This window comes from Bufo bufo, chromosome 1 (assembly GCF_905171765.1).
Source record: "Bufo bufo chromosome 1, aBufBuf1.1, whole genome shotgun sequence".
In the NCBI taxonomy this organism is placed as follows: domain Eukaryota; kingdom Metazoa; phylum Chordata; class Amphibia; order Anura; family Bufonidae; genus Bufo; species Bufo bufo.
The window spans coordinates 459726546-459870724 of record NC_053389.1 but is presented as its reverse complement, the minus strand read 5'-3'; the positions used below and the strand labels follow the sequence as shown (position 1 = coordinate 459870724).

Here is a 144179-nt window from a genome sequence, read left to right as displayed (position 1 = left end):
CATAGATTCTAAGTCTGCGCGCATGCGCAGTTCCATCACCTGGGCCCGGACACTCTAAGTGTCTGCGCAGAAGCCTGAAGGATAGGACGTCATTGCTGACGTGTCCAGTGGGCGACTCTGGCGGCGCACTCGTGATGATGGCGGCACGTCATAGATGGTGAGTCCAGCAGAAGTCTCTGATTAGCGCATCGTGCCTTTTTGGGTGGGGAGTGCCCTCAGACATAATTGGCCGGCTGCCCTTTGATGTAACTTTTGACAGGTTGCCGAGCCTGTCAATCCAAACATAACGTATTTAGTCCACCCACTGCATAGGGTCACTCAATGCTGCCCATTGACCCCTGAAGAAGACAGTGATCTGGCGAAAAACATATCGGGGGGCAGTCTTAGTTTTTAAACTCAGCACGTCATTCCACTGAAAACTAGTTCTTAGTAGTCCGGCTTGCCTACTGTCCACTGTTAGGTTCACCTAGCCTATAGGCACGGCATCAAAACCGTGCTGTACACTAGGTTGCAGAGACTGCTGCCTTTAGAACATTTGCAAGCCTTTAAGCTTATCTGTTGACTCCAAGTGTGGCTCTTATAGTGGGTTCATGTACCACGGCTCCCACATTGACAATCTTATCTATCAATAGCACAGCAAACAGTTGTAATGGCTGTACTTTAGTCACACCTGATGAGTCAAAGAGCTGATTGCCCACAGTTACGTGGTTGGTTTGACAACCTTACTCAACTGGTAGCAGCACTGCAAGCATAGTGAGGGCAGCAAACTGCCTATATAGTGAGAAGGGTGAGAGTTAGTGCACATGCTCTCCCCCCCAAATCACTGAACATTTTCTGTTTATCAGTGGAGTGGTGACTGGATTTTTAACCATTTTTGTTATTTTGGTTTGGTAGTTATAATTAAATAAGTGTATCATGTTCACATACAACTTTTAACTCAAATACTAATAAAAGCGAAGTATTAATTCACACCTGAGGCAAGATAGGTCTAACGCCTGTTCAGGCATTTGTAAATAAAGTATTTAAAATAAACCTTACCCAGGTTTTGTCCCAATTACATAATTGATATTAGGTATCGCCGTGTCCGTAAGAACCTGCTGTATAAAAATATTACATTACCTAACACCTCAGGTGAACACTGTAAAAAAAAAGTGTGTCAAAAAGGCATTTTTTTGTCACCTTACATCACAAAAAGTGTAATACCAAGCGATCAAAAATTCATATGCATACTAAAATAGTACTAATAAAACCGTCATCTTATACCGAAAAACATGAGCCCCTACATAAGACAATCGCCCAAAAAACAAACAAAAAAATATGGCTTTACGAATGTGGAGACACATTTATTTTTTTTATTTTTTCAAAAATGCTTTATTTAAACTGAAACAAACAAACAAAAAAAGTAGTCATATTTGGTATTGTTGCGTTCGTAACAACCTGCTCTATAAAAATAGCACATAATGTCAATTGTCAGATGAACATTGTAAATAACTAAAAATAAAAACGGTGCCAAAACAGCTATTTTTTGTTACCTTGCCTCACAAAAGTGTAATATAGAACAACCAAAATCATATGTACCCTAAAATAGTACCAACAAAACTGCCACCTTATCCCGTAGTTTCCAAAATGGGGTCACTTTTTTGGAGTTTCTACCCTAGGGGTGCATCAGGGGGTCTTGAAAATCTGCCTTCCAAAAACCATATGGCGTTCCTTTCCTTCTGCGCCCTGCCGTGTGGCCATACAGCAGTTTACGACCACATATGGGGTGTTTCTGTAAACTAAAGAATCAGGGAAATAAAATCAGTTTTGAATACCTTCAGGGGTGTATTTTCCAAATTGGGTCACTTTTTTGGAGTTTCTACTCTAGTAGTGCATCGGGGGGTCTTCAAATGGGACATGGTGTCAAAAAAACAGTCCAGCAAAATCTGCCTTCCAAAAACCATATGGCGTTCCTTTCCTTCTGCGGCCTGCAGTGTGTCCATACAGCAGTTTACAACCACATATGGGGCTTTTCTGTAAACTACAGAATCAGGGCAGTAAATATTTAGTTTGGTTTGGTTGTTAACCCTTGCTTTGTTAGCAGAAAAAAAATTATAAAAATGGAAAATTTCTAAGCCTTCTAACGTCCCCAAAAAATGAAATGACAATCTCAAAATGATCCAAACATGAAGTAGACATATGGGGAATGTAAAGTAATAACAATTTTTGGAAGTATTAATATCTATTATAAAAGTAGAGAAATTGAAATTTGGAAATTTTTCCATATTTTTGGTAAATTTGGTATTTTTTATAATTAAAAATGATTTTTTTTTTTTACTCAATATTACCACTGTCATGAAGTACAATATGTTAAGAGAAAACATTCTCAGAATGGCTTGGATAAGTAAAAGCGTTTTAAAGTTTTTACCACATAAAGTGACACAGATTTGCAAAAAATGGCTCTGTCAGGAAGGGGGCCCTGATGTGAAGTAGTTAATAAAAAAAAAACACTACTCCGCCAAAAAATGGAAAATATTTGGATGATAAACAGAAAGCTCATATTATAGAACACAAAAAAGCTGCAATACGTAAAAAGAAACATGTCGTAAAAAAAAGTTGTGTATATCACATGTTCATATAGAAATGTGTGTGAATGGCATTTAACCCCTTAAATGACAATTTTTATAGTGACCATGACCATAACACTACACTAGCCATCTCTCCATTCATATCGGCCACAAGATGAGGTCAGGACCCTATAGTGAGATCCACACCTATCTGTGTAGACCCAGCGGGTCATTTATTAAGAATGGCATTTGTAGTTGACTCTGCACATTTCAGAGAACTGACCGTTTGTGAACACCCAAGGTGGAGAGTCCCAAGCCAACATTAATAAAAAATAAAAAGAACTGTACCAGCCCTGCACATGTACATTCAGCAGAAGGTGGTCCAGTCCTTGGGCTTCTCAGTGTCTCATAGAGTTCATGTCAACGTTGATGTACGGAGTTCAAACTATGGTCAAGCATAATATATGTCATTCACAGCCTACTGAGTAAATGTGGTTCCGGCCACATACAATATTGTAGCAACTTGGCCAAGTGATAGCAATGCCACCTCCGTGTTGTAATACTGGGATTTCTGTGCCAATGTCCTCTTCCTCCACCATCTTTTCCTCACCATCCCTTCTAAGCACAGTTCACAGTGGTCCTGCATTATGCCACCTATGCAAAGCTAGATGTTGTCACACGGTACTGAACCTGGTCAGCCTTGGTGAACTGAGCCACACTGGGGAGGAACTGCTTCGTGTCATCAATAAAGAAATCTAACACTGACTGTCTCCTCGCCAAATGAAGGTAGGAACCATGGTTATTGATAACGGGAAGAATATTTTGTCTGTGCTGCGTCAAGAAGGGCTGACACAAACACCCTGCATGCCACACATCTTCAGTCTTCAATGCTTCCTCAAGTCTTCCACTGAACTACAAGAGCTGTTAAAAATGTCTAGGAAACTGTACATGAACTTCAGCCACCATTACCATACAAAACGCACTATCTTTGAGTTGCAAAGGCAAAATGATCGCCTGATATGCAACGTTTCCAACCATTGGAACTCGAAGCTCCATGTGTTGGACCACCTGTACTACCAGAGGAAGGTGGTCAACGATTTCTTAATGCTGCAGTGTTGAGCCAATCGAAGTCCACAAAGATAAATTTGATTTGTCGCAAAGTTGAATTTCCTAGTTATTCATGGTAGCATATCAATTTAACCTGAAATAGTGTAAAAAAAACCTAAAAAATTCATACTTGCTTGATCCATTTGCTCGTGACGAGCTGGCTGCCACCATCTTGCTTAGAGATCTTGCAAGAAATCCCATGCAACCAACGTGATGACTTTATTACAGGCTGTGCAATATTTCAGGCGGCAGCCGACCCCCTGTGAACAAATGGATCAGGTAAATATGATTTATTTTATTTTATTTTACACTGTTATTTTTATCAGATGCCCCAATCATGTATGAACGCAGCATCTGAGGGGTACAATGACGGGGAGCAGCGCAATCGCTGCTCCCTGTCATTGAACCCACTACTTACAAATAAATGTGCTTTGTGACAAAGTAATTTGTCACAAAGCAAATTATTTTGTAAATTTTTTTTGAATAATTTACTCATCTCTACTGCAGACAGACAGGTTTACCCAGTGGTGTACCTTCCACGTTAGCTAGTGGCAGCTCATGCGTGACACGTGCCGTTTGCTCAGGCCCTTTGAGGAGGCCACTTTATTTGTCAGTCGGCAGAACTACGCGATGAATGATGTAATTCCACTCCTTCATATCCTGGAGGTGATGCTGAGAAATCTGATTGGCCAGGGACAGAAGACATGGCGCCAACATCTCCTGAGCCCTGAGGAGGCCACCTGAGCCCTGAGGAGGATGAAATGGCAGAGGAGGAGGATGAGGAGGATATAAATGCCCAGGAATTTTATACATAACTAGGTAATTTATCTACCAAAGCGACAGGAGAGGAGCAGGAAGAGCATGAGGACTTGGAGGACGACAATGAAGACGATGCAGATGACCCCGACAGATCGTGGCAGTATGCATTGGAGATGGAGGCATGGAGGCCCTCCAATTCCCATGTGCAAATGGACAGATACAGAGAGATGACTACTAGCTATCCACATTGTTACACCTTCGCTACCGGTCAAAAATAGGGGCATTTTTTTGACCTTCTGAGAGAGATGCCAAAATGGACTACTATAGAGACATGCTGTGTAGTCGGTTGGCAGCAACCTACGATCATAATCACCTGTATTCACAACTGATCGGGGGAACCCTCTGTGCTGACACTCCACTGACATGACTGATGGGGGGTGCAGCAGCATAAGAAACAACTTAAGTCTGGAGTCTCTTATGAGTAGTTTTCTTCAGCAGCCTACTGAACAAGCCACCAAGCAGCAGCAGTGAGACATCCAACAGAAGCTCAAACAGCAGGCGGTGACATATTTGGACTGTACCCTGTCACCCATGATCCAAGATCCCCTGGGCATGCAAACTTGAAGTATGGCCACAAGTATACAGTTTTCCATTGGTATGCTTTTCTGCTTGGCCAGTAGTGTGGAATCAGAGAGGGTGTTCAGTGTGGCGTGGGGCAGCCACTAGGGCATAGTTACCCCTAAGAGAACTCACCTTTCCTCCCAAAATGTTGACAGTTAACCTAAAAATGAATCAAGTGTGAATCAACCAGGATTTCCAAACACCGGTGGCTGATGCAACAGAATAGAGATACTGTAGTGCGCTGCCACACCAGAATATTCAGCAAAATGGACCATTGTTTCTGGCCATGTGCTTCTGCCACCATTCTTAGGCTACTTTCACACTAGCGTTCGGAGCGGATCCGTCTGATGTTTCATCAGACGGATCCGCTCCGATAATGCAGACGTTCGCATCCGTTCAGAACGGATGCGTCTGCATTAAAACTTAGAAAATTTTCTAAGTGTGAAAGTTATCTGAGCGGATCCGTTCAGACTTTACATTGAAAGTCAATGGGGAACGGATCTGCTTGAAGATTGAGCCATATTGTGTCATCTTCAAGCGGATCCGTCCCCATTGACTTCCATTGTAAGTGTGGACGGATCCGCTCGCCTCCGCACGGCCAGGCGGACACCCGAACGCTGCAAGCAGCGTTCAGGTGTCCGCTCACTGAGCGGAGCGGAGCGGAGGCTGAGCGCTGGCAGGCGGATGCATTCTCAGTGGATCCGCATCCATTGAGAATGCATTGGGGCCAGACGGATGCGTTCGGGGCCGCTCGTGAGCCCCTTCAAACGGTGCGCACGAGCGGACACCCGAACGCTAGTGTGAAAGTAGCCTTACACTGAATGAATGTCACTGATATTTAGGATGCGCACACGTTAAACAGGAGGTATAACGCAAGTAGTGTCGCTGTCACCACCGCCTAATAAAAAATTACATTGAATGAATGTCACTGATATTTAGGATGCGCACACGTTAAACAGGAGGTATAGAGCAAGTAATGTCGCTGTCACCACTGCCTAATAAAAAAATACACTGAATGAATGTCACTGATATTTAGGATGTGCACACATTAAACAGGAGGTATAGCGTAAGTAATGTCGCTGTCACCAGCGGCTAATAAAAAATTACACTGAATTAATGTCAGTGATATTTAGGTAGCACAAATTTTATACAGGAGGTATAGCGCATGTAATGTCGCTGTCACCACCGCCTAATAAAAAATTACACTGAATGTCACTGATATTTAGGATGCATAAACGTATACAGGAGGTATAGCGCAAGTAATTTCGCTGTCACCACCGGCTAATAAAAAATTAGACTGAATTACCTGTAATGTCACTGATATTTAGGATGCACAAACGTTATATAGGGGGTATAGCGCAAGTAATGTCGCTGTCACTAGCGGCTAATAAAGAATTACACTGAATTACCTGTAATGTCACTGATATTTAGGATGGGCAAACTTTACACAGGAGATGTAGCGCAGATAATGTCGCTGTCAACAGCTGCGAAAAAATTACACTGAATATCACTGATACAGTTACAAGAAAAAGTATGTGAACCCTTTGGAATGATATGGATTTCTGCACAAATTGGTCATAAAATGTGATCTGATCTTCATCTAAGTCACAACAATAGACAATCACAAATAACCTACATAGAAAATGCCAGACCGCTGGTACTAAATTAATCTTTATTACAGAATTACATTAGACAACATACATGATTAAAAGAATCAGTGCAGGAGATAAAAAGCAACATCACTGGAGGAGACATACAATGAACGGAGTCCCTATCCTTAAACATGATATTCAGAAGAGATGGTTATGCAAACATGAAAACATACATAGTGGGGAAAAAGGGACATTTACCCATACAAAGTCTCCTCCAGGATGGCGCCAACCCCAACGCGCGTTTCGGCGTACCTTCGTCTGGGGGTAGCGTCATCACTGGAGGACATGGTTTAAATACAAATGACGGCCAATCAACATACCGGTAATCATCAATTCATACATCACCGGACTGCGCCGGATTTTTTGTCAGATGGACTTCCTGGATGCCGGCATCTAGAGGAGCACGTGACCACCCGGAAACATGTGATCCGCTTCTGGTCACGTGATCTGAATGACGTCACATGAGCGCGCACTAACTAGTCGCAGCTCAGTAACGTCATCCAACCTTACTATATGATTCGGATCCATCATATTGGTATATCCCTGTATTCGACAGGCCCAACGGACGTACATACGCAATCAAAGTATATCAGACAGAGCATACATTATTCATTTGATGTGGACATACAGGTTGGTATAAAAAAGGTTTATACATAGATTTCCCCACATATACACATGTCATATGTCAAATTAAGCCACAAACAGTATCAATAGACCAATGAGTAAAAAACACCCTATCTCTCATTATTATAATAACAGATATTAAATCTATCATTTCGGGCTCATACCCATCCATTACCTCTGTTGAAGATATACTATACAAAGTGATAATAGGAAAGTGCAAAGTGCATGGACTATTTAAAAATATATATATACTAATCCATAAAAACATCTATATATGTATATATGTGTAACACAGTGTATATACCACTGATGAGTAATATATCAGGTGGACAAATATCTATATAGGAAAAAACATATTATGTGAAATACATTATATATTATATATACGTGTACCTTCACTGTTAAAACAGTGATTGTGAAAAAAGTGCAAAGTGCCTAATGATAAACGTATCAACTCAGATACGTGTACAGATTCAAATGGTGTCCTGTGGACCACTGATACCTTAGGAAGGAATAGGAAAGGGATGGGGGGGGGGGGGGAGAAAAGGAAAAAGAGGGGAGTGGAGGGCGAAGAATGGGGGAGAGGAAAAAAGGGGGGGGGAGGGGAGGGGGGGGAAGGGGAGGGGGGGGGGGAAAGAGGGGAGGGGGGGGAAGGGAGAGGAGAGGAAAGGGAGGGAAAGGGGAGGGAGACCAATTAACTGGAGTAAAATCCTTCAACCATATGAATGTTGGTTGTACCCTACCAACTTACTCTGCTATCTATGATATACAATTATAGTATTCCATCATTTGCTTCGATATCGGTCACCACATCACATTCCCCGAAGTGTCTGAAAAAAGAGACAAAACGGGAAATGCAAGGCGGGGACACGACACAAAGCCAATGCTGCACTACATCAGTCTGCTAGATGATTGCATAGTCCGTCCATACATTGGTTACCGCATCGCACTCCCCAGCACACACGGTAACATGTGAACTGGGGAATGCAAGGCGGGAACACTAAATCCACTCAGCGACGACCCTAGAAGATCAGGGGCAACAAAGTGATTAAAACAAAGTTAAAAAGCCTAACTTAAACCCCTTTTGGGTGTGGAGACCCATGTGAACCATCGTGCCTAAAGAAAAGTGGAGAAGCCAGTGGATTCATTCAAACCACCCGGGTACAGTGTATTCAATTTCCAAATCCACTTGCACTCGAGCTGTCCCAATCTTTTAGTGATATTACCTTCTCTAATGTTTTTCATGACACAGTCAATTGCCCGTACCTTCAAATGCACGGGATTACAGTCGTGATATGTCTTAAAATGTCTTGCAACTGGTTTTAGATTACTCAGATCTTCTTCCTCTTTTGCTGCCATTATATCTCTGACATGTTCTCGTACTCTCACCTTCAATTCTCTCGTGGTTAAACCCACATAAATTTTCGGGCAAGAACATTTAGCATAATACACGACTGCCGTACTCGTGCATGTGAGGCATTGTGTGATTTTAAAGGTTTTAGTATTGGCCGTGTCATTGAAGGAGGTAGCCCTCTCCATATTTGGGCATGCTATACATTTCCCACATGGGACAAAACCCCACTTCGGCTTCCCCAGTCCTGGGAACAAAGGTTGTTTTTGTTTTACATACAAGCTGCGTACAAGATGGTCTCTCAAATTCTTTGAACGTCTCGCCGTTATCATAGGATATGGTGCTATAAATTTTGTCAAGATGGGATCGGTTAGTAAGATCGGCCATGATTTTCCCAAAATGTCCTTCATCTCTCTCCACCTTCCATGATATCCTGTGATGTATCGTGTCTTATTATCCTTGCTCTTTTGGACTTCAGAAAAGAGTAAGTCCTGCCTGGAGCATGATTTTGCTCTCCTATAGGCCTTCTTAATTGCACGTTGGCTATATCCACGACTTGAGAATCTTTCTTTGAGTATTTTGGCCTGTTGCTCGAAAATTTCTTCCGTCGAACAAATTCTTCCGTCGAACTGGCAGGAGAAAATGAATCAGGAGAAAAAGAATCGCAGAGAATTGTGGAGATTCCATCTTCCATTAAATGTAAGTCCAAAAAATTCCCCCCTCTATCGTTATGTCCAGCAGTAGACCTGTTTGTTAAGCTTGTCTCCCGACAATTTGAGAACATGTCAATGTTTGCCCCAAAGGATAATCTGTCAAGGGCTCAACGGCTCAGTCTGAAGAACCTTGGCAGATTACAAGATGTCGTGTTTAAACCATCCGACAAAGGTGGTAACATTGTGGTATGGCCTCATGATCTGTATGAACAGGAGGCCTATAGACAATTGAGAGAGGAAGCATGTTATAAGAAGCTCACGTTCAATCCCCTACAGGCATTTGAAAAAAACCTGAGTGCAATTTTAGGGAAGGCAGTAGATAACCATACAATATCTAAGGCATTATATGATGCCCTGGTTGTAAAGGAACCGGTGGTCCCCACCCTATATCTACTGCCTAAAATTCATAAGAATCCGAAAGTTCCATCTGGGAGGCCAATTATTTCAGGCCGGGGCAGTTTTACAGAGAAAATAGGTCGATACCTAGATTCTCAATTGAAAGATATAGTGGCTAGTCTGCCATCCCATATCAAAGATACGACCGACTTCCTACGGAAAGTCGATGGTATCTACTTAGGGGATGATACACTTATGGTGACGTGCGACGTTGAATCGCTGTATACAAGCATAAGACACACGGATGGCATACAAGCGGTGGATTTTTTCCTTTTACAAGAAAATCTGGAGGCCAACCATAGAGTGTTTCTTCTGGAGCTTCTCTCTTTTGTTCTGACGCACAACTTCTTCTCCTTTGGAGGGTCCTTCTACCTGCAGCTCCAGGGAACTGCGATGGGGGCGCCTTGTGCGCCCTCTTACGCAAATTTGTTCCTGGGGCTGTGGGAGAGGGACCTTTTCCTGTCAGATCGATACATGTCGATGGACCGCGCCATTTTTTGGGCGCGGTACATCGACGATGTATTTATGATCTGGCAGGGAAGTACCAAGGAGTTGGAGGAATTTTTTATAGCATTAAATAAGAACGCTAAGAACATCAAATTAACGTATAAGTACAGTAAGGAACATATCGAGTTCCTGGATGTGCATTTAGAGAGAGGCACAGATGGAAGCATAGTGACGAATGTTTTTAGAAAACCTACAGCAGTAAACTCATACTTACATGCTTCCTCATCACATCCTCCACAGATGATCAATTCAATTCCAATTGGACAATACCTACGGGCTCGGAGAATTTGTTCGACGGAAGAAATTTTCGAGCAACAGGCCAAAATACTCAAAGAAAGATTCTCAAGTCGTGGATATAGCCAACGTGCAATTAAGAAGGCCTATAGGAGAGCAAAATCATGCTCCAGGCAGGACTTACTCTTTTCTGAAGTCCAAAAGAGCAAGGATAATAAGACACGATACATCACAGGATATCATGGAAGGTGGAGAGAGATGAAGGACATTTTGGGAAAATCATGGCCGATCTTACTAACCGATCCCATCTTGACAAAATTTATAGCACCATATCCTATGATAACGGCGAGACGTTCAAAGAATTTGAGAGACCATCTTGTACGCAGCTTGTATGTAAAACAAAAACAACCTTTGTTCCCAGGACTGGGGAAGCCGAAGTGGGGTTTTGTCCCATGTGGGAAATGTATAGCATGCCCAAATATGGAGAGGGCTACCTCCTTCAATGACACGGCCAATACTAAAACCTTTAAAATCACACAATGCCTCACATGCACGAGTACGGCAGTCGTGTATTATGCTAAATGTTCTTGCCCGAAAATTTATGTGGGTTTAACCACGAGAGAATTGAAGGTGAGAGTACGAGAACATGTCAGAGATATAATGGCAGCAAAAGAGGAAGAAGATCTGAGTAATCTAAAACCAGTTGCAAGACATTTTAAGACATATCACGACTGTAATCCCGTGCATTTGAAGGTACGGGCAATTGACTGTGTCATGAAAAACATTAGAGGAGGTAATATCACTAAAAGATTGGGACAGCTCGAGTGCAAGTGGATTTGGAAATTGAATACACTGTACCCGGGTGGTTTGAATGAATCCACTGGCTTCTCCACTTTTCTATAGGCACGATGGTTCACATGGGTCTCCACACCCAAAAGGGGTTTAAGTTAGGCTTTTTAACTTTGTTTTAATCACTTTGTTGCCCCTGATCTTCTAGGGTCGTCGCTGAGTGGATTTAGTGTTCCCGCCTTGCATTCCCCAGTTCACATGTTACCGTGTGTGCTGGGGAGTGCGATGCGGTAACCAATGTATGGACGGACTATGCAATCATCTAGCAGACTGATGTAGTGCAGCATTGGCTTTGTGTCGTGTCCCCGCCTTGCATTTCCCGTTTTGTCTCTTTTTTCAGACACTTCGGGGAATGTGATGTGGTGACCGATATCGAAGCAAATGATGGAATACTATAATTGTATATCATAGATAGCACAGTAAGTTGGTAGGGTACAACCAACATTCATATGGTTGAAGGATTTTACTCCAGTTAATTGGTCTCCCTCCCCTTTCCCTCCCTTTCCTCTCCTCTCCCTTCCCCCCCCTCCCCTCTTTCCCCCCCCCCCCTCCCCTTCCCCCCCCCCCTCCCCTTCCCCCCCCTCCCCTCCCCCCCCCCTTTTTTCCTCTCCCCCATTCTTCGCCCTCCACTCCCCTCTTTTTCCTTTTCTCCCCCCCCCCCCCATCCCTTTCCTATTCCTTCCTAAGGTATCAGTGGTCCACAGGACACCATTTGAATCTGTACACGTATCTGAGTTGATACGTTTATCATTAGGCACTTTGCACTTTTTTCACAATCACTGTTTTAACAGTGAAGGTACACGTATATATAATATATAATGTATTTCACATAATATGTTTTTTCCTATATAGATATTTGTCCACCTGATATATTACTCATCAGTGGTATATACACTGTGTTACACATATATACATATATAGATGTTTTTATGGATTAGTATATATATATTTTTAAATAGTCCATGCACTTTGCACTTTCCTATTATCACTTTGTATAGTATATCTTCAACAGAGGTAATGGATGGGTATGAGCCCGAAATGATAGATTTAATATCTGTTATTATAATAATGAGAGATAGGGTGTTTTTTACTCATTGGTCTATTGATACTGTTTGTGGCTTAATTTGACATATGACATGTGTATATGTGGGGAAATCTATGTATAAACCTTTTTTATACCAACCTGTATGTCCACATCAAATGAATAATGTATGCTCTGTCTGATATACTTTGATTGCGTATGTACGTCCGTTGGGCCTGTCGAATACAGGGATATACCAATATGATGGATCCGAATCATATAGTAAGGTTGGATGACGTTACTGAGCTGCGACTAGTTAGTGCGCGCTCATGTGACGTCATTCAGATCACGTGACCAGAAGCGGATCACATGTTTCCGGGTGGTCACGTGTTCCTCTAGATGCCGGCATCCAGGAAGTCCATCTGACAAAAAATCCGGCGCAGTCCGGTGATGTATGAATTGATGATTACCGGTATGTTGATTGGCCGTCATTTGTATTTAAACCATGTCCTCCAGTGATGACGCTACCCCCAGACGAAGGTACGCCGAAACGCGCGTTGGGGTTGGCGCCATCCTGGAGGAGACTTTGTATGGGTAAATGTCCCTTTTTCCCCACTATGTATGTTTTCATGTTTGCATAACCATCTCTTCTGAATATCATGTTTAAGGATAGGGACTCCGTTCATTGTATGTCTCCTCCAGTTATGTTGCTTTTTATCTCCTGCACTGATTCTTTTAATCATGTATGTTGTCTAATGTAATTCTGTAATAAAGATTAATTTAGTACCAGCGGTCTGGCATTTTCTATGTAGGTTATTTATATATATATATTTATTGCCATAGGCTTGGGCATTACTTGAATGTTGATTCAACTAACGGTCGAGGTATTTTTTCGGTTAGTGTAATAGACAATCACAGTCTGCTTAAACTAATAACACACAAAGAATTAAATGTTACCATGTTTTTATTGAACACACCATGTAAACATTTACAGTGCAGGTGGAAAAAGTATGTGAACCCTTGTATTTAATAACTGGTTGAACCTCCTTTGGCAGCAATAACTTCAACCAAACGTTTCCTGTAGTTGCAGATCAGACATGCACAACGGTCAGGAGTAATTCTTGACCATTCCTCTTTACAGAACTGTTTCAGTTCAGCAATATTCTTGGGATGTCTGGTGTGAATGGCTTTCTTGAGGTCATGCCACATCATCTCAATCGGGTTGAGGTCAGGACTCTGACTGGGCCACTCCAGAAGGTGTATTTTCTTCTGTTTAAGCCATTCTGTTGTTGATGTATTTCTATGCTTTGGGTCGTTGTCCTGTTGCAACACCCATCTTCTGTTGAGCTTCAGCTGGTGGACAGATGGCCTTAAGTTCTCCTGCTAAATGTCTTGATAAACTTGGGAATTCATTTTTCCTTCGACGATAGCAATCCGTCCAGGCCCTGACGCAGCAAAGCAGCCCCAAACCATGATGCCCCCACCACCATACTTCACAGTTGGGATGAGGTTTTGATGTTGGTGTGCTGTGCCTCTTTTTCTCCACACATAGTGTTGTGTTTTTCTTCCAAACAACTCAACTTTGGTTTCATCTGTCCACAGAATATTTTGCCAGTACTGCTGTGGAACATCCAGGTGCTCTTGTGCAAACTGTAAACGTGCAGAAATGTTTTTTTTTTTTACAGCAGTGGCTTCCTCTGTGCTATCCTACCATGAAATCCATTCTTGTTTAGTGTTTTACGTATCGTAGATTCACTAACAGGGATGTTAGCATATGCCAGAGACTTTTGTAAGTCTTTAGCTGACACTCTAGGATTCTTCTTCACCTCATTGAGCAGTCTGCGCTGTGCTCTTGCAGTCATCTTTACAGGAGGGCCACTGCTAGGGAGAGTAGCAGTATTGCTGAACTTTCTCCATTTATAGACAATTTGTCCTCCCGTGGACTGATGAACAGCAAGGCTTTTGGAGATACTTTTATAACCCCTTCCAGCTTTATGCAAGTCAACAATTCTTAATCATTGGTCTTCTGAGAGCTATTTTGTGCGAGGCATCATTCCCATCAGGCAATGCTTCTTGTGAAAAGCAAACCCAGAACTGGTGTGTGTTTTATATAGGGCAGGGCAGCTGTAACCAACACCTCTAATCTTATCTCATTGAGTGGACGCCAGTTGGCTGACACCTCACTCCAATTAGCTCTTGGAGATGTCATTAGTCTAGGGGTTCACATACTTTTTCCACCTGCACTGTGAATGTTTACATGGTGTTTTCAATAAAAACATGGTAACATTTAATTATTTGTGTGTTATTAGTTTAAGCAGACTGTGATTGTCTATTGTTGTGACTTAGATAAAGATCAGATCACATTTTATGACCAATTTGTGCAGAAATCCATATCATTCCAAAGGGTTCACATACTTTTTCTTGCAACTGTATTTCAGATGCGCTAACGTTATACTGGAGATGTAGCGCATGTACTGTCGCTGCCATTAGCAGCAAAAAAAATTGACTGAATGTCACTGATATTTCAGATATGCAAATGTTATACAGGAGATGTAGCGCAGGTAATGTAACTGTCCACAACGGACATCATCTACGGAAAAAGTACACTGGATGTCACAGATATTTTTAGGCTGCGCACACGTTAGACGTGAGATGTAGCACAGCTAATGTCGGAGATGTAGCACAGATAATGTTGCTGTCTGCAGCGACCTAACAATTGCAAGCTATTTAGCGCAAAAAATATATATTGCTGCCAGATACAACTATAGTCCTTAAAAGGACTTTTGGGTCTATAACAAGTTTTAGTAATTTAGTGCAGGTTGCACTAAAAATATATATTGCTGCCACACACAATAGTCCTTAAAAGGGTATATAACAAGTATAAAAACTAAAATATTGCTATTTCAATCCCAACGCTATCTCTCCCTTCTGCTCTCCAGCTCTCCCTGACTAATACTGAGCCGAACACGTGTCATTGGGTGCTAAATCGCACCCGATGACGCGTTCCGGCCAGCCAATCACTGTACTGCCAGCAGCCAACATGGCTACAGCATGACAGTGAATGGCAGTACTTACCTACACGTTTATTGCCTGCTACGCAGCCAACAAACGTGCGGGGAGGAGACTCGAGCATTGCGCTCGAGCACAGTATTCGGCCGAGCATGCTCACCCAACACTAATAGCCACCACTACGGGGAGCTACTATATATGTATTTATATTGCTGCTTTTGAGAGCCATGGAAACTGTATAAATATGTATATTGGGAATCTAGCATTCAAGACGTTTACTTACAGATTAGCAATAGACAGGGACAAGGTGAAACTTCTATCGTAGCAGCTGCTATGGGGCCCACAGTGGCAGGTAAAGGCCTAGGCTTCTCCTGCCAGACTATATATATATATATATATATATATATATATATATATATGTGTATATATATATATATATATATATACAGTACAGACCAAAAGTTTGGACACACCTTCTCATTCAAAGAGTTTTCTTTATTTTCATGACTATGAAAATTGTAGATTCACACTGAAGGTATCAAAACTATGAATTAACACATGTGGAATTATATACATAACAAACAAGTGTGAAACAACTGAAAAGATGTCATATTCTAGGTTCTTCAAAGTAGCCACCTTTTGCTTTGATTACTGCTTTGCACACTCTTGGCATTCTCTTGATGAGCTTCAAGAGGTAGTCCCCTGAAATGGTTTTCACTTCACAGGTGTGCCCTGTCAGATTTAATAAGTGGGATTTCTTGCCTTATAAATGCGGTTGGGACCATCAGTTGCGTTGAGGAGAAGTCAGGTGGATACACAGCTGATAGTCCTACTAAATAGACTGTTAGAATTTGTATTATAGCAAGAAAAAAACAGCTAAGTAAAGAAAAACGAGTGGCCATCATTACTTTAAGAAATGAAGGTCAGTCAGTCAGCCGAAAAATTGGGAAAACTTTGAAAGTAAGGGCTATTTGACCATGAAGGAGAGTGATGGGGTGCTGCGCCAGATGATCTGGCCTCCACAGTCACCGGACCTGAACCCAATCGAGATGGTTTTGGGTGAGCTGGACCGCAGAGTGAAGGCAAAAGGGCCAACAAGTGCTAAGTATCTCTGGGAACTCCTTCAAGACTGTTGGAAGACCATTTCAGGGGACTACCTCTTGAAGCTCATCAAGAGAATGCAAAGAGTGTGCAAAGCAGTAATCAAAGCAAAAGGTGGCTACTTTGAAGAACCTAGAATATGACATATTTTCAGTTGTTTCACACTTGTTTGTTATGTATATAATTCCACATGTGTTAATCCATAGATTTGATGCCTTCATAGTCATGAAAATAAAGAAAACTCTTTGAATGAGAAGGTGTGTCCAAACTTTTGGTCTGTACCGTATATATATATATTGGTATATACAATGGAATGCAAATGTTTGGGCACCCCTGGTCAAAATTACTGTTACTGTGAACAGTTAAGCAAGTTGAAGATGAAAGGATTGTTAAAGATGACACATTCTCTTTGTATTTTAAGCAAAAGCTATCTCTTTATTTTCATTATTTACATCTTAAAACTAAAGGGGAAGATGCAAAACTTTGGACACCCTGCATGGTTAGTACCTGGTAGCACTCTATTTGGCAAGTATCATGGCTTGAAAACACAGCCAAGATTTTAGTTTTTTCCTTGGAAAAGTCTTTTCGTTCTGTGAGATTTCTTGGACGTCTTGCATGCACTATTTTTTTTTTTTTAGGTCTATCCACAGATTTTCAACAATGATTTTCAGGATCACTATTCAGGATCACGATTAAATGGTCACCCAGATTTTAACGTCGCCTACCACTCTGTTACTTTGAGCCACAGGGTTACTCTTAATCTTTCCCCTTTAGCTATCTGCACATCTAAGTGATGATAGCAGCCAGCCTGCCACCACTTGTCATAATAGGAAAAAGAGGCCTTAAACTAGGTAACTTACCATTACCCACTCAAACTCAATATGCTCATTAGCATTCACAGGGTTAATACACAAATATACGCAACACTTCTAATGTTGAGGAATTGTTTAGAAAACAAGAAGGCCAAAGTTATCCCTGCCTTCGGAAAAGTGCAACATTATTGTTTAGGAGAAAGAAGATGAGATTGTCGATTGGATGGCTCACTTCTCCTATCAGTCAAACCAAAATGGCATGGAGGTGACTTTTGATTCTGACACCATGCCTTGGAGCCAGGGTTAGAGTTGAGCGGACACCTGGATATTCGGGTTCGGCAGGTTCGGCCGAACTTGAAAAAAAAGTTCGGGTTCGGGACCCGAACTTGACCCCGAACCCCATTGAAGTCAATGGGGACCCAAACTTTTGGGCACTAAAATGGCTCTAAAATTGTCCTGGAAGGGGCTAGAGGGCTGCAAAAAGCATCAAAGTGTGCTTAAGAGCATGGCAACTGTTCTGCAAACAAATGTGGAAAGGGAAATGACTTAAAATAACATAAAATACAGAAAAATTTAAAATAACCTCTGGATCTAGGAGTAGGAGGTTGAGGAGGCGGTGGATGAGTGGATGTGGCGGTGTAGGTTGACGTGGCAGTGTAGGTGGAAGCGGCGGTGAAGGAGGAATAGGTAGCCAACACTGATTTGTGTTATTATATTTTTTTTTAATTGGGGACATATAACAAAATAAAACTAAGAATAAGTGCACTTGAGTACAAGAATGGATGGTTGAGGCTGGTATAAATGTCTATTCTGCACAAGGTACGGACAAATCCTGTGGGATCCATGCCTGGTTCATTTTAATAAACGTAAGCTTGTCCACATTGACTGTGGCCTATGATAATGCTCTCTGCCGTGCTAAACACACGTTCACACTATACACTGGCTGCAGGGCAGGTCAGCACCTCCAAGGCTGACAAAGTTTTTCCACATTTGAACCATCCTAACCCTGCCTTCTCAGGTGCTGGCCGTGCCCCAGCTGCATTGGCGACCTCTTCCTCCTCCTCTGCCTTCGCCTTGTGCTTCCACTGTGCCCCTGCTGTCAGGGCGGAATGCTATCATCAGCGTGCGCTTGTAGTCACGCATCTTCCGATCAGTAACAGATGTTTTCACTAAATTTAGTTCCCTGTCAGTAATGCAGAGCAGGGGTTCATTCACGGCAAAAGTGGGTTCTTGTCACCCAGCAATAGAACAGAGGATTTTCAGAGATTCAGGCCCCTATCACCCAGGCACAGCAGGGGTTATTTCACGGCAAAAAGGGGTACATGTCACCCAGCAATACAACAGAGGATTTTAAGAGATTTAGGCCCCTGTCACCCAGGCACAGCAGGGGTTCATTCATGGCAAAAGGGGGTTCATGTCACCCAGCAATATAACAGAGGATTTTGAGAGATTTAGGCCCCTGTCACCCAGGCACAGCAGGGGTTCATTCACGGCAAAAGGGGGTTCATGTCACTGAGCAATACAACAGAGGATTTTGAGATATTTAGGCCCCTGTCACCCAGGCACAGCAGGGGTTCATTCACGGCAAAAGGGGGTTCATGTCATCCAGCAATAGAACAGAGGATTTTGAGAGATTTAGGCCCCTGTCACCCAGGCACTTTTTAAAAATTTAAATGGCTCTAAAATAGTCCTTTAAAAGGCTAGAGGGATGTAAAAGGCAGTAAAATGTGCTTAAGAGCATGGCAACTGCTCTGCAAACAAATGTGGATAGGGAAATAACTTAAAATGAAATAAAATAACTAAAAATTACAAATTATTAGCCTGCAATTTAGAGAAGGAGGTGGATATGGAGTCGGAGGTTGAGGAGGCGGTGAATGTGGTGTTGTAGGTGGAGGCAGCAATGGAGGAGGAGGAGGTAGCCAACAATGTTTTTTTTTTTTTTGGGGTAGGTAGCCCCCAAAATATTGGGTCAAATAAAAAAAAAGAAAACAAAGAATCATTGCACTTGACTTGAGTACAAGAATGTATGTTTGATGGTGGTATAAATGTATTTTCTGCACAAGGTACAGACAAGTCTTTTGGGATCCAAGCCTGGTTCATTTTAATGAACGTGAGCTTGTCCACGTTGGCTGTGGACAGGCGGCGGCATCTGTCTGTAATGACGCCTCCTGCCGTGCTAAATACACGTTCAGAGAGTACACTGGCTGCAGGGCAGGCCAGCACCTCCAGGGCATATAGGGCAAGCTCTGGCCATGTGGACAATTTAGAGACCTAGAAGTTGAATGGGGCAGAACCATCAGTCAGTACGTGTAGTTGTGTGCACAGGTATTGTTCCACCATGTTGTTCAAATGCTGCCTCCTGCTAACACGCTCCATATCAGCAGTTGGGGCCGGTTGTTGCGGCGAGGTGACAAAGCTTTTCCATATGTCGGCCATGCTAACCCTGCCTTCTGAGGTGCTGGCGCTGACACAGCTGCATTGGCGACCTCCTCCTCCTCCCCTGCCTTTGCCTTGTGCTTCCACTTGTCCCCCGGTGTCAGTCGGGAATGAGCGCGTCTACCAGCGTGCGCCTGTAGTCGCGCATCTTCCGATCACGCTCCAGTGAGGGAATTAAGGACGGCACATTGTCTTTGTAACGGGGATCCAACAGGGTGGCCACCCAGTAATCAGCACACGTTAAAATGTGGGCAACTCTGCAGTAGTTGCGCAGGCACTGCAGCATGTAGTCGCTCATGTGTGCCAGGCTGCCCAGAGGTAAGGACAAGCTGTCCTCTGTGGGAGGCGTATCGTCTGCATCCTCCGTATCCTCCCAGCCACGCACCAGTAATGGGCCCGAGTTGCATTGGATGCCACCCCGCTGGGAACATGCTTCATCCCCATCCTCCTCCTCATCCTCCCCCACCTCCTCGTCCTCCAGTAGTGGGCCCTGGCTGGCCAAATTTGTACCTGGCCTCTGCTGTTGCAAAAATCCTCTTTCTGAGCCACTTCTAAAAGACTAACCTGAAAGTGTTAGAGATGACCCCTCTTCCTCCTCCTCGTCCTGGGCCAAATCCTCTCTTCCATCATCGCCCTAAGTGTTTTCTTAAGGAGACATAGAAGTGGTATTGTAACGCTGATAACGGCGTCATCGCCACTGGCCATTTTGGTGGAGAACTCGAAACAGTGCAACAGGGCACACAAGTCTCGCATGGAGGCCCAGTAATTGGTGGTTAAGTGGTGCTGTTCCGCAGTGCGACTCACCCGTGCTTGCTGCAGCTGAAACTCCACTATGGCCTGCTGCTGCTCGCACAGTCTCTCCAGCATGTTCCACCTGGTGGGTACGTCGCATATGGGGCGGTGGGCGGGAAGGCCGAAGTTACTCTGCAGCTCTGACAGGCGAGCAGCAGCAGGGTGAGAGCGCCGAAAGCGCGCACAGACGGCCCGAACTTTATGCAGCAGCTCAGACATGTCGGGGTAGTTGTGAATGAATTTCTGCACCACCAAATTCAGCACATGCACCAGGCAAGGGATGTGCGTCAAACCGGCTAGTCCCAGAGCTGCAAAGAGATTTCGCCCATTATCGCACACCACCAGGCCGGGCTTGAGGTCCACTGGCAGCAACCACTCGTCGGTCTGTTGTTCTATACCCCGCCACAACTCCTGCGCAGTGTGGGGCCTGTCCCCCAAACACATCAGTTTCAGAATGGCCTGCTGACGTTTACCCCTGGCTGTGCTGAAGTTGGTGGTGAAGGTCTGTCGCTGACCGGATGAGGAGGTGGAAGAAGAGGAGGAGGAAGCCGAGTAGGAAGAGGAGGCAACAGGAGGCAAAGAATGATGCCCTGCGATCCTTGGCGGCGGAAGGACGTGCGCCAAACAGCTCTCCGCCTGGGGCCCAGCCGCCACTACATTTACCCACTGTGCAGTTAGGGAGATATAGCGTCCCTGGCCGTGCTTACTGGTCCACGTATCTGTGGTTAGGTGGACCTTGCCACAGATGGCGTTGCGCAGTGCACACTTGATTTTATCCGATACTTGGTTGTGCAGGGAGGGCACGGCTCTCCTGGAGAAGTAGTGGCAGCTGGGAACGACGTACTGTGGGACAGCAAGCGACATGAGCTGTTTGAAGCTGTCTGTCTCCACCAGCCTGATTAACTATATATGACAGCGGTATTTGTGGCCTAAATGTGACACTCACTTATGCACGTCTTATCCCAGATGTGCAGTATATAAGAGGCTTTTTTCACCCCAGTAACCAAAAAGGCGTATTTCTGGCCTAAATGTGACACTTATGCACGTATAATCAGAGATGTGCAGTATATCAGAGGGTTTTTATCACCCTAACCAAAAAGCTCTATTTCTGTCCTAAGGGCTGTTTCACACGAGCAGATGCCGTGCGTGACATCCACTGCGTGAATGACAGCCAATACCCGATGCGGACAGCAGAAGCACGGAGCATTAACATGACTGATAATGCTCCGTGCCTCTCTGTGATCTCTTTACTACGAAATCACGATGACAACTTTATCTCACTGTGATTTCGTAGTAAAGAGATCACAGAGAGGCACGGAGCATTATCAGTCATGTTAATGCTCCGTGCTTCTGCTGTCCGCATCGGGTCTTGGCTGTCATTCACGCAGCGGATGTCACGCACGGCATCCGCTCGTGTGAAACAGCCCTAAATGTGACAGTGACTTATGCACGTGTAATCACAGATGTGCAGTATATCAGAGGGTTTTTTCACCCCAGTAAGAAAAAAGCTGTATTTCTGGCCTTAATGTGACAATCACTTATTCACGTGTAATCAGAGATGTGCAGTATATCAGAGGGTTTTTTCACCCCAGTATGCCAAAGCCGGATTTCTGGCCTTAATGTGACAATCACTTATGCACGTGTAATCACAGATGTGCAGTATATCAGAGGGTTTTTTCACCCCGTAAGAAAAAAGCTGTATTTCTGTCCTAAATGTGACAGTGACTTATGCACGTGTAATCATAGATGTGCAGTATACAGTGGGGGAAATAATTATTTGACCCCTCACTGATTTTGTAAGTTTGTCCAATGACAAAGAAATGAAAAGTCTCAGAACAGTATCATTTCAATGGTAGGTTTATTGTAACAGTGGCAGATAGCACATCAAAAGGAAAATCGAAAAAATAACTTTAAATAAAAGATAGCAACTGATTTGCATTTCATTGAGTGAAATAAGTATTTGAACCCTCTAACAAAAAAAGACTTAATACTTGGTGGAAAAACCCTTGTTTGCAAGCACAGAGGTCAAACGTTTCTTGTAATTGATGACCAAGTTTGCGCACATTTTAGGAGGAATGTTGGTCCACTCCTCTTTGCAGATCATCTCTAAATCCCTAAGGTTTCGAGGCTGTCTCTGTGCAACTCTGAGCTTGAGCTCCCTCCATAGGTTTTCGATTGGATTAAGGTCCGGAGACTGACTAGGCCACTCCATGACCTTAATGTGCTTCTTCTTGAGCCACTCCTTTGTTGCCTTTGCTGTATGTTTTGGGTCATTGTCGTGCTGGAACACCCATCCACGACCCATTTTCAGTTTCCTGGCAGAGGGAAGGAGGTTGTCGCTCAGGATTTCACGATACATGGCTCCGTCCATTTTCCCGTTTATGCGAATAAGTTGTCCTGTGCCCTTAGCAGAAAAACACCCCCAAAGCAAAATGTTTCCACCCCCATGCTTGACGGTGGGGACGGTGTTTTGGGGGTCATAGGCAGCATTTTTCTTCCTCCAAACTCAGCGAGTTGAGTTAATGCCAAAGAGCTCTATTTTGGTCTCATCAGACCACAGCACCTTCTCCCAGTCACTCTCTGAATCATTCAGGTGTTCATTGGCAAACTTCAGACGGGCCTGCACATGTGCCTTCCTGAGCAGGGGGACCTTGCGAGCCCTGCAGGATTTTAATCCATTGCGGTGTAATGTGTTTCCAATGGTTTTCTTGGTGACTGTGGTCCCTGCTAATTTGAGGTCATTAACTAACTCTTCCCGTGTAGTTCTAGGATGCTTTTTCACCTTTCTCAGAACCATTGACACCCCACGAGGTGAGATCTTGCGTGGAGCCCCAGAGCGAGGTCGATTGATGGTCATTTTGTGCTCCTTCCATTTTCGAACAATCGCACCAACAGTTGTCACCTTCTCTCCCAGCTTCTTGCTAATGGTTTTGTAGCCCATTCCAGCCTTGTGCAGGTCTACAATTTTGTCTCTGACATCCTTGGACAGCTCTTTGGTCTTTCCCATGTTGGAGAGTTTGGAGTCTGCTTGATTGATTGATTCTGTGGACAGGTGTCTTTTATACAGGTGACTAGTTAAGACAGGTGTCCTTAATGAGGGTGACTAATTGAGTAGAAGTGTCTAACCACTCTGTGGGAGCCAGAACTCTTAATGGTTGGTAGGGGTTCAAATACTTATTTCACTCAATGAAATGCAAATCAGTTGCTATCTTTTATTTAAAGTTATTTTTTCGATTTTCCTTTTGATGTGCTATCTGCCACTGTTACAATAAACCTACCATTGAAATGATACTGTTCTGAGACTTTTCATTTCTTTGTCATTGGACAAACTTACAAAATCAGTGAGGGGTCAAATAATTATTTCCCCCACTGTATCAGAGGGTTTTTTCACCCTAACTAGAGTTGAGCGAACACCTGGATGTTCGGGTTCGAGAAGTTCGGCCGAACTTCCCGGAAATGTTCGGGTTCGGGATCCGAACCCGAACCGAACTTCGTCCCGAACCCGAACCCCATTGAAGTCAATGGGGACCCAAACTTTTGGGCACTAAAAAGGCTGTAAAACAGCCCAGGAAAGAGCTAGAGGGCTGCAAAAGGCAGCAACATGTAGGTAAATCCCCTGCAAACAAAAGTGGATAGGGAAATGAATTAAAATAAAAATCAAAAAAAATAAAAATGACCCAATATCAATTGGACAGAGGTCCCATAGCAGAGAATCTGGCTTCACGTCAGCAGAGAATCAGTCTCTTCATGCCATAGCAAAGAATCTGGCTTCATATCAGCAGAGAATCAGTCTCTTCATGCCATAGCAGAGAATCTGGCTTCATGTCACCCACCACTGGAACAGGCCACTGTCACATATTTATGCCCCGGCACCCAGACAGAGGAGAGAGGTCCCGTAACAGAGAATCTGGCCTTATGTCAGCACAGAATCTGTCTTCATGTCATAGCAGAGAATCAGGCTTCACGTCATTCACCACTGGAACAGGCCACTGTCACACATTTAGGCCCAGGCACCCAGGCAGAAAAGAGAGGTCCCGTAACAGAGAATCTGGCCTTATGTCAGCACAGAATCTGTCTTCATGTCATAGCAGAGAATCAGGCTTCCCATCACCCACCACTGGAACAGGCCACTGTCACACATTTAGGACCAGGCACCCAGGCAGAGGAGAGAGGTCCCGTAACAGAGAATCTGGCCTTATGTCAGCGCAGAATCAGTCTTCATGTCATAGCAGAGAATCAGGCTTCACGTCACCCACCACTGGAACAGGCCACTGTCACACATTTAGGCCCAGGCACCCAGGCAGAAGAGAGAGATCCCGTAACAGAGAATCTGGCCTTATGTCAGCACAGAATCTGTCTTCATGTCATAGCAGAGAATCAGGCTTCACGTCACCCACCACTGGAACAGGCCACTGTCACACATTTAGGCCCAGGCACCCAGGCAGAGGAGAGAGGTCCCGTAACAGAGAATCTGGCCTTATGTCAGCACAGAATCTGTCTTCATGTCATAGCAGAGAATCAGGCTTCACGTCACCCACCACTGGAACAGGCCACTGTCGCACATTTAGGCCCAGGCACCCAGGCAGAGGAGAGAGGTCCCGTAACAGAGAATCTGGCCTTATGTCAGCGCAGAACCAGTCTTCATGTCATAGCAGAGAATCAGGCTTCACGTCACCCACCACTGGAACAGGCCACTGTCACACATTTAGGCCTAGGCACCCAGGCAGAGGAGAGAGGTCCCGTAACAGAGAATCTAGCCTTATGTCAGCGCAGAATCAGTCTTCATGTCATAGCAGAGAATCAGGCTTCATGTCACCCACCACTGGAACAGGCCACTGTCACACATTTAGGCCCAGGCACCCAGGCAGAGGAGAGAGGTCCCGTAACAGAGAATCTGGCCTTATGTCAGCACAGAATCTGTCTTCATGTCATATCAGAGAATCAGGCTTCACGTCACCCACCACTGGAACAGGCCACTGTCACACATTTAGGCCCAGGCACCCAGGCAGAGGAGAGAGGTCCCGTAACAGAGAATCTGGCCTTATGTCAGCGCAGAATCAGTCTTCATGTCATAGCAGAGAATCAGGCTTCACGTCACCCACCACTGGAACAGGCCACTGTCACACATTTAGGCCCAGGCACCCAGACAGAGGAGAGAGGTCCCGTAACAGAGAATCTGGCCTTATGTCAGCGCAGAATCAGTCTTCATGTCATAGCAGAGAATCAGGCTTCACGTCACCCACCACTGGAACAGGCCACTGTCACACATTTAGGCCCAGGCACCCAGGCAGAGGAGAGAGGTCCCGTAACAGAGAATCTGGCCTTATGTCAGCACAGAATCTGTCTTCATGTCATAGCAGAGAATCAGGCTTCACGTCACCCACCACTGGAACAGGCAACTGTCACACATTTAGGCCCAGGCACCCAGGCAGAGGAGAGAGGTCCCGTAACAGAGAATCTGGCCTTATGTCAGCGCAGAATCAGTCTTCATGTCATAGCAGAGAATCAGGCTTCACGTCACCCACCACTGGAACAGGCCACTGTCACACATTTAGGCCCAGGCACCCAGGCAGAGGAGAGAGGTCCCGTAACAGAGAATCTGGCCTTATGTCAGCATAGAATCAGTCTTCATGTCATAGCAGAGAATCAGGCTTCACGTCACCCACCACTGGAACAGGCCACTGTCACACATTTAGGCCCCGGCACCCAGACAGAGGAGAGGTTCATTCAACTTTGGGTTGCCCCGCAATATAATGGTAAAATGAAATTAAAAATAGTATTGAATGAGGAAGTGCCCTGGAGTAGAATAATATATTGTTAAGGGGAGGTATTAATATCTAATCTGCACAAGGGATGGACAGGTCCTGTGGGATCCATGCCTGGTTCATTTTTATGAACGTCAGCTTGTCCACATTGGCTGTAGACAGGCGGCTGCGTTTGTCTGTAATGACGCCCCCTGCCGTGCTGAATACACGTTCAGACAAAATGCTGGCCGCCGGGCAGGCCAGCACCTCCAAGGCATAAAAGGCTAGCTCTGGCCACGTGGACAATTTGGAGACCCAAAAGTTGAATGGGGCCGAACCATCAGTCAGTACGTGGAGGGGTGTGCACAGGTACTGTTCCACCATGTTAGTGAAATGTTGCCTCCTGCTAACACGTTCCGTATCAGGTGGTGGTGCAGTTAGCTGTGGCGTGTTGACAAAACTTTTCCACATCTCTGCCATGCTAACCCTGCCCTCAGAGGAGCTGGCCGTGACACAGCTGCGTTGGTGACCTCTTGCTCCTCCTCTGCCTTCGCCTTGGGCTTCCACTGGTTCCCCTGTGACATTTGGGAATGCTCTCAGTAGCGCGTCTACCAACGTGCGCTTGTACTCGCGCATCTTCCTATCACGCTTCAGTGTAGGAAGTAAGGTGGGCACATTGTCTTTGTAACGGGGATCCAGCAGGGTGGCAACCCAGTAGTCCGCACACGTTAAAATGTGGGCAACACTGCTGTCGTTGCGCAGGCACTGCAGCATGTAGTCGCTCATGTGTGCCAGGCTGCCCAGAGGTAAGGACAAGCTGTCCTCTGTGGGAGGCGTTTCGTCATCGTCCTGTGTTTCCCCCCAGCCACGCACCAGTGATGGACCCGAGCTGCTTTGGGTGCCACCCCGCTGTGAACATGCTTCATCCTCATCCTCCTCCACCTCCTCCTCATCCTCGTCCTCCTCGTCCTCCAGTAGTGGGCCCTGTCTGGCCACATTTGTACCTGGCCTCTGGTGTTGCAAAAAACCTCCCTCTGAGTCACTTCGAAGAGACTGGCCTGAAAGTGCTAAAAATGACCCCTCTTCCTCCTCTTCCTCCTGGGCCACCTCCTCTTCCATCATCGCCCTAAGTGTTTTCTCAAGGAGACATAGAAGTGGTATTGTAACGCTGATAACAGCGTCATCGCCACTGGCCATGTTGGTGGAGTACTCGAAACAGCGCAACAGGGCACACAGGTCTCGCATGGAGGCCCAGTCATTGGTGGTGAAGTGGGGCTGATCCGCAGTGCGACTGACCCGTGCCTGCTGCAGCTGAAACTCCACTATGGCCTGCTGCTGCTCGCACAGTCTGTCCAGCATATGCAAGGTGGAGTTCCACCTGGTGGGTACGTCGCATATGAGGTGGTGAGCGGGAAGGCCGAAGTTACGCTGTAGCGCAGACAGGCGAGCAGCGGCAGGGTGTGAAAGCCAGAAGCGCGAACAGACGGCCCGCACTTTATGCAGCAGCTCTGACATGTCGGGGTAGTTGCGAATGAACTTCTGCACCACCAAATTCAGCACATGCGCCAGGCAAGGGATGTGCGTCAAACCGGCTAGTCCCAGAGCTGCAACGAGATTTCGCCCATTATCGCACACCACCAGGCCGGGCTTGAGGTTCACCGGCAGCAACCACTCGTCGGTCTGTTGTTCTATACCCCGCCACAACTCCTGTGCGGTGTGGGGCCTGTCCCCCAAACATATGAGTTTCAGAACAGCCTGCTGACGTTTACCCCGGGCTGTGCTGAAGTTGGTGGTGAAGGTGTGTGGCTGACTGGATGAGCAGGTGGAAGAAGAGGAGGAGGAAGCTGAGTAGGAGGAGGAGGAGACAGGAGGCAAAGAATGTTGCCCTGCGATACTTGGCGGCGGAAGGACGTGCGCCAAACAGCTCTCCGCCTGGGGCCCAGCCGCCACTACATTTACCCAGTGTGCAGTTAGGGAGATATAGCATCCCTGGCCGTGCTTACTGGTCCACGTATCTGTGGTTAGGTGGACCTTGCCACAGATGGCGTTGCGCAGTGCACACTTGATTTTATCGGACACTTGGTTGTGCAGGGAAGGCACGGCTCTCTTGGAGAAGTAGTGCCGGCTGGGAACAACATACTGTGGGACAGCAAGCGACATGAGCTGTTTGAAGCTGTGTGTGTCCACCAGCCTAAATGACAGCATTTCATAGGCCAGTAGTTTAGAAATGCTGGCATTCAGGGCCAGGGATCGAGGGTGGCTAGGTGGGAATTTACGCTTTCTCTCAAATGTTTGTGAGATGGAGAGCTGAACGCTGCCGTGTGACATGGTTGAGATGCTTGGTGACGCAGGTGGTGGTGTTGGTGGTACATCCCATGTTTGCTGGGCGGCAGGTGCCAACGTTCCTCCAGAGGCGGAGGAAGAGGCCGAGGCGGCGGCAGCAGCAGCAGCAGAAGAGGCCGAGGCGGCGGCAGCAGCAGAAGAGGCCGAGGCGGCAGCAGCAGAAGAGGTAGCAGGGGGAGCCTGAGTGACTTCCTTGTTTTTAAGGTGTTTACTCCACTGCAGTTCATGCTTTGCATGCAGGTGCCTGGTCATGCAGGTTGTGCTAAGGTTCAGAACGTTAATGCCTCGCTTCAGGCTCTGATGGCACAGCGTGCAAACCACTCGGGTCTTGTCGTCAGCACATTGTTTGAAGAAGTGCCATGCCAGGGAACTCTTTGAAGCTGCCTTTGGGGTGCTCGGTCCCAGATGGCGGCGGTCAGTAGCAGGCGGAGTCTCTTGGCGGCGGGTGTTCTGATTTTGCCCACTGCTCCCTCTTTTGCTACGCTGTTGGCTCGGTCTCACCACTGCCTCTTCCTCCGAACTGTGAAAGTCAGTGGCACGACCTTCATTCCATGTGGGGTCTAGGACCTCATCGTCCCCTGCATCGTCTTCCACCCAGTCTTGATCCCTGACCTCCTGTTCAGTCTGCACACTGCAGAAAGACGCAACAGTTGGCACCTGTGTTTCGTCATCATCAAAGACGTGCTGAGGTGGTATTCCCATGTCCTCATCATCAGGAAAAATAAGTGGTTGTGCGTTAGTGCATTCTATCTCTTCCACCCCTGGGGAAGGGCTAGGTGGATGCCCTTGGGAAACCCTGGCAGCAGAGTCTTCAAACAGCATAAGAGACTGCTGCATATCTTGAAGCTCAGACAGTTTCCCTGATATGCATGGGAGTGATGTGACAGACCGATGGGCTTGGTTTTCATGCGCCATCTGTGCGCTTTCTGCAGAAGACTGGGTGGGAGATAATGTGAACGTGCTGGATCCACTGTCGGCCACCCAATTGACTAATGCCTGTACCTGCTCAGGCCTTACCATCCTTAGAACGGCATTGGGCCCCACCAAATATCGCTGTAAATTCTGCTGGCTACTGGGACCTGAGGTAGTTGGTTCACTAGGACGTGTGGCTGTGGCAGAACGGCCACGTCCTCTCCCAGCACCAGAGGATCCACTAACACGACCATGTCCACGTCCGCGTCCCTTATTAGATGTTTTCCTCATTGTTCCCGTTCACCACAATTTTGAGAATGGCAAATTTGGGAATAGTTTTTCAACCCAGAACAAAAAGTGTGCTTTTACGGTTACTACAAATAACTTGACCAGCTAAAACAGTACAGATTTGGTTGAATAGAAATGTCAGGCCTGTTTTTTTTTTGCGCTGTGTGACAGGTATAGGTTTAATCACAGAATTAGACTTCTATCTGCACGGTAGCGTGTGTCTTAGGTTTTTCTGAATGACACTATCAGCACCTTCAATGTAAGATATCCTTTTTGGGATAGATTTCAAGTAGGCCTCATATACCAGAAACTAGTTATTTTGAGAATGGCAAATTTGGGAATAGTTTTTCAACCCTTAACAAAAAGTGTGCTTTTTTCGGTCACTACAAATAACTTGACCAGCTAAAACAGTACAGATTTGGTTGAATAGAAATGTCAGGCCTGTTTTTTTTTGCGCTGTGTGACAGGTATAGGTTTAATCACAGAATCAGACTTCTATCTGCACGGTAGCGTGTGTCTTAGGTTTTTCTGAATGACACTATCAGCACCTTCAATGTAAGATATACTTTTTGGGATAGATTTCAAGTAGGCCTCATATACCAGAAACTAGTTATTTTGAGAATGGCAAATTAGGGAATAGTTTTTTAACCCAGAACAAAAAGTGTGCTTTTACGGTCACTACAAATAACTTGACCAGCTAAAACAGTACAGATTTTGTTGAATAGAAATGTCAGGCCTGTTTTTTTTTTTGCGCTGTGTGACAGGTATAGGTTTAATCACAGAATTAGACTTCTATCTGCACGGTAGCGTGTGTCTTAGGTTTTTATGAATGACACTATCAGCACCTTTAATGTAAGATATCCTTTTTGGGATAGATTTCAAGTAGGCCTCATATACCAGAAACTAGTTATTTTGAGAATGGCAAATTTGGGAATAGTTTTTCAACCCAGAACAAAAAGTGTGCTTTTACGGTCACTACAAATAACTTGACCAGCTAAAACAGTACAGATTTGGTTGAATATAAATGTCAGGTCTATTTTTTAGGCGCTGGGTGACAGGCTCAACTTGCCCCTGATGTAGTATATGGCCAAAAAATAACCACACTATTGATGGTTAAATGCACTTGGGTGACACAGGCTCAGCCTGCACCAGATGTAGTATATGGCCAAAAAATAACCAGACTGTTGATGGTTAAATGCACTTCGGTGACACAGGCTCAGCCTGCAGCTGATGTAGTATATGGCCAAAAAATAACCAGACTGTTGATGGTTAAATGCACTTCGGTGACACAGGCTCAGCCTGCAGCTGATGTATAATATAGCACAAAATAACCACACTATTGATGGTTAAATACACTTGGTGATAGCTTGTGCTGGCGCACCACAAGTCACAAAATGGCCGCCGATCACCCCAGAAAAAAGTGATCTAAAAACGCTCTGGGCAGCCTCAAAAAAGTGAGCAAGTCGATATTAGCACTTCAATGATCCACAGCTGCAGATCGATCACAGAATGAAGTCTTTTGGAGGAGTTAATCTGCCTAATCTTCGCCTAACGTCGCAGCTGCAACCCCTCCCTATGCTTGAATCAGCAGAGTGACGTGCAGCGCTACGTGACCCAAGCTTATATAGAGGCTGGGTCACAAGCTGCACTGGCCAATCACAGCCATGCCAATAGTAGGCAAGGCTGTGATGGCCTCTTGGGGCAAGTAGTATGACGCTTGTTGATTGGCTGCTTTGCAGCCTTTCAAAAAGCGCCAAGAAAGCGCCGAACACCGAACCCGGACTTTTACGGGTTCGGGTTCGCTCATCCCTAACCCTAACCAAAAAGCTGTATTTCTGTCCTAAATGTGACAGTGACTTATGCACGTGTAATCACAGATGTGCAGTATATCAGGTTTTTTTTTTCACCCCAGTAAGAAAAAAGCTGTATTTCTGTCCTAAATGTGACAGTGACTTATGCACGTGTAATCACAGATGTGCAGTATATTTGAGGCTTTTTTCACCCTAACCAAAAAGCTGTATTTCTGTCATAAATGTGACATTGACTTATGCATGTGTAATCACAGATGTGCAGTATGTAACCAAAAAGCTGTATTTCTGTCCTAAATGTGACAGTGACTTATGCACGTGTAATCACAGATGTGCAGTATGTTGCAGGCTTTTTTCACCCCAGTAACCAAAAAAGCTGTATTTCTGTCCTAAATGTGACAGTGACTTATGCACGTGTAATCACAGATGTGCAGTATATTAGAGGCTTTTTTCACCCTAACCAAAAAGCTGTATTTCTGTCCTAAATGTGACAGTCACTTATGCTTGTCTAATCCTAGATGTGCAGTATATTAGAGGCTTTTTTCACCCCAGTATGCCAAAGCTGTATTTCTGGACTTGCAGATAGCCTATGCTGGTGCACTATCGTTGCATAAAATGGCTGCCGATCAGGTATTGATATTGATGAAATGAAGAAAAAAAAGTTCGTTTTCAGCAGTAGTTTGCTCAGGGCAGACTTAAAAAAATTGTGCACTGCACCCACAAAACACTTTTTCTGTAGATCGCTGAGTACATAAACCAGTTCTTAATAAGATCGCTTCCTGATCTCTCCTCTCACAGCAGCTGCAGCCTCTCCCTACACTAATCCGAGCAGAGTGTCGGGTGACGCTAAGTGACTCCAGCTTAAATAGAGGCTGGGTCACATGCTGCAGTTGGCCAATCACAGCCATGCCAACAGTAGGCATGGCTGTGATGGCCTTTTGGGGCAAGTAGTATGACGCTTGTTGATTGGCTGCTTTGCAGCCTTTCAAAAAGCGCCATAAAAATCGCCGAACACCGAACCCGAACCCGAACTTTTACGTCAATGTTCGGGTGCCGAAAAACCTAAAGTTCGGTACGAACCCGAACTTTACAGTTCGGGTTCGCTCAACTCTAGCCAGGGTTCAAAGCATTCCTGCTGCTCCTCCTGCCTGGAGCCCCAGAGAAGGCTTTCAGTGGAGTCCTCTCAGTCTTCACTGCCCCTTCCTAGTGGGTGCCTTCCTATTTCCTATATTAGGTGGTAAGAAAGGCCAACTATGCCCTATCGCAGATAGTCAAGAGAGTCTCTCTGTTGATGATTTGTGTGAGAGCATTCAGCATTTGCAATGCCCTGAGGATGAGGTTGAGGAGGAGGCTGCAGACCCCATGCATAGCTGTGTTGGTGATGGTAGTAGTGGCATCTTTGGCCACAGTATTGGTGCTGGGAGCAGCAAGAGGGGCAGTAAGGGCAAATGCAGAGCAAGAGAGGGGGTCCAAAAAACCCACCATGATATCTCACATGTCTGATAAAAGCAGCAGGAAGAGTGATCTCCAATGTAAATTGTTTGCTGGACAGGACCTGGGAGCCAGATAGGGGTGCTGAGGAGCAGGTAACATCAGAGGAGGATGGTGTCGCAGCCACAGCAATAAAGAACAGCCAGGGCCACATCTGTTTCAAGACCTGATGATGCCACTGACACTGTGGGTTAAGCCAAAATTTTTCCACAGCTAAGCCAAGCTCAGCCGCCTCAAGCTCTGCGCATATATCTCCTATCTGGTAGATTTTCTCCATGCAGCCAGAAGACAGAAGCATTGCCCTGTGCAAGCCGTGCAAGAGCAAAATAAGATGTGGGCAAACGAACACAAACATAGGCACCACAGCTCTATTGAACCACTTGAAGCAGCATGACCCCATCCCATGGGCAAGCAAAGAAGGGGGCCAGCTACTACAACAGGGGTGACTTCCTTCTCCAAGTCAGCCTTGCAGCACCAAGGCTGCATTCACAGACAGCCTCGCTAAAAGATACAGTACCTAGCCAGCATTATTTCTCCCAAAAAGCCATCCCTGCCTTGTATGCTCACATGGTAGACAACATGGGCCCCTTCATGTGATTCCCTCAAATTCATGCCATGATTGACATAAGCCGCTTTAATGGGCAGGGACAGTATATATGTCTCACGGCCCCCTAGGTCAATGTTGCTTGCGGCAGTGGCAAGGCAGCACCCCGGCAATCAGACCAGGTCTTTTTGACCCCCTTCCCCCTCACTTGTGTCATCCTGGCTCCCACACCAAGAACTTATCCACCTCCTTCGTCTACTCCACCATGGATGCTCCCTGACCACAACAGCAACAGGGCACAGTGTTGCTTGCACTAACTATCCTTCCTATCACATGTGGCAAGTCAAACTTTTCCACACCATGTTGGAGCCCATTGTCCTGGGTGACAGTAGCCACACCGGCGATCAGTTGCTAAAGTACATTAAGCAGCAAAGAGATAAGCAGGTGTTACCCCACCGAATCCAACTTGGCAAGGTGATCAACAATAATGGGCACAACATTCCTGAATTTGGGCAAAATAACACTTGCTCCCTGCATGGCACACGTCATCAACCTTGTTATGCAACTGGCTTTCTCAAGGTGCTTGCAAAGTCCAGAAGACTGTGCAAGCATTTCAGCCATTCTTACATGGCTAGGAACACTCTTGGACTTGCAGTGACAGAACAACATGCCTCTAAACCTCTTAATCTGCGACAAGCCAGCTCGATGGAATTCAACATTGCATCTGTATGAGCAGGGAGAAGCTGTGAGCCATTTTGTCATGCACCTGATCGCCTCAGCGACAGGGAGTAGGTCAGGGAGTGGCAGCTCATCCAAAATGCCTGTTGGGTGCTGAAGCCCTTCGAAGAGGCCACAAAGTTTGTCACCAGGGACAACTCCAGCATGAATGATGTCATCCCCCTCAGATTTATCTTAGAACAAACACTGATGCTCATGCAGCAGGGAAGGACGGTGAAAGAACAGCTAAAGCATCTTGCTGTCTAGCCCTGTAGCTGTTGCGGACCCAGGGAACTGCGTTAATAACCTTAGGTTTAGCCCTAAGTCAAACTGGTTAGTTGGCACAGTGGCTCCACATCCACCGTCCTTTACATGATGCCAACATAAATTGGGCATATGGTTAGTGTTAATTAAAAAATTGCCCATTTTTCCAAAATGTCAGTAAATTTAAAAAAAAAAATTTTTATAAAGAAGGGTAAAATATTAACTCAAATTTTCCACTATCATGAAGTAAAATATATATAAAAAAAAAAAAACAGTCTCAGAATCATTTGGATAAGTAAAAGCATTCTAATGTTATTACTAGGGATGAGCGAACCCGAACTGTTTCGTAAAAGTCCGGGTTCGGGTTCGGTGGTCGGCGCTTTCTTGCCGCTTTTTGAAAGGCTGCAAAGCAGCCAATCAACAAGCGTCATACTACTTGCCCCAAGAGGCCATCACAGCCATGCCTACTATTGGCATGGTTGTGATTGGCCAGTGCAGCATTTGACCCAGCCTCTATTTAAGCTGGAGTCACGTAGCGCCGCGCGTCACTCTGCTCTGATCAGTGTAGGGATAGGATGCAGCTGCTGCTGTTAGGGCGAGATTAGGCAGGGATTTATTTACTGAAGTGATCGATATACAGCTGTGTATCATACAACCTGTGCTATTCAATTGCTCACTGTTTTAAGGCTGCCCAGAGCGTTTTTCAGTCACTTTTTTCTGGGGTGATCGGCGGCCATTTTGTGTCTTGTGGTGCGCCAGCACAAGCTGCCACCAAGTCCATTTTTAACCATCAATAGTGTGTTTTTTTTTTTTTTTACTATATCCTACATCAGGGGCTTGGCTGTGCTTGCTATTTTATTGAGGGGTAAAATACAATTGCCAAAATAGTAGTACCCTAAATCTGGTGTTTCAGCTGTGGCTAGCCAATTGTAATACTGTCTGCTGTCTGCCGAAGAACAGTTTTTGTTCTGGGTTGAATACAATTCCCAACTTAGCAATTCCCTAAATTAGTGGTTTATGCTCTATCAGGCCAAGGTTAAATCTATCCATAAAAGGGTATATTAGATTGAAGGTGCGGATAGGGTCATCCTCAATAACTTCACACGCTACCGTGCATTTCCAAGTCTAATTCTGTCCGTAAAAGGGATACCTGTCATCCAGCGCCTAAATACTAGGCCTACAATTTATATTCAGCTAAATCTGTCATTACTGCTGTGCCTGTATTAGTGTAATACGGTACCTAAATAGATAGCCAGATAGTGTTAGGTGCCTGTAAAAAAAGGCCTGAATTTGAATTCAATACATTGGGCCAAATAATTTTTTTCTTATTGTGGTGAACGGTAACAATGAGGAAAACATCTAGTAAGGGACGCGGACATGGTCGTGGTGGTGTTAGTGGACCCTCTGGTGCTGGGAGAGGACGTGGGCGTTCTGCCACAGCCACACGTCCTAGTGAACCAACTACCTCAGGTCCCAGTGGCAGCCAGAATTTACAGCGATATTTGGTGGGGCCCAATGCCGTTCTAAGGATGGTAAGGCCTGAGCAGGTACAGGCATTAGTCAATTGAGGGGCCGACAGTGGATCCAGCACGTTCACATTATCTCCCACCCAGTCTTCTGCAAAAAGCGCACAGATGGCGCATGAAAACCAAGCCCATCAGTCTGTCACATAACCCCCATGCATATCAGGGAAACTGTCTGAGCCTCAAGTTATGCAGCAGTCTCTTATGCTGTTTGAAGACTCTGCTGGCAGGGTTTCCCAAGGGCATCCACCTAGCCCTTCCCCAGCGGTGGAAGACATATAATGCACTGACACACAACCACTTATGTTTCCTGATGATGAGAACATGGGAATACCACCTCAGCACGCCTCTGATGATGACGAAACACAGGTTCCAACTGCTGCGTCTTTCTGCAGTGTGCAGACTGAACAGGAGGTCAATTGATTAGGAACAAATGGGCAGCACTGTGCTTCCTTCAGGGTCCAGGTGCACGGTCAATAGGTTGAATCCCCAGGTACTTATGATAGAAAGACCAGCACTCCTGCCGTACTCTGTCCTTTGACAGATTCAACTTTGTTTGGACTAGTTGCGTAGCAATATGATGTAATGATCATGTGACTAGCCATGTGACTGGGTTTCGACCCGAGTCGCGTGACCGCTTGCATGATTAGGAGGCGGTTTAATTCAAGTGTATCTGAATGGTATAGTATGGAAAATGTCTATTTCTGATTTGTAATCGATTACGGATTACTCAGATATCTAGTAGCTTATGGACCCAGATACATACCTTTCCGCACTCTGTGTTTAGATAGATTCAACTTGGTTTGGGCTGGTTGCGTAGCAATATGACGCTATAGTCGCGTGACTGGTCACATGGCTGGGGGCGGATTCGTCCGGTCCCGGTCATGTGACAACTTACGTGACTAGGAGGCGGGTTATTTGAATTGTATTTAAATGGTGCATTGCATATGTGGAATTGAGCTGTTATCACCTGTAACTTGACAAAGACACAGACTGGTGTAGAAACGCGCGTCACATATGGGTGACGAATAAAGAAATCCTTTTTCATTATTGGAATTACGGAGTGCTGGTCTTTCTATCATATGAACAGGAGGTCAGGGAGGAAGACTGGGTGGAAGACGATGCAGGGGACAATGAGGTCCTAGACCCCACATGGAATGAAGGTCGTGCCACTGACTTTCAGAATTCGGAGGAAAAGGCAGTGGTGAGACCGAGCCAACAGCGTAGCAAAAGAGGGAGCAGTGGGCAAAAGCAGAACACCCGCCGCCAAGAGAGTCCGTCTGCTACTGGCCACCGCCATCTGGGACCGAGCACCCCAAAGGCAGCTTCAAGGAGTTCCCTGGCGTGGAAGTTCTTCAAACAATGTGCTGACGACAAGACCCGAGTGGTTTGCACGCTGTGCCATCAGAGCCTGAAGCGAGGCATTAACGTTCTGAACCTTAGCACAACCTGCATGACCAGGCACCTGCATGCAAAGCATGAACTACAGTGGAGTAAACACCTTAAAAACAAGGAACTTACTCAGGCTCCCCCTGCTACCTCTTTCTGCTGCTGCCGCCGCCTCGGCCTCTTCCTCCGCCTCTGGAGGAACGTTGGCACCTGCCGCCCAGCAAACAGAGGATGTACCACCAACACCACCACCTCCGTCACCAAGCATCTCAACCATGTCACACGGCAGCGTTCAGCTCTCCATCTCACAAACATTTGAGAGAAAGCGTAAATTCCCACCTAGCCACCCTTGATCCCTGGCCCTAAATGCCAGCATTTATAAACTACTGGCCTATGAAATGCTGTCATTCAGGCTGGTGGACACAGACAGCTTCAAACAGCTCATGTCGCTTGCTGTCCCACAGTATGTTGTTCCCAGCCGCGACTACTTCTCCAAGAGAGCCGTGCCTTCCCTGCACAATCAAGTATCCGATAAAATCAAGTGTGCACTGCGCAACGCCATCTGTGGCAAGGTCCACCTAACCACAGATAAGTGGACCAGTAAGCACGGCCAGGGACGCTATATCTCCCTAACTGTACACTGGGTAAATGTAATGGCGGCTGGGCCCTAGGCGAAGAGCTGTTTGGCGCACGTCCTTCCGCCGCCAAGGATCGCAGGGCAACATTCTTTGCCTCCTGTTGCCTCTTCCTCCTACTCGGCTTACTCCTCCTCTTCTTCCACCTGCTCATCCAGTCAGCCACACACCTTCACCACCAACTTCAGCACAGCCCGGGGTAAACGTCAGCAGGCCATTCTGAAACTCATATGTTTGGGGGACAGGCCCCACACCGCACAGGAGTTGTGGCGGGGTATAGAACAACAGACCGACGAGTGGTTGCTGCCGGTGAGCCTCAAGCCCGGCCTGGTGGTGTGCGATAATGGGCGAAATCTCGTTGCAGCTCTGGGACTAGCTGGTTTGACGCACATCCCTTGCCTGGCGCATGTGCTGAATTTGGTGGTGCAGAAGTTCATTCACAACTACCCCGACATGTCAGAGCTGCTGCATAAAGTGCGGGCCGTCTGTGCGCGCTTCCGGCGTTCACATCCTGCCGCTGCTCGCCTGTCTGCGCTACAGCGTACATTCAGCCTTCCCGCTCACCGCCTCATATGCGACGTGCCCACCAGGTGGAACTACACCTTGCACATGCTAGACAGACTGTGCGAGCAGCAGAAGGCCATAGTGGAGTTTCAGCTGCAGCACGCACGGGTCAGTCGCACTGCGGAACAGCACCACTTCACCACCAATGACTGGGCCTCCATGCGAGACCTGTGTGCCCTGTTGCGCTGTTTCGAGTACTCCACCAACATGGCCAGTGGCGATGACGCCGTTATCAGCGTTACAATACCACTGCTATGTCTCCTTGAGAAAACACTTAGGGCGATGATGGAAGAGGAGGTGGCCCAGGAGGAGGAAGAGGGGTAATTTTTAGCACTTTCAGGCCAGTCTCTTCAAAGTGACTCAGAGGGAGGTTTTTTGCAACACCAGAGGCCAGGTACAAATGTGGCCAGACAGGGCCCACTACTGGAGGACGAGGAGGACGAGGATGAGGAAGAGGTGGAGGAGGATGAGGATGAAGCATGTTCACAGCGGGGTGGCACCCAACGCAGCTCGGGCCCATCACTGGTGCGTGGCTGGGGGGAAACGCAGGACGATGACGATACGCCTCCCACAGAGGACAGCTTGTCCTTACCTCTGGGCAGCCTGGCACACATGAGCGACTACATGCTGCAGTGCCTGCGCAACGACAGCAGAGTTGCCCACATTTTAACGTGTGCGGACTACTGGGTTGCCACCCTGCTGGATTCCCGTTACAAAGACAATGTGCCCACCTTACTTCCTGCACTGGAGCGTGATAGGAAGATGCGCGAGTACAAGTGCACGTTGGTAGACGCGCTACTGAGAGAATTCCCAAATGTCACAGGGGAACAAGTGGAAGCCCAAGGCGAAGGCAGAGGAGGAGCAAGAGGTCCCAAACGCAGCTGTGTCATGGCCAGCTCCTCTGAGGGCAGGGTTAGCATGGCAGAGATGTGGAAAAGTTTTGTCACTATGCCACAGATAACTGCACCACCACCTGATACGGAACGTGTTAGCAGGAGGCAACATTTCACTAACATGGTGGAACAGTACCTGTGCACACCCCTCCACGTACTGACTGATGGTTCAGCCCCATTCAACTTCTGGGTCTCCAAATTGTCCATGTGGCCAGAGCTAGCCTTTTATGCCTTGGAGGTGCTGGCCTGCCCGTCGACCAGCGTTTTGTCTGAATGTGTATTCAGCACGGCAGGGGGCGTCATTACAGACAAACGCAGCCGCCTGTCTACAGCCAATGTGGACAAGCTGACGTTCATAAAAATGAACCAAGCATGGATCCCACAGGACTTGTCCATCCCTTGTGCAGATTAGACATTTATAACTACAAACCGGATTCCAAAAAAGTTGGGACACTAAACAAATTGTGAATAAAAACTGAATGCAATGATGTGGAGATGGCAAATGTCAATATTTTATTTGTAATAGAACGTAGATGACAGATCAAACGTTTAATCCGAGTAAATGTATCATTTTAAAGGAAAAATACGTTGATTCCAATTTTCACGGTGTCAACAAATCCCCAAAAAGTTGGGACAAGTAGCAATAAGAGGCTGGAAAAAGTAAATTTGAGCATAACGAAGAGCTGGAAGACTAATTAACACTAATTAGGTCAATTGGCAACATGATTGGGTATAAAAAGAGCTTCTCAGAGTGGCAGTGTCTCTCACTCACTCAATTCCCACAATGTTGCGCAGAAAGATAGTGGAGCAATATTAGAAAGGTGTTACCCAGCGAAAAATTGCAAAGACTTTGCATCTATCATCATCAACTGTGCATAAAATCATCTGAAGATTCAGAGAATCTGGAACAATCTCTGTGCGTAAGGGTCAAGGCCGTAAAACCATACTGGATGCCCGTGATCTCCGGGCCCTTAAACGACACTGCACCACAAACAGGAATGCTACTGTAAAGGAAATCACAGAATGGGCTCAGGAATACTTCCAGAAACCATTGTCAGTGAACACAATCCACCGTGCCATCTGCCGTTGCCAGCTGGAACTCTACAGTGCAAAGAAGAAGCCATTTCTAAGCAAGATCCACAAGCTCAGGCGTTTTCACTGGGCCAGGGATCATTTAAAATGGAGTGTGGCAAAATGGAAGACTGTTCTGTGGTCAGACGAGTCACGATTCGAAGTTCTTTTTGGAAAACTGGGACGCCATGTAATCCGGACCAAAGAGGACAAGGACAACCCAAGTTGTTATCAACGCTCAGTTCAGAAGCCTGCATCTCTGATGGTATGGGGTTGCATGAGTGCGTGTGGCATGGGCAGCTTGCATGTCTGGAAAGGCACCATCAATGCAGAAAAATATATTCAGGTTCTAGAACAACATATGCTCCCATCCAGACGTCATCTCTTTCAGGGAAGACCCTGCATTTTTCAACAAGATAATGCCAGACCACATTCTGCATCAATCACAACATCATGGCTGCGTAGGAGAAGGATCCGGGTACTGAAATGGCCACTCTGCAGTCCAGATCTTTCACCTATAGAGAACATTTGGCGCATCATAAAGAGGAAGGTGCAACAAAGAAGGCCCAAGACGATTGAACAGTTAGAGGCCTGTATTAGACAAGAATGGGAGAGCATTCCTATTTCTAAACTTGAGAAACTGGTCTCCTCGGTCCCCAGACGTCTGTTGAGTGTTGTAAGCAGAAGGGGAGATGCCACACAGTGGTGAAAATGGCCTTGTCCCAACTTTTTGGGGATTTGTTGACACCATGAAATTCTGATTCAACATATTTTTCCCTTAAAATGGTACATTTTCTCAGTTTAAACTTTTGTTCCGTGATTTATGTTCTATTCTGAATAAAATATTATAAGTTGGCACCTCCACATCATTGCATTCAGTTTTTATTCACGATTTGTATAGTGTCCCAACTTTTTTGGAATCCGGTTTGTACCTCCCCTTAACCATATATTATTGTACTCCAGGGCACTTCCTCATTCAATCCTTTTTTTATTTTCATTTTACCATTATATTGCGGGGCAACCCAAAGTTGAATGAACCTCTCCTCTGTCTGAGTGGCGGGGCCTAAAAATATCTGACAGTGGCCTGTTCCAGTGGTGCGTGACGTGAAGCCTGATTCTCTGCTATGACATGAAGTCTGATTCTCTGCTATGACTTGAAGCCTGATTCTCTGCTATGACATGAAGCATGATTCTCTGCTATGGGACCTCTCTCCTCTGTCTGGGTGCCTGGGCCTAAATATCTGACAATGGCCTGTTCCAGTGGTGGGTGACGTGAAGCCTGATTCTCTGCTATGACTTGAAGCCTGATTCTCTGCTATGACTTGAAGCCTGATTCTCTGCTATGACATGAAGCATGATTCTCTGCTATGGGACCTCTCTCCTCTGTCTGGGTGCCAGGGCCTAAATATCTGACAATGGCCTGTTCCAGTGGTGGGTGACGTGAAGCCTGATTCTCTGCTATGACATGAAGCCTGATTCTCTGCCATGAGACCTCTCTCCAATTGATATTAGTTAATTTTAATTTATTTTATTTTTATTTTAATTCATTTCCCTATCTGCATTTGTTTGCATGGGATTCACCTACATTTTGCTGCCTTTTGCAGCCCTCTAGCCCTTTCCTGGGCTATTTTACAGCCTTTTTAGTGCCGAAAAGTTCGGGTCCCCATTGACTTCAATGGGGTTCGGGTTCGGGTTAGGGGCGAAGTTCGGGTCGAGTTCGGATCCCGAACCCGAACATTTCCGGGAAGTTCGGCCGAACTTCTCGAACCCGAACATCCAGGTGTTCGCTCAACTCTAGTTATTACCAAATAAAGTGACACCTGTCAGACTTGCAAAATTAGACTGTGGCGCAAAGGTGGAAACTGGCTGTGTATGGAAGGGGTAAATGTACAGCAAAGAACCTTGTATGCTGTTTTTATTCTTGTTAATCATATGCTTATGGGAAATAATAACATAAATAATCAGTAAAAAATGTTTTTGTGTATTTCTGATTTTATTACCATTGTAGATGAGAAACATGTTTTAAAGTAGTAATATGATTTTTTATATCACTTTTAGTATGCATTTTCCTCAGAATGCTCAGTAACAGTCCAATACTGTGACCATCAAGAACCAATATTGCTTCAGATTCAGTTTTTGAATGAACATAATGCAGATAAAGGGTATTTATTTTTCAAAATTTAAAAGTTCAAATGATTTTATGTATATAAAAATCACATTTAACAAACAACATGAATAAAACACATTTACTTTATATTAATGACAATTATATTTCAATTTATTTATGGCACAAATATAACTTTAATTTTAAGTAAAATAACCATAAATCACATTTACTTATAAATTAAGCACATCTTAGCGAGTCATATTGAATTTGTCAGTAATAAGAACCCCTTTTCAGTATGTAGGGTCTCCTGGCTTTGCTTACAATGGACTGTCTTTTGAAAATATAAGGGGTTTTCCTCTTTACAATATCTTCATTTTCACTGTTTGAACTGCTGGGTTCAAGGTAATCCCGTTGAAGCATCTGAAAGAAAACAAAAAGTTGCAGAGATTTCATTAAACTGACAATTCAAAAATATAGTTTGCCTGATACCTTATACTGCCAAAATGGGGATGTCAGTAAGTATAATATCCTAAAACAACAAATTTTATAATTGGAGAGGTAGTGAGTTCATTGTTATTTGTAATTGAGAACACAATGGCTATATTGACAGTAGAAATTGTAGACCGTAAAATGGAAAAAGACAATTTATTAACAGTTTCTTCCCTTTTAAGGATAGTTAGTTGTATATTTCCATGGGAGCATTGTCTGAAGTCTTAACAGATCTTAGTTGATCCTGCTTCTTCCAATCAGGTGATGCCTATGTCAAATCATATAGCTATGGCATGCATTCTGCTGATGAGATCCAAAAAACTAAAACATATCTATCCACATTGTGTATAATGTTTGATTATAAACTCCCCCTTATGTGGATGCAATAGGTAAGGTGATCTTAATGAGTGAATATTTAAAACAATGGTAAAGACTTCCTATTACAAATAAACCAGAATTCTTGCTCAGATTGAAACATGATTTGCCTTATACAAAATTAATAAAGGGTTATAAACACTTTTTGTGCCTTTTGGACAGGGATGAATGACTTGGAAAATGGGTATGGCTTGACTGGAAAAGATCATGGCTTTTAACAGCAACAATATGTGCCAAATTGCATCTGAATATTGTCTTGAAATTCTGGTGCAAAACTGGGGGATTAATAGGCCAAAACATTCAGGTCTTGGGCCCAGGAAGTTATATTCAGGGCCCAAAATGTGATATTCTACATTTAAAGAGGTTAAACAATATCGGTCACAAAATACACATAGATTTACGTTCACATATAGTGATCCTATGTGAAAAGAGTACCTTAAAATAACCTACCCACTCAGTGTACATCAACATACACGAACCAAAGATAAACTGAGACTAAACAGGTTTTTGTAGCAAAATATAGATATACTTTATTGAATAATTGTCATAAAATATTAGATGTGATACATCGGATGTCAAAGTGGACTACACCTGAGGGGACATAACACAATAGACCAGTAGGTGGAGGACAATAAAAAACAACCACAATTGGCTGAAATACACACTAGGTACACTGATGTATACAAAAATCACACAAATATCCAAGTCATATCAAAGTGCAAGTGCATATCTCTGTAAACATGAAGGAAATAACCATCAATACCCTAGAATTGGGCCGTAAGCAGAGATGTATACATACATATAAGTTAGTCACTTAAATGGCTGTGTCCACTGTTAGTGAACACAAACTCTATAAAAAAGGGATCGCAGCAAGTAAATGTAACAAGTAATCCCTCTATCAGATGCTATATGTGATAGAGGGATTACTTGTTGCATTTACTTGTTGCGATCCCGTTTTTCTATCTAAAAAAACACTTCTAGGCTCCTAGGGCTCAGATTTTTTGTTAAATTGTCTTTCCAATTTTTTGCTTTCTCCTCCTACCTTCCATTTAAGCTCTTGAATGCAATGACAGCAGTAGCAAATAATGTCAGAGTGACACTGACATACATATCTCTGGGTAAAAGTGTTTGACAGGGCTCACAAACAGTGTGTTTAAAAAAACACAGCAACGTTGCATGTGTTATGCTTTTTCGTATTATTCAGGGCAGATGGCATATAAACACAGAGTGTTATGGGAAAAAATAGTGTCGCTTGTTGGGACCAAGCATCTTTGCTCCTGTTCATAAACACACAGGTTAATGTCAGAAGAAAGAGTGGCTCAATCTGCACAAGTGTCTAAAAATTATGTGTTAACAGTGGCAGAATGCCTGCCCGTATTTATATATGCACAAGTGTTAATTGTCAAAAGAAACAATGGATTGTTCTTAACCACTTACCGTCACACTAACGCCGAAAGGCGTCATCTCTGCGGCGCTCCCAGGTCACACTAACGCCGATTGGCGTCATCTCGCGTGACCCGAGATTTCCTGTGAACGCGCGCACACAGGCGCGCGCGAACACAGGAACGGAAGGTAAGAGAGTGGATCTCCAGCCTGCCAGTGGCGATCGTTCGCTGGCAGGCTGGAGATGTGATTTTTTTAACCCCTAACAGGTATATTAGACGCTGTTTTGATAACAGCGTCTAATATACCTGCTACCTGGTCCTCTGGTGGTCCCCTTTGTTTGGATCGACCACCAGAGGACACAGGTAGCTCAGTAATATGTTGCACCAAGCACCACCCTACACTACACCCCCCCTGTCACTTATTAACCCCTTATTCACCCTTGATCACCCCTGATCACCCCATATAGACTCCCTGATCACCCCCCTGTAATTGATTACCCCCCTGTCATTGATCACCCCCCTGTAAAGCTCCATTCAGATGTCCGCATGATTTTTACGGATCCACTGATAGATGGATCGGATCCACAAAACGCATACGGACGTCTGAATGGAGCCTTACAGGGGCGTGATCAATGACTGTGGTGATCACCCCATATAGACTCCCTGATCACCCCCCTGTCATTGATTACCCCCCTGTCATTGATCACCCCCCTGTAAAGCTCCATTCAGACGTCCGCATGATTTTTACGGATCCACTGATAGATGGATCGGATCCGCAAAACACATACAGGCGTCTCCCTGGAGCCTTCCAGGGGGGGTGATCACCCCATATAGACTCCCTGATCACCCCCCTGTCATTGATCACCCCCCCTGTCATTGATCACCCCCCCTGTCAGGCTGCATTCAGATGTCCGTATGATTTTTACGGATCCACGGATACATGGATCGGATCCGCAAAACACATACGGACATCTGAATGGAGCCTTATAGGGGGGTGATCAATGACAGGGGGGTGATCACCCCATATAGACTCCCTGATCACCCCCCTGTCATTGATCACCCCCTTGTCATTGATCACCCCTCTGTAAGGCTCCATTCAGACATTTTTTTGGCCCAAGTTAGCGGAAATTATTATTTTTTTATTACAGTCCCATATTCCACTAACTTGTGTCAAAAAATTAAATCTCACATGAACTCACCATACCCTTCACGGAATCCAAATGCGTAAAATTTTTTAGACATTTATATTCCAGACTTCTTCTCACGCTTTAGGGCCCCTAGAATGCCAGGGCAGTATAAATACCCCACATGTGACCCCATTTCGGAAAGAAGACACCCCCAGGTATTCCGTGAGGGGCATATTGAGTCCATGAAAGATTGAAATTTTTATCCCAAGTTAGCGGAAAGGGAGACTTTGTGAGAAAAAAATAAATAAAATCAACTTGTGCCAAAAAATTTTTTTTTCGATGAACTCGCCATGCCCCTCATTGAATACCTTGGGGTGTCTTCTTTCCAAAATGGGGTCACATGTGGGGTATTTATACTGCCCTGGCATTTTAGGGGCCCTAAAGCGTGAGAAGAAGTCTGGGATCCAAATGTCTAAAAATGCCCTCATAAAAGGAATGTGGGCCCCTTTGCGCATCTAGGCTGCAAAAAAGTGTCACACATCTGGTATCGCCGTACTCAGGAGAAGTTGGGCAATGTGTTTTGGGGTGTCATTTTACATATACCCATGCTGGGTGAGATAAATATCTTGGTCAAATGCCAACTTTGTATAAAAAAATGGGAAAAGTTGTCTTTTGCCAAGATATTTCTCTCACCCAGCATGGGTATATGTAAAATGACACCCCAAAACACATTCCCCAACTTCTCCTGAATACGGCGATACCACATGTGTGACACTTTTTTGCAGCCTAGGTGGGCAAAGGGGCCCACATTCCAAAGAGCACCTTTCGGATTTCACAGGTCAATTACCTACTTACCACACATTAGGGCCCCTGGAAAATGCCAGGGCAGTATATCTACCCCACAAGTGACCCCATTTTGGAAAGAAGACACCCCAAGGTATTCCGTGAGGGGCATGGCAAGTTCCTAGAATTTTTTATTTTTTGTCACAAGTTAGTGGAAAATGATGATTTTTTTTTTTGTTTTTTTTTCATACAAAGTCTCATATTCCACTAACTTGTGACAAAAAATAAAAACTTCCATGAACTCACTATGCCCATCAGCGAATACCTTGGGGTCTCTTCTTTCCATGAACACACATTCCCCAACTTCTCCTGAATACAGAGATACCAGATGTGTGACACTTTTTTGCAGCCTAGGTGGGCAAAGGGGCCCATATTCCAAAGAGCAGCTTTCGGATTTCACTGGTCATTTTTTACAGAATTTGATTTCAATTTCCTTACCACACATTTGGGCCCCTAGAATGCCAGGGCAGTATAACTACCCCACAAGTGACCCCATTTTGGAAAGAAGAGACCCCAAGGTATTTCGTGATGGGCATAGTGAGTTCATAGAACTTTTTATTTTTTGTCACAAGTTAGTGGAATATGAGACTTTGTAAGAAAAAAAAAAAAAAACATCATTTTCCGCTAACTTGTGACAAAAAATAAAAAGTTCTATGAACTCACTATGCCCATCAGCGAATACCTTAGGGTGTCTACTTTCCGAAATGGGGTCATTTGTGGGGTGTTTGTACTGTCTGGGCATTGTAGAACCTCAGGAAACATGACAGGTGCTCAGAAAGTCAGAGCTGCTTCAAAAAGCGTAAATTCACATTTTTGTACCATAGTTTGTAAACGCTATAACTTTTACCCAAACCATTTTTTTTTTACCCAAACATATTTTTTTTATCAAAGACATGTAGAACAATAAATTTAGAGCAAAATTTATATATGGATGTTGTTTTTTTTGCAAAATTTTACAACTGAAAGTGAAAAATGTCATTTTTTTGCAAAAAAATCGTTAAATTTCGATTAATAAAAAAAAAATGTAAAAATGTCAGCAGCAATGAAATACCACCAAATGAAAGCTCTATTAGTGAGAAGAAAAGGAGGTAAAATTCATTTGGGTGGTAAGTTGCATGACCGAGCAATAAACCGTTAAAGTTGTGAAGTGCCGATTTGGAAAAAAGGGCCTGGTCACTAGGGGGGTATAAACCTGTGGTCCTTAAGTGGTTAAAGAATAACTAAACTTTTATAACAAATTTTATTATGATGTCCCTAATGCCCCAATAAAACTTTTTCCAATATACTTTAGTAATTAATTTAGTATTTTTCTCAGTCTTTTCCCTACCTAAAGCACACTGTTCACTGTGCGCTTAAGCTCAGTTCTCTGTACACAGCTGACTGCTCAGTACGGAGTGTGAAATTTATGAATAGAGCCGCAGCAGCGCTGTGAGTAAGGGCAGGTGTTAGAATTACTAACTCCTAGCAAAGCACGTGGGTACCCTGTACCCATGTACTATGCCAGGATTTGCTGAGTGGAGCCGGCTCCTATTTCTTCCTGCTCTGCAAAGCTAAGAGCTGACATGCAGTTCTCTTAGCTTAGCGGATCAGGCAGAAGCAGGAGTCCGCTCCCCTAAATCTGTACCCATGTACTATGCCAGAAGGTAGTAATCCTCCGGGGAGCACAGGCAGGAGCATCAATGTACGCTCCTGCCCATACTCACAGCGATGCTGCGGTCTTATTCATACATTTCACAGTCCATACTCCATACACCACTGAGCAGTCAGGAGTGTACAGAGTACTGAGTTTTAAGCGCACAGTGAATGGCATCAGTAGCAGCACAGCATGGAACAGACATAGCAGTAGATGTGTGTGCAGCTGTTTAGGGATGGTAGTAGTAGTGTTTATGCAAATTCGTTTTTACATGACAAAACTGTACAGTACAGAAAGCTTATTGAATATTATGTTAGGACAATCAGAAAACTTTTTGTCACCCTAATGATATTGATCTAGGTGCGCAGGTCCACCCAAGCCATCCAACAGATGTGAAGCAACTTTGAGACTTACTGGCTCTCAGTCAGATGAGAGCTGGTTTGGAATGTCTAATAGTGCACAAGGCTGCCATTGTAAGGTATGCTGACTGTTATCTGTCTCATGGATAGATTGTTGGCTTCCACATACCTGACTTTTGGCATATAGTCTTTGTGTGGTTGTCTATTGTATGTCATAGATAATAGGAGTCCTAGATGCATCCAGCCATCCTCTTAATGCTGTTGCCAAACCATTTTGATGGGGTTTCCATCAATTTCTAATCTTTTTCTGTGAACCAGACACCCTCTTCTCTTCTGAGCAGGGGGTGCCTGGGGTTCTCCCATTGACTTCCATTATGCTCGGGTGCTTGGTAGAGCACTCGAGCATACATGTGTGTTCGGCACGAGCACACAAGCACTTTGGTGCTTGATCAACACTAGTAACAGTGTTCCTCCTGCTCCTCCTCCTTTCAGCCCCAGAGAAGCAATTCAATGGAGTCCTCTCAGTCTTTACTGACCTTTCCTAGTGGGGTGCCTTCTTTGTTTCATAAGAAGTGGCAAGAAAACCCCACCACACTCTACAGCAGATAGTCAAGAGAGTCTCCCTATTGATGAATTGTGTGAGAGCAACAATTGTACTGCCATGAGAAGGAGGTGGCGGAGGCTTCAGACTCCAGGCATAGAGGTGTTGGTGGTGGTAGTAGTGGCACCCATAACCGTGGTATTGGGACAGTGACAGTGGCAGTTGGGGCAAAGCAGAGGAGGGGGAAAATAACCCACAATGATATCCCACAGTTTGATAGAAGCGGAAGGAAGGGTGAGGACTCCAATGATTCTGTTCTGACAGGACCTAGGAACTGGATCAAGGTGCTGGAGAGGAGGCAATATCAAAGGTGGATGGTGATGGCGACAGCAATAAAGAGCAGAGGCCACACACCTTCCAAAAAACAGCCATTGCCACGTCTGCTCCTGCATCTAGTGATGCTGCTGATGCTGTGGGTGGGTTAGGTCCAAAATGAGCTAGAGCAAAGCTGAGCCTGGCTGCCTCTAGCTGATGAACGAGTATATTTCTCTGGCATTTATTCTCCATTCTGCTAGAAGACGAAGGCATTCCTTGTGCAAGCTGTGCAAGAGCAAAATACGATGCAGGCAGGCAAACACAAACATACAGATGCAGCCAAGCTTTAACTTGATGGTTAACGTGTTAAGTAAAAAATGGAACAAAAAAGTTAATAAACTCTTTCAATATACTTCAATGGCCTTTGGCACAAGATGGCACGAGATCACACTATGACGTGTTATCAGAGTTATCAGAGTCAATTTAAGCTGTAATAGATCTGTAGACATCACAGCTGCACTGAACCACATGAAGCTGCATCACCCCATCCCGTGGACAAATAGAGGTGGCAGCCAGCTACCACAACAGGTGTTCTCTCTTTCTCCTGATCCCCCATGCAGCAGCCAGGTGGCATCCATGGTCAGTATGGTGTCTTGCACATTGTCATCATCCCTTTCCACTTCTCCTGCTCAGGCTTCTCCTCCGCTCCATAACCAGTCATTGATAATGGAATGTGTGTTCAGGAAAAAAACTCTACGCCAAGCAATCCGAATTGCTTTCCACCTGGCCAAGCTGCTGGTGGTGCAGTTGCTGCTGTACCATTTTGAGTCTACTGCCTTTAGGTAGCTATTGGCTTGTGCTTAGCCTCACTGGAAGACTCTTAGAAGGTATTTTTTCTCCAAAAAGCCATCCCTGCCTTGTACTCTCATGTGGCGGACAGCAGGGGCCACTCCCTGCGATTCTCATTGGGCGGCAAGGTTCATGCCAAGGTGGACACCAGGAGCAGCTCTTAGGGGCAGGGACAGTACATGGCACACTGACTCAGAGGTCCTTTTGAATCCTCCACAATTGTATTGGCATGGCTCCCACACCAGGCGCTTATCCGTCTCCTTCAACCCTCCATGCACGCTGTCCAGCAGAGCACAGGGTCACTCACACTACCCCTCCATCCTATCACATGTGTCAAGTCAGGTGTCGCCACTCTGTGATGCAACTGATCGATCTCAGTGAGATTAGCCACAGTGGCGAGCAGTTGCTAGAGTGCATCAAGTAGCAAATATCCCGCTGGCTGTCACCCTGCTGACTCAAATTGGGCAAGGCGGTCAGTGACAATGGGTGCAACATGGCCACCCTGAACCTGGGGGAGATAAGTGGTGCAATGCTTTTTAAATAAGTACACTGGTTTGTGGAAAGTGCTGGTGTAGTGTCCCACTACGTAAGGGTGGGCACTACTCAAGGGTCAATTGGGTCACGTTGTTCTCCACCTCCTGTGGAACATGGTTATGGTATTTTACATTGCATTGTAATGTGTATTTTCATATTATCTCCTGTGTACCAGGCCTGTTAGGGGTGTAGTTCCTCCTCCTAGGCAGTAGAGGGAGCTAGGGAACCCCCTAGTATATATAGTCAGGTCCAGTCCAGAGAGAAAGGAGAGTGTGGTCAGAAGCCAAGTGAGCACTTTAGCCAGAGGTTAGCTGAAGAGCAGCTTCTGACATGAAGCTAGATAGCCCAGGTTCCTAGCTTGCACCCAGGATAAGAAGTTGCCTCCTGAAGATATCTAGCACCTTGAAAAGTACAGTGCAGAGCCACTTTTATCCAGCTAAGTAGAAAGCTGAAGGGCAGAAGGATATTTACAGCAAGAGGATTTACACCAGAGGAAGGTTTCCTACCCAAGGATAAAGCCAGCTATAGGGCATACGGGCCTTGGAGAAAGCCAGACAGGATCTGAGGAAAATACAGCCTGATCTGTAAGTGTTATTCCCTCTGAGTATCTTGCAAAGACTTTGCCTGCCACTTATGTGAAGCCTGCCTGTGACCAACATTGTACATGTGGAACTAACTGAAACCTGTAAATAGTTGAACTGTTCAGTAAAAAGAAGTTCTGGTTCACTGCAACTTTGTGTACCTCAATTATTCCTACAACAAATCGGTGTGCCACCGTTACCGGCACTGGCGTCGCGAACTATAAGGGATCTTGCCACCGGCACATTAAACTTCCAACACCCAGGGCACCTCACCTACCACCTGGCCTGGTCCCTATACACAGAGAGTGCCCCAGAGGATTCATGTGCCAGCCTCTCCATCACTGCTGTACGCCTGCCCAGGGTAAATAAAAACTGTGAGTACCAAGAACAACCCTCTGTTTGTTATCTACTCCTGTGACATCACATTCGCTCACCCTGCAGGACTGGCGCGCTGCATATTTTGGCGTCACGAACAGGATGCAAAATATTCCTACGCCATAGTGGAATCTGAACTGTGTGCCATAATTGCCTATTAAGTGATAAATGCCCTATCCGTTTATTAAAAAATTGATGGGCCAAAGAACTGTGGACAATCGCGGTGTGAAAAACTGTATATTGTGGACTGTTTGCTGCTTTCTGAGTCACCGCTTGCTGTCAGTGAATTGACAGCCTTATGCTTAAAGATGGCCACCTAAGCTGACTGGAATTATTGCTGCGCCATCGCTGTATTTTGTTGGCGGGAAGAATTTGGCGCCTTCTGCTGAAAGAGCGGGAAGGACTGTATGTTCGCGCCACCGCCTTATCATCTAATTTGCATGTCTGCCAAGATGGACTCCGCCTCCCCCATGTTGGAGTACCTAGGGGGGCGGCCTCCCGGAGCAGTGGGAGGTCTTGTGTGAAGTACTGAGAGGGATCAAGCATGTTGGAGAGTGAGGATTTCTCTAACCGAATGGCTTCACCTACAGTCAAGACTACAGAGCCTGCAATTATCGAGGAGGGAGAAGCACCACCCGCCTATACTCCGGGACCGGAAAGGCCACCTTGCTTCCCTCCGTGGTCGCAGCCCGAAGCCGTGCCCTGGCTCGCGGGGTGGATTTTCCCAGCCTAGTGTGCAATGGCCCTTGCTGATGGCCAAGATACGCGCCGCGGCAATACGAAAGACTACCGAGAAAAAATCTACTTCAAGGAGCTCGCGAAGACAGTGTACGAGCATCATGCGAATACTCAGCCCCGTCTGGAGAGAAGGATGGGAGTGGTGGTAACGTTTGATAAAAGCCGGGGTTTCGGGTTCATCAAGGACTTCTCCATAGGCCGAGACCTTTTTGTGAATCGGAGGTCTGTAAAACGCAGTCACTTACCCGAACATTTGCATAACCTCCGCAAAGGAGAAGAAGTGGAATTTACCCCCGACGAGGGCCTGAGGGGTCCTTATGCCACGGCAATAACCTGTCCCAAGCCGGGACCAGAGGATTGGGAAGAGCTTGAAGAGCCCACCAGTCCAGAATGCGAGCCAGAGAGTCAGGCGGAGCCTGCTCGCAATACTTACCAGGAGAAGGGTTCCTTCACCGGCCCCAATATCTTCTGGCAGCTTACTGTGCTAGAGAAACGGGTTAGTCCCTATCCCTCACCTGAGTTGCCCCGCAGGGAGAAGACACAAGTGGAGATAGAAAACATGCAGAAATTCCACGAGACCCTTGATGTCCTGCGGCGAGGAAAAAGTCATGACTCCGCACCTGCCCCTGCTGCGACAGTACCGGATCCCTGCAGCGGAGCATCGCATGAGGCTCTGGAGGACCAGATCGCCAGGCTAGAAATCCATCTTGATGGCCTGCGTCAACTTGCTGCGTCCAGAGTGGCACCAATACCACCGGACAATAGCGATTCGTCCAAGAACTCTGATGTCCCCGGGCCTGCAGTGAAAGATCATGTCGCCACCAGCTCGGCGACCACCATCCCTGTGCCCGAGAAAGTTTGTTACACCAGGAGTCGGGTCCGTCGCATAAAGCCGGCAACACCCAGACCTATGGAGCCTCCTGCATCGTTAACCCCCAGGCTTGCGGAGCCTGTGCAATTGACAGGCCCATTTGTTCTTCAGTTGCCTGTTAATGCTATTTTGTGGGCCCAGCCAAGCGTGGATTCCCATTCCAGGCCAAGACTCAGAGCGGAACCAGGATGCACCACGTCGGACGATCAGTATGAACTGGACACATACCTGTGAGTAGGCCTGCTAGGCCATGATTGCTGAGGGACCCTTCCAGTAAATTTAACTGTTTCAGGACAGGAGTCCTATGTTTTGGCCCCATGAGCTGCTGTCAGTTACCCACGGCCCAATGGTAGTTGAAAAGCCACTGAGAATACCAATAGCTCTTCTGCCATACTGTTTACCAGGACATCCTGCCTGCTTTAAGTGCTAATCCAATTTGTGCCTGTTGTTTTTGCACCTTACCCTTTTTAACCCCCTTTTCAGGTTGAATAGGGATATTACAGCACTACTTTTATCTACCGGGACTTGCCAGGGGAAAGTATCCCTGAGGTGTAGAGTTCTGTGCTGTGACTTTTTATATGCAATTTTAATTCAAGAACTGTGCCCAGAGATGACCACAATGCATGTGGGCCTCTGAGATGCTGTTTTATGAGACTATCATATTTTATTATTATGGACTATCCTGGTTATTCCTGATACACTGTACCAGGTCAGTGCCCCTGTTCCCTGTATTATCCTGCGTGAAGAGAACGACGCCCCTTTTCACCGCACTTGTTCCTTTGCCAGCGGAGCTACCTGATATTTTCCTTGCAAATGTAGTGATTGTTGTATATGTCTGCTTTGCATTTTTGTCTTTCAGGTCACAGTGTCCAGCTAGGCGGGCCCTCTATGTTGCGCCGAGGTCGGGAAACCTCAAAGTAGCGGTGTATGTAGTGTCCCACTACGTAAGGGTGGGCACTACTCAAGGGTCAATTGGGTCATGTTGTTCTCCACCTCCTGTGGAAAATGGTTATGGTATTTTACATTGCATTGTAATGTGTATTTTCATATTATCTCCTGTGTACCAGGCCTGTTAGGGGTGTAGTTCCTCCTCCTAGGCAGTAGAGGGAGCTAGGGAACCCCCTAGTATATATAGTCAGGTACAGTCCAGAGAGAAAGGAGAGTGTGGTCAGAAGCCAAGTGAGCACTTTAGCCAGAGGTTAGCTGAAGAGCAGCTTCTGACATGCAGCTAGATAGCCCAAGTTCCTAGCTTGCACCCAGGAGAAGAAGTTGCCTCCTGAAGATATCTAGCACCTTGAAAAGTACAGTGCAGAGCCACTTTTATCCAGCTAAGTAGAAAGCTGAAGGGCAGAAGGATATTTACAGCAAGAGGATTTACACCAGAGGAAGGTTTCCCTACCCAAGGATAAAGCCAGCTATAGGGCATACGGGCCTTGGAGAAAGCCAGACAGGATCTAAGGAAAATACAGCCTGATCTGTAAGTGTTATTCCCTCTGAGTATCTTGCAAAGACTTTGCCTGCCACTTATGTGAAGCCTGCCTGTGACCAACATTGTACATGTGGAACTAACTGAAACCTGTAAATAGTTGAACTGTTCAGTAAAAAGAAGTTTTGGTTCACTGCAACTTTGTGTACCTCAATTATTCCTACAACAAATCGGTGTGCCACCATTACCGGCACTGGCGTCATGAACTATAAGGGATCTTTCCACCGGCACATTAAACTTCCAACACCCAGGGCACCTCACCTACCACCTGACCTGGTCCCTATACACAGAGAGTGCCCCAGAGGATTCATGTGCCAGCCTCTCCATCACTGCTGTACGCCTGCCCAGGGTAAATAAAAACTGTGAGTACCAAGAGAAACCCTAGGTTTGTTAACTACCCCTGTGACCTCACATTCGCTCACCCTGCAGGACTGGCGTACTGCACCGGCAAAGTCCAGGAGACAGTCCAAGCACTTCAGCCACTCTTAAGTAACGTTCATTTGGACCTGCAGAGACAGAACATCCTGCCGCTTCACCACTTAAACCGCAGCAGGGGACCACAGCGGAAGAAAAACAGCTGATGAATCTTGCAATCCCACATATAGCTGTTGGGGACACACAAAGGGATTTTGCCATGGAGAAGGAGGATGAGGAGCTTCCACTGCAAGAGAAGGAGAAGGAGCAAGTGGATAGTGATGAGGATGGCACAGGCCACGACACCCATTCATCTAAGTGGAGGACGGAGCCGAAAATTACTGGCTGTTCAGGCACGCTGGCCAGAAATAGGACCTGTTTTCTCGCTTGCGTACGCAGTGACAGGTGTATCGTTGCTGGCAAGTGGTGATACCAAACGGACCAAAGTGCCCTCCACCAGTATACAAAACATTTATTTTGTCAAAATGAGCCAAGCCTGGATTCAGGAGGATTTTCACACTCCTCTGGCTGAGGTCATTCAGTAGATGTGACCTTGCTGGCGGCACCCCATGTTGCCACTATTGCTGCCAGCCTGCCACCATCATGCCACTGCTGCGACCTGCCGACCATTATCTTCCATAATGGTGCTGCTGCCTAAATCATGCTGCTGCCTGCCAACATGCACCATATGGCTGTTGCTGTCTCAGCTGCTGTTGCTCCACACTGCTAATCCCCTACTGCCACCACCATTAACATAGAGTGCCTTGCAAAAGTATTCACCCCCTTGACTTTTTTTGTGTTTTGGTGTCTCACAACCTGAAATTAACATTGATTGTTTGAGGATTTGCATAATTTAATTTACAGAACATGCCCACAACTTTGAAGATGTCTTTTTTTTTTATTGTGAAGCAAACAACAAATAGGAAAAAGTCAATGTGCATAACTATTCACGTCCCTAAAGTCAATACTTTGTATAGCCACCTTTTGTGGCAATCACAGCTCCAAGTCGCTTTGGATAAGTCTGTATGAGCTTGCAACATCTTACCATTGGTATTTTTGCCCATTCCTTCTTGCAAAACTGTTCCAGCTCCTTCAAGTTGGATGGTTTGCGCTTGTGAACAGCAATCTTTAAGTCTGACCACAGATTTCCTATTGGATTGAGATCTGGGCTTTGACTAAGCCATTCCAAGACATTTACATGTTTCTCTTTAAAACACTCAAGTGCTGCTGCAGTGTGTTTGGGGTCATTGTTCTGCTGGAAGGTGAACCTCCATCCTAGCCTCAAATCATGCACAAAGTGATTCAGGTTTTGGTCAAGAATATTCCTGTATTTAGCACCATCCATCTTTCCCTAAACTCTGACCAGTTTCCCAGTCCCGACTGCTGAAAAACATCCCCACAGCATGATGCTGCCACCACCATGTTTCACTGTAGGGATGGTGTTCTTTGGGTGATGTGATGTGTTGGGTTTGTGCCAGACCTAGCGCTTTCTTTGATTGCCGAAAAGTAACATTTTAGTCTCATCAGACCAGAGCACCGTCCTCCATATATTTTGGGAGTCTCCCACATGCCTTTTCACAAACTCACAATGTGCCTTTTAGTTTTTTGCTGAAAGTAATGGCTTTCTTCTGGCCACTCTGCCATAAAGCCCAACTCTATGGAGCGTACGGTTTATTGTTGTCCTATGTATAGATACTCCAGTCGCTGCTGTGGAACTCTTCAGCTCCTCCAGGGTTACCTTAGGTCTCTGTGCTGCCTCTCTGATTAATGTCCTCTTTTTCCGGTCCATGACTTTTGGTGGGCGGCCATCTCTTGGCAGGTTTGCTGTTGTGCCATGTTCTTTCCATTTGGTTATGACAGATTTGATGGTGCTCCTGGGGATCATCAAAGATTTGGATATTTTTTTATAACCTGACCCTGACTTCTACTTCTCAACAACATTGTCCCTTACTTGTTTGGAGAGTTCCTTGGTCTTCATGGCAGTGTTTGGTTAGTGATGCCTCTTGCTTAGTTGTTGCAGCCTCTGGGGCCTTTCAAAAAAGGTGTGTATATGTAATGCAGATCATGTGATACTTAGATTGCACACAGGTGGAGATCATTTCACTAATTATGTGACTTGGTTGCACCAGAGCTTTTTATGGGCTTCCTAACATTGACATATGCATATGCCAATTTTCTGTTTTCTATTTCTAAACAATATTTTTATTTATATATTTTTCTAATTTCACTTCACCAACTTAGACTATTGTGTTCTGATCCATCACATAGAATTCAGATTAACAAAACATTGAACTTAAGGCTGTAATGTAACAAAATACGAAAAAGTTAAGGGGTGAATACTTTTGCAAGCTACTGTAAAGCATGTTCCCCTACTACCACTACTACTATTACTACTACTACCCATATACAGCTGTTTTACTGCCTTGTATCTTCCATGCTATGCTCCTTCTTCTGCCACTACTATTGCCACAACTACTGCCACAAAACATTGTGGGTGAGGGTCTGCTAGTGAGCCTCTAAAACATTAGGAGCGAGGGCAGCCTAATAAGCATGTTGATATGATGGAGGAGGAGGACGAGAAAAGGGAGATAGAATAATTTACCCTTTTTTAGCGGTGGATGGGGTGCATGGGAATACAGTGTATTCAATACACCATAAAAGCCACATTTAGAGTGCCTTTATGTTCAGCTACTTTCCTCTGGTGAAGTAGAGAAGTCAGGGGCAATACAGGCCTTGTTCATTTTTATAAGAGTCAACCGGTCAGCATTTTCAGTTCTGCAGCCAGTGTTGTCAACTGGAAATTTTTGGAGCAATTTTACCACAAGGACCTTCTGGTATTGCACCATTTTGCTCGTCCTCTCCACCACAGAAATGACAGATGAGAAATTCTCTTTGAAGCGGGGGTCGGGAAGGGTGAACAACCAGTAATCGGTGTTGGCCAAAATGCATACAACGCGAGGGTCACGGAAAAGGCAGCCTAACATAAAATCAGCCATGTGTGCCAGAGTCCCAACAGACAATACTTATCTGTCCTCATCAGGAGGATGACTCAATCTCCTCATCCTCTTCCTCTACTTCTACCCATCCACACTAAACAGATGGAATAAAACTTTCATTGGTACTACCCTTTGTAGCAGAGGCAACCGTCTCCTGCTCATTCTCATCCAGCTCCTCATCATCCAATTCGTGCTGAGAAGATGAACTAAGGGTGCTCTGGCTATCACCCTGTGTACATTCTTCCCTCATTTCCACCTCTTGTACATGCAAAGTGTCTGCCTTAATTGTGAGCAGCGAGCGTTTGAGTAGACACAGAAGTGGGATGGTTACGCTAATAATAGATGCATCGCCGATCACCATCTGTGTTGATTCCTCAAAGTTGCATAAAACCTCACAGAGGTCAGACATCAATGCCCACTAGTCGCTTGTGAAGAGCGGAAGTTGACTGGAAAGGCGATGACCATGTTGCAGCTGGTATTCCACTACTGCCCTCTGCTGCTCACAAAGCCTGGCCAACATGTGGAATGTGGAGTTCCAGCGCGTGCTCACGTCGCACAACAGTTGGTGAGCTAGCAATTGCAAGCGGTGCTGCAGCATTGTCAGACCGGCGAAAGCTGTCGATGACTTGCAGAAATGGGTACACATGTGGTGCACCTTCACCAGTAGCTCAGGCAAATTGGGGTAGGTTAGAAACTGCTGAACCACTAGGGTGAACACATGGGCTAGGCATGTTATGTGTGCGAGCTTGCCGAGCTCCAAAGCCGCCACCAATTTACGGCCATTAAAACTCCCAACCATGCCTGGTTGTAGGTTTATTGGCGAGAGCCACAGCTCAGTCTGGTCTCTTATCCCCTGCAACACCTATGCCGTGGTGTGCTGTTTGTCCCCTAAGCATATCAGCTTCAGCACAGCCTGTTTACGCTTCCCGACTGCATTGCTACACTTCATCCAGCTACCGGCTGATGGCTGACTGGTGCTGCATGCGGATTATTCGGAGGTGGAAGTGGGGGAGGAGGAGGAGGAGAAGGTGGGGTGGCAGCCACTATCGTAGGTGGCGGTGGAAATCCTGATGGAATTGTGGCCCGCAATCCTTGGCATCAGTAGCACCTGTGCCATCCCAGGGTACGACTCGCTCCCAGCCTCCGCAACGTTCACCCAGTGTGCCGTCAGGGAAATGTAGCGTCCCTGGCCAAACACCAGACTAAAGCCAAACTAGGCTAATAACCACACTTGTCCCAGATAATAAAACTTAACTTTTACTAACCATATTTAAAAATCCTACAGATGGTTGAATGTGGCTTCATTAGGAGTAACTGATAGAATTGAGTGAACTTTATAAAGACTAACTCCACGTCTGCAGCAGGCTGAAAATCAATGGGTGCAAAGAATGGATATCTCATCTACCATGCTGCCAATAGAGGGGTTAGCCGTCCTAATGACACATGCCGCCGTCATCTGGGTGGGTGTATTCCAAGAATAAAGCTGCGCTCCCGATACCTGCGCCTGGACTTACCTTCTCCAGATGCCCGTTGTTGAACTGCGACTGCGCAGGAACCTTATGATGCCACCCGAGCCTCTGTTCTCAGTGCGCCTGGGTTAACACTTAGTCTGGAAGCGCACCGCTCCATCTAATGCGGCTGCGCGCAGACTTAGTCTCATGGCACAGTAAATATTGGGTGCAGCCCCACCGTCCCTAAGGACTGCGACTGCGTCAGGACAAGCACTTAGCTATATGAAGCATCTCCCCTATCACTTCATCTAAGGATCTCTGCCAGGTCCTTCTTGTCTATTGTAGTTATATTAAGGTATTACATCTGCAATTGAGCTTATGTTATTACTGTAATTACACATCAACACTGTGTCCTTAATTAACAGATCATCCTTAGTGTATCAGAGCTTGATATTTATAGTATAGAGGATATATTCACTATAGTGCCCTTAGCTCAAGGGAAAGTATCCATCACTGTGGGAGTGTATCTGATCCCCTATACAGCTATGTTAAATGAGGTTCATGATCATACGGTTTCTAATATCTACCGCCAAAAGTGGTATCTACCACCAAATATACTCATTACAAAGCATACTTACTGTAACTAATATGCTATAGGCGGTCAAATTGGGTAGATTACACCAGCGTCTTATACTGCAGATAATTATTCTAGAATAGAAGAAAACGTAAAGCCTTCATTAAGGCCTTTTGGGCTGAGACTATCAAGGCGGTATATCCACCTAGTCTCCTCTTGGAGAAGGACTCTATCCAGATCTCCCCTGCGTGCACCTAATGTCTTTTTACATAGGCCCCAGAATTTCAAACAACTCGGATCTCCCCCATGAAAGGTCTAACATGCCTGGGTATCGTAGTATCAGACTTAGTATTAATACTACTAATGTGTTGGCAGATCCATCGTCGAAATTCTTGTGATGTCTTACCAACATACAGCTTTAAACAAGGGCACTGAGCCACATATATTATACCCATTGTTTGGCAGTTTATGAATTGCCTGATCTCATACTTTCTATCATCCACAAGATTGAGAAAGTCTTTGATTTTTTTGATGTACGGACAGAAACTGCACCTCCCACACGGGTAACTACCCACTACGTTAGATCTCAGCCACATAGTTTTAGGGGGATCTTTGCTATAAAGGCTCTGCACTAGATGATCTTTGAGTTTTTTTCCCCCTCCGGTATGTGATGCTAGGTTTGGTCAATAGCACCTCCCTAAGGTCATTATCAGTTTGTAGGATGTGCCAATGCTTCTGCAGGATTTGATACATTCTGCAATGTTGTATATCAAAGGTGCCAGTGCACAGGAGTGCCATTTTCCTCTCACTTAATAGGTCAGAACGGTGGGTGCTCTTTGCCTTTTAAAAAAAGATAACCTCTTTGATGAAATCTTTTATACAGAGTATCACATTCCAGAAGGAACGCAGGGTCATCTGAGCAATTACGACGTGCCCTTATATACTGCCCAGTAGGTATTCCTCTTCTGAGGGGTAGAGGGTGATGGTTCTTCCAATGTAGCAGATTATTTGTAGATGTCGGTTTTCGGTAAACTTCAGTACTGATGCGGCCACCAGAGTCAATGGAGATAGTGTGTTGGTTTATCTCAGCGATAAATTTCATACCTATGACATTGTCATTAACCCTTTCATGACCAAAGGTCATTGATGCCCCAGTGTCCAGGTCAAAATTTACAAATCTGACATGCGTCACTTTATGTGGTAATAGCTTTGGAACACTTTTATTTATCCAAGCCATTCTGAGATTGTCTTCTCGTGACACATTGTACTTCATGACAGTTATAAATTTGAGTCAATATATTTCACCTTTATTTATGAAAAAATCCCAAATTTACAAAAAAAAAAAAAGTCTCAATTTTCAAAATTTCAATTTCTCTGCTTCTAAAACAGAAAGTGATACCTCATAAAATATTTATTACTTAACATTCCCCATATGTATACTTTATGTTGGCATCATTTTAGAAATGTCATTTTATTTTTTAGGACGCTACAAGGCTTAGATATTTAGAAGCAATTCTTAAAATTTTTAAGAAAATTTCCAAAACCCACTTTTTAAGGACCACTTCAGGTCTGAAATCACTTTGTGGGGCTTACATGGTGGATACCCCCCATAAATGACCCCATTGTAGAATCTACACCCCTCAAGTTACTCAAAACTGATTTTACAAACTTTGTTAACCCTTTAGGTGTTCCACAAGAATTAAAGGAAAATGGAGATGAAAATTCTAAATTTCACTTTTTTGGCAGATTTTCCATTTTATTACATTTTTTTCTTTAACACATTGAGGGTTAACAGCCAAGCAAAACTCAATATTTATTACCCTGATTCTGCGGTTTACAGAAACACCCTACATGTGGTCGTAAACTGATGTAAGGGCACACGGCAGGGCGCAGAAGGAAAGGAGCGCCGTATGGTTTTTGGAAGGCAGATTTTGCTGGACTGGTTTTTAGATGCCATGTCCCATTTGAATCCCCCCTGATGCACCCTTACAGTAAAAATTCCCAAAAAGTGACCCTATTTTGGAAACTACAGGATAAGGTGCCAGTTTTATTGGTACTATTTTGGGGTACATATGATTTTTAATTGCTCTATATTACGTTTTTTGTGAGGCAAGGTAACAAAAAAATGGCTGTTTTGTCACCGTTTTGTTATTTTTAATATTTTACAAGATTTATCTGACAGGGTAGATCATGTGCTATTTTAATAGAGCAGGTTGTTACGGACACAGTGATATCAAATATGTCTATTTTGTTTGTTTTTTTGTTTCATTTTACATAATAAAGCATTTTTGAAAAATAAATTACGTTTTTGTGTCCATATTCTGAACGCCATATATTTTTTATTTTTCTGCCGATCGTCTTGTGCAGAGGATCGTTTTTTGCAGAAAGAGTTGAGGTTTTTATTGGTACAATTTTTGGGTACATAAGATTTTTTGATCATTCATTATTACACTTTATGGGGCAAGGTGACCAAAAAATTGGCTGTCTTGGAACAGTTTTTATTTATTTATTTTTACAGCGTTCATCTGATGGGTTAGGTCATGTGACCTTTTAATAGAGCAGATTGTTACAGACGTGGCAATACCCAATATGTATACTTTTTCTTATTTATTTAAGTTTTACACAATAATAGCATTTCTGAAACGCCAAAAATTATGTTTTAGTGTCTCCATAGTCTGAGAGCCATAGCTTTTTTATTTTTTGGGCGATTGTCTTACATAGGGTATCATTTTTTGCGGGATGAGGTGACGGTTTGATTGGTACTATTTTGGGATGTATACGCCTTTTTTATCGCTTGGTGTTGCACTTTTTGTGATGTAAGGTGACAAAAATGGCTTTTTTTTACACTGTATTTATTTTTTAATGTGTTTATTGGACGGGGTCGATCATGTGATATATTTATAGAGACGGTCGTTACGGATGCGGTGATACCTTTATATGTGTTTTTTTGGGTTTTTTATAGGAAAAGGCAATTTATTCTTTTAATTTACTTATTTATTTATTTTAACTTTTATTATTTTCACTTTTTTTTTAATCAAGTCCCTCTTGGATCTTGGATCTTGAAGATCCAGTGGGGCTGATGGTTGTACTATACTTTGCAATGCTCTTGCATTGCAAAGTATAATACTACTAGATTTCCTGTAGGTGGCAACACCGGACGCCTTTGCAAAGCGTCCGGTTGCCATGGCAACCATCGGGCGCTGCAGCCCCGATGGTGGAGAGAGGGAGCCCCCTAACTCTATTAACCCCATGGATGCCGCTACCGTGGCATCTTAGGGGTTACAGCAGAGTGTCATCATAGAGCTGACACTCGCTGCTGATGGCGGCAGCTCAGGAATGGAGCCGCCGCCATCAAACACAGCAGGGGGACCGCATCGGGGGCAGGGGGCACAAATGGGGCATGGCTGGAAACGGTGAGTACGGCCAGCATGGAGGGGGCACAAATGGGGGCAGGATAGATGTATTGGGGCGGGGAGGGGGCAGGGCACGATACATGGATGAGGGGGCGGGGACGAACCGCATCAGGGGCAGGCAGAGGCAGGGCTCACGGTGGTGGTGGTGGGGGGAGTTGGAGGCGCACAGGAAGGGGGCACAGATCAGGGCACCAGGACACATTATACTGTGGGGTGCTGTATACTACAGGGTGCTATACTGCATACTGTGGGGTGCTGTATACTATAGGGTGCTATACTGCATACTGTGGGGTGCTGTATACTATAGGGTGCTATACTGAATACTGTGGGGTGCTATATTCAATAGGGTGCTATACTGCATACTGTGGGGTGCTGGGGTGCACTGCAACGCTAGGGTGAGCCGAGCCCCGGGATCCTTCCTGAACCACAGAGCGGTGCCCACTTCCAGCCCTGTGCCCAGCTGCACAGAGCACTGATCCTGAGCCTGCTGGAGTCTTCAGAACTGTAAGTATTTACAGTAATTCACTGTATTCTACAAGGTGTGTGGATTTTTTTGTGTGTGTTGTGGTGAAGGGCGCGATTGCATGCTTCGGTATGGGAAGGCGGGATCCAGAGGGCCCAAGTAAATTCTTGCCCAGGGTCCAATCAATAGTAAAGATGGCCCTGGGAGCATATGTTCTTCAGCCTTTTTAGGGGTGTGTTAGTGGAAATAAACGAAGCTTATTGTTGTGTGGTGAAGTGAGAAAATTCCAGCCTTTTTTGGGGTATATTAATTTCCTTTTTATTTATTTAGTTGATCTAACAGTATGTCAGACAAAGAAGTGCCAGGCCCTGCACAGGGGAGTGGCAGAGGCCTAAATGTTTCAGGCGCAGGCACAGGTCGCAGCAGAGTAAGGGGGCGTGGCAGCAGGAGTCGCAGTGAGAGGCCTGAGCTCCCGGTGTTAGCTAGAGGTTGTGTCTTGACCAGCAACCCAGCGGTTCTTAAATGGTTGACTCGGTCATCCACTTCGTCCCAAGTGATATCAGACACCCCCAGCCAAGAGTCGGTGAGTTTGTCAGACACAACCCTTAGTTAGCATGGCCCGGGAGCAGGCCCTGTGCCCTCACCTGTCCCAAACCTTCCTCTGTTCTTTTCTGTTCCCTCAGCCAGAGAAGTATTATATGCTGTGGCCTCAGCTCCACTATATAGCGAGGACGAGCTACTAGAGGACAGTCAGCAACTACTGGCCAGCCAACATGTAGGGGAGACATCCGCCGCTTCCTCTGTTAGGCGGGCAAGTAGTGATGAGGAGAGTGGAGTGGGAGCGGGTGATGCAAGCGGTCAGGGTCCTGACCCAGAGACTGTTGAGGAGGACATCAGTGACATGCAGACAGTACTCAATTTTGATGCAGCTGATCGCACTTGGGAGCTGGGTGAATTTGGGGCTTCATCATCATCGGGAGAAGAGGGTAGCAGCTTGCCCATGAGGCAGCGGCAGAGCCAGCAAGTCGCTAGCGTGGCCGGGAGTCAGCAGGGTGGCAGCAGTGGGAGGTCAGGAGCCAAACGTGACCAGGGTAGACCACCCACTTCGCAGGAGCCTACCTGCCCAGAAAGTAGTAGTGCAGGGGTTCACGTAGGCAGCGGCGGTAGCAGTCAGTCAGTGCGGAGTATTGGGGATAAAATCACCTACTCGCGGTGTGGAAGTTTTTTGTTAAGCTGCCGGAGGAGGTAAACATGGCCATTTGCCGAATCTGTGGGAAGAAGGTGAAGCGTGGCACACAGACCTGCGTCAACATATCCAGCATCACCATTAATTGGCCTGAGAGAACCATGGCTCCAATGTGGTGGTCCAGTCTTCCGCAGCAACTGCTGCAGCAACCGCTGCATCACCCAGTGGCACGCACCCGATTTAAGGCAGTCAAGGCTCCACCACCTCAGCCGAAGAAAGCTGTCTGTCCTTCCCATCATCTACCGGTCCTGATGCTCCTGCTCTTCACCCTCCTACTACTCATTAATCATTCCATCAGCAATCGATCACCGAAGCAATTGCCAAGAGACAACACTATGAGTGCATTCATCCAACGGCGCAGAAGCTAAACCTGCTCCTGGCAAAGTTGCTGGTGCTACAGTTCCTCCCTTTCCAAGTGGTGGACTCTGCACCCTTTAGAGGACTGATGGCTTGTGCCGAGCCGAGGTGGAGAGTCCCAAACCATCATTTCCTTGCCAAAAAAGCAGTACCAGCCCTGCAAAAATATGTAGAACAGAAGGTGAAACAGTTCTTGAGCCTGTCGGTGTCTGCCAAAGTGTGGAGCTGTAACTACAGTCAAGGACAATATATGTCCTTCATGGCCCACTGGGTAAATGTGGTTCCTGCCCAGCCAAACCAGCAACTTGGCCAGGTGACGCCGCTTCCACCTCCACGTTCTGACATTGTTGGTCCTGCGCCAATGTCTGCCTCTGCCTCCTCATCCTCTACCGTGTCCTCAGCCTCCACTGTAGGGACAATTGACAGGGCCCCACCAGCACACCACATGTGCAGGGAACGATGGTGTTGCGCTGTTCTGCACCTAGCTTACCTGGGCGAACTGAGTCACACAGGGGAGGAACTGCTCCGCATCCTTCATAAAATTTTTTAATCCTGGCTTTCTCCGCTACAAATCAAAATCGGAACCATGGTGACCGACAACGGACAGAACATGTGTCAGCGTTGCTTCAAGGAGGGATAAGCTATGCACTGTGCATAGAGCGCGTGTTCAATCTGGTTGTCAAGTGTTTCCTGAAGTCTTCCATGCATCTGCAAGACATCCTAAAAATGGCCAGGAAACCTTGAATGCACTTAAGCCACTCGTACACCGCCAAGCTCACCCTCCTTGAGCTGCAGTGGCAGAACGGCATCCCCAACTTAGGCTGATATGTAACGTTTCCACCCGTTGGAATTCCACCTTCCATATGTTGGACTGACTGTACGAACAGAGAAAGGCATAAATGATTTATTGATGATACAGGTGGACAGAGGTACTCCCCATTGTAACTTTGATGTTAGCCAGTGGCAGCTCAGCCGTTTGCTTGTACCCTTTTAGAAGATCACTTTATTTGTCAGTCGCCAGGACTACGGGATGAACAACGACATTACACTGATTCATGTCCTGGAAAAGATGCTGGTAAATCTGTCTGGTCAGGGGACTGGAGACGGGGCACCTACATCTCCCGGCCACATGAGCCCTGTGGGGGTTGAACTGGAGGAGGAGGACATTGGAGCACAAGCAATGTATAGCAAAATGGGTGGTTTTTCTACATAGGTGACAGGAGAGGAGGAGCAGGAGCAGCCGGAGGAGCAAGAGGGAGATGAGGGAGATGAGGAAGATGAGGCAGATGACCCAGGCACACCGTGGCAGTATGCAGTAGAGATGGAGGCAGGGAGTCCCTCCGAGTCACTTGCGCAAATGGCCCGATGTATGCTTAGTTGCTTGCGTAGTGACAGCCGAATTGTCACCATTCGGCAGAGGGATGACTACTGACCACCTTGTTAGACCCTCTCTACCGGTCCAAAATGGGGGCCATTTTTTACACCCACTGAGAGGGAGGACAAACTGAATTACTATCGAGACATCCTATGTAGTAAGTTGGCCACTGCCTATCTGCGCCATTGTCAGTCCTCTCACAGGTCTGACCAGGGGGGCTCTCTGCACTTTCCATGTTCCACTGACATGGCTGCTGTGGAGGGGTGGGAGGGTAGGAGCAGTACCAGCTCCATGACCAGCAACTTAAGTCTAGAGTCGGTGACTAGCATCTTTCTTCACCCGCCTAGTAAAGAAACTACTCACCAGCAATAGTACCTAGATATGGAGCAGAACCTGAACCAGCAGGTGGTGGCATACTTGGACAGCACTCTGCCACCCCATATTGAAGATTCGCTGGACTACTGGGCAGCCAAACTGGATATGTAGCCGCAACTTGCCCTAGTTTTCCCTGGAAAATCAGTCCTGCCCGGCCAGTAGTGTGGCATCAGAGCCGTTGTTTAGTGCGGCGGGGGCCATAGTTACCCCAAGGAGAACTCGCCTGTCCAAAATGTGGAGAGACTGACCTTTGTTAAGATGAATCAGGCGTGGATCAGCCAGGATTTCCAGCTACCAACGCCTGATGCATCAGATGGGTCATCCAGGGCCGTCTTTAACAGCTGCTGCCCCGGGTCCAGTTGCTCCTGGGGGGCCCAAGGCAGCTGCCTTTTGAGCCCCGTTGGCCACTGGTGATGTGGGGGGGCGGCAGCAGGGCACAGGGATATACGCGCTTCCATTTTGGAAGTGCTCATCTCCATAGTCTTCTGTATCACCGTCCTCAGGACAGCGATACAGATGGAAGTGCTGCAGCGGGGCAGTGGAGGGAGAGGCGTCTCCCTTCCCCGTTCCTCTGATAGGCTGCAGGCACTAGGCCTGCAGCCTATCAGAGGCCGATGCAGGTGGCGCAACGCCTGAGCCATACAGTGCGGGACACAGGCCGGAAGAGGCCTGCATCGCATCGCTGCCAGCCTGATGGAGGTAAGTATAAGTGTTTATTTTTTTTATATGGTACTACTACTAGCACATGATCGGGGGGCATCTCTTGGGGCACCTGTTACTGGCACATGATTGTGGGGCATCTATGGGCTCACCTGTTACTGGCACATGATTGGGGGCATCTATGGGGCACTTGTTACTGGCACATGTTTGGGGGCATCTATGGGGGCACCTGTTACTGGCACATGATTGGGGGAATCTATGGGGGCACTTGTTACTGGCACAATATTTGGGGGCATCTATAGGGTCACTTGTTACTGGCACATTATTGGGGGGCATCTATAGGGGCACCTCTTACTGGCACATTATTGGGGGCACTGTGGGGGCATCTATGGGGCACTTCTTACTGGCACATTATTGGTTCCACTTTTTACTGGCACATTATTGGGGGCACTGTGGGGGCATCTATGGGGGAACTTCTTACTGGCCACAAAGAAGGGGTATTATATATGGGGAAGGGGAGAGAGAAGTACTATGGGCTCATCTATGGGGGGCACTAAGAAGGGGTATTTTATACTTGCAAATTATGGGGGACACTGAGGGCATCTACTGGAGAACTATATATGATGTATTTTATACTGGTACATTATGGGGGGCACTAGGAAGAAGGGGGTAGAGGAGAACTGTGGAGCATTTACTGGGGGCACTACATAGGGGTATTTTATACTGGCACATTATAGGGGCACTATGGGGGAATTAGCTCAACTGGGGGCATTAAAAGGGGGTATTTTTTGCACTGGCACTTTAAAAGGATATTATGTTATTACTACTGGGGGTCTATGGGGAAAATTATTACTAGTATGGGCACTATGGGAGCATTATTACTTCTGGAGCACAGTGGGGACATAGTGGGGGCACTGTAGGAGCACTATTACTACCATGTGTGCTCTAGCAGAGAATTATTCCTATTGGTGGGACTTTTGGGAGCACTATTACTGTGATCTAAATATCAAATGGCCTCACAGTACATGTCAACGTTTACTATTTTAGCAAGCTAATTGATGGTCCATCTGGACTAAATACGTCTTTGGATCATGTACTGTTTTTATTAGTTAAAACTTTACTTTTATTTGTTATTTTTTAAATAGATTATTTCACTATATATACATACATAGACACTACTTTGACAATTTAAAACTATCAGTGGTGCGGGCTGCTCTGTCTAATTATTCACATTCATCACCTATAGTAACCTACAACAGTTTTTTTGCCACCATTATTTTTGTCACAGCTGTTGACCGGCTGCTATTTATTGCCACTGTTGTTTCTAACTTGTTATTACTGTTGGCTAAATTTCTTATCGCCTATATACTCATGCAGTTGCTGCTAATAAAATAGCTGTTTTTAACGGGATTCACCGCAAATAAATTTGGATAGAATTGAATCTTTTCGGAAAATTCAGCGAACCGGCCGAATCGAATTTTTTAGAAATTTGCTTATCTCTACTAGACGCTTTACAGGCTACGGCAGCGCTAAAGACAGCCCATTAGTGCCAGTGACATAATCAGGCTCACTTCTGGGCAGAAGTCTCTGGAGAGCCCAGTATGTCACCAGATCTCCATAAAAAGCCTTTGCCCTGCGCCATTCAGCGCAGGGCAAAGGAGAGTATCTGAGCATGCTCTGATGCTCATATTGGGGTTAAATGTTGGGTTAAAAATGTTGGTATGTCCAGGTTCAGCCAAAGGAAGAGGATACATTTCATGGGTAGAAGGAAGAATGAATTCAATGAAATTCCAGCAAATTCTGAAATAAAACATAACACCAACTGTAAAATTGAATTTGAAAAGAGGATGGCTTCTACAAATGGATAATGGTCCTAAACACACCTCAAAATCCACAATAGGCTACCTCAAAAGATGCAAGCGGAAGGTTTTACCATGGCCCTCACAGTCCCCTGATCTGAGCATCATTGAAAATCTGTGGATAGACCTCAAAAGAGCAGTGCATGCAAAGAAGAATGGATGAAAATCCCTTGAACAAGTACTTAAAGAATTTTGGCTGGCTACAAAAAGCATTTACAAGCTGTGATACTTGTCAAAAAGAGTGCTACTAGGTACTAACCATGCAGAGTGCCCACAGTTTTTCATCAGGCCCTTTTCTTTCCTTGTTATTTTAAAAATATAAAAGATGAAAATAAAATTATTTTTGCTTAATACAAAGGGAAGGTATCAACTTTCACTTTATGCCTTTTGTAGATTGTTTATAGTAACATTAATTTTGACATGGGGTGCTCAAACGTTTGCACTTTTGAATGCTACTGTGTGTATATATACACAGTATATGAAGGCCTTTGAAATTCATCGGCTTTTAATGGCCATCTTCAACAGTCATAAAAAAACTAATGCAAAACGGCCATTAAACACAGACAGACAGAAAATGTATGAACAAATGATTGAAAAATGGCAATGAAAAACTGACAGTGTGTTCATTTTTAACGGCTGTGCCACCCCAACACTGCCGTGCACATGTGCATATGCTTCTGGAAATAAAGAACTATCTGTAATAAAATATAAAATACGATAGGAGTTGGATCAATATCTCTTCCATATATAGCATTTGCTATAGCACCCCTACATAGTGGTCTGTAATTTCTTTTGTCTTCAAACGAAGCCACTTACCATGCTTTTACCCTTCTTCAAGAATCCTCCTTCACCATCTTTCATATATTCTATTTCTTAAACCACTGTGCTCAATTTCTGTCATTTTAAATAGAGTGCCATCCACTCTCATAATGCTCAAGAAGCATATTTACCAAAAGGAACAATAATTCAATATTTCTAAATAGAAAGCAAATACCAAGCGGTATGACATGGATACACAGTCGGCTGTTTTCTATTTGAACATAAGAATGATCACACTACATATCGTTATCCCTTCTAACATTTGAATGCTAATTTCTTGAAAAATAGGATGTTTCAGCTTGAAACCTGACAAACTTAGTAGCTGAAGGTCATGTCACACAACTCACAAGCATTGCATAATCAAGGAGTTCCTGCTTTTCGCCTAAAGACAAGGATGACCTATGGAGAAATCAGAGCACACAAACCCCAGTGTTGCAGTGTTTTGTGAATGAATTCACTCATTTTAACCTTTTCATTAGGGTCCATTCACACGTCCGTAGGTATTTTGCATTCCGCAAATTGCGGATCCGCAAAACACTGACAGCGGAAATGTGCATTTCTCAATTTGCGGACCGCACATCGCCGGCACTTTAATAGAAAATGCCTTTTCTTGTCCGCAATTGAGGACAAGAATAGGACATGTTCTATTTTGCGGATCCGGAAAATTTGCTATGCGAACAGCACATAGCATCCGTTCCGGCCCATTGAAAGTGAATGGGTCCGCAAAATCTGGTACGGGTGTGAATGGGCCCTTAAAGGCTATGGGCATCTTAAACATGATGAAACATATGTTTTTATATAGTTATGGTTTATTTTTGGTTAAAAAAAAGTTTTAGGCTTCATTCCTTTCCAGACTCTCTGATATTTCGTTTGCAACCTGCTCCTAGTTTCCAACTTATATTGTGTGGATGTTCCCCCAACCCACACAAAAAAAAACAAAAAAACAGAGGTCTTTGTGTGAAGGATGATGCCATTTTTACATGCTCTAATGTAACAGCACAACTTCATTTCTGTTCTGATTTCCCCTACAACAGGTCATGATGGATCTCCTGTCCATTGTGTGGACAGACACTGATGCTGTGAAATGTGAGTCTTCTCCTCCTACAGTGTACAGTGAATTCTCCCTCCCTTCATACACAGATACACATTCTATGTGATTTATCTTTCCTCCCCCTGTGCTGTCATTCCTATCCATGTGTGTTTTGTCTTCCCTGAAACCTGGCTGCTTCCCCTATCTCCACTTTATTATCTGCCATGTACAACCTCATTCGGCTCCCTGCTTTTATCTCTAACTTGAGAGAAGAAAGGGGTAGAGAAGAGGGTCAACAGAGCCAGAAGAAGCGTGCTATTAAAACTATGTAAGATAGGATAGCTAGATATGTGAAGGAGTTTTACAATCTCTATGGTGGCAACATAATAATTAACTATTAATAAAGATTATTAGAAAATAGTTTAACTTTTCATTTAAGAAGAATATTAGCAATAAAAACGCCAGTGCTAGAGTTTCCGTAGCATAAACACTAATTAGTGTAAATTTCCATATGCCAATGACCTGAAATGCAGATGCTGAATTTACTTATTATATCATACCTCTGAATGTTGAAAAGTCATGCTTTGGCAAATTTTCTGAAGCTGAATTGCTGTCATCATTGCTTCCAAGTTGAAGGCATCCAATGATGTTGGGTATTGTTTTCTGACCATGAGGTCTTCTTCTGCAGTCTCCCCTACTTCCTCTGTCTGGGTGTTGAAATTGTTTACAAGTTTGCATACATTGAGAAGAGTCATTTTCCAGTATGGAAGCCTTGCCTTATTCACCTAAAGTGAAATATTTGGAAATTATTATGAGCACAAACAAACAAATAAATATATTTGTATACTCTTCTTACACATAGCATGTGACTCAAACAAATTTCTAAATCATTCAGCAATAATAGATTTTAGTGAATTTGTACTGCTTTCAGTATATTACTTAGATTTTCAGTAACACAAATTAATATATGAATATTCTCAGTGCATTTCAGCCATGAAATTCAGTCATGAATTTAATTATTATTTTTTTAATTGTAAGAAATATATTAGCTGATTTAGCACATTTTATTCATATGAAATGTCCACAAATAGTATGCTGTCCACTTGGTTTCCATACACACCTAGCTGCAGTGATGGAGTATGTAAACATATGCTTTACAAATGTAAAGATATTCAAGATAATAGGAGCAGTGTTACAATGACCAGCTCTATCCAAGGTTGACAGAGCTGTTTAGTTCCAGTGCCTATTTCCAGCACTGAAGCTAATACAGAATATCAATGAGGGTACTGGGAGTCATACCCCCTCCACTCCAATCCTCAGGATATGCCATCAATTTAAAATCCTTGAAAAATTCTTTAAAGTTTATTTTTTTTTCAGGTCTGGTCATTAAGTGGTTATATAGCATTTTAATGAAATGAACAGTAGTGCTGTCTTTAGTTTTGAGGAATTACCAGAATAACAATTATGAACTTATTTCTGCTGTAGGTGTCTCAAATCACTATTTGAAAGGGATGTTTATAGCCAATGCAAAATGTTATGGTTAGGAAGTTTTGCACAGACTAAGGCAAAGCATGTCACATCATATTTGGATATAGAGATAAGCAAACTGTGGAGACAAGAGGGTCATAGGTTGCTCTCATTTGCCGGCCTGGCTATCTTTATTAAGACCGCGCAGGGTAAGGGCTCATACCACTAAACACCGGTGCTCCTTTCCCTTGGGGGGAACACTACTCAGACAACAGAGGGCGAAGTTACAATGCCCTGGGAAGACTTTATTGGATAATCAACTGTGAGCAGCATATAGTACAGTCCCAGCAAGGGCACAGTAGCACCCAGATTTGGACGGGCACCCACAGAGGTGAGGTAGCAGCAAGCTTAGGTACCAGGTCGTGCACAGCAAGGCATGTGGTCAGATGACCCAATTGTCCAAACCTGGACTCTCTAACCAAACCTGTAGGCTTGAGGTTGTGCAGAAGAGCAGTTCTGAAGTCTACCAGCTGGAACCATAGTCCCTAGGCTGACGACCTGTAGAATAGCTGCTGATGACAGGGACAGATGCCTTTTTATTTCCCTCAGCCGCCATTTCAGTGCATTGGCCCCCATAGGATTGGTGGAAGATAATCGTGGCTGTTCCATCATTAGTTGTCATATTAATCCAACTGCATAATATCATTCTGATGATACAGCTTTTCAACTTCAGCTAGACAAGTTGAACGGCTTCTAATACACAGCAGGGGGGCTGATGCAATCCACAGGTGATATAATTAGCAGGTCCTTTCCAATACATCTGATGGCGTGTTAGTCAGACCAAAAGACAGCACATAGCTAGTTCAAGTTGCTGTGGAAGTCAGACAACTACAGGAAAGACACAAGATTTTTTTCATTTCAAGTTTGCCAATTTTTAAAAAAAATTTGGTGAGAGAGAGTGTACTGTATTGTAGACCAGGTGATGCCCCTACTATGCCAATTAGCCAAGTACATGTGAGCAGTATTGTAGTACAGGTGATGTACCTGGTACACAGAGTATGTGTGCATAGTATTGCAGGTCCCTCTAGGTTGTTGGGAAAGATATTCAAATAAGCTTTCCTAAACCAACACAACTGATGCAAAATAAGGGTTAATCATTTTAGAAAAAAGACGACTGTAGGGAGATCTAATTACTATGTATAAATATATCAGGGGTCAGTACAGAGATCTCTCCCATCATCTATTTATCCCCAGGACTGTGACGAGGGGACATCCTCTGCGTCTGGAGGAAAGAAGGTTTGTACACAAACATAGAAGAGGATTCTTTACGGTAAGAGCAGTGAGACTATGGAACTCTCTGCCTGAGGAGGTGGTGATGGTGAGTACAATAAAGGAATTCAAGAGGGGCCTGGATGTATTTCTGGAGCGTAATAATATTACAGGCTATAGCTACTAGAGAGGGGTCGTTGATCCAGGGAGTTATTCTGATTGCCTGATTGGAGTCGGGAAGGAATTTTTTATTCCTCTAAAGTGGGTAAAACAAATACCAACCCTAGACCATTAAACAAATGCATATCCCCAACCAGACCCCTGTAAACAGATGCAGACTCTAGAACAGACCCCCTAAACAAATGTAGACCCTAGAGTACACCCTAACCAGAACTCCTAAATAAATATATACTCTACATTACAGCAGCAGCTGCGAGCTGCGTTGCTTTACTCACCCTGCCTGGCACATCAGACCCACCTCCTGCCACCCCCCTCCAGTTAGGCCTGGCTGCCAGATACACTCTGATTCTTCAAGAAAAGTGAGGCCTGCTTACTGACAAAGCCTCATCACCTCTACTTGAAGGATGCATGTTCTCACTCCCTCTAGCTCTTAAATAGCAAGCCTGCGTTCACTCAATTTTTCACCAGCTAATGGCTGGCGGCCCTGGGGTCTTTCAAGTACCTTTCAGGGTACTTAGTGTTCTAAGATCCTGCAAGGGTATTCCATTATATTGTCTGCCTATGTATTGACCTCTGTCTGTTTATTATATTCTGACCCTCTGCTACCTGACCTGATATGTGCTTATTACCGGTCTCTATGCTGTCTGCCCTGACCTTGGACTCATTCCCATATTACACATACGTACTCCATGAGCCATGAACGGCCTGTCCCTGACTTCGATTTTGCCTGACCCCTTTGTGTCCTACACCTGTGTCTCTGATCCCTGTGAGTCAGCTGTTAACCACACAGAGTTACTCCATGAGGTAGCAGCCTAGTGACTCCCCTGCAGCAAAGCCCAGGTTCCTGTATAAGGGTGAATACCAGGGAATGCCAGAATAATGCCCTAAGCCAAATCTTTTGGTTAACACTTACCATAACACCCTATACCAGTTCTCCTAATATAGGCTCCTAAATTAATTTAGACCCAAGACCAGGCCACTAAATACAGACCCACTTTTGCAGTTCATGTATTGTTATGTGATTGACGCAGCACATTTATTTTAATTGCTTATACAATACCAACAGATTCCACAGTACTTTTACACTTTTACAGACATTATCATCACTTGGGCCCCTAGTGGAGCTCACAATATAAATTATGTCTTTATGTTTTTGGGAGAAAACCAACACAAACATGGTGAGAACATACAAACTTCATTCAGATGTTGTTCGTGGATGGAATTGTATTTATGACACAGGATAGATGGTAAAAGAATGATCGCTGGGGGGCCTAGAAATACTCTACAAGTGGACTAATCATTAGACTGGGGATCCACTGCACAACTTCAATAAGGAGAAGTTTGAATTGAGTGAAGGTCATACATTTTCCTTGCATCTTTCAGGGTCTATGGGACTAATCAAAAACAGCCAAGTTAATAGTTTGGCTGCTTTTCTCAGCCCTATAGAAATGAGAAAAAAAATTCCAAAAATCTGCTTCTTTATACCATTAAATTATTTACACATTTGGTGGTATGTGATAACTCTTTTCAAACAATGTTTTTCCAGCAGTTCAGTCTAAGAAACAATTGTTAATTATTACTGATATTTGTGCAGACTGACATATTTCTGGAAAAATACAATTTAGGTTCGATTCCATTTGGACCTGAAATTTTACCTGAATTGAAAGTGCTTCAATCTCCTTGAAAAGTTGTACATGACATCCTGGTCTCTCTCTTTGGGCTCATGCACAGGGCCGTTGTGCGGCCATTCCGTGCACTGGGGACCACAATTGTGGTCCCCAATGCATGGGCAACATCCGTGCAGCGGGCCGGACCCATTCAACTTGAATGAGTCTCTGGTCTGTCCGCACCACAAAAAAATATGAACAATGGAAAGAAACACCATGAAAGCACTTCGTAGTGATTCTGGTGTTCCGTGACTCCATTCCGCTTCTCCGTAATTGCGTACCCATTCAAGTCAATAGGTCCGCATCCATGATGCGTGGTGCACACGGGTGGTGGCCGTGGATTGCCGTTTGCGGGCCCCAATAAAGTCACGGTCGCCCGACGGCTGTGTGCATGAGGCCTTTCTCTTACACTGTCTCTCAGTCTCTATTGATCTCTCTCTCTCTTGAAAAATTATCCTAAATCAAATCACATGAATTTCTGTTTCTATAGAATCTTAAATTTTAGAAAAATTTGGGTTGAATTTGTATTTCATAGAATTGACTCAGATCTCTAGTGATGGCTTATGGTTGACAACACCATCTTCCGTATTTCAAGTGAACGATGGCCATTTTGGCACTGAATATTTGTTTTCAAGGGTCAATTTCAACAACAGGGAATTACTTACAGGATATTTCATTAAGGTATTGACAAAAAATTCTAGCAGTATTATTTTATGTAAATTGTATATATTTATTACACAGAAAGCTTTGAGTAAGGACAGAAAAGCTTTCTCCAGTTTACAAAAAGGAAGCATATAACTGATATACATAATTACTGAAATCTACAGCAACTCTGAAGAGGCATACCAGATGAGGCATATCATTTAGAATAAGGTCTTCACCTTATCATGGATTATATGGCGATCCAGCAGCGCAGGCCCCATCAAGAATAGTGCAGCAGGCGCTGGTCTTGATGAATCAGGGCCAATAACTTTGCACCAGACATTTAAGCCCTTCCTGCACCATGTCGTAAATATACAGCATGGGAAGCTGAACGTTAATGCACCATGCCGTATATTTATGGTGTGTTAACATGTAACATAGAACTGACAACCTTCTGTAATGGCCAAGATCAGTGTTGGCCATTTAACTAGGGACTGCAGCATCTAAGGAGTTTGCAAAGGTAGTGAGCTCTCCTCCATCTAGCCCCTGCAATGCAATCTCAGGGTCTGAATTATTGTTATGGCAGTCGGAGGCCTTACAGAGGCATTGAGCCTGCCATGTATGGAAACTTACCAGCCTGCCAGTATAATACACAGCAATAGGTCGCTATTGTAATGTATTGTAGCAGAGATTAAATTGTATGTTTAAGCCTCTAAGTGAGACATAAAACAAATTTGAAAAAAGTGGAAAAAAGAATTACAAAAAATCAAGTTAAAAAATTGCCCTTTTCCCCATATCCAATTGGTTAATTGGTTAAAAAATGAAAAAATAAAATAAACTACACATACTGCAATTGGTATCTCCATAACAACATGATCTATAAAAGGGATAATGTTATTTATCCCATGCAGTGAAAAAAATAAAATAAATGTTTTGCTCCCATTTTGCATGAGCTGAACTCAAAGATCTGAAACATTTTCTACATACACAAAAGACCCATTACTCAAATATTGTTCACAAATCTGTCTAAATCTGTGTTAGTGAGCACTTCTCCTTTGCCAAGATAATCCATCCCACCTCACGGGTGTGGCATATCAAGGTGCTGATTAGACAGCATGAATATTGGACAGATGTGCCTTAGACTGCCCACAATAAAAAGCCACTCTGAAATGTGCAGTTTGATCACACAGCACAATGCCACAGATGTCGCAACGTTTGAGGGAGCGTGCAATTGGCATGCTGACTGCAGGAATGTCTACCAGAGCTGTTGCCCGTGCAGCGTTTTGGCTTTCCGTTTTTGAGATCCATCATGAGCTCTCACAAGCAGTCCAAAACGGATCAGTTTTGCCTTAATGCATTCTGAATGGAAAAGGATCTGCTCAGAATGCATCAGTTTGCCTGCATTCAGTCACCATTCCGCTCTGGAAGAGGACACCAAAACGCTGCCTGCAGCATTTTTTTTGTCCGTCCTGGGATGTGGAGCGAGACAGATCCGTCCTGACACACAATGTAAGTCAATGGGGACATATCCGTTTTCTCTGACACAATAGAAAACGGATTCGTCCCCCTTTGACTTTCAATGGAGTTCATGACGGGTCGGTCTTGGCTATATAAGACATAGTACAACCGGATCCGTTCATGACAGATGCATGCGGTTGTATTATTGTAAAGGAATAGTTTTTTGCAGATCCATGACAGATCCGCAACAAACTCTGGTGTGAAAGTAGGCTTTGATTGCATATTACAGTTAACAGGCAATTTTATATTTTCTAATTTTATGTAACACCTGTGGGGTCAAAATGCTTACTGCACCACTATATTAATTCAGTGAGAGGTACAGTTTCCAAAATAGGGCCTTTTGGGTTGTTTCTTATGTTTTAGCACCTCAAGAGCTCTGCAAAACGGAAATGGTTCCTTAAAACATCCTAAAAAATTAAATCCACAAAGTGCTCTTTCAATTTTGAGTCCAGTACTTAGTTAAAGTAGCACTTTAGGGCTATATATGAAATTTTTTTTTTTAAAAACTGCAAAATTAGGATAATACATTTGGAGTATTAGTTCCATTTTATCAATGCTGTGTTACAAAAAATGAATGAAAATCTGCAAAAATATGTTAAATTCCACCTCCATTTTGCGTTAATTTCTGTAAAACACATAAAGAGTTAACAAGCTTCCTAAATGCCTTTTTGAATACTTTGAGAGATGCAGTTTTTAAAATGAGGTCATACAGTATATGAGGGGTTCTAATACATATGCCTCTGAAAGTTTCTTCAGAACTGAATTGGTCCCTAAAATATAGTGTTTGGAAATTTTCTTTAAAATTTGTATAGCGTTCCCCAAAAAATAAAAGTACTTTTCAAAAATGATGTAAGCATAACGTAGACATATGGTAAATATTAAAGGAGTTCTTCAAAAGATAATAAGACCTTCAAACATGGCAGTCCCACACCTGGTCCACACCGCTTAATTCAATCCATGTGACTCCCGCTCCAGCACATGACACAAGGGGAGCAGGTCACTGCTGTGGCCTGTGATTGGCTGTGGTGGTCACATATCCTCCCTTCGACGGATATTGACGCCTGCACAGAGGGGAGCGGAAGCACTGGGGTGGGAGCCACACAAACCGAATCCAGATTTTTTACTAAAAAAACACAAGACATATCAACCCAAAGTTGCCACTATCATAAAGTGCAAAATGTCATGAAAAACAATGTCAGAATCGCATGAAAATGTAGAAGCATTCCAAATAAATTCCCACATAAAGTGACACGTCAAATTTGAGAAAAAGGGGCTTTGTCCTTAAGACCAAAATAGTCTTCATCATCAGGGGGTTAAAGACAAGATACATACAATTACTGTATATTTAATTTTCTACTGTTTTCTGGTAATGAAAAATTCAGTTCTCATCATGGGTTTCTGAGGCACCTTTTTCCTTTTTAAAGGGTAAAACACTCCATTTACCAATGAAAGAATTTAGATGTTTTTAAATATTTGTCTCTTATCATCCCAATACCATTCATCCATTGTACAGGATTATTGTGCTTTTGTTAAAAGAAACACTGACAGTGAGCAGTTTACAGCTAGGCTGCAAAAGTATGTTCTATGGGCTGTGAATGTCAGATAAGTGTACAATGGAAGACGCTGAAGTTGAGAGATTGATAGGTACCTTGTCTGCTTGTACAGTGTCATTTGCATACCTGCATGGGTAAAAAGATAGGTGATAAATGTTTTTTTTGCCTTCTAATGCCATGATTTGAAACTCTTTTGTCGAATATCCTCTTTCATCTAATTGTAACAGACGTTCTCAGTATCTTCTCATTTTTAATCATAGTGTATAAAAATGCATTTTACTGCAGCTTAGTTAAGATGCAAAAAAATTATCTTAATCATTGCTATGAACTGGAAATGTGACTTGTAAATGGTTATCTTCTGACATTTCATTTATGTATATAGCCCATCATTCCCATCAGTATCTGTGCCTATTTGTGCTCACACTCTAAATTCCATATTAACCTATCAGTATGTGTTTGGTGTGTTGTAGTCAGCCAGAATACCCAGATAAAAATTAGCCCATGACCAGATCTGAATCTAGTACCCCAAAGTTGCAAAGTAGATATGCTAAGCACTGTACTGTACTACCAATATGATCCACTATACACACAGAGGTAAACATTGAATGTATGGCTAATACATATGGTTGTATTAAAAACGTGCATAAGATGTACATTTGGGGCCAAATCATGGGAACTCAGGAAAGCCTTTCCCAGTTAAAAGGCTTCTCTATTTTGCTTGAGCCATTAAAGTCAGAGTAATTTAGGACAAAAACATTGGGTGAGTCTTACAGGTTAATACTGAAAATGCAATGTTTTTGTACAGAAAATCTGTCTAGCCTATGAAATTTCAGAAGCCATTATAATACTACAATAAATTTCTAGGTGCTTACCTGCTATGACCTTCCTCTTTCAAAAACACCTTAGTTTTTTGGCCATATCTAGGTAGTATGAAATATGCTTTTCTTTTATTTTCCTACTCATTAGGAAATAGAAGAGACTTGACGATGAGAGGGCACTTACAGTGCCTGAATGGAATATGAGGGCAGATGAGAGGAGGGACAAGACCCAGGAAACTTGATGTTATAATCTAGCTTATAGGCTGAGAAGGAGACTAGGAGACCAAGGAAAGCAAAATTCCCTTGAAATATCAAGCCGGTCTTGAATGAGTAGATAGGTCTTTGTGGAATATAACTGGTCTTTAGAAGAACATATTGCATACCTAATACACATGTGGATTTTGGAAAAATTTTACATTTCCTTTTTATGTGGCATGGTTTAACCTGGATAACCCATTGCCATAAATTAATTTTGGAAAATGCTAAACAATTGTAATCATTGATTTTTTATAAATCTGACTTTGTCATGTGACTCTAACCATAGGAGGTGATGAGATTCATAACAAGCAACACCTATTAGTTCTTCTATACTCCTCATATCTTAACTCCTCATATCTCAACTCCTTTACTTAACATTGTATATTTAATGATTCAACTCGACTATGAAAGTTTTTATTTTACTGTCATATTTCTCTTTTCACATTGCCTTTATTATATAATTTTTTATCCTGACTTTTCCAGGGTTTCTATTGATGACCTATCCTCTAAAGACCTTAGTGATATAAATCTGCCTTATGACCTCATGAGAATAACTTGTTTTAGGCAGTGCACCCCAGATAACCAGACTCTCAAATTATTTCCTTTTGCTGAGATTTGCCTCATGAGCACTTACGATACTGCTTATGCTATAGGTCAGCAGTACTTCCTGACAATGAGGCATTAAAAAAGTTTTACAAGACTTTAATACTGATGACCTATCCTCTGGTGTCCCTAATGAGAAAGAACTCCTCGCAAGGCCTCTCAGAAAACCAGATGAATGTTTTATCTCAGACATTCAGTACTCTTTTTCTTTTGGAAAGAGAACTAGCTTACCCATCTCAATCTGAGAAACAATACAAGGGACATTCAGTACTCTTGTCCTTTTGGAAGAACCCCTGGCTTTCATGTCTCTTTTCCAGTGGAGTATTATGCATGAGTTGGTCTGATTTGCCCATAATGAATAACAATATTAAAAGAATTTGGGGCACATTTATTAAGACTGGCATTTTAGACACTGTTCTTAATAACGGCCCATAGCTGGTGGTGGCCTCTCCATAACTTTGGCGCATTCAGCGCCAGTTCTAAACGTAAAACAGCTTAAAACAGACGCCCACAATTTTAGACCTAGCATGAGTGGGGAGAAGTCGCCATCTGCGCCTGAAATACACCAAATTTAGGCATATTTCAGATTAGTAAATGACCCCCTTTTGGGGGGGGAAATTTTTGACAAATTTCAAATCTGTAGAACTGATTAGCCCATCTCTAGAATGAATGAATCGTGGCTGAGGAATAAAACACTTCAATACTGGCATAACAATCAGCTTCATTTGAGCACAATCAAGTTAAATGATCTTCCAATGTCCAGAAAATTGCATTTAGAAGAACTTCTGTGCTTTATATTGATGTATTTAAAACCATTGTTCATATATCATCTGTCAGTAGTATATTACCCATTATCTTCCAAAGAAAGCTATAATCATAAGTATCATCATGTGTGCCCATTATACCCAAAGAAAGTAAGAAGAGACAGCAGATCACTGCACATTATTACCACATCAGCACTCATCAGTTCAAAGCTGGCTGAATGTCAGACGGAGTACATAATACTATTACTGTATTTTCTAAGGCTATAGACATTGACATTGTTGTAGCTATTGTATTTTATTGGTTAAGTGTTGTAAATTCATAAAACACATAGCAATTTAATTTCTGGTACAGAACAAAAGTTGGGTTGTTTGAAATAAAATCTGTTCTTCAGATTGAATATTGAAAACTATCACAAAGTTCCATGTGTTTTAAAGGGAACCTGTCACGTTGAACATGGTGTCTGAGGGCATATGTTATCGAGCAGGAGGAGCTGAGCAGATTGATACCTAGCTTTATGGGAAAATATTCACTATAACTTGTGTTTTATTCATTTCAATCCCAACTCATTCTGGGCTTTGAAGTCCAAGAGGCAGTCCTATCAGTGATTGACAGCTATCTGTGTATACACAGCCATAGAGGGTAGGCTGTCAATCACTGATAGGACCGCCTCCTGGACTTCAAAGCCCAGAATCAGCAGGAATTTAAATGTATAAAATACAAGTTTTGCCAAATTATTTCACATAAAACTTTACATCAATCTTCTCAGCTCCTCCTGCTCTATAACAAGCTGCCTGCACATAAATTCGCATTTTCATGGTGGCAGGATCCCTTTACGAAAAGGTACCCCTGCTATAAATTATAAGAAGCCACTAAAGCTTATATTAGATGGCAGATAGTCCATAAGATCATAACTAACAAGCATTTGTATGAACACTCGTTAGCGATGATCTGGCAGTGTAATACTGCCGCTGATTACCTGTTCATTGGGTAATTGGAATCTTTCAGCAGGTTTAAAAATCATTGTTTGCCGACATCAGATCGTAGTCACGATTGGCTGCTGGCAAACAATGATTCAGCATGGGGACAAGCGATGGCATTAGCAATCACTCCTCCACCATACTGAGGAGGAGGTCGCAGCATGGAATAGCAGGTAGACGAGCAGGTAGATGTTGGGGAGGAACTCTTCGTTCCTGACAATTGCCTAGATGATCAATAATGTGTAATGTAAGTGGAGTATTTAACCAGGTAAACTCCAAGGGGACTTGTAATATATCTGTCCACCAAATCTTTGAAACTTGCTAATACTTTTAAAAGGTTTACAGGTGAGCTGTATATTATGCTTTTTTTTGCAGCAGGCCATACATATTACTGTAAAATACACAGTACGCTGCACAGAAATGCTGGTCTTAACACGTTTTTCGGTATTTAGATGCCGTGATCAATTAAACATGATATTTAAAGGCTGTAATGACCACTATTGGCATTATTGCCAGTTGAAAACATTAGTCGCGGACCGATGCCGTTTGAAGCAGCATGGCCCCGCGGCTATGGCACACCTTGCGCACGCGAGTGGGCGACATGTTTAATCCCTCAAGGACACGGCAATATTTCACCTTAAGGACCAGGCCATTTTTTGCAAATCTGACCAGTGTCAATTTATGTGGTGATAACTTTAAAACGCTTTGACTTATCCAGGCCATTCTGAGAATGTTTTTTTCGTCACATATTGTACTTCATGACACTGGTAAAATGGAGTAAAAAAATATCATTTTTATTTATAAAAAAATACCAAATTTATCAAAATTTTTGAAAAATTAGCAAATTTCCAAGTTTCAATTTCTCTATTTCTATAATACATAGTAATACCTCCAGAAATAGTTATTACTTTACATTACCCATATGTCTACTTCATGTTAGGATCATTTTGGGAATGACATTTTATTTTTTGGGGATGTTACAAGGCTTAGAAGTTTAGAAGCAAATCTTTATAAATTTTTCAGAAATTTTCAAAAACCCACTTTTTAAGGACCAGTTCAGGTCTGAAGTCACTTTGTGAGGCTTACATAATAGAAACCACCCAAAAATGACCCCATTCTAGAAACTACACACCTCAAGGTATTCAAAACTTATTTTTACAAACATCGTTAACCCTTTAAGTGTTCCACAAGAGTTAATGGCAAATGGAGATAAAATTTCAGAATTTAGATTTTATTGGCAAAGTTTCCATTTTAATCCATTTTTTCCAGTTACAAAGCAAGGGTTAACAGCCAAATAAAATGCTATATTTATTGCCCTGATTCTGTAGTTTGCAGAAACACCCCATATGTGGTCGTAAACTACTGTACGGGCACACGGTAGGGTGTAGAGGGAAAGGTGCGCTGTGTGGTTTTTGGAAGGCAGATTTTGCTGGACTTGTTTAATTACACCATGTCCCATTTGAAGCCCCCCTAATGCACCCCTAGAGTAGAAATTCCATAAAAGTGACCCCATCTAAGAAACTACACCCCTCAAGGTATTCAAAACTAATTTTACAAGCTTTGTTAACCATTTAGGTATTGCACAAGAGTTATTAGCAAATGAAGATGCAATTTGAGAATTTAAATTTTTGGGCAAATTTTCAATTTTAATCAATTTTTTCCAGTAACAAAGCAAGGATTAACAGCCAAACAAAATGCTATATTTATTTCCCTGATTCTGTAGTTTGAAGAAACACCCCATATGTGGCCATAAACTACTGTACGGGCACACAGTAGGGTGTACAGGGAAAGGAGTGCGGTGTGGTTTTTGGAAGCAGGTTTTGCTGGACTGGTTTATTTATACCATGTCCCATTTGAAGCCCCTCTGATGCACCCCTAGAGTAGAAACTCCATAAAAGTGATCCCATTTTGGAAACTACGGGATAAGGTGGCAGTTTTGTTGCGACTATTTTTAGGGTACATATGATTTTTGGTTTCTCTATATTACATTTTTGTGAGGCAAGGTTACCAAAAATAGAAATTCTGAAATTTCATCTCCATTTGCCATAAACTGTTGAGGAACACCTAAAGGGTTAATAAAGTTTGTAAAATCAGTTTTGAATACCTTGAGGGGTGTAGTTTCTTAGATGAGGTCGCTTTTATGGAGTTTCTACTCTATGGGTGCATCAGGGGGGCTTCAAATGGGACATGGTGCCAAAAAAAAGGCCATCAAAATCTGCCTTCCAGAAACCATAGAAACATAGAAACATAGAATGTGTCGGCAGATAAGAACCATTTGGCCCATCTAGTCTGCCCAATATACTGAATACTATGGATAGCCCCCGGCCCTTATCTTATATGAAGGATGGCCTTATGCCTATCCCATGCATGCTTAAACCCCTTCACTGTATTTGCAGCTACCATAGAGCGTTCCTTTCCTTCTGCGCCCTGCCGCAGTTTACGACCACATATGGGGTGTTCCTGTAAATTGCAGAATCAGGGTAATAAATATTATGTTTTGTTTGGCTGTTAACCCTTGCTTTGTTACTGTAAAAAAACTGAAATTTAAAATTGAAAATTTGCCAAAAAATTGCTGTTTTGGCACAGTTTTTATTTTATTTTTTGGACCGTGTTCATCTGAGGGTTAGGTCATGGGGTATTTTTATCTCTCTGATCAAGTCTACTTGATCGGCGATACCGAATATGTCAACTTTTTAAAAATGTATTTATGTTTTACACTATAATATCTTTTTATAAACAAAAAAAAAACATTTTAGTATCACCGTAATTTTTTTTTGTATTTAGCCTATTATCTTAGGTAGGGCCTCATTTTTTGCGGGATGAGAGGATGTTTTTTTTGGCACTATTTTGGGGGGCATATGCCTTTTTGATCGCTTGCTATTATAATTTTTGTGATGTAAGGTGACAAAAAAATACCTTTTTCTGCACAGTTTTTATTTTATTTTTTTGAGGGGTTAAGTCATGGGGTATTTTTATAGAGAATATTCTTACAGACGTGGAGATACCTAATATGTCTACTTTATTTTAGTTTTACAAAATAATATTTTAGAATTATTTTTTTTGTTTGTTTTAGTGTCTCAAGTCTGCGAACCATAGTTTTTTTCCGATTGTCAGTGGCTAAAATTGGGGAAGGGGATTATAAATGTAGTACTCAATGAAAGTGTGGTACTCCCTGAAACAACCATCAATGCAGAGGCCCGGATGATCGCGGTACGTGTCACACTGAGTGGTGGTGTCCTTCCGTATCCCCCTCCTGTGACACACTCTGCACTTTTTTTGGGTCCGTCCCTTCTTTCTAGTATGGGGGACCACACCTGGAAAGTGTTGGCCAGGGACGATATGGACGCCTGCCAGTTCCCGAGGTACCTGCCTTCTTTTTCCCAGTCAGAAAAGATCAGGACCTTGAGGACTGCCTCATAGAACTGAAGAATTTCCCTGTGTTGCCAGCGCTCTGAGACAGCACAAAAGAGTTGTACAAGGCAACCTGTACCAAGTAGACTGCAACTTTTTTGTACCATCCCCGGGTTTTGCGCATGGCATTATATGGCTTGAGGACTTGATCAGAGAGATCAACTCCTCCCATATACCGATTGTAGTCGACGATACAATCGGGCTTGAGGACCGTTGCCGCGGTACCTCGCACAAGGACAGGTGTGATGCCGTTACTCTTTTATCTGACCAGCAACAGGTTCCCACTGGTAAGGGCACGGGTCGCACCCCTGGGGATAGGTAACTGGAGGGGGTGGGTAGGGAGGCCGCGTTGATTTTTACGCACGATCCCACAAGCTGACGTGGATCTGGCGGCGAGGGACTGGAACAAGGGGATACTAATATAAAAGTTATCCACGTACAGGTGGTAACCCTTATCTAGCAGTGGGTGAATAAGCTCCCACACAAGTTTCCCGCTAACAACCAGAGTGGGGGGACATTCTGGGGGTTCAATACGGGAATCTCGCCCCTCGTACTCACAAAACTTGTAAGTGTACCCTGAGGTACTCTTACAAAGTTTGTACAGCTTTACGCCATACCTCGCCCGCTTAGAGGGAACATACTGGCAGAAAATGAGTCTCCCCTTGAAAGCAATGAGTGACTCATCAACCGCCACCTCCCTTCCAGGTACATAGGCCTGCACAAATTTGGCCCCAAAGTGATCGATGACCGGCCTGATTTTGTACAGGCGGTCATAGGCAGGATCACCTTGGTGGGTCCATGCTGCATTATCTGCATAATGCAGGCATTTCCGGATGGCCTCAAACCGGGTACGTGTCATGGCCGTACTGTAAAGTCGGGTCTGGTAGAGGACGTCCCCACTCCAGTAATGCCTGACACTAGTTTTTTTTACTAGGCCCATGTGCAGCACGAGGAACAAAAACCTCCTCATCTCGGCTGCACTGACCGAGAGCCCGGGTGTTGAGCAATGAACTGTTGGGCGAACAGGTTCGTTTGCTTCACCATCAGATTTACAAAGTGGTCACTGAAAAAAAGACTAAAATAGTCATATTCAGTAAAGCCCACTGTGGAAATCTGGATTCCTGGTTGACCAACAAAATCAGGAATCGCAGGCTCAAAATGATCTGTGGTACACCATGCAAGTTCACCGATAGGGGGCTCCGGTGGACTTATCTGGTGGGCTGGAAAACTAGTACAAGCCCCAGAGCTACTCGTACTAGTGTGGGCCACAGGGTCTCTGGCATGGCCGTCCCCTTGCTCCACCTGGCAGCGTCTCCGGAGCCTTGGGCGCTCATCATCATCGCTAGATGATGAGGAGGACACGGATGACAAAAGGAAAGTCATCCTTGTCCTCACTGGGGCTCTCGGACTCGGAGGAAAGCTGGGAGTATGCCTCCTCGGCCGAGAACATCCGGCGGGCCATAGGGGGATATATGTGTGTGCGTGTGCGTGCGTGTTAAACTTTATTTGGTGTGCGTGTGTGTGGGGGCACGGGTGTTCGCGTACTTACCCTAAACCTAACAGACAAAAAAATAAATTAAAAATAAATTAAAAAAAGGCCAAAAAATTTGAATAAAAAACAAAACAAAATTCAAACTCGATGATCAGCCGTCCGAAGTTGATCAGCGGTGGGGTTTGCGATGCGCTAACAGTGGCCGGACGCTAAGAGTGCCGGCCAGAGTCAGCGTGTGCAAAAAAAAAAATGCTTGCGCCCTAAAAAAAGTTGGGGGGGGGGGAAGGGGGGCAAGCTGCAGCACCCCTGGGGGGTCTAGGGTCACACAGCTGTGCTGTGGACCCCAGACACCCGATTTAGGGTGATGCAATCAAAAACTTTTCTTTTTTCCCGACTAACTTTCCCTCAATATCCCTGCCTAACCGAACCTGTCCCTAACATTTCCCTAAAAACTTTTTACTGTGGAGGGTCAGAATGGGGTGCTGGGGCACAGATGGGGGTGCTGGGGTGCTGGCTCTGGAGATCCGTGCAGCGCTCCTCTCTCCTCGGCTCCCGGACACAAAAGGAGGAGGAGAGGAGCGCTGGAATAATTTGAAGCGCCCGCCGCTGCAGCCAATCAGAGCTGTTCCTGAGAGGTGATGTGGTGAAGTAGTTGCTTATGGGAGAGAGCACATACCTTGAGGTACATTTTGTTACATTAAAGGAATGCTTCTTCTTACGTCTAATAGAGAGAACACAAGTTATATCTTCTTATAGACCAGTGGCTTGTTCTCCTAGAAGTGTGTGGCCCCTACAGGGCTTGTTACTACCAATACATCTACATTTTAGAACATGGTGTCATTTAGTTGAACAAAAAGATTTGCTAAATCAGGCAATACACACCTTTGATGAGTACATATTGCTGAGTACGTCTGCATCTAATACTTTCATCTCCTCTTCAGAATCTATGTTGGGATAAAGAAATACATTAATATTGATAGATAGATAGATAGATAGATAGATAGATAGATAGATAATAGATAGATGATAGATAGATAGATAGATAGATAGATAGATAGATAGATAGATAGATAATAGAAGTGTTTTGTCTTGATGAATACGTTGGTTCCTCGTGTCAGTCTACAGTATGAATACTTGATATGACGTGCTTACACATATATGAGTATTCTACATGAAGGTGTAAATGAGGTGAAACATAGTTGACATGTAACCTTCTCTTGTCACTGAAGGGGAATATCCATAAACTATTATTCATCTGTGACTGACAGAAAATGGGTTACATGTCCATTCTTTCTGTCTGTATGGCATCAGTATATCATCCGTTATCACATATGTAAAATAACAATGCCCATCCAATGTGTCCTAGCAGCCATCAGTGAAAAGCCGACTGCAGGCGGATGGCATCCATATGTTGTCAGTTTTTTTTTCCAAAAAGCCACTGACTTGAACAGGCAGATCTAGCATTAAAATCCAACTAAAATAGTGCCTACTGTTATGTTCTCTGCACAGACCTTTTCTCCATGATAAAAATCGGATATGCAAATTCGCCCACTGACTTGTATCAGTGTCCAGTCTACACACGGATCTCACACAGACATAAAAATTGCTATTCTGAATGAGACATTCATTTTCCGGGGAAACATTCATGTGAATGAAGGAACTAAAATATTCATCTTCATATGATATGTGTCATATTAGAATTCAACAACCATATATCGGAAAAGCACATTTAACTATATACAGCTTATTGTATAGCGGCTTGTACTGTCTTTCAAATGTATTGATAATGCTATACTGTTAACTATATGTAAGCAAAAAATCTGTAATCATTTTTCAGACGTCCATGTGTTTCCGTGTAGGTGTATGTGTGTTCTGTGTGTGCATAGGTATATTTGAATGTATACTGTATGTGTGTAATGTATGTTTGGTACTGGAGGGTTTTTATTGCAGTCACCGCAAATAAATCATTAACACTTATTTCTTCCATGGCTCTTTTAATTTGGCCACAATAATTCCAATTATTCATAGGAAACTATATTTGAACATTCTCCATTAGGCACAGTCCTATAGTATTATTACACTCTATTCACATAGAAAACCCAGGTCATTCTTCATTTCAGTCTCAATACGGTAGCAGCAAATGACTTTTTAGTTTGTAAGGATCGCCCAACAGGAAAGGTTAACAGTACCCTTTCAGAACACATTGGTTCTGTTCTACAAAATCCTCCTAGAAACCTAATTCACATTGCCCAACTTAATATAGATCTGTCAAACAATGTGCCTGACTGATTTCATAAATAGGCACGAAACACTGGATCCAGACTGAGCTGGCAATATTAACCATCTTTCTGCCAGAGGAGTAGCAAGAGCAGTTCTTGCTGGCATCAGTCATGTGAAAGCTGCATTAAGTATTTAGCAGGCAGATTCTTAACACTGCCTATTGAAGCACAAATGCTGATGTTTAACCATGTCATAGGGTGTTTTAGAGCATAATTATAGAATCTATTCTGTTCTTGCGAGTAGTAGTCATAGAATGATAACTACAATTTGCAGTCCCCTTAATAGGATTACATTATAGTGGGGGATTGGGTATGGTGTGCATTGGAATACTAGAGGACAAGGTCACACAAGCAACTGGGAATATTACTATTAAATCACCAGCTCTGTGACTGCAGAACAGCTATGCTGTGATGGGAATAAGCATTCTCTTATTACTTTGTTGTTTTGTTATTTAAATATTTCATTACCCCATAACATTGCAATCTCCAGGCACAAGACAGCATCATGACCTTGATATCAGACAACATTTTAAGGTCGAGTGATAGATGTACACTTTCCTCTAAGGTTGGTGGCACAAACTCTTTTGAAGGATAGGACTACTATTGAGAGACTGAGAGAAGATATCGTATGTGCCCACGATAAAATAATCAGTTCTTGCTTACTACAGATGTAGCAATCCTCGTCTTGATTCTTAATGGGGTAAATACACAATGGCAAGAAACTTTTAATTGACGTTTTTCCAATGGCTTTTTTTGCAATTCTATCACGGTGAGACGTGATATCACACTCAAGTTTATAACTTCTACATCTGTGCGTGAAAATGTATCAGGTTACATTTCATAAGTTGCTAATCAATATAATTGTACTTTGTAAACCAAAACAGCAATCAGATGAAAATTTCCCATTGAGGGCAATGCTTACACAGAATAGTTTTATCTATCAAATTATATTGCCACAAGCCACATGTTGTGTTGTCCATGATTTAAATATATAAGTTCTGAATGCAGTGAAATAGTTGTCTGAGGCCACTTCAGGTTGTGTAGTAGTTGTAACTTATCGGCATTTTCCTTTTTAGACTGCAGGCAAATATCTAACATTAACTTCTATCCCTGCCAATGATCTCTCCTGGGCGCAATGATTGGGAAAAGTGCTAAGCATATGTGATCAAAAATACTATATAAACCACTACAAACAATAGAAGTTTATTAACATTCACATAGAATACACAATAGAAATAGTAGACTAAGTATAAAAAAAATCTGGCTCAAGAATCAAAAAAGAAAGACAAAGTCTTATCTCCACTGTACAGTTATCAGCCTGCAGTTTTGTGTTGCATATAATCTTTAATTTACGTTTCAAAACATGAAATCAATAAGACAAATGTAAAGAAAAAAAAGATCATCTTTATAGACATATATAAGAACAGAATGACAAATGCACAACACAGTAAAAAGCAAGAGTAGCAAAGCAGTACATTACCTGTGCACATCCCACAGCAGCTGAAAGCAAGGAGCATCAGACACACCATCTGAATTCTCAGTCCAGTCATCATTGATGAGTTTAGGAACTTAAGTCCATTCAATATCAAAAATGCAGGTGATGCTCTTGATTCTTCTCTCTCTTCTGTGCTGACTAGACTGCTCTGTGTCTCTGAACCATAATGGGAATGCTGGACCCTCCCTGACTTTATAAGCAGTCAGATGATGTCACAAGTCTACAGGAGACCATTTGGAAGACATCCCCAACCCTCCTCTTCAGTTCTTGCTGCTTCATACATCATCCTCTAATTGCGAATAACATGACGCACATTGGTAATAGTAGAGTTTTCTGGTTGTGAACGTAAGTCAGTGACGTTTTGGGATTTCTCATCGAGGGCTCAAGTCGTGTTCTTTTAAGTTTTGTTTATGAGGCACAATTTATGGCAAATTGATTTTGCAGTAACCATTCACCACCTTATCAATGCAATCTAGAAGGCATCACATATGTGCCATATAAAGAGTTATCTTCTGATGCCGACTGTTTAGCTGTACGCATAAGAAAATGAAGTTGGTGTCATTGAGGCTGCACCCTCTCACAATCTGCTGAGAGACAATCTTTACATAACACCTGCTCTCAGCTCCGACTGTTTTAATACAAGAGAGTTAGTATGAAAAAGAATGAAAATGCAATTCTTTGGAATATTCTGTAAGCAATTCTTCTCTTAAGGTATGACCCACACGATCAGGTTTCTGCGTGCAGTTTTGGAAGTCAAAATCAGGAATTGAATTCACTCCTGGTTTTGGCTTTCAAATCTGCATCAAGAAACTTGACCATATGGCTGTACACTTACAGTAACCCAATACAGTTTTGCTTTAAAGTTTATTCCCATCATAGACAGATATGTTATATCCACGAGACATGTCATTAATGTCTGATAGGTGCAGGTATCAGCACACTTGCATGGCAGTTTCCATATCTGCCAAAGATATTAATGGAAAGAGCTGTCCACATGCATGGTCACCTCTCTATTCACCCCTGCTTGGATGTGGCAGCCAGTGACTGCATTACTAAGCATGACAGGGTTCAGGAAGTTTGTTCATTTTTCATAGGTTTTGCTTTAAACTACTCTCATTTACAGTACAGACCAAAAGTTTGGACACACCTCATTCAAAGAGTTTTCTTTATTTTCATGACTATGAAGGCATCAAAACTATGAATTAACACATGTGGAATTATATACATAACAATCAAGTGTGAAACAACTGAAAATATGTCATATTCTAGGTTCTTCAAAGTAGCCACCTTTTGCTTTGATTACTGCTTTGCACACTCTTGGCATTCTCTTGATGAGCTTCAAGAGGTAGTCCCCTGAAATGGTTTTCACTTCACAGGTGTGCCCTGTCAGGTTTAATAAGTGGGATTTCTTGCCTTATAAATGGGGTTGGGACCATCAGTTGCGTTGAGGAGAAGTCAGGTGGATACACAGCTGATAGTCCTACTGAATAGACTGTTAGAATTTGTATTATGGCAAGAAAAAAGCAGCTAAGTAAAGAAAAACGAGTGGCCATCATTACTTTAAGAAATGAAGGTCAGTCAGTCAGCCGAAAAATTGGGAAAACTTTGAAAGTAAGGGCTATTTGACCATGAAGCAGAGTGATGGGGTGCTGCGCCAGATGACCTGGCCTCCACAGTCACCGGACCTGAACCCAATCGAGATGGTTTGGGGTGAGCTGGACCGCAGAGTTAAGGCAAAAGGGCCAACAAGTGCTAAGCATCTCTGGGAACTCCTTCAAGACTGTTGGAAGACCATTTCAGGGGACTACCTCTTGAAGCTCATCAAGAGAATGCCAAGAGTGTGCAAAGCAGTAATCAAAGCAAAAGGTGGCTACTTTGAAGAACCTAGAATATGACATATTTTCTGTTGTTTCACACTTGTTTGTTATGTATATAATTCCACATGTGTTAATTCATAGTTTTGATGCCTTCATAGTCATGAAAATAAAGAAAACTCTTTGAATGAGAAGGTGTGTCCAAACTTTTGGTCTGTACTGTATATCCTTTATTAAGGGATATGGAAGAAGTAGAGAGAAGTCTCTCTATTAGCTCCAATAGGACAGCAAAGAACACCTCATTCATTGGAGGACATGGCTCTTACATATATCATATGGACACAAGTTTCGATTAGGCCATGAGAACTGGCTAATTGTGGATGCAGTCGGCAATCAACTTATAATCGGGGACCAATGGACCCTCCATATTGGTTGCTAATATTTGTGGTAGGACACAGAGCTTCCTCGTCTGTCTAGCTCCCATACTAAAGATTAGGAAGCAGAGTAAAGTTTTCTACCGTAGTTATAAACAGTTTACAGTCCACTAAGTGGCTTAGCATCAAAATTCTGCAACAAAATAAAAATAAAAAAGTGTATTTTTCGAAGTTTCTCACCGGGTCCGCATCTGTTCCGCAAATTCCATTTATTCTCTATGGGGCAGGAATGGATGCGGACAGCACACTGTGTGCTGTCCGCATCTAGCATTTAAGGAGTGCGGCCACGATCTTCCGGTCCGCAGCTCTGGAAAAAAAATAGAACATGTCCTATTCTTAGGAACATAGGAAGACAGGCACTCTATATGAGGTCACCAGCAGATATCAACAAAAGGCAAGGGATAGTGTGTATATGATAAAAACTATATTTATTTGGGTAGTAATAAAAACGTTATCAATATAGGTCACTCCCAATGTACGGGGAGAGGAGTGGGTGGTGTAAAATAGATGAATGGATAGATAAATGTGGGTGTCTCCACGCAGGATCCTCTGTGTGCAGTGGATGCTTAGTGCGGTTATGGATAGACGGGGCCGGCAGCGCGGTTGCAGATGGATGCGATGACCGCGAAGGGCTGCTGTTTGTGGATCGGTCTGTCGGTGCGAATGTTGCTGTCTTTTCCTCTGGTCAGAGGGCTGCTGACTGTGTCTGGCGTTCTTGCCACGTGCGGCAGTTTAGCACGCGCTTTAATTCCTGGTGTTGTCAATGGATGGAGGCAGCCTGATGGTGCAGGGGAGTTTGGAAGCACTTCCCAGGGCTTGGATAACCATACGCGTTTCGAAGGATTGCAGCCTTCTTCATCAAACCATGTCCTCCAAACCATGTCCTATTCTTGTCCGCAATTGCGGACAAGAATAGGCAGTTCTATGGGGTTGCCGGCCGGGTGTATTTTCAGATCCACAATACACTATGGACGTGCGAATGGACCTTAATTATGGAACTACACAGGTCAATAACTGACACTGCACTACATAAAGCTGAACATAAATGAACCAGCATGTAAGAAAAGCCATAGAATGTCGGTTAGTACTACATTTGTCTTGCAGAACTGGTATCCTTGGCCTGAATGTGACTAGGGACACATTCACATACAATAGTTGTCATTCATGTTCTTGCTCAAGCTTTCTCCAGGTACTTCAGTTTCTTTCGAGTATCCAAATATGTAGGCCAATTGGCTTCCTATAAAATTAGCTCATAAGTGATAGATAGAGATTACATTGTGAGCACCATTGGCTTTCAGGGACTGACTATAATGGCGATAATTGTTGCTATATAATCATGGAGGGATGAAAAGTTAAAAAAAGAAAGAATAAAAGATCTGATTAAATATGATATATATGATAGGAAAATGCATCATCATGGGAATAATTAATTCAGTGGTAGTTGTGGCACTAATAGGATTGGTAGTGGTTCACGATGGCTGTTCTAAATCCAACGCTCCCTGGAGCCATGCAGTGAATGGATGGGCGCAAGCCTTCTTCCCCTTGGGCACACCCTGGTATTGGAGCTCCTTAATGTTATATGTGTGAGATGGTGGAGTGCGAAGAAGTACAGGGCCAGCAATGAATGATAGTGTCAATCACCTGGCCTGTTTGGTTTTAATAATAAGTCTAGTCGTCAGGATGTCTTAATAATCTTCAAGGGGTTGTCCTATGTTAACGTTCATGGTATATCTCTAGGATGTGCCACAAATGTCAGATAGGTTCTTGTTCTACCTCTGGGACACTCTTATCTCCTTAACGAGGCCCTTGTAGTAAAAGGAGTGCAGCCGCTCATGCGCAGCTACCCTTCATTCTTCACTAAGTAAGTTCAGAAAATATAAAAAAATAGCTGAGTGCTGGCTCAGCTATTTCTGGCTGTCCCATAGTAGTGAATGGAGAGATCGCCATACTTGTGCAGCTTGTATAATGTCCCAGAGTGGCATTACCACATTTACACCTCACTACTGTCTTTATTGGTTAACCTCATGTCATCATGTGTATTTATTTCAGGTCCATATACTGTGCATTCCTATTTCTAATGCAACTGTTATGTTTACGTGTAATGTGCCTGGTTCACCAGCAGGTGGCAGCAAACTCTGCAGAGTTGCAGTTACATAGAATGGAGCTTTCCATTCCATTCTAACCCCTCCCCCCCCCGCTGTGGAGGAGTGGGCGAGTAGGAGCAGTCTAGCTTACGCCCAGCTAGGGGAAGGAAGCAAGTGCTGGGCAAGTCTCTGCTGGATGCCAAGCCAAGCCAAGCCAGAGAATCTTCAGCTCTGCTGAATATGGAGGCCGCAGTTTGAAGCCTCAGGAGCCAGGAGGAGATTTCCCTGGCCAAATTAAGAGACAGACTACAAAGAGAGAAGTTGCAGCATAAAAAACAAGCTGAGTTATAAAGACAAACTGCCAGCACAGCAGAGCCAGAAAGCAACAGATGTAGCAGAGTTGAGTTTGCCTGCCAGAGTTTTAATGCTAAAGCCTGCTGGGACCAAAATCAAGTTTGAAGATTGTTTTGGATGAAAGTTTATCAAAGTAAAGCTGCTATTCAACTTCATCACAAGGTCTGGACTCAATTATGTCTTTGATTCAGAGCCAACGCCTGGGATCCAGCTGTATCCAGGTAGGAACACTGTGACACACTCATGCTGCATAAAGGGACATTGTAGGCCACCCTATACCACTCGGCCATTCCTACACCTGTGTACTCGGTACGCGTCTGCCCTTATGGCCCAGGGGGCACTACTATAGGACTGCTGGAAATAGCTGAGGAAGTGTTAGTCCCATAGCAGAAAATGGAGAGGACACCACACATAAGAGGTGTGATTTCCATACTTATTGGGACTTCATTCTGGAGAGAGGGGCAGATCCCACAGACATTTGTGGTAAATCCTGATATGTCACAAATATTGAGATGGGAAAACCTCTTTAAAAATAATTAATAAACATAATGGATATTTATTACAAATAAATTAATAGTACAATTATTACAAAATAAATGTTAATCAACACGATGAAATGAAAGGTGGAATCTGATTGATTGCTATGGGTTATTGGGGCAGTTTCTCTTTGCAGCAGTTTTAATAAATCTTCCCCTATGTGCTTTTATACAGGCAATTCTCAGAAATTTAGAACTTGAAAAAAAAAAAAAACTCTATTTCCTATTATTTGCAAATAAACATAGGTAATTGTAACTTTTGTTCGATATCCTTTCCATATTTTGAAAGGGAATCATTGGATGTAGTAGGAAGCTTGAAGAATAAAGGACATCTGTTCCATCTGCATTTTTAATTTCTTTTTACATGCTTTCAAAGCAAAAAATAGAATTTGTGTAGTCTAAAGATGCAAAACAGTTTATGCTTCCTCTCAAGATTCATTTGTTATTTGATGTGTTTTCTTAGGATACCCTAGTTTCCTCTCACATTTCAATAACATACGTGGGTTAACTTTTCTTAGAAAAGAGAGGCCAATGACTGTTAATGTATGCAGTGCGGACAAATAAAGGTTATTAATAAATACTATGGGATACTGAAATGGTTTTAAGGTTGTATTAAATGCTATATTAAAGGTGACCACTAGAGGGCAATAAGAAAATTAATAACTTCAAATAGACCTGAACAGCTTCAGCACTTATCACATGCAATGACCATGAATGGAAAATGTGGTAATAAGATACTTCAGCTTGCATCCATTTGTCTGTTGTAATGATCACATCACTAAGAAAATGACATTTTATTCTGATGGCTTCAGTGTTATAAAAGAAGAATAAAGTGTTATGAAACAAAATAAGACACATTGTAGCTGGTAAATGATATCATTGAATTATGAAAGCAAAGTGTGTCAAAACATTTTATTAAATTAAATGAAATTGTACGCTGCCCAAATATTTGAATTTAATGATGAGCTGTGATATCTTTAAATTATATATGTTTAAGGGGTTGTCCGGGATGGGGGACATTGGTGTTATTGTTTAACAAGCACATAAATAATACATACATGACTGTCCTACCTTTGCCAGACTTTTCTGATGCCCCGTATTCATTGCACAAATTCTTGGCCGGAAGTGAGTATTTTCTCATATTCAGTGACGTACCGGGTGCCTTTCTGCCCAGCGAAGCCGCTTCTTCCGCTTCGCAGGGTGCCTGGTGACGTCACCATCAGCCACAGTGATTATGCAGAGCGCTCGGAGGGGCGGTAACTAGGCACCGGTCCGGTGACGTCACCGGGCATGGTGTTTTCTTCTCAATGAAGGAGGCAATATGTGCCGCAGGAAGTGGGATATGATTCGGGGGATGGAGTCATGGCGGAGATGATAGTCATCTGAAACCACGTGATGCCGCGCTACACTGGGACCCACAGGGCAGTGCGGCGGGAATTTAGGAAAACATAAACATAGATGTAAACAGTGCGTGGGGGACCATCGGAGCCCTATATAAATGGAGAAAATACCTAAAAACATATGGGGGGACTTTGATTCCGGACAACCCTATTAATGTTTCGAATGAAGAGAAAAGCCAGATATACTGCAGAAATTAGAATGCATATACAATATATAGAGATGGCCTTGCGGTTCGCCCGGTGGTCGTTTCGCTGTGAACTTTGCTCGTTTGCGATTCGCCGAACATGCGAAGATATGGCGTTATTCGCACACGCCATATTTTTTTGCATAGTACCAAACTTTGACCCATGAAACCTCCATCAAGTGGGACAGGACAGCCAATTGAGACGTTTCAGCACATGGACACACCCCTTACCCTATAAATAAACCCGATCTGGCCGCCATTTTACATTCAGTCTTTTGCCAGTGTAGAGAGAGGTTGCTATGTGGAGCAGGGACAGACTGTTAGAGATTATAGAGACACTAACCACTAGATAATAGGGCCACAAAAGTCCTTTTAAGGACTGGTATAGGTGTGCTATCGATACGTGTGACATGCTGAGGGGTGTAATATACTTATAATATACTTTCTTTCTTGCATTTGTATTGTGCAGCAGATGTGTGCGGTTCTGCTGCGATACTGCAGCTATACAGGGGGATAAACGCTATTGAAACAACTAATTGCAAATGGTGTGACATACCAGTTGCCCCGCAAAAAAATCTGATTGAGGCAGGGGTGTGATATACCTATAATATAATTTCTATATAGTGCATTTGTATAGTGCAGCATTTGTGTGCGGTTCTGTTTAGATACCACAGCTATACAGAGGGACAAATGTCATTGGAACAACTAATTGCAACTGGTGTGATATACCAGTTGCCCACCAAAAAATCTTATTGAGGCAGGGGTCCGATATACATAGAATATCATTTCTATATAGTGCATTTGTATAGTGCAGCATTTGATTGCAGTTCTACTGAGATACCGCAGTTATACAGAGGGACAAACGCCATTGGAACAACTAATTGCAACTGGTGTGATATACCAGTTGCCCCCAAAAAGATCTGATTGAGGCAGGGGTGTGATATACCTATAATATAATTTATATAAAGTGCATTTGAATAGTGCAGCATTTGTGTGCTGTTCTGCTGAGATACCACAGCTATACAGAGGGATAAACGACATTGGAACAACTAATTGCAACTGGTGTGATATACCAGTTGCCCCAAAAAATATCTGATCGATTAAGTGGTGTAATATACCTATAATATAATTTCTATATAGTGCATTTGTATTAGGCAGCATTTGTGTGCGGTTCTGCTGAGATACAGCAGCTATACAGAGGGACAAACATCATTGGAACAACGAATTGAAACTGGTGTGATATAACAGTTGCCACCAATAAAAACTGATTGAGGCAGGGGTGTGATATACCTATAATTTAATTTCTATATAGTGCATGTGCAGCATTTGTGTGTAGTTCTGCTGAGATACCGCAGCTATATAGAGGGACAAACGTCATTGGAACAACTAATTGCAACTGGTGTGATATACCACTTACCCCAAAAAAAAAATCTGATTGAGGCAGGGGTGTGATATACCTATAATATAATTTCTATATAGTGTATTTGTATTGTGCAGCATTTGTGTGTAGTTCTGCTGAGATACCGCAGCTATATAGAGGGACAAACGTCATTGGAACAACTAATTGCAACTGGTGTGATATACCAGTTGCCCCAAAAAATATCTGATCGATTAAGTGGTGTAATATACCTATAATATAATTTCTATATAGTGCATTTGTATTATGCAGCATTTGTGTGCGGTTCTGCTGAGATACAGCAGCTATACAGAGTGACAAACATCATTGGAACAACTAATTGAAACTGGTGTGATATAACAGTTGCCACCAATAAAATCTGATTGAGGCAGGGGTGTGATATCCCTATAATTTAATTTCTATATAGTGCATTTGTATTGTGCAGCATTTGCGTGTGGTTCTGCTCAGATACCGCAGCTATATAGAGGGACAAACGTCATTGGAACAACTAATTGCAACTGGTGTGATATACCACTTACCCCAAAAAATATCTGATTGAGGCAGGGGTGTGATATACCTATAATATAATTTCTATATAGTGCATTTGTATAGTGCAGCATTTGTGTGCATTACTGCTGAGATACCGCAGCTATGCAGAGGTACAAACGTCATTGATACAACTAATTGCAACTGGTGTGATATACCAGTTGCCCCAAAAAAGATCTGCTTGAGGCAGGGGTGTGATATACCTATAATATAATTTCTATATAGTGCATTTGAATAGTGCAGCAATTGTGTGTGGTTCTGCTGAGATACCGCAGCTATACAGAGGGACAAACGACATTGAAACAACTAATTGCAACTGGTGTGATATACCAGTTGCCCCAAAAAAAATCTGATCGATTAAGGGGTGTGATATATCTATAATATAATTTCTATATAGTGCATTTGAATAGTGCAGCAATTGTGTGCGGTTCTGCTGAGATACAGCAGCTATACAGAGGGACAAACATGTGTAATTGAAACTGGTGTGATATAACAGTTGCTGTCAAAAAAATCATTGTAACAACTAATTGAAACTGGTGTGATATAACAGTTGCCGCCCAAAAAATCTGATTGAGGCAGGGGTGTGATATACCTATAATATAATTTCTATATAGTGCATTTGTATAGTGCAGCATTTGTGTGAAGTTCTGCTGAGATACCGCAGCTGTACAGAGGGACAAACGTCATTGGAACAACTAATTGCAACTGGTGTGATAAACCTGTTGCCTCCAAAAAAATCAGATTTAGTCAGGGGTGCGATATACCTAGAATATAATTTCTATATAGTGCATTTGAATAGTGAAGCATTTGTGTGCGGTTCTGCTGAGATACCGCAGCTATATAGAGGGACAAATGTTATTGGAACAACTAATTGCAATTGGTGTGATATAACAGTTGCCCCTCAAAAAATCTGATTGAGGCAGGGGTGTGATATACCTATAATATAATTTCTATATAGTGCATTTGTATAGTGCAGCATTTGTGTGTAGTTCTGCTGAGATACCGCAGCTATATAGAGGGACAAATGTTATTGGAACAACTAATTGCAAATGGTGTGATATACCACTTACCCCCAAAAAAATCTGATTGAGGCAGGGGTGTGATATACCTATAATTTAGATTCTATATAGTGCACTTGTATAGTGCAGCATTTGTGTGTAGTTCTGCTGAGATACCGCAGCTATATAGAGGTACAAACGTCATTGGAACAACTAATTGCAAATGGTGTGATATACCACTTACCCACAAAAAAATCTGATTGAGGCAGGGGTGTGATATACCTATAATATAATTTCTATATAGTGCATTTGAATAGTGCAGCAATTGTGTGCGGTTCTGCTGAGATACCGCAGCAATACAGAGGGACAAATGACATTGAAACAACTGATTGCAACTGGTGTGATATACTAGTTGCCCCCCCAAAAAATTATTAAGGGGTTCTATATACCTGCTTACACAAATACTGTTCTTCTATATGGACTTTGTCACAGGGTCATTTTGAAAATGACAGGCAGAGGAAGAGGCAGGCCATTCCGCAGGGGTGGTAGTGGTCGGGCAGGAGCACCAGTCCGGAGTTTAAGTGGGAAGTTGGAGAAGGTGCGTGCGATTACGTCAAATGACGCACCAGAGCTCACTCAGCCTTTCGCTTCTGCACCCTCCTCATTCTCTGTATCTGCACCCTCCTCACTCTCTGCTGTGTGCACCCCCAAAGACACCACCAGCACATAAGATACCATAGTCAAAAATAGGGGGAACTAATAATTTTCACCACTGAAAAAAACGAAATAAGTATATATAAATAAGATTACAAAATACGAGAGTATTGCGGTATGCAGGGATACCTTTTTATTGTACTAACCTAATACTTAAAAGACAAGCTTTCAAGAGTTTTCCTTTCTTCCTTGGTATTGCTTCAGACCTGAGAAAGAGAGAAACACTCTCAAAAACTTTTCTTTATAGTTTAAAGCAGTTTCAGCAAACAACAGGGCTGTGTAAATAATCCCATATGTTAAACATGTCAATAAAGAAGACCAATGAACAGACGCTCACAGGCTTATTCACAAAAGGGTGAAGATTTTGGAGAAGGGAACAATCTAGGACAACATAACTGAATAGGAAGTGAGCTGAATTGGAGAATTTTTTTCAAATCAACTATGTTGTCCTATATTGTTCACTTCTCCTGACTTCTCCAAACTCTTCACCCTTTTGTGAAATAACCCTGTGGATGTTGTTGGTGTGTGCAACTAATACTACTTACCATGTAGCAATTTTACACAGCCGGCCACTTCCTACCTACTTAAAAGTTAAAATTAGACATTAAACGAAACTACATTTATAATAAAACAATTTACTTACCAAAGAAGCTATTTAGTTGTCTGCTGTGACGTCCTCTGCTTGCTTCCACGGATTCTTTTCCCTTCTTTCAGTCTCTGCTCTGCACTGTTATGGGAGATTTGTCGCTGACACACTGTTATGGGGGATCTGTGGATGACACACTGTTATGGGGGATCTGTGGATGACACACTGTTATGGGGGATCTGTGGATGACACTGTTATGGGGGATCTGTGGATGACACTGTAGCAATTGTCCCCCACTCTGCCCCCACCGTAGTAATCGTCCCTCACACTGCCCCCACAGTTGTAATTGTCCCTCAACTGCCCCCACAGTAGTAATTGTCCCCCACACTGCCCCCAACAGTAGTAATTGTCCCTCACACTGCCCCCACAGTAGTATTTGTCCCTACACTGCCCCCAACAGTAGTAATTGTCTCCCACACTACCTCCAACAGTAGTAATTGTCTCCCACACTGCCCCCAGTAGTAATTTTCCCCCACGCTGCCCCCACAGTAGAAATTGTCCCCCACACTGCCAGTGCCCCCACAGTAGTAATTGTCCCCCACACTGCTTCCCCCACAGTAATGTATTAATTGTCCCCCACACTGCCCCATGACTAGTTTGCTCCCCATGTAGAAATTTCCCCCCCCACTGTCCCTTCAGTAATATGATCCCCTTGTACCCTCCAGTAATATTCCCCAATTTAAGTTGGCACTTGGCAGTGGCACGCAAAAAATAAATAAAGCTAATATTGTACTTGGCCTACAGTATTAATTGTCCCCCGGCCACACTTCCACCATTTGCTCCGCATGTAGTAATTTGCCGCCCACTGTCCCTTCAGCAATATGATCCTCCTGTGCCCCCCAGTAATGTCCCCCAAAATTGGTACTTGGCAGTGGCACACAAAAAAATAAAGCTAAAACTTACCTTATGTCCCAGACTCCTGGCGCTCACTCGACTTGGTACTAGGCAGGCACGCACGTCCAGGCACAGGGGCGCAATGACGTCATCACGACCGCCTGCGCCGGGATTTTACTACCGCATAGGCTTCAGGTCTAGTTGGCCTGAAGCCTATAGCAGTGATCGGTGGGGCAGGGAACTATGCACTGACGTGCCCCGCCGTACTTTGTGGGCGCCTGGGCGGCCACCGTCCAGCGTTTTTTTTTAAAGGGGAATCAGTGGGGGGGCACCCGGGGGGGCAAATAATAACCTAGTGGGGGGCAATTGCCCCCCCTTGCCCCCCTGTAGTGACGCCTATGGCTGGAACTCCACCTTGTATATGCTTGATAGGCTTCTCCAGCAGAAACATGCCGTTAACGACTACCTCTACGAACTCTGCGGCAGGACAGGTTCTGGGGAGCTTGTTTTTTTTCACTGCGCCAGTGGCTGCTCATGTGCGACGCATGCAGACTTCTGCGGCCATTTGATGAGATCACTAAACTGCTCAGTCTCAGCCAGGGCACCATCAGTGACATCGTACCTTACGCCTTCTTTCTGGAGTGTGCATTGCGTCGTGTTATTGATCAAGCCGTCGAGGAGCAGGAAGATGATAAAGTCGCAATGCTGAATAAATTCACAGGGGAACGCTACTCCATCTGAGTCAAGTCAGCAGGAGTCTGAAGAGGAGTCAGAGGAGGATGGTGCCTGGGGGGAAGAGGAGGAGGAGCAAGAAGAGCAGGCTTTAAACTTGTCTGGTATCCCTGGTGTTGTCCGTGGATGGGGGGAGGAGACCGAGGACAACATTCTCCTGGGCGATGAGCAGGAGCCAGGCCTCTCCACTGCTTCCAAATGAGGGGTCTTCATGCTCCAGTGTTTGAAGAGGGACCCCCGTATAAAAAGCATAAATGGAAAGGACCAGTTCTGGGTGGCAACGTACTTAGACCCCCGGTACAAACACAAAATGGCAGACATGTTACCAGCATCACAGAGGGCTGTCAGAATGCAACATTTCCAGGCCTTGCTGCGAGTGATGCTGCATTCTGCTGTTGTGGGCACTGGCAGAGGAATTTACACCCACAGAGAAACAGTTGCGAGTACCAATCCTACAGTGCATGCAAGAAGAGGGCGGTTTGAAGATGGGTTGGTCACTTCGGATATGAGATCATTCTTGCAGCCAACACATCGCCCTACAGATCCAGCCTCAGAGAACGCCTAGATGTGGACGCTCTGAGATGCGAGGAACCCCTGGACTACTGGGTGTGCAGGCTTGACATGTGGCCAGAGCTGGCACAATTTGCCATGGAACTCTTGCCTTGCCCCTCATCAACTGTCCTGTCCGAAAGGACGTTCAGCTCAGCAGAGGTTATCGTGACCTATAAGCGCACTCACATAGCTCACGACTGTGGACTACCTCACATTTCTAAAAATTAATGAGGCATGGATCTCGGAGGAATTCAACACCTGTGATGACCACGTTTAATTGAATTTCCTCATGACAGCCCAGGAATATCCGCCACCACCCAGAACAAATAATGGTCCCTGTCTTAGGTAAATACAGCGGCATAAAAGGCCTTTTCTGTCCAATGAATGTCTAATGTTTGGAACCTCAGAGGAATTCAACACCTGTGACGACCACGTGTTATCGAATTTCAACTATTATCATTTGGTTTTTTTCTAGAGAGGAATTTTGTTAGCCATGTTTTTAATCCCATTTTATATTTTTTGATCTTTTAAACATATGTATTGTATATCTATTTGTACTGGCCTGCAGTAAAATTTATATCTAATGACCATCTAATATACCTCCAGCCACATTATCAATTGTGCTTTTCTGTACATTGAATGAATAATTTTTAGGGCCTGTAGTCCACTGGCCTGCTGTAAAATTTATATACATTGACCGTCTAATATACCTCCAGCCAGATAATTACTTGTTCTTTTCTGTCCGGTGAATGCCTAATGTTTGGGGCCTGTACTACACTGGCCTGCAGTAAAATTGATATTGAATGGCCATCTAATATACCTCCAGCCACATAATTACTTGATCAATTATGTACGTTGAATGAATAATTTTTGGGGCCTGTAATCTAACTGGCCAACAGTAAAATTGTTATATGGTGACTGCCTAATTTACCTCCAGCCACATTATCAATTTTTATTTTCTGTCCGGTGAATGCCTAATGTTTGGGGCCTGTACTACACTGGCCTGCAGTAAAATTGATATTGAATGGCCGTCTAATATACCTCCAGCCACTTAATCACTTGATCTTTTCTGTACGGTGAATGCATAATTTTTGGGGCTTCTATTCTAACTGGTCGACAGTAAAATTGTTATACGGTCACCGCCTAATGTACCTCCAGCCACATTATCAATTGTTCTTTTCTATACGGTGATTGAATAATTTTTGGGGCCTGTACTACACTGGCCTGCAGTAAAATTGATATCCATTGACCGTCTAATATACCTCCGGCCACATAATCACTTGATCATTTATGTACGTTGAATGCATAATTTTTGGGGCCTATAATCAACTGGCCAACAGTAAAATTGTCATACGGTGACCTCCCAATGTACCTCCAGCCACATTATCAATTGTTCTTTTCTGTCCGGTGAATGAATAATGTTTGGGGCCTGTACTAAACTGCCTGCAGTAAAATTGATATTGAATGACCTGTTCTAATATACCTCTAGCCACATAATTACTTGTTCTTTTCTGTCTGGTGAATACCTAATGTTTGGGACCTCGGAGGAATTCAATACCTGTTGATGATGACGATATGTTATCAAATTTCAACTGTTTTAATTCGGGTTTTTTTCAAGAGGGGGGATTTTGTTAGCCATGTTTTAATCAAATTTTATATTTTTTGTTCTTTTAAACATATGAATTTAACATCTCCAGTATTTGTACTGGCATGCAGTAAAATTGATATCCAATCACCGTCTAATATACCTCCAGCCACATAATCACTTGATATTTTCTGTCAGGTGAATGCGTAATTTTTGGGGCCTGTAATAAAAATCTTCTAGGCTCCAGCAGGCCACATTTTTGAGTTTTCAGTTTCCCTTTAAGACACATAAAAATGGTCCCTGATTAAAATACATATTTTTTGTTGGAATTTTTGTCATTGATCCTCCTCTGGTATGTCACTGTCCATGTTGTGGGATGATTTGTGCACTTTTTGTAAGTATTTGGTGGCTGCAATAATGACCTGAAAATTTTTCAGGTTCGTCTGCATTAAAGTGAATGGGGCCCGCCGAGAACTTGCGGTTCTCGAACATTTGATCGCACTTACGAATCGTCCCAGCCAATGTTCGTCCATCACTAATGATATACTTACTATAAAGCTAGAAAACACCTATGAAAGGTAACAAATCATAGGGCAACTTATGGTGCAGATAATCTGCTAAACATATTAAAGTATTGTAAGCATGCAGTGGGTGACATCATAGATGGTAGGTATGTGTCACTGAGGCTGCTACGCTCAGTGATGTAAATCCCGGACCCAAATTCCAGCTACCACCAACTCAGTGATCTACCACCACTGGTCACTACTTACCTCCGGGATTTACATCACTGAGCGTAGCAGCCTCAGTGACACATACCTACCATCTATGATGTCACCCACTGCATGCTTACAGTATATAGACCCTGAACAATAGAGTTTGTAATCTGGGGGGAACTACACAAAATGCAGTGCTGATTTATCCCAGTGGACCAGCCAGCAAACATGATCACAGTGGGGTAGTGTGTATAATTCTGCATGAACCGATCACATTCCAGACAAAACAAATATATACAGTACATTGTGATGCCAAAATGGGTTGTAAAGTTAAATGGCAATATAAATGAGGGAAGCTGTATTGGCCGAAGCATTCCAAAACATGGGTTCAGCATGGAAGAATTAAAGGGGTTGTCCAAGTTATATTTATTGATGACCTATCCTCAGGATAGCTCATCAATATCAGATCGGCTGGGGTCCGACACCCGGCACCCCCGCCGATCAGCTGTTTGAAGAGAAGGCGCGCGCAGGTGTAATTACACCTAACTGTCCCATTCATTTCAATGGGACAGATCGTTCCCATACACTTGTATAGGAGTGATCCGTACCAGTATCCCAGTCTAGGATGAAGGAAGGAAACAGTCGGACACAGGCATGATTTCAATAAGGCAGTTGGGTGGTTACAACTTTCATATGACAGGCAACAGGCTAAAGTGGTTACAGTCTTACAAGGGGTAACGGGCTTTGCAGTTTCAAAGTCACTCCACAAGGGTACACTTCTAGCACTACACGTAGGAATCTGCAACATCTCTCAGATCAGGCCCTCTCATCACAAGGCTCCTTACACTAGTTTTACCCTCATATTGACCTATTACTCAGGCCAGCTAGTGCCACATATTTCTAGTAGTTAATTAGCAGAATGCAGTGCAATTTAAAGGTGTGTATATATATATATATATATATACAGTTGCAAGAAAAAGTATGTGAACCCTTTGGAATGATATGGATTTCTGCACAAATTGGTCATAAAATGTGATCTGATCTTCATCTAAGTCACAACAATAGACAATCACAGTCTGCTTAAACTAATGACACACAAAGAATTAAATGTTACCATGTTTTTATTGAACACACCATGTAAATATTCACAGTGCAGGTGGAAAAAGTATGTGAACCCTTGGATTTAATAACTGGTTGAACCTCCTTTGGCAGCAGTAACTTCAACCAAACGTTTCCTGTAGTTGCAGATCAGACGTGCACAACGGTCAGGAGTAATTCTTGACCATTCCTCTTTACAGAACTGTTTCAGTCCAGCAATATTCTTGGGATGTCTGGTGTGAATCGCTTTCTTGAGGTCATGCCACAGCATCTCAATCGGGTTGAGGTCAGGACTCTGACTGGGCCACTCCAGAAGGCGTATTTTCTTCTGTTTAAGCCATTCTGTTGTTGATTTACTTCTATGCTTTGGGTCATTGTCCTGTTGCAACACCCATCTTCTGTTGAGCTTTAGCTGGTGGACAGATGGCCTTAAGTTCTCCTGCAAAATGTCTTGATAAATTTGGGAATTAATTTTTCCTTCAGTGATAGCAATCTGTCCAGGCCCTTATGCAGCAAAGCAGCCCCAAACCATGATGCCCCCACCACCATACTTCACAGTTGGGATGAAGTTTTGATGTTGGTGTGCTGTGCCTCTTTTTCTCCTCACATAGTTTTATGTGTTTCTTCCAAGCAACTCAACTTTGGTTTCGTCTGTCCACAGAATATTTTGCCAGTACTGCTGTGCAACATCCAGGTACTCTTGTGCAAGCTGTAAACATGCAGCATTGGTTTTTTTGGACAGCTTCCTCTGTGGTATCCTCCCATGAAATCCATTCTTGTTTAGTGTTTTACGTATCGTAGATTCGCTAACAGGGATGTTAGCATATGCCAGAGACTTTTGTAAGTCTTTAGCTGACACTCTAGGATTCTTCTTCACCTCATTGAGCAGTCTGTGCTGTGCTCTTGCAGTCATCTTTACAGGACGACCACTCCTAGGGAGAGTAGCAGCAGTGCTGAACTTTCTCCATTTATAGACAATTTGTCTTGCCGTGGACTGATGAACAGCAAGGCTTTTGGAGATACTTTTATAACCCTTTCCAGCTTAATGCAAGTCAACAATTCTTAATTGTAGGTCTTCTGAGAGCTCTTTTGTGCGAGGCATCATTCACATCAGGCAATGCTTCTTGTGAAAAGCAAACCCAGAACTGGTGTGTGTTTTTTATAGGGCAGGGCAGCTGTAACCAACACCTCCAATCTCATCTCATTGATTGGACTCCAGTTGGCTGACACCTCACTCCAATTAGCTCTTTGAGATGTCATTAGTCTAGGGGTTCACATACTTTTTACACCTGCAATGTGAATGTTTACATGGTGTGTTCAATAAAAACATGGTAACATTTAATTCTTTGTGTGTTATTAGTTTAAGCAGACTGTGATTGTCTATTGTTGTGACTTAGATGAAGATCAGATCACATTTTATGACCAATTTGTGCAGAAACCCATATAATTCCAAAGGGTTCACATACTTTTTCTTGCAACTGTATATATAATGTATATATATAGTACTCTTAGTGCCAAACGCCCTCACAAATGTCTATGAGGTAAGCACACAACTTTATCATGCCCATAATATACATGATGTTTTACCCACAATAGTGAACTTACACTTTTCTCTTTTCTCGCTGGGGCTCTTACAGGGGCTCTATCTGATTGGGGCGTCTGACTCCTGCACCCCCATCGCTCAGTTATTTGATGAAAAAGCAGCGCTAACTTCTCTGCTCTGTTTACCTGATTGCCGCACCAATTGCAGTGGGGAGAAGTGCAATTACAAGTATGGTGTCCCCATTCACGTCTATGGTACAGCTCCTTCCTATGCACTTGAACAGCTAGAGCCATCCCACAGAAGTGAATGGGACACTATACTTGTAATTATACCTGCTCACTACTGCAATTGCTGCGGCGACCAGGTGAACAGAGCAGAGAAGGCAGCACTGCTTTCTCTTCAAATAGCTGATCGAGGGGGGTGCCGGGAGTCAGACCCTTGCTGATCTGCTATTGATGAACTATCCTGAGGATAGTTCATCAATAGTAAAAAGTGGACAGCCTCTTTAAGCCCCTGTAAGATGCCAGCGAGAAAAAAGCAAAGTGTAAGTAAACTATTGTGGGTAAAACACCATGTATATTATGGCCATGATAAAGTTGTGTGCTGACTAGAGTTGAGCGGACACCCGGATGTTTGGGTTCAACGGGTTCGGCCGAACTTCACAAAAAAGTTTGAGTTCGGGACCCGAACTTGACCCCAAACCCGAACCCCATTGAAGTCAATGGGGACCCGAACTTTTGAGCACTAAAATGGCTCTAAAAATGTAATGGAAAGGGCTAGAGGGCTGCAAATGTGGTTAAGAGCATGACAAGTGCTCTGCAAACAAATATCGACAGGGAAATGACTTTAAATAACATAAAATAAGTAAAAATAAAAAATAATAATCTTGATCTAGGAGGACGAGGTCCATATGGAGTAGGAGGTTGAGGAGGCAGTGGATGTGGCGGTGTAGGTGGAAGCGGCGGTGGAGGAGGAGGAGGTAGCCTACACTGGTTTTTGGTTTTAAATTTATTTATATTTTTTTAAATTAGGGTACACCCCAAAACATTGGGAAATATAACCTGTGATAACCCCCTCCAGTCGTGCTAAACACACGTTCAGACAATACACTGGCTGCAGGGCAGGCCAGCACCTCCAAAGCATAAAGGGCAAGCTCAGGCTATGTGCCCAATTTGGAGACCCAGAAGTTGAAGGGGGCAGACCCATCAATCAGTACGTGTAGGCGTGTGCACACATACTGCCCCACCATGTCACACGTCCCCGTGATGTTCACGATCCAATTGGATATCTGCTCTATCAACTTTTGATGTTCTTTTCGGCGCCTACCATGTTGATCACAGTTAGTGGCAAATCAGGGTTCCACGACGGCGAGGGAGCATGAGAAAGGGATAGCACATCCAAGGGAGATCAACGGATGAAATTTAATTGTGATCGAGCGGAAATGTGGGAGAAGCTATTAAAACGGAAGAATTGAAGGAAAGGAGGGGGCACGTGGAAATTATCTACTCCCAACTCGGGGAGGTAGTGACGATAAATAACAATACAGGACTCTTAAGATGCCCTGTTATTGGAATGATTATTAAAAAATTATAGGGAATGTCACTGGGGTATTTTTGATTTGGAAACGTTAGACAGGAGAGGCCCTGCTGCCGCTTTGTTGACGCTAGATAAGTTCTGCCTGATCGCACGTCCCCATGACGTCCATGATCCAATTGGATATCTTTTCTATCAAGTTTTTATGTTCTTTTCTGCACCTACCATGTTGATCACGGTTATCGGCGAATCAGGGTTCCACGCCGTAGAGGGGGCATGAGAAAGGGACACCGCATCCAAGGGAGGTCAATGGCTGCAATGTGATCTAACAGAAATATGGGAAAAGTTATTAAAGTGGAAGGATCAAAAAAAAAATGTGCCAATTAAAGACAAATTTTTGAAATTTAAGTCCCGGTCACCTATGCAGAGCAGGGGTTTTTCATCGGCAAAAATAGGTTAATGTCACCCACCAATGGAACAGACGATTTTGAAAAATTTCGGGCCCTGTCAACTATGTAGAGCAGGTGTTTATTCACGGCAAAACTGGGTTCATGTCACCCACCAATTGAACAGACGATTTTATAAAAATTAGGTTCCTGTCACCTATGCAGAGCAGGGGTTTGTTTACGGCAAAATTGGTAAAATTTCACCTGACAATGTAACAGACAATTTTTTGTAATATATGTCCCTGTCACCTATGCAGAGGTGCCCTCGTGACGTTCACCATCCATTTGGATATCTTCTCTATCAACTTTCGATGTTCTTTTCTGCGCCTACCATGTTGATCACGGTTATCTGGGAATCCAGGTTCCACACCGGAGAGGGAGCGTGAGAAAGGGAGACCACATTCAAGAGAGGTCAATCGCTGCAATGTGATCAAGCTGAAATGTGGGACAAGTTATTGAATCGCAAATGTGGGACAACTTGTTAAAGTTTAAGCATTGAATGAAAGGAGGTGGCGCGCATCAATTAAAGAAGAATTTTTGAAATGTAATTCCCTGTCATCTATGCAGAGCAGGGGTTTGTATACGGCAAAATTGGTAAAATGTCACCTGACAATGTAACAGATCTCCTCATATCTTCTCTATCAACTTTCAATGTTCTTTTCTGCGCCTACCATGTTGATCACGGTTATCGGCGAATCAGGGTTCCACAGCGGAGAGGGAGCGTGAGAAAGGGAGACCACATCCAAGGGAGGTTAAATGTTTCAAATTAAACATGATCGAGCGGAAAAGTGGGACAAATTATTGAATCGTAAATGTGGGATAACTTGTCACCTGTGCAGAGCAGGGGTTTGTATATGGCAAAATTGGTAAAATGTCACCTGACAATGTAACAGACGATTTTTTTAAATTAATGTCCCTATCACCTATGCAGAGCAGGGGTTTAATCACGGCAAAAATGGTCAAATGTCACCCAAGAATGTAACAGACAAATTAGTGAAATCTTTTTACCTGTCTACTAGGTACAGCAGAGGTATATCACACCCCAAAATTGGTGAATTTCACCCGAATATGTACCAGATAAATTAGTGAAATGTTTTTACTTGTCTACTAGGTATAGCAGGGGTATATCACACCCAAAAAATTGTTAATTTCCCCAATAAATGTAACAGACAAATTAGTGAAATGTTTTTACCTGTCTACTAGGTATAGCAGTTGAATATCACACCCAAAAATTGGTGAATTTCACCCGAATATGTAACAGGCAAATTAGTGAAATGTTTTTACCTGTCTACTAGGTAGAGCAGGGGTATATCACACCCAAAAATTGGTTAATTTCACCCGAATATGTAACAGACAAATTTGTGAAATGTTTTTACCTGTCTACTAGGTATAGCAGTGGTATAACAGACCCAAAAATTGGTGAATTTCACCCGAAAATGTAACAGACAAATTAGTGAAATGTTTTTACCTGGCTACTAGGTACAGTCGGGGTGCATCACGACCAAAAATTGGTGAAATCCACTCGAATATGTAACAGACAAATTAGTGAAATGTTTTTACCTGTCTACTAGGTACAGCAGGGGTATATTACACCCAAAAATTGGTGAATTTCACCCGAAAATGTAACAGACAAATTTGTGAAATTACATAAAATAAAATACGTACAAAAAAAACTAAGAAAAACTTGATTTATGAGGTGAAGGTCCATATGGAGTAGGAGTTTGAGGAGGTGGTGGACGTAGTGGTGTAGGTGGAAGCGGCGGTGGAGGAGGACGAGGTAGCCAACACAGTTTTTTTGTTTTAATTTTTTATTTATTAGGGTACACTCCAAAAGAGTGTGAAATATCCAAAATACAACAATGAGCAATTGCGCTGTAGTATATCAATGGCTGGTTAAGGTCGGTATACATGTCTATTCTGCACAAGGTACGGACAAGTCCTGTGGGATCCATGCCTGGTTCATTTTAATTAACGTGAGCTTGTACACATTAGCTGTGGAGAGGCGGCTGCGATTGTCTGTGAAGGCCAGCAACTCCAAGGCGTAAAGGGCAAGCTCAGGCCATGTGCTCAATTTGGAGACCCAGAAGTTGAAGGGGGCAGACCCGTCATTCAATACGTATAGGCGTCTGCACACATACTGCTCCACCATGTTGGTGAAATGCTGCCTCCTGCTAAGACGTTCCATATCAGCTGGTGGTGCTGGTTGTTGTGACGTGCTGAATAAGCTTTTCCATATTTTGGCCATGCTAACCCGTGCCTTCTGAGGTGCTGGTGGTGCCCCAGCTGCGTTGGTGACCTCTTCCTCCTCTTCTGCCTTCACCTTGTGCTTCCACTGTGCCCCCGCTGACAGGTGGGAATGCCACCAGCAGCGCGTCTACCAGCGCGCGCTTGTACTCGCACATCTTATGATCACGCTCCTGTGACAGAATTAAGGACTGTATGTTGTCCTTGTAACCATTAGTGTGGCCACCCAGTAATTAGCACAAGTTAGAATGTGGGCAACTCGGCGGTCGTTGCGGAGACACTGCAGCATGTAATCGCTCATGTGTGCCAGGCTGCCCAGAGGCAATGAAAAGCTGTCCGCTGTGGGAGGTGTATCGTCTGTGTCCTCTGTATCCCCCCAGACACGCACCAGTGATGGTCATGAGCTGGTTTGGGTGCCACCCTGCTGTGAACACGGTTCCTCCTCCTCCATCTCCTCCTCCTCATCCTCCACCTCGTCATCCTCCAGAACTGTGCCCTGGCTGGACAATTGTGTACCTGGCGTTTGTGTGTGCAGGAACCCACCCTCGGAGCCACTTGTGAATGACTGGCCGGAAAACCTACAAAATGATCCCTCTTCCTTCTCCTCCTCCTGGGCCACATCCTCTTCCATCATCGCCAGCAATTTTTTTTTAAGGAGGCATAGAAGTGGGATAGTAAAGCCGAGAACGGCGTCATCGGCACTGGCCATGCTGGTGGAGTACTCAAAACAGCGCAGCAAGGAACACAGGTCTCACATGGAGGCCCAGTCATTGGTGGTGAAGTGGTGCTGTTCCGCAGAGTGACTCACCCGTGCGTGCTGCAGCTGAAACTCCATCGCCTGCTGCTGCTCGCACAGTCTGGCCAGCATGTGCAAGGTGGAGTTCCACCTTGTGGGCACGTCGCATATGAGGCGGTGAGCGGGAAGGCCGAAGTTACGCTGCAGCACTGACAGGCAAGCAGCAGGGTGAGAGCGCCAAAAGCGCGCACAGACGGCCCGCACTTTATGCAGCAGCTCTGACATATCGGGGTAATTTTTAAGGAATCTCTGCACCACCAAATTCAGCACATGCGCCAGGCAAGGGATGTGCGTCAAACTGGCTAGTCCCAGAGCTGCTACGAGATTTCGCCCATTATCGCACACCACCAGGCTGTGCTTGAGACTGACTGGCACCAACCACTCATCGGTCTGTTGTTCAAGGCCCGTCCACAGCTCCTGCTCGGTGTGGGGTTTGTCCCCCAAACAGATAAGTTTTAAAACTGCCTGCTGTCGTTTACCCCTGGCTGTGCTAAAGTTGGTGGTGAAAGTGTTACGCTGACCGGATGAGAAGGCGGTAGAGGATGATCAAGCCGGGTAAGAGGTGGAAGCAATAGGAGACAAACTGAAGCGCCCTGCAATCCTCGGCGGTGGAATTACACGCGCCAAACTTCTATCCGCCTCAGGCCCAGCCACCACTGCATTTACCCAGTGTGCTGTTATGGAGATATAACGTCCCTGACCGTGCTTACTGGTCCACGTATCCGTAGTTAGTTGGACCTTGCCACAGATGGCGTTGTGCAGTGCACACCTGATTTTGTCCCCCACTTGGTTGACAGGTAAGGGATAGCACGCCTGGAAAAGTAGTGGCGGCTGGGTACGACGTACTGTGGGACAGCCACCGCCATAAGGCTTTTAAAACTCTCCGTCTCCACCAAACGGAATGACAGCATTTCAAAGGCAAGTAATTTTGAAATCACCAAATGGAGAAAAATAGAAAAGGCGGCACTCACCAGCGTAGATAAGACGATTCTTTATTGATGCAAAAAGACAAAATCTTCGGGCTAGAGCATGCGATGCGTAATTACACAGATGGAATCGGCCGCGACAGCCGTTTCGTGCTAACTTGCGCTTCGTCGGGCCAGTGACGCGATTGCGCTAAAACACGCGCATCTTATACACGTCACTGCGTCGGGTTGTCAACACAGTCAAGACGCTAACCTTCTTTGCACACCATCTATCATCTCCAACATCGCTGAATATAGTGATTTCTATGTAGCACAAGGAGAACAGGTTAGACAAATGCACTCAGGTCATTTCTATCATTGAGACCTAAGGGGCCTAAAGCATCGGCTTTCATTATCCACCTGGATTCTCTTTGCAGAAGTGCATGTTGCCTACATGGCACCTGCTCAATCCCAGCAAAGGAAATGCACTGAGGATTTCCACCATGCTCATTGCGAACATGCTCAATGAGCCTAGTACACCCCTTACCTGTCCTAAGGGAATTCAGATGCTCTCTAAACCTCTCAAACAAGGGGCGAATTGTTTTTCCTATATAGAAGGCTCCACAATGGCAGTTAATCAGATAGACAACGTAATTACTTCTGCAAGTGATAAACTGTGTAACCCGGTGTGAAACCCCACCGAAAGATAGGTATTTTCTTTGATTATTGTAGTTGTAGAAGGAGCAATTCCCACATTTAAAATTGCCCTCTGGTCTACTAGATGACAGCCAATTGCTAGTACCTTGGTTCCTAAATCTACTCCTTACAATTTTGTCTTTTATAGTGTGGCACTTTTTAAAGGCTATGAGTGGTCTGTTGTTTGCGAAATCCTCTAACCCTTCTTCATTTTTCAAAATGTCCCAGTTGTTACAAATCGCACGTTTAATAAGACCTGCAGCAGGACTGTATTTGAATGTTAAAACAAACCTTTACATTTCACTACGGGCATTTCTCTTTTTTCTATACAGTAACTCTTGTTGAGTGAAGGATCCTGCTTTCTTTCTAGCTGTGTCTACATTCCTCTCTTAAATAATCTACCTTTCAATTCCTCTGATTGTCTATTATACCCCTCCTCAGTGTTGTTTATGCGTTTTAGCTGTATGAATTGGCCGTAAGGTATAGACTTTTTGACACTGTCCGGGTGGAAACTTCTGTGATGCAACAGGGAGTTTATAGCAGTAGGCTTCCGGTGGACGCTAGTACGCATGCCATCGTCTCCAGCCTCTATATGTATATCCAGGAATTCAAGAGAATGACCCCCTAAATTGAGGGTAAATCTCATGTTCATGTTGTTGTTACTATTCAAGTAAGAAACAAAGTCCCTACACTGCATCTCAGTGCCAGACCATATCATGAATACATCATCGACGTATCTCAAGAACAACTGTATGTATTGCAAGTATGGGTTCGCCGTGGTGAAGACATGTCTGTCCTCAAATACAGTCAGGAACAAATTAAAACCACATTTACCCCCCTTGTCGGCTGGCTGGACAACGACATCTTCTAACTTGCCCAGCCACTTCAAGGGGGGGAAAAGTGCGTCTTATAGGGCGAAAAATACGGTGCGTTGTCTATCTGATTATCTGCCATTGCAGAGCCTTCTATATAGGGAAAACAATTTGCCCCTTGTTGGAGAGGTTTAGAGAGCATCTGAATTCTCTTAAGACAGGTAAGGGGTGTACTAGGCTCATTGAGCATGTTCGCAATGAGCATAGTGGAAATCCTCAGTGCATTTCCTTTGCTGGGATTGAGCAGGTGCCATGTAGGTCCTGAGGTGGGGACAGGCACGTGCACTCCTGCAAAGAGAATCCAGGTGGATAATGAAAGCCGATGCTTTAGGCCCCTTAGGTCTCAATGATAGAAATGACCTGAGTGCATTTGTCTAACCTGTTCTCCTTATGCTACATAGAAATCACTATATTCAGCGATGTCGGAGATCATAGGTGGTGTGCAAAGAAGGTTAGTGTCTTGGTTGCGTTGACAACCCGACGCAGTGACATGTATAAGATGCGTGTGTTAGCGCAATCGCGTCACTGGCCCGACGAAGCGCAAGTTAGCGCAAAACGGCCGTCCCCACCGATTCCATCTGTGTAATTACGCATCACCTGCTCCAGCCCGAAGATTTTATCTTTTTGCATCAATAAAGAATCGTCTTATCTACGCTGGTGAGTGCCGCCTTTTCTATTTTTCTCCATTTGGTGATATTACCTGCTGCTGCGTTCAAAGGGACAGGTAGTTGAGGACCGGGTACACATATATCTATTCTTTGACTTCCGGCATTGCCGCCCTACCCCTATTCTCTCCACCACTGAGTAATTTTGAAATGCTGGCATTTAGGGCCAGGGATCGCGGGTGGGTAGGGCATTACTTTCTCTTCTGCTTGAATGATTGGGAGATGGAGAGCTGAATGCTTCCGTGGGACATTGTGGAGCTGCTTGGTGACCCAGGTGGTGGTGTTGCTGGCAGATCCTCTGTTTGCGGGGTGGCAAGTGGCACTCTCACTCCAGAGGTGGATGAAGAGGGCGAAACTGCAGCAGAAGTGGAAGCAGGAGGAGCCAGAGACCTTTCTTGGTTTTTTAGGTGTCTACTCCACTGCAGCTCGTGCTTTGCACTTAGATGCCTGGTCTCCATATTCTGAGCCATAGTTTTTTTTTTTTTTGGGCGATTGGCTTAGGTAGTAGCTCATTTTTTGCGGGATGAGGTGACAGTTAGACTGGTTCTATTTTGGGGGGCATATGCATTTTTGATCACTCGGTGTTGCACTTTTTGTGATGTAAGGTGATAAAAATTGCTTCTTTTTACACCGTTTTTATTTTTATTTTTTATGGAATTTATCGGACAGGGTGGATCATGTGATATATATTTAGAGCCGGTCATTATAGATGTGGAGATACCTAATATGTGTGGGTTTGTTTGCTTTTTCTGTTTTTTATTATAAAATAAGGGGAAAGGGGCTTTTTTTTTCTTTTTTTACTTTATTAATTTTATTACTTTATTAATTTTATTAAAAACACTTTTTTAACTTTTTTTTTCTTTACTTTATTTCTGATGTTCACTTTTGGGGTTCTGATCCCCTCTGCAATGCATTACAATACATTTGTATTGTAATGCATTGCTTGTTCGTGTACTACAGTGAGTAGTACCCAAACAGGTTGCCTAAGAGGCCCAGCCTAAGGCTGGATCTCCTCAGCTCCCGAAGAAGGCAGGTCCCGATGCCGTGCAAGGCATTGGGCAGCCTCTGCATGGCATCGGGCTGCCTTCTGAGACATTGAGTCCCCGCCACAGCAGCACAAGGACTCGATGGCTCACTCAAACACAAATCCCTTCTATGCTGCGGTCAGATACGGGGGTATCACAGGCCCGGCGGTGATCGAAAATACACAGGGCATACAGGTACGCCCTGTGTCCTTAAGTACCAGGAGATCAGGTCGTGCGGTAAGCTCTGTGTCCGTAAGAGGTTAAATTGCACACTGACTAATGCTGCAAAGGTCACAGATGTAGGGTCTTGCCAAAAATGGGTGATTTTTTTAAACCCTGAATATAATTGCAGTAGTTCAAGCTTGACTGTCACAAATGCACATGTGCTATTGCACAGAACTTGCATAAAATGGCCACCTCGCACCTAACTAACAGATGGATAAAAGTTATTTTTCTGGGTCACTGGGCTCAGGGCAGGGTAAATAGATTGTGCACTGCACCCACAAAACAAAATCTTGGTAGATCGCTGAGTTAACAAGCACTTCTAATTAAAGATTCTCTCCTATTCTCTCCCTCACAGCAGCAGCATCCTCTCCCTACACTAGTAACAGCAGAGTGACGTGCAGCGCTACGTGACTCCAGCTGATATAGAGGCTGGGTCACATGCTGAACTGGCCAATCACAGCCATGCCATTAGTAGTCATGGCTGTGATGGCTTCTAAGGGCACAAGAGTTAAACGCTTGGTGATTGGCTGCTCTGCAGCCTTTCAAAAAGCGCCATTAAATAGCCGAACCCGAACCCAAACTTTTACTGTAATGTTCGGGTTCGTGTCCGGGGTCCAAAAATCCTAAAGTTCGGTACGAACTTTACAGTTCGGGTTCGCTCAACCCTAGTGCTGACCTCATAGGCAATTGTGAGGGCGTTTTGGCACTAGGACTACTGTATATCTACACCTTTAAATTGCACTGCATTATGCTAATTAACTGCTAGAAATATGTGGCACTAGCTGAGCTGAGTAATAGGTCAATGTGAGGGTAACACTGGAAGTGTCCCCATGTTGGCTGAGTGTTTCCATGAGGGGATAAACAGTGCAAAAGTGCAAGGAGCCTTGTTATGAGACTCATGTGTAGTAAAAAGAAGACAATCTCTTTAAAAGCATTTAACGTGGCATGAAGTACATTGTGCTGCCACGTGGCGTATCAAATATGAATTCAAATTACATGTTACTTTTAAGCATTGCGAGATTTAGCTTGAAATAAAAATAACATAACAAATGCATTACTGGCACACTTTTCAGCAATTTTCATGTTGCAGTCATAGCTTAACTTAAAGGGAACCTGTGAACAGAAAATGCCATTTGTTAGGACAGCTGCCCATAGCTGCCCTGCTCTCCCATGTCAGCACAGACAACACTCTACTCACCATACTGCTGCCTCCATGCTTCTGCCTAGTTCTCAGGCCTCTGTCCCCTTAGAGAGTGAGTGCGTTTATCTCCAGACTCTTAAAGGGCCAGTGCACACACTTCAAAATCATTCAACAGCCAGTGGCTAGCTGTGCCTGGGTATTTAAGGCATAAAAGTGCACAAAATGCATGAGATTTAAGGTTCCTGGTAACCAGCAAAGGTGTTTTGAGGTCTAGTGCTTCTGCAATTCTCCTGTGGTTTGCCAGCATTTATCCTGCGTTTGTTCGTGTCTGTGCTCCTGCCCTGTTTTGGCACTGCCTTTGTTATCCTTCACCTCCAATTTCAGTTATCTTTGTGTTTGAGTTAACCCTGTTTTTCTGCCTTGTATTGTCATTTTCTTTTCCTGCCCTTTCTGTAAGTCCGTCTGGTGTCTACCTTTATACTCTAGCAGTGTGCTGTCTGGATTTCTAAAACCAGAATTCTGACCTAAGTGACTGTTCAGGCTGCTCCAGCAGTTTTCCTGTGGTCTTGATGCGGTTTCTGAGCTTCTGGTGCTTGCATCAGAGTCCCTGTTCCTAGTGGGTCAGCTGCCAACTATACTGGGACTTCCAAGAGGTTGCAGTCAGTTTGCTCCCCTACAGTGAAGTCCAGAACCCTGTACCTGTACAGGGTTAAAGTGTTACTGTCATGTTTTCATTAAAATAAAATAAAAATTTTAGAATATGTTACTGCTGCTGCATTATGCCTAAAGCAATCTTTAGTTTCTTCACATACCACTGTTTTCCTTGAGTTTTTTCCATAGTTCCAGCTGTTTTAACCTCTACAATATGAGAATCTTCTCATGGTGGCTTCTCTGCTAGTTCTCTGAGGCCAAAACTTCCTACCCTCACTTCTCATACACACTATCTGTAGCCAGCAGCTTCCTACCAGCCAATCAGATTGGATTACTGAGAGACACGCCTCCTCACTCTGAAGCCTAATGCAGGCATACAATGCCCCACTCTCTTCTGTTTATACCAAAGTGAAGACAGACACGCCATAGCAACAGTCTTTTAAGGGACCAGTGGAAAGAGAAAGGGGACATTAAAGAAAGCTGTTATTATAAGGTAATTACAGATCTTTTGAAAATCATAGACAGACTAACTCGCCTACACGCCTAGCTCTATTAAACTAGCAAATAAAAAAAAATGACAGTTACACTTTAAAGGGTGAATACCAGGGGAGTACCTAAATTAGCCCAAAGTCAAACCAGTTAGTTGGCACAGTAGGTCCACACTCACTGATCTGTAACACCATTCCCAGTTCTACCAAGAGAGAATGTGTCCTTTGTATAAGGCACTGTTCCCCTGTTGTAGTGGTCATTTCACTTAAAGGGAATCTGTAACCAGGAAATGTAATGCTAAACAAGCCAAGCAAACCAAGGTACGATCCAAAGATAAGAAACAATAGCGGCACTCACCAATTGCAGTAATGTCACTTCTTTATTTCACTTGAAATAGGTTACACGGGCTGGGGCGGACATGAAGCATAAGAATACTGAGTGATCAGCTGGCGATGGCAGTTTCGCGCACTTGCGCTTTTTCTGGCCTCTGACCTCTTCGCGCTTACTATGCGCTCATTTAAATGCGTCAACGTTGCCTGGGCAACCACAGATGCTAAAACATCCTCATCCAGAACTAGAACGAGGAAGATAAGAACAATGTGTTCCCTGACACTAAAGGTGCATATATCGCGTGCATGAACCTCTAGCTGTTACAAAAAGACACTCAGATCGTTACGATCATTTAGTCCTAAAGGACCCATAGTGGCAGTGCGGATGATCCACTCCGCCTTCCTCTGAAGGAGGAGGCGGTGCCTGTCTCCACCTAGAGCTGGGACGGGAGCATGTTCAAGAGCTGCAAATTTTAAGCATTTGGTATTATGATCATGTCTATTACGGACATGATCTATAAGCCTGGGGCAACCTTTTCCTGACCTCACTGAGTTTATGTGCTCCCTGAATCTCTCATACATAGGGCGAATGGTCTTCCCTATGTAGAAAGACCCACAGGAGCACAACACCAGGTAAATCACATATTTGGTCCTGTATGTAGCAGATTGCTTGACTCTGTGCTTAATGCCTGCAAAAAATAGGTATTTGCCCTGGTAGATATATTGGCAAAAGGAACAGTCCCCACGTGTGTAGGCGTTCGGTAAGCCAATTTATGGTTTTATTTTCCTTGAGCCTACTTCTCACTAACTTATTCATTATTGTGTGGCACCTTTTAAAGGTGATAAGTGGTTTATTTTGTGTTAGATTTTGGAGACCCTCTTCATTCTTGAGGATGTCCCAGTTTTTGTATATCACCTGTCTGATAATATCCGCTAAGGGACTGTATTTGAAGGCAAATGCAAACCTGTTAGTGACCTGTCTTCTGGAATGCTTTTCTTCAATAATTCACCCTGTGTGAATTTGCCTGCTCTCTCTAAAGCTGCATCAAGTTCTGACTCCGGGTAACCTCTATATGAGAGTCTTTCTTTTAATTCCTGGGCCTGCTTCCTATACCCTGCTTCTGTGCTATTAATACTTTTAAGACGTATGAATTGTCCATAAGGGACCGCCTGTTTCACGCTACGTGGATGATAACTATCGTAATGGAGCAAAGAATTAGTGGCAGTGGTACTAGACATGATCATAATACCAAATGCTTAAAATTTGCAGCTCTTGAACATGTTCCCGTCCCAGCTCTAGGTGGAGACAGGCACCGCCTCCTCCTTCAGAGGGAGGCGGAGTGGATCTGCCGCTATGGGTCCTTTAGGACTAAATGATCGTAACGATCTGAGTGTCTTTTTGTAACAGCTAGAGGTTCATGCACGAGATATATGCACCTTTTAGTGTCAGGGAATACATTGTTCTTATCTTCCTGGTTCAAGTTCTGGATGAGGATGTTTTAGCGTCTGTGGTTGCCCAGGCAACGTGGACGGATTTAAATGAGCGCATAGTAAGCGCGATGAGGTCAGAGGCCAGAAGAAGCGCAAGTGCGCGAAACGGCCGTCGCCAGCTGATCACTCAGTATTCTTATGCTTCATGTCCGCCCCAGCCCGTGTAACCTATTTTTCAAGTGAAATAAAGAAGTGACGTTACTGCAATTGGTGAGTGCCGCTATTGTTTCTTATCTTTGGATCGTACCTTGGTTTGCTTGGATTCTTTTTCATCTAACAGCAGAGCACCACTGTGTATTGCTATAATTGGACTGGGTTTCACAGTATACCGCCCCACACCTGGATTAGGTTTACAGCAGTGCCGCCTCACACCCCTTCGTATTTTGTAATGCTAAACAAGGCACAGCTAAATGTAATAATACCTTTCAATTAGTGATCTGTTGCTTCATTCTGGAGAAAATGTACTTTAAAGGGTAACTGTCATATATTTTTTATTTGCTAGTTTATTAGAGCTAGGCATGTATACTTGAGTTAGTCTGTCAATGATTGTCAAAAGATCTGTAATAACCTTATAATAACAGCTTTCATTAATGTCCTCTGTCCCTTTCCACTGCACCCTTAAAAGACTGTTGCTATGTCTCATCTATCTCCGGCTAGGAAAACAGAGGGGCGGTCCTTTACACTGCATGCTTGATTAGGCTTCAGAGTGAGAAGGCGTGTCTCTCAGTAATACAATCTGATTGGCTGGCAGGGAGCTGCTGGCTACAGCAAGTGTGTATGGGAAGTGAGGGAAAGCAGTTTTGGCCTCAGAGAACCAGTAGCGGAGCCATCTTGAGAAGGTCCTCATATTGTAAATGTTTAAACAGCCATAACTAAGAGAAAAACTCAAGGAAAACAGTGGTATGTAATGAAACTAAAGATTGCTTTATGCATAATGCTGCTGCAGCAGTAACATATGCTAACATTGATTTTGTGATGGAAACATGACAGCTTCCCTTTAAATCCACATGCAAATTAGTAGTTAAGTGCACCGAGGGAGGGTCCAGGTCAGTCTGTGCATCCAGTTCTCCTCCTGCTTCCACTGCCAGCCTTTCCCTTTCCTTCTTGACTGACAGGATAAAATGAGAGGACTAGAGAGAAACCTGGCCTAGTCAATAAAGAAGGAGAGGGAAGTGATGGCAGGGGAAGTGAGAGGAGAAAACATGTGCAGATTGACTTGGGCTCCCCGATGGTGCATTTACCTTGTCATTTACATATTAAAAGTACTTTTACTACAGAATGAAACAACAGATCACTGAGTGAAAGGTGTCTTTACATTCAGTTGACCTAGCCCTACATGACATTGTGCCTGGTTTATCAGAGAACTTTATGGTGACCGATTCAGGGACACAGTGCTTTATGCAAAGGACACGTGCTTTCTTTGTAAAACGGAAAAGGGCATTTCCAATCATTTTAGAGGCAGGTTGGTAAAGAAAGACGTGATAAATATTGGAATGTGTATTAGTATGACATGCTCCATAGAAAGTAGAGACAAGAATTAATCAAAAGAAATATCACTCTGGTTTTCCTTGGCACTGCATGTGAGCGTGAGGTACAGGATTAAAGGTGCATCTTGCTTCTGATCAAAAAAAAATAAATGAATCAAAATTTTGGAGAAAAAAAGCAGTGTTTATTAAGTCTATGGTGTATAGTATAGCTACTGTACCTTTCTCATATATAAAAAAGAAGGGGGGGGAAGGTAATCAAGTCTTCAAAAAGCAAACCGCTTTGCCCATTTTGAACCTGGTGAATGGGTTCTTCTATCTCTACTTGTATAGAAGAATAAGCTTTTACAAGACAGGAATTGAATATAAAGATACTCTTATCATTTTAACCAACAATGTGTGGTGTCTGAATTTACAGCATGTTACGACTGTGAATTGATAGAGGGTGCATTATACTTGTGCTCTTCTGCTGATAAGTGGCAGTGACAATGCATTCACTTGCTAATCATCTTGGGAACATTGCACCATGATGCCTTGCAGTTGTTTAGAATTGCTGATGACAGTCTATTTTAAAACTAGGGGGGGGGGGGGGAGATTTATCAAACTGGTGTAAAGTAGAACTGGCTTAGTTGCCCATAGCAACCAATCAGATTCCACCTTTCATTTTCCAAAGGAGCTGTCAAAAATGAAAGGTGGAATCTGATTGGTTGCTATGGGCAACTAAGCCAGTTCTACTTTACACCAGTTTGATAAATGACCCCATAAGAGTTTACATTTAGTGTACCTAATGCCTCATTCACACATCAGTGTTTTGGTCAGTGATTTCCATCAGTGATTTTGAGCCAAAACCAGGCTCTAAACACAGAACAGTTGCAGATCTTTCCCTTGTACCTTATATCTGTGGAGGCTCCAATCCTGGTTTTGTCTTACAATCACTGACCAAAACACTGCCGTGTGAATGAGGCTTAAAGGGAATGTATCAGCAGAAAATGACCTGCTGTTTAAATCTTTTATTGATTTTATTGCTGTTTAAATCTTTTATGTTTAGAATATGTTTAAAACAAAAAAATCCTGCAGTTATCGCACTGGCCATTAGGCCTAATAATAGGCATTACTTCTTGGTCTGTACAGATCACTTTACTGCAGTTGTCTGCTAATCTATCATACTAATCCTGCCTGTAATGACTCCTCTGTGTACAGATAAGGCTACTTTCACACTTGCGTCCGGGGCTCCGCTTGTGAGCTCCGTTTGAAGGCTCTCACAAGCGGCCCCGAACTGATCCGTCCAGCCCTAATGCATTCTGAGTAGGTGCGGATCTGCTCAGAATGCATCAGTCTGGCACCGTTTGTCCTCCGTTCCGCTCAGCAGGCGGACACCCGAACGCAGCTTGCAGCGTTCAGGTGTCCGCCTGGCCGTACGGAGGCAAACAGATCCGTCCAGACTTACAATGTAAGTCAATGGGGACGGATCCGTTTGAAGTTAAAACAATATGGCTCAATCTTCAAACGGATCCGTCCCCCATTGACTTTCAATGTAAAGTCAAAACGGATCCGTTTGCATTATCATGAACAAAAAAAAATAAAAATTTTTTTTTTTTTTGTTCATGGTAATGCAAACGGATCCGTTCTGAACGGATCTAAGCGTTTGCATATAGGTGCGGATCCGTCTGTGCAGATACCAGACGGATCCGCACCTAAACGCAGGTGTGAAAGTAGCCTTAGACAGGATCCACCATTCACAATAGGTGATTGTCACAGCTTACATTGTACAATGACCCCTGCACAGGTCACAGAGCATGTCTAGAAGACTCTCCCATAGAAGTCAATGAGGTCCCCCCAGACCATTGTGTCTATGGACCATTGGCCTGCCATAAAGCAATTTTTTTAATGCAAAGAACAGCTCAGGCAAGATGGCCGCCCACATAATAATGTTCAGGAAATAGAATTAAAAGATCTACAACCAGAAAATAAAAACAGATAAAAAAAAGGACATGTTACTATTTAGTTTTAACTGACAGATAAAATTCACTGTTAAGGCAGTGGGGTACTGTGACAGTCACTGTTAAAGGGGGGCAGGCGCTGTGTAGGTCACTGTTAAGGGAGCAAGGTACTTAGGAAGTCACTGTTAAAGGGCAGGATGCTGTAGAGGTCACTGTGATTGAGAACACTGTGGATATATTTGAACCTCACACATAAACATTAAATGAGATACATGAAATATACCTGTGCAAAGCCAGGTCCTTTCACAGCAGGTGCCCCTTTAATAGTGACCTCCACAGTCCCACGCCCCTTTAACAGTGAGCTCCACAGCGGCCGCCAGTTTATTAGTGACCTCCACAGTACCTCATCTCCTTAACAGTGATTTCCACATTAAGCCGTCCCCTTAACAGTGACCTCCACAGAGCTCCATTCCCTTAAAATGTGAACTCGACAACACCCCACTGAGACCAGAATGAGCTATGGCTCTCGCCACTCAACCTAGAACTAGGCATGGTTGTGTCTGATAATTGCCGTAACTTGGTGGCGTCTTTGGAGCTTGGCAAGCTCACACACATACCATGCCTAGCCCACGTCTTAAACCTAATGGTTCAGCAGTTTCTCAAAAACTGCCACAATTTGCCTGAGCTACTGGTGAAGGTGCGCCGCATCTGTGCACATTTCCGCAAGTCATCGACAGCTTCAGCCGGTCTGTCAACGGTGTACTAGCGCTGGAAATTGACAGCTCACCGACTGTTGTGCGACATGAGCTCGCGCTAGAACTCCATGTTTCACATGTTGGCCAGGCTTTGTGAGCAGCAGTGGGCAGTAGTGGAATACCAGCTGAAACCTGGTCGTTTCCAGTCGGCTTCCGCTCTTCACAAGCGACTAGTGGGCATTAATACCTGACCTCTGTGAGGTTTTACTCAACTTTGAGGAATCAACACAGATGGTGAGCGGCTATAACGCTATTATCAGCGTAACCATCCCACTTCTGTGTCTACTCAAATGCTCGCTGCTCACAATTAAGGTGGAAGCTTTGCATGTGGAAAAGGTGGAAATGAGGGAAGAATGTACACAGGGTGATAGCCAGTCCACCCTCAGTTCGTCATCTCAGCGCAAATTGGACGATGAAGAGGAGGAGGAGGAGCAGGAGACGGTTGCCTCTGCTACAGAGGGTAGTACCCATTGAAGTTTAATTCCATCTGTTCAGCCTAGGTGGGCAGAAGAGGAGGAAGAGGATGAGGAGATTGAGAGTGATCCTACTGATGACGACAGCGATGTCATGTCTGTTGGTACTCTGGCACACATAGCTGACTTCATGTTAGGCTGCCTTTCCCGCGATCTGCGCGTTATACGCATTTTAGACAACACAGATTAATGGTTGTTCACCCTTTTTGACCCCCACTAGAAAGAGATCTTGTCATCTCTCATTCCTCTGGTGGAGAGGACAAACAAAATGGTGCAATACCAGAAGGTCCTTGTCTAAATATTGCTCAAAAATTTCCATCTGACAACGCTGGCGGCAGAGTCCATAGTTCCTTGGGCAACCGAGGAGGGGAGACAAGGGGAACACACAGCAGTTCCAACAGAGGCAGGGCAACCCTCTCCAAAGCCAAGGACAGTTTCATGACACCCTGCCAGCACCCTCACCCTGATGCATGGCCTACTATCACAAGGAGGGAAACATTTTGGAAGATGGTGGAGTACATAGGAGACCTTGTCAGCGTCCTCAGTGATCCCTCAGTGCCTTACAACTATTGGGTGTCCAAGCTGGACACGTGGCACGAACTGGCGCCCTATGCCTTGGAGGTGCTGGCCTGCCCTGCCGCCAGTGTTTTGTCTGAGCGGGTATTTAGCGCTGCTGGTGGCATTATAACAGATAAGCGTATCCATCTGTTAACTGAAAATGCTGACAGGTTGACTCTTATAAAAATTAACAAGGACTGCATTGACCCTGACTTCTCGACTCCACCAGAGGAAAGCTGATGAACATAAAGGCACTTTAAATGTGTTGTTTATAATGTACTAAATACACTGTATTCCCATGCACCCCTTCCACCACAAAAAAAGAGTATATGGTTGAATCTTCCTTTTCTCATCCTCCTCCTCCTCTTCCATCATATCAACATGCTTATTCATTGCATATAATACCCTCGCATATATGCCCTCGCATATAATGTTTTACAGGGTCAGCTCACCTGCAGGCCCCCACCTACAATCTTTCACAGGGTCAGCTCACCTGCAGGCCCACGCATATAATGTTTTACAGGGTCAGCTCACCTACAGGCCTCACCTACAATATTTTATACGGTCATCTCACCTGCAGGCCCTCACATATAATGTTTTACAGGGTTAGCTCACCTGCAGGCCCTCACCTACAACCTTTTAGAGGGTCAGCTCACCTGCAGACCCTCACCTACAATCTTTTACAGGGTCAGCTCACCTGCAGGCTCTCGCATATAATGTTTTACAGGGTCAGCTCACCTACAGGCCCTTGCATATAATGTTTTACAGGGTCAGCTCAACTGCAGGCCCTTGCATATAATGTTTTACAGGGTCAGCTCAAAATCACAGAATTGCAGTGGCCAATATGGGGGAACTGCTCAAACCCCAAACACTGTAGCGTGTTTCTCATTGGGGGAGCAGTCCCACCGCATGTGGACCGCAGCAAACGACCATCCCGAGCAATTAATGCGTACAAAGGAGGACGCCAGCGCGGTCCACATGCACCACAAAAGCATCCTACACAGACCAGAGCATTGTGCGGATGAAAATACAATTATATAAATCACTGAAAAAAATGCACCAAAAGGATATGCCACTGACTATACTAGCTGGTCATACAAGCAGATATTAAAAGCTGAGACTTTCGCCAATATATTCCTGTCAGGAAAATATCGGAGCCCATCATGCACCACGTCAACGTCACTCAGCATGGCACGGGGTCCTACCACTACGCTAACTGTGGTGTGAACACGGTCTGAAGGTGATGTAATCCAGCTCACAGCCCAGCTTGCACACAACCGCCTAGCAGGACAGCCAGTGCAATGTGAACAAAGCAAGACTGTAAGCCACACCCATATCAGACCGTGTGATGGAGGTTTCCAGGTGCAAAGGAGTGTCAGCTCACCTGCAGGCCCTCACCTACAATCTTTTATACGGTCAGCTCACCTGCAGGCCCTCACATATAATGTTTTACAGGGTCAGCTCATCTGCAGGCCCTCACCTACAACCTCTTAGAGGGTCAGCTCACCAGCAGGCCCTCAACCATAATTTTTTAGATGGTCAGATCAGCAGCAGACCCTCACCTCTAATGTTTTAGAGGGTCAGCTCAGGAGCAGGCCCTCAAACCTAATGTTTTAAATGGTCAGATCAGCAGGCCCTTGCTCTAATTGTTTTTGAGGGTCACCAGAAGGCCATCAATCATAATTTTTAAAGGGTGTGTATGATGCTCTCCTTTATGTGTAACAAAGGGTGTATTGGAGTGCCGATTCCTTGTAATTTTTGGCAGCCCTTTCACTTAGTGCATAGGCTTTATAAGTGTAGGAGTCCCACTACCTGAACAATTGTACCACAATGTGAATGAAGCCCTCCTTTATGTGATATACAGGTTGTATTGGAGTGCCTCTTGCTTGTAATTTTTGGAAGCTCTTGCACTTTATATATAAGTAAATATACAGGAAAGAATGTTTCCTAACAATTTTTTCGCTAAAATCAATTTTATCTTCGGTTTTGGGCATATTATTGTCAATCTGTAAAAGTGGCATACTACTCGGACAACATCATTCCCAGCAGCGACCTGGGAGTCCAAGATGCATCCAGGCATCCTCCCCATGCTGTTCCCGAACCATTTGGTTGGTGTTTCTATCAATTTATGACCTTTTCCTATGAACCAGGCACCCTCCCCTCTTCAGAGCAGGGAGTGCCTGGTTTAATGCTCGGGTTCTCCCATTGACTTCCATTGTGCTCGCATGCTCAGTAGAGCACCCGAGCATCCCAAGGTGTTCGGTCCGAGCACCCAAGCACTTTGGTGCTCGATCAACACTAATGGTTAGTGTTAGTCAGACTAGATCATCCATGGTGCCACACCAACACTTTGACAAAAGAGACCGTTTTTTTCTGGCTACCTGCTTCAGCTACTATTCTGATGCTGCAACCCGCCTTATGCCACACATCTGATGCTAAGTTCTCCGTCTTACACCCACCATCTTCAGCTGGTACTGGTATTGCCACCCACCTCCCACTGTGTTACCGGGTCACTCTGTGGTCTCCTGATGCTGCTGCCACCTCCACGCTATGTCACCTTGCCACTCTGTGGTCTCCTGATGCTGCTGTCACCTCCACACTATATCACCTTGCTACTCTGTGGTCTCCTGATGCTGCTGCCACCTCCACATTATGTCACCTTGCCACTCTGTGGTCTCCTGATGCTGATGCCACCTCCACACTATGTCACCTTGCCATTCTGTGGTCTCCTGATGCTGATGCCATCTCCACACTTTGTCACCTTGCCACTATGTGGTCTCCGGATGCTGCTGCCACCTCCACACTATGTCACCTTTCTACTCTGTGGTCTCCTGATGCTGTTGCCACCTCCACACTATGTCATCTTTCCACTCTGTGGTCTCTTGATGCTGCTGCTACCTCAACACTATATCCCCTTGCCACTCTGTGGCCTCCTGATGCTGCTGCTGCCACTTTTACACTCTGTCATTGTGCCACCCTATGGCCTCCTCCTGATGCTGCTGCTGCCACCTCCACACTGTCATTGTGCCACCCTGTGGCCTCTTCCTGATGATGTGCTGATGGCTCACTGGGTGAAAGTTGTGGAGACCGGGAGCGAGTCGCACCCTGGGATGGCACAGGTTCTACCGACGCCAAGGATTGCGGGCCCTACTTCCATCAGGATTTCCGCCACCACCTACATTAGTGGCTGCAACTCCTCTTCTCCTCCTCCTCCACTTCCACCTCTGAATTCTCATCTTACAGCACCAGTCAGCCATCAGTCAGTAGCTGAAAGAAGTGTAGCACTGCTATGGGGAAGCGGCAACATGCCGTGCTAAAACTTATTTGCTTAGGTGACAATGCCGCAGATCTGTGGTAGGGTATAAGGTACCAGACTGAGCTGTGGCTTTCACCACTCAACCTAGAACGAGGCATAGTTGTGTCTGATAATGGCTGTAAGTTTTCAACTTAGTGGTTCAGCAGTTTCTTAAAACCTACCACAATTTGCCTGTGCTACTGGTGAAGGTGCGCCGCGTGTGTGCACATTTCTGAAAGTCATCTACAGCTGCCGCCAGTCTGGCAACGCTGCAGCAGCGCTTGCAATTGCTCACTGACTGTTGTGCGACAAGAGCATGAGCTGGAACTCCACGTTCCATATGTTGGCTAGGCTTTGTGAGCAGCAGAGGGCAGTAGTGGAATACCAGCTGCAACATGATTGTCACCTTTCCAGTCAGCTTCTGCTCTTCACAAGCGACAAGTGGGCATGGATGTCTGTCCTCTGTGAGGTTTTAGGCAACTTTAAGAAATCAACACAGATGGTGACCGTCGATGCCGCTATTATCAGCATAACTATCCCATATCTGTGTTTACTCAAAAGCTCGCTGCTCACAATGAAGGAGTACGCTTTGCATGTGGAAGAGGTGGAAATGGGGGAAGACAGTACACAGGATGATAGCCAGACCACCCTCAGTTTGTCTTCTCAGCGCAAATTGGATGATGAGGAGGAGGAGCAGGAGTGGGTTGCCTCCGCTACAGAGGGTAGTACCCATAGCAGGTTTATTATATCTGTTCAGCGTGGATGGGCCAAAGAAGAGGAAGAGGATGAGGAGATTGAGAGTCAGCCTCCTGATGAGGACAGTGAAGCCTTGTCTATTGGGACTCTGGCACACATGGCGGACTTTATGTTATGCTGCCTTTCCCGTGAATCTCGCATTATACGCATTTTGGCCAAAGCCGATTACTGGTTGTTCATGCTTCTCGACCCCCGCTGCAAAGAGAACTTCTCATCTCTCATTCCTGTGGTGGAGAGGATTAGAAAGATGGTGCAATACAAGAAGGTCCTTGTGGAAAAATTTAAAAATTGCTCCAAAAATTTCCAGCTGACAACGCTGGCAGCAGAGAACGGCAACCGAGGAGGGGAGTCGAGGGGAATACACAGCAGTTCTAACAGAGGCAAGACAACACTCTCTAAGGCCTGGGACAGTTTCTTCACACCCTGTCACCAACCTCACCCTCATGCGTGGCCTAGTGTTACAAGGAGAGAAAAGTTTTGGAAGATGGTGAAGAAATATGTAGCAGACCATGTCAGCATCCTCAATGATCCCTCTGTGCCTTACAATTCTTGGGTGTCCAAGCTGGACTCGTGGCATGAACTGGCTCTCTACGCCTTGGAGGTGCTGGCCTGCCCTGCCGCCAGCGTTTTGTCAGAGCGGGTATTTAGTGCTGCTACTGGGCATAATAACAGATAAGCGCATCCGACTGTTAACTGAAAATGCTGACAGGTTGACTCATCAAAATGAACAAGGCCTGGATTCCCCCTGACTTCTCTACTCCACCAGAGGAAGGCGGCTGAACATAAAGGCACTTTAAATGTGGCTTTTATGGTGTATTGAATACACTGTATTACAATGCACCCATTCCACCACAAAAAAGGGTATATGGTTCAATCTTCCTTTTCTCGCCCTCCACCGCCTCCATCATATCAACATGCTTATTAGGCTGCCCTCGGTCCTGATGTTTTTGAGGGTCAGCTCAGCAGCAGACCCTCACCCCTAAAGTTTTAGAAGTTCACCAGCAGCCCCTCGCCCATAATGTTTTAGATGGTCAGCTCAGCAGCAGACCCTCACCCATAATTTTTTAGATGGTCAGATCAGCAGCAGATCCTCACCCCTAATGTTTTAGAGGGTAATCAGCAGGCCCTTGCTCCTAATGTTTTTGAGGGTCACCAGCAGGACATCAATTATAATTTTTCAAGGGTGTGTATGATGCCCTCCTTTATGTGTAATAAAGGGTGGATTGAAAGGCAGATTCCTTGTAATTTTTGGCAGACTTTTCACTTAGTGCATAGTCTTTATGAGCGTAGGAGTCCCACTACCTGAACAATTGTACCACAATGTGAATGAGGCCCTCCTTTATGTGATATACAGGTTGTATCGGAGTGCCTCTTCCTTGAAAATTTTGGCAGCACTTGCACTTTATATACAAGTAAATATACAGGAAAGAATGTTTCCTAACAATTTTTCTTTTAAAATCGATTTTATCTTCGGTTTTGTGCGTATTATTGTCAGCCCCAGAAGTTCCCAGTTCCCACTACTGTTCCCAGCAGTGACCTGGGAGTCTAAGATGCATCCAGATATCCTCCCTATGCTGATTCCGAACCATTTCGGTGGTGTTTCCATCCATTTCTGACCTTTTTCCTATGAACCAGATACCATCCCCTCTTCAGAGCAGGGGGTGCCTGGTTTAATGCTTGGGTTCTCCCATTGACTTCCATTGTGCTCGGGTGCTCTGCTGAGCACCTGAGCATCCCGAGGTGTTCTAATCCAGCACTTTGGTGCTCGATCAACACTAATTACTGACCAAATGCTGACCGAGTGAAGGCGGATGCTCCACAGACAGGATCCGTTTTTGCGGGGTTATTGTTTTGACGGATCAGAAGAAGGGCAAAATAATGAGTGATATCAACACATACTTACTGCTGACACCCTCTCCACTCTGTCAGGGGGGCTCTCTACTTGTATAAGCGTTTAATAGAATAGGTTCTGTAGATATCTATGTTGAATCAGCTGTCAACGGGGTAAAAGAAGTGCACTTCTTCTTGACGCTAACATTGACCTGTAAGGTTGAGTTCACACTTGAGTTATTTGGTCAGTTTTGGCCCAGTAACTGCCCAAATAAGTGAAGTGTGCAGTGATTCGAAGAGTGATGCTTGTCATGTGTGTGTCATACTGACTTACAGTATTGTTTCAGTACCACAGCAGACTTCTTATGTGTGTTACTGCAAGGCACAGTGTTCTATACCACTATAAAGGCTCTCTGCAGCCAGGAAATAGCCTTTTTTTTAACACGATTCGCCGTGAATAAATTCGGATCATACTGAATTTATTTGGCGAACCGGCCAAATAGAATTTTTGAGAAATTTGCTCATCTCTACTGGAAGCCATGTAGGAATGAAAATTATCTGAAAGGCATTCTAAGACTTTTTCCTTTTGTGGAAGGTTTCTTGAAGAAAATTCTCTATTTGAATATCAATTATGAAACTCTAAAATAGTTAGTTTCTATATACTTCTAGTTTTTGGTCTTAAGGAATGATTTGTAAGCTCATTTGTATGTTTAGAGAGGTGAGGACATAAGAACAGCCAACAAGAGCTACTATCCAAATTTTTTGTGGAAGCTGAAGTAAAAGGTCCTTCAACCCATGAAAGCAGTCTGCAGTCATTCCCAATGGAATTTCTGGCCTTTGATCAACTTGTGGATTGCCGGATACCATGTCTTGGATTGCCATACTGGGTATACAATCACCAATTTTTGGATCTTGTCCTCCTAAATTTTCAAGGTTAGTTTGAGATAGATGGGGTGGAAATGCATACAGGTTCCTCAATTCAGTCCAAGAAAAGGAGAATGCATCCATACTCCATGCGCCCACCATCTCCTCACTATGAATTTTGTAGCCTGAGCTGAGTTTTCTGATGCTAACAGGCCTATTTATCTGGTATCAACTGTTTAATTTATCTTATTGAATTGGTGTTGTTTGAGTGCTACAGTCGATTACATTTTTTCCCTGAACAAGGTGCCCACTAACTCATTTAAGTGCCCTCAAATCTAGATTGTGATCTATATCCCCATCTCCATATCTCTAGGGCTGCTTTGCAAATGTTCATTCATTTTGTACCCCCTATGTTGTTCACGTATGCTACTACCCATCTGTCCATCTGTAACTTGACTGAACAGGGGTGATGGGCAGTGGTGTATCTTGGTTTTGTGCTGCCCTAGGCGAGACTAAACTCGGGCACCCCCCTAATATAAATTTGACCCACCCCTTCCTGTCAAGGCCAAACCCATTTCTCTCTAAACCCCACCCCTTCCTGTCAAGGCCAAACCCCTTTCTCTCTAAACCCCACCCCTTCCTATGTGCCATCCACAGATCCCCCTCCCCTAAACAGTGCCATCCACGGATCCCCCTCCCCGAAACAGTGCCATCCACAGATCCCCCTCCCCGAAACAGTGCCATCCACAGATCCCCCTCCCCTAAACAGTGCCATCCACAGATCCCCCTCCCCTAAACAGTGCCATCCACAGATCCCCCTCCCCTAAATAGTGCCATCCACAGATCTCCCCCCTAAATAGTGCCATCAACAGATCCCCCTCCCCTAAATAGTGCCATCAACAGATCTCCCCCCTAAACGGTGCCATCCACAGATCCCCCTCCCCTAAACAGTGCCATCCACAGATCCCCCTCCCCTAAATAGTGCCATCCACAGATCCCCCTCCCCTAAATAGTGCCATCCACAGATCCCCCTCCCCTAAACAGTGCCATCCACAGATCCCCCTCCCCTAAATAGTGCCATCCACAGATCCCCCTCCTTAAACAGTGCCATCCACAGATCTCCCCCCTAAATAGTGCCATCCACAGATCCCCCTCCTTAAACAATGCAATCCACAGATCTCCCCCCTAAATAGTGCCATCCACAGATCCCCTTTCCCTAAATAGTGCAATCAACAGATCCCCCTCCCCTAAATAGTGCCATCAACAGATCCCCCTCCCCGACGCTCACAGGAGAACATTTATAAACGAATCATTAACTTTAACTTTAATCATTGCTAATCTCTTTACTGGATATCTTACTCTGTCTTGACTCTTAGCTCTGGTAAAACAGCAGGCAGTGCGGGCGGCGCTCACTCACTGACGTCACGCACCTGCTCCTCCCACTAGGCGGCGCAGGAGCGTGATCTGTTGATTGCACTATTTAGGGAAAGGGGATCTGTGGATGGCACTATTTAGGGGGGAGATCTGTGGATTGCATTGTTTAAGGAGGGGGATCTGTGGATGGCACTATTTAGGGGGGAGATCTGTGGATGGCACTGTTTAAGGAGGGGGATCTGTGGATGGCACTATTTAGGGGAGGGGGATCTGTGGATGGCACTGTTTAGGGGAGGGGGATCTGAGTCAAGACAGAGTAAGATATCCAGTAAAGAGATTAGCAATGATTAAAGTTAAAGTTAATGATTCGTTTATAAATGTTCTCCTGTGAGCGGCGTGGTCCTGTATATTCTAACCCCCAGGCAAGCGTCCCTGTCACCATGGGAACGCCTGGGGGTTAGAATATACCATCGGATTTGAGTTTTTACGATCTCACTGAGATTGTGAAAACACAGATCCGATGGTATATTCTAACACCCAGGCAAGCGTCCCCGTCACCATGGGAACGCCTGGGTGTTAGAATATACCATCGGATCTTCTGAGTATACCGGCGGCAACATATAAGACGGATGGGACAGGGGCAAACAAGGCATTTTGCCGCCCCATTGGCAAGTGCCGCCCTAGGCAAATGCCTTGTTTGCTTCGTGATAGATACGCCACTGGTGATGGGGAGATTATTTTTTGTAAACTCAGCTTCTCTGCTCTGAGTTCTAAAAGGTTGAAATGGAGATTTATCTCAAAAGCCTTCCTTTATCATTTCACTGCTGTCTGCTGTGAAAATGTTCACAGCAGTATGTGCGCTAAGAGCTTCCATTACTCATTTATAGTCGGTATTGTACCACTTTTATCTAGAATGACCCCCATTTCTTAGCTCTATTGTTTGTATATATAACGGTGTGAGGCCATTTCGTTTTTTGTAATTATGTTTGCTTCATGGATATGTGTGGCGAAACCAACCTCGCCACTGGGTTTTGGAGAGGACTGGCTGCTGGCCTCTTGCCCCTGGATTATGGGCCATATACTAAATTTTAAACCCCTGAACCTATTCAAGTGAATTTTGGATAGGTTTGTCCCCAAGTTATACTGTTTAAATTGATGTTAGATATATGTATGGCCAATGTAAACTCACAAAGTTGTAACAATTTATAATAAGTGTAACTTGTCAGCTTGGGAGGAAATGCTGGGTGTGTTCTATTGTGCCATTGTCCCATTGTGTGTTTAAAGGGTGATGTCTGTCCTTTTGTCTGAACATGTGTATTGGAGATTCCTCTTTGTCCTGAGAGATAATTGGATTACGCCTCGGGTGTCGCCAGGGCAGAGAGGAGGAAACCATGATGCATTGTGGGGATGTATTGTCTCTGTGTATCCTACAGTGCTGCATATCTGTCCTATGTCACAAGTCTTCATTCTGGTCCCCTAGGGGCGTGTACTTACATTGTATGTGTTGTAACATATTGATTGGCTGTATTTAAAACCCCTGTGGGCAGACCTGTATTTGAAACAACTGTAATAAAAACCAGGCTGGGTGTGCCAGCACCTCAGACCACTGCTTGACCCTCAACACGGAGTCTTGTCTCGTTATTGGGGGGATTCACTGTATGCTGTTAGAAGACCGATTGCCAGAAGTGTAAGCTGATTCCTGTTCGTCTGCTAGCAGCTATTCGTGAGGTTCCAGTTTGGAGTGCTACTTTGTATCCAGTTCGGGACATTGGTGTTCTGCAGTAGCTGTGCCTGTCTCTCAGAAAGGGGCATATCGCCTAAACGGATTTTAACTCCTTGTCTGCTGAAATGGTCCGTTACATTGGTGGCAGCAGTGGGATGACCCCCATGAGATAGAGCAAGACCTGGCTCACCTAGCAACCCTGGAGTAGGAACTGGAGCAGGACTACCGAGATCTCTTCCACTCCATTGAGAAGGCTCAGCAGGACGGTAAGGTGACAGACCCAGATCCAGACCCATTCAGCTGGGCAGATATTGTAGAGTGTTACTGGGAAGGACCCCAGGTGGCCGGTAGAGATGGGACCGAGGTCTCTCCACCGGTCCTGTAGGGAATTGGGAGCCCAGTCTCCATTCCCCAGCGGCCGAGTGATGTGACGGGAATTGGGATCCCAGTCTCCATTCCCCAGCGGCAGGCGGAGTTACAGGGGGAAGAGACAGTCGGTCCTGTCCCCCAGCGGCAGAGTGTACAGCAGGGAATAGAGAGCCCAGTCTCCTTTCCCCAGCAGCAGGACACTGTATTGGGAGCGGAGACGGTCGGTCGCCCTCCTCAGCGGCTGGAAGTATGTATGGGAGAGGAGCTCGTTACCCCCTCTCCCCAGCGGCAGCTTAACGCACCAGGGGGAGACAGTAAGCCCCACAACAGTGCAGATGGGACCGTGGTCTCTGCACTTACAGCACAGGGGGTAGAGACAGTCAGTCTCCCCCTCCAACAACTAGGCTCCAACCAGGCTTCTTCCGTGGTAGTGCTGGCACCAGGGCAGAGTACCGCTGATCCCTGCCCACAAAGCAACCTCCACTCCAAGCCCGGGAGCAACACAGAGACCGGGAGTACCAGCTTCCAACATAACCTTGGTGGACTCACTGGACAGAGACAGGCTACCAAATGCAACAGGTCCAGTATTGGGTTGTGGGTGGGCTGCCAGACTAACTCAGGTACCGACCGGCGTGAGGTCAGGTACCTGGTTAGTCTTCCCTGGGGGGGGGGGATGTGTGGCGAAACCAACCTCGCCACTGGGTTTTGGAGAGGACTGGCTGCTGGCCTCTTGCCCCTGGATTATGGGCCATATACTAAATTTTAAACCCCTGAACCTATTCAAGTGAATTTTGGATAGGTTTGTCCCCAAGTTATACTGTTTAAATTGATGTTAGATATATGTATGGCCAATGTAAACTCACAAAGTTGTAACAATTTATAATAAGTGTAACTTGTCAGCTTGAGAGGAAATGCTGGGTGTGTTTCTATTGTGCCATTGTCCCATTGTGTGTTTAAAGGGTGATGTCTGTCCTGTTGTCTGAACATGTGTATTGGAGATTCCTCTTTGTCCTGAGAGATACGTAATTGGATTACGCCTCGGGTGTCGCCAGGGCAGAGAGGAGGAAACCATGATGCATTGTGGGGATGTATTGTCTCTGTGTATCCTACAGTGCTGCATATCTGTCCTATGTCACAAGTCTTCATTCTGGTCCCCTAGGGGCGTGTACTTACATTGTATGTGTTGTAACATATTGATTGGCTGTATTTCAAACCCCTGTGGGCGGACCTGTATTTGAAACAACTGTAATAAAAACCAGGCTGGGTGTGCCAGCACCTCAGACCACTGCTTGACCCTCAACACGGAGCCTTGTCTCGTTATTGGGGGGATTCACTGTATGCTGTTAGAAGACCGATTGCCAGAAGTGTAAGCTGATTCCTGTTCGTCTGCTAGCAACTATTCGTGAGGTTCCAGTTTGGAGTGCTACTTTGTATCCAGTTCGGGACATTGGTGTTCTGCAGTAGCTGTGCCTGTCTCTCAGAAAGGGGCATATCGCCTAAACGGATTTTAACCCCTTGTCTGCTGAAACGGTCTGTTATAATATGCACCTGTGATTCTGAAGGTTCTAGTCTAAATTTTCTTGCAATATATTGAGGGTAGCACCTCTTTTAGACTGAACATGCCCATCTACCTGGGACTTCTGAGCAGAGTACATTTGTAGCTGTTTCCTACACTACCCTGAATATTGAAGGCTTATGTAAGTCCAAAGTGAGGCAGTATATTTAGTGATAGGGACCCATCTGCGGAAGCCACCTTGACGCCTGGTAGATGGGCCCGACACGTATGTTCGCTAAGAGCTTCCATTACTCATTTATAGTCGGTATTGTACCACTTTTATCTAGAATGACCCCCATTTCTTAGCTCTATTGTTTGTATATATAACGGTGTGCAGCCATTTAGTTTTTTGTAATTATGTTTGCTTCATGGATATGCACCTGTGATTCTGAAGGTTCTAGTCAAAGTTTTCTTGCAATATCTGAAGTTATGGTTATATCGAGTGTTGATCGAGCACCAAAGTGCTAGGGTGCTTGGGTGCTTGAGTAGAACACCTCTGGATGTTCGGGTGCTCTACCGAGCATCCGAGCACAATGGAAGTCAATGGGAGAACCCAAGCATTAAACCAGGCACCCCCTGCTCTGAAGAGGGGATGGTGTCTGGTTCATAGGAAAAGGTCAGAAATTGATGAAAACACCACTGAAATGGTTCGGGAACTGCATGGGGAGGATGTCTGTATGCATCTTGGACTCCCAGGCCACTGCTGGGAACAATATTGTCTGAGTAGTACGCCAATTTTACAAACTGACAATAATACGCACAAAACTGAAGATAAAATAAATTTTAGAGGAAAAAGTGTTAGGAAACATTCTTTGCTGTATATTTACTTGTATATAGTGCAAGCGCTGCCAAAAATTACAAGGAAGAGGCACTCCGATACAACCTGTATATCACATAAAGAAGTGCCTCATTCACATTGTGGTACAATTGTTCAGGTAGTGGGACTCCTACATTCATAAAGCCTATGCACTAAGAGAAAGGGCTGCCAAAAATTACTAAGAACTGGCACTCCAATACACCCTTTATTACACATAAAGGAGGGCATCATACACACCCTTGAAAAATTATGATTGAGGGCCTGCTGCTGAGCTGACCATCGAAAAAATTATGGTTGAGGGCCTGCTGCTGAGCTGACCATCTAAAAAATTATGGTTGAGGGCCTGCTTCTGAGCTGACCCTCTAAAATATTAGGAGCGAGGGCAGCCTAATAAGCATGTTGATATGATGGAGGAGGAGGAGGACGAGAAAAGGAAGATTGAACCATATACCCTTTTTTGTGGTGGAATGGGTGCATGGGAATGCAGTGTATTCAATACACCATAAAAGCCACATTTAAAGTATAACTGTCATTATTTTTTTTTTGAGTATTGGATTGTGGTGATTAATATTACCTTGGTGGCCCTATTTAAACTTTTCATTGTGTATTCAATTACCCCATAATTCCACATTTTTGTTCCCTGTACTGCCTACTTTTACCTGTGCTTAAAATAGGGTTGTTGATAGATGGAGCACACTTCGTGCAAGGTTACATTACTGACAGCCAGGGACTGTAAGCAAATGATTAAAGCCAGGTCCTCCCCAGCAGCTGATAACAGTGCCTGGGCTGTGTGCACTTTTCCCTGTCCCTGCGCTTGGCAGACGCTCCCTCACTCAGCAGAGCTGGACAATCCAGAGGGAGATCTGCCATCTGCTCAGTGTATAAATGAAAGCAACATGTGGTAAGAGGACCCCTTTGTGCTGCAGGAGATTAACCCTTTAGGGGGAGGGCTCTGGTTACTGACACTTTTGGGGGGCTATTGTTACTGGCTAGTGAGGGCAGGCGGGATTAGCCTCAGGGTGAGGGCAGTGGTGGCCATCTTAACTGAATAGTGAAATTGCAGTTTTATGCAGACTGGTTGCTAAGGGCTGAATCTTATTAATTATGGGGTAAGTCAGTCTAATAGTAACTGATTCTGGAATATCATGTTATTAGTAACTACATATATGAAATTGAAATTAGGGTCTAAATGTGACAGTTATCCTTTAAAGTGCCTTTATGTTTAGTCGCTTTCCTCTTGTGGAGTAGAGAAGGCAGGGGCAATCCAGGCCTTGTTTATTTTGATAAGTCAACCTGTCAGCATTTTCAGTTGACAGTGGGTTGGGCTTCTCTGTTATTATGCCCCCAGCAGCACTAAATACCTGCTCTGACAAAACGCTGGCAGCAGGGCAGGCCAGCACCTCTAAGGCGTAGAGCGCCAGTTCATGCCAGGTGTCCAGCTTGGACACCAAAGAGTTGTAAGGCACAGAGGGATTATTGAGGACGCTGACACGGTCTGCTACATACTCCTTCACCATCTTCCAAAACTTTTCTTTCCTTGTAAGGGTGAAGTTGCTGGCAGGGTGTCAAGAAACTGTCCCAGGCCTTCAAGAGTGTTTGTTGTCTTGCCTCTGTTGGAACTGCTGTGTGTTCCCCTCGTCTTCCCTCCTCGGTTGCCCAAGGAACTACGTTCTCTGCTGCCATCGTTGTCAGCTGGAAATTTTTGGAGCAATTTTTCTACAAGGACCCTCTTGTATTGCACCATCTTTCTAATCCTCTCCACCACAGGAATGAGAGATGAGAAGTTCTCTTTGCAGTTGGGGTCGAGAAGGGTGAACAACCAATAATCGGTGTTGGCCAAAATGCATATAACATGACCGTCACAGGAAAGGCAGCATAACATAAAGTCAGCCATGTGTGCCAGAGTCCCAACAGACAAGACTTTGCTGTCCCCATCAGGAGGATGACTCTCAATCTCCTCATCC

General features: G+C 44.2%; 1 protein-coding gene across 1 annotated transcript; it reads right to left on the bottom strand.

Annotated features, from left to right (window-relative positions):
- Positions 1-43093: 43093 nt before the first annotated feature.
- Positions 43094-92805, bottom strand: NTS (neurotensin). The gene is made up of 4 exons (XM_040415719.1): positions 92736-92805; positions 89859-89920; positions 72917-73141; positions 43094-43243 (listed from the first exon to the last, which is right to left on the bottom strand). The coding sequence occupies exons 1-4, from the start codon at positions 92803-92805 to the stop codon at positions 43094-43096; spliced, it is 507 nt and encodes a 168-aa protein (XP_040271653.1).
- Positions 92806-144179: the final 51374 nt, after the last annotated feature.

Bases quoted from the DNA above. Each gene is read 5' to 3' on its own strand.
- NTS (XM_040415719.1), bottom strand. From the start codon at position 92,805: ATGACTGGACTGAGAATTCAGATGGTGTGTCTGATGCTCCTTGCTTTC. The intron at 73,142-89,858 runs GTGTGTATTGCC...ATTTCACTTTAG, and splicing joins GCAATATGTACTCATCAAAG to GTGAATAAGGCAAGGCTTCC. The intron at 43,244-72,916 runs GTATGATATAAT...GTTTTCTTTCAG, and splicing joins TGACTTTTCAACATTCAGAG to ATGCTTCAACGGGATTACCT.